General features: G+C 35.7%; 1 protein-coding gene across 10 annotated transcripts; it reads left to right on the top strand.

The window, feature by feature from the left end:
- Positions 1–11,909: 11,909 nt before the first annotated feature.
- GABRG2 (gamma-aminobutyric acid type A receptor subunit gamma2) lies at positions 11,910–101,608 on the top strand. Of its 10 annotated transcripts, none has more exons than XM_055285355.2 (11): positions 11,910–12,551; positions 38,844–38,995; positions 40,513–40,580; positions 42,625–42,845; positions 46,242–46,324; positions 49,077–49,214; positions 75,012–75,050; positions 88,260–88,412; positions 95,199–95,404; positions 97,814–97,837; positions 99,179–101,608. In XM_055285355.2, the coding sequence occupies exons 1-11, from the start codon at positions 12,445–12,447 to the stop codon at positions 99,452–99,454; spliced, it is 1,467 nt and encodes a 488-aa protein (XP_055141330.1). In that variant the 5' UTR covers positions 11,910–12,444; the 3' UTR covers positions 99,455–101,608. The 10 variants fall into 10 exon arrangements, with proteins under 10 accessions (XP_055141330.1, XP_063499193.1, XP_055141333.1 ...); XM_055285353.2 differs by lacking the exon at positions 75,012–75,050 and adding an exon at positions 47,567–47,686 and having other exon boundaries at positions 12,084–12,551; XM_063643123.1 differs by lacking the exon at positions 75,012–75,050 and having other exon boundaries at positions 11,910–12,083.
- The last annotated feature ends 19,096 nt before the right edge of the window (positions 101,609–120,704 follow it).

The following is a 120,704-nucleotide window of genomic DNA, read 5'->3' as shown; positions in this document are numbered from 1 at the left end:
TTATTTGTTTACAAAGCACAGAAGAACAAAGTGCTTACTTAGTGTTCCAGTAGGAGTGAGAATGGTAGAAAATAATAATCACTAAACTTTAATCTCCTTAAGGGCAAGAAATTTGTTCAATGCAACTTTGCTTAATTAATGACTAGATTAATGCCTGGTAATTAGTAGGTGCTAATAAATTTTGACACATGTTGCAGAATAATAAAAAAGTCACAATGATTTTAAAAGATAATATTTGTTGAACATATAATATAGGCCAAGAATTGTCTAAATTGTTTACGCATGTTAATCTTTTAATCCATGAAGTGCCATGACCTTAGTGTTATTATGGACTCCTATGCAGAAAAGACAAATGTAAAAGTTCTTAATCAGTTGTAACCTAGAAAAGATACTAACATTTCTGATAAGACTTAAAATATATATTAATTCTCTTTGCTGAAACCTTTCACTTTTTGACAGTAGTATTAATATTTGGCAGTAATATCTGGCAGTTAATATTTTAAGATATTTTCTCTAAGTTTAAAGGAGCCATGCTTTCTTTAAAATATTAACTTGAGGGGCTAAAATTAGTTTGAGGGGCTAAAATTAGTTTCCTTAATAAAACAGTCTGATGTTTTTAAGCTGAAAGTCTCCCTACAATTTGATATATTCATATTGTATTTTCTAAGTTTTCATGCTTGCTTTCTGTTGATGCAAACTGTATCAAATAAATTGTGATGGTTGCAATAATGCTTTTATTTATAATCATGTTTTTACAAAAATTAAACATGTTTTAAATTAAATCCATCATTTAAGAAATAATTCACGTTTCCAATGTAAATCATAACCACAAGGAGATATAATTTCACACAGTTAGAACAGCTATGATCAAAATGACAAAAGTAAGGCAATTTTTGCCTTTAGAATATAGGTTATTGTAGCCATTCTATGTGAGGCTAGCCAATGGCTAGACTGTAGCCATTCTTGTGAAGATGCAGAGAAAAGGGAACTCACACACTGTTGGTGGGAATGTAAATTAGTACAGCCACTATGAAAAACAGTATGGAGGTTTCTCCAAACACTAAAAATAGAACTAGCATGTGATTCAGCAATTTCACTGCTGTATTTATCCAAAGGAAAGGAAATTAGTATATCAAAGCCATATTTGCACCCCCATTGTTTACTGCAGCACTATTCATGGTAGCCAAGATACGGAATCAACCTAAATGTTCATCAACAGATGAATAGATAAAGAAAATATGTTGTATACATGCAAATGAAATAGTACTTCAGCCATTTAAAAAATGAAAGCTTATCATTCATGGCAACAGGGATGAGCCTGGACAAAGTTACGTTAAGTGAAGTAAGTCAACCATAGAAAGATACATAGTGCACGTTCTTACTGACATGTGAAAGCTAAAAAAGTTGTACTCAGCAGTAAACGGTAGAATTATGGTTATGAGAGGCTGGGAAGGGTAGAGAAGAGAGGAGGACAGGGAGAGGTTGGTGAAGGAATGCAAACCGAGAACTAGATAAGAGGGATACATTCTAGTGCTCAGTAGCACAATATGATGACTATAATTCACAATAATTTATTGCATATTTTTAAATAACTAGAAGAGAAGATTTGAAATGTTCTCAAAAGAAAAAGTATAAGTGTCCAAGATGATGGATATTCTAAATACCCTGCTTGATTATTACATATTGTATGAATGTATCAGAATATCACACATGTCCCATAAACACGTGTAAAATATTATGTATCAATTAAAAAAAATTCACCTTTTGTCTGAAAAAAAGAAAGGAAATTAATTAAAGTATATTCCAAGAATGCCATAAATGATCACTATGATTGTGCACTGTCATTTCTGCTTGCCCCTTATTTGTCCCTGTAGTTTAAAATCCTCTTGTAGGGATACCTGAGGAGATTGGGAAGCCATTAGAAAGGTCATTCACACTACAATTCCAGCGCCTGTCTGTCCCACAGGCACTTCTGTGACTCAAATGTCTACAAGGAAGTCCTTGAGAGGAATATCATTAGCAATAAGATGATAGCCTGGGAAAAATTTGCTTAAGTGTGTAGTGATTGCCCAGAACATCTTAGAAACATTACAAGGTAATTCACAACATTGATCAAGTTTTTACATTGTGTGCCATACCAAGTAAAATATTGAGAATGGCTAGGAGTTTTCAGACTCTATTCTTGGCATTTTAAAAAATGATAAACCTGATGATTTCAAAAGAATGGTCAAATTGGCATTCACACATTTGTTTCAAATGTATATGGACAATATTTCTGGAGTACACTTTACGGGTCAACTTTTAGACTTCAACAAATATTCAGTGAGCATGTATAGTTTGTGCCAGGCCCTGCTGTAGGTGCTGCATTGAAGACAAGTAAAGCCTCTGTTGTCACAGAAGACTGACATTCTCACATGATAGCAGGGACATGAGAACAAAGACGGAAGAGTCAATGCCCTTGGAGGCCCAGACTTCAGAACTTCCATATCTGTATATTCTCTCGAACAAAGCAAATCATGAGGGCAGCCCAAGCTCAAAGCATGGAAAAAATGAGTCGACCTCTCAATCTGACTCATCTAGTATTCTTCTGAGCCATGGGGAAGTACTTTGACTCTCCTATGAAGTTTAAGAACACTAAGCTTAAGATGACTAAGCACAGCATTTTTTCCAGTTTTTCCTTTAGTGAAATAACATGGACATTGACCCCATTAATGTCATGGTCTAATTAAATGAGCTAATTTATCTGGAGGAGTTATAGATATTTTGTCTCATGGTCAATGAATGCTATAACTTTAAGATTTGTGTCTATCTCGTATACCATCCCCTCATTGTATTGATGAGAAAATCATATCTGAAAAATGCAGTAATTTTTTCAGCGTCACAGAGTTAATAACAGAATCAAGATTCCTGACTCTGAATTACATACTTTCTGTATCATAGCATGTTGTCACTAAAGTTTTGTTATAGATAATGATTAGAGAAGTGAATTGATAAAAATGCTATTTATTACAATCGTATTATTAAAACACTGTATACATTTATGCTTAAGTGTGCAAATTTTAAAATCAGATTATCCAGGTTTAAAACTTGCTCTACCATGAACTGTATGAACTCTATGGGCAAGAAATTTAACCTTCGTAAACTTTAATCTTCTCTATAGTAAACTTTAATAATAATAGTATCTGCTTTGTATGAATTTTTAAATAAGGACCAAATAAGTTCTGTCACCTAGCACTCAGCCTGGCATAGAAAAAATGCTTAATGATTAAGATAATATTTATTAATCAAATTTTTAATCAAGACTAAATCGACACATAGTGAAAATGCTTAGATCTTAAGTGTGTAATTCAATTAGTTTATAAGTATTTAAACCTGTTTATAACTTCCTATAAAAATATGGAATATTGCTTCACTCAATAAATTTCTCCTGTGCCTCAACCAGTGAATTGCTACCTATTATAGGCAACTTCTGTACTGATTTTAATCACGTAGACTTATTTTGCTACTCTTGAAGATTATATAAATGGAATTAGGCAATATGTACTGTTTTTGTTCTTTGTTTAATATAATATTTTTGATATTGAACAATGTGAATGAATGTGTAATATTAATGAGTTTTTCCTAAGATTATTGCTGAATGGTATTCCATTGTATATGTGTCCTGGAATCTGATTATTTGGTTTCCTGTTGATGACATTTCCAGTTTGAATATATCTATACAAATCTTTACTAGAAGGGCTTTATTAGAGATATATATTTTGACTTAAAAAATAAATATCTTGAAGTAGAATCACTTAGTTTTATGATAAATGAGTGATGAACATTGCTAGAAGCTCAAACATATTTTGCAATTTGTTGTACCATTTTACATTTTCACCAGAAGTGTTTCAGTTTTTGTTACTCTATATCCTCAAAATAAAATTGATATTACCAGTTTTGTTCATTGTGACTATTATAGTGAGTATAAAAAGCAAAAACTGAAAATATTCCCTTTGAAAACTGGCACAAGACAAGGATGCCCTCTCTCACCACTCCTATTCAACATAGTATTGGAAGTTCTGGCCAGGGCAATCAGGCAAGAGAAATAAATAAATTGTATTCAAATAGGAAGAGAGGAAGTCAAATTGTCTCTGTTTGCAGATGATATGATTTTATATTTAAAAAATCCCATCCTCTCAGCCCCAAATCTCCTTAAGCTGATAAGCAACTTCAGCAAAGTCTCAGGATACAAAATCAATGTGCAAAAATCACAAGCATTCCTATACACCAATAACAGACAAATAGACAGCCAAATCATGAGGCTTATTTTGTAAGAAGTTGAAAATAATGCACATTTTATAGTTTATTCTGCAATTATTGGATGTAGTATTCTATACACGTCAAGTCAGAAAACTTCTGTTACTATCTCAAAGTATGATTACGGGATTTGTCTATTTCTCCTGCTCTCACTGCTTTTACTACATTTACTTTGAAGCTCTATAATCAGACATATAATTTCTTATAATTTGTATGTCTCCTTGGTGAGTTAATCTTTTTATCATTATAATAAACCTCTCATTATCTTTCACAATATCCCTTAGATTCATATCTACTTTCAGCCACAATTTTGCTATTTGGATTTTGTTTGTCCCATTATTTTCCTTCTCCACTCTGTACTTTCTGCCTTCTTTTTCATATATTAAATTATTTTTTAGTTTTTGTGTTTTAATTTCTGTGTTTTTAAATATATCTTTTTTGTATTATTTTATTGATACTTTCAGGATTGCCATTTTCATATTTAATGTATCAAAGTCTATTTATAGTTACTATTATATCACTTCATGAGATAAGCAAGAATCTTATAAGAGTAGAATTTTATTTATCTCCAACTCCAGACAATGTTAAGTACAAATTATAGGAGGCTATTATTTTGGACTAAGCTTTTACACTAGGCCCCAACAGACCAGAATAAAAATCAAATTGGAGTAATTTATGCTAAAGTTCCAGATTGCCAAACCTAAACTAAGTTGTTATCTGACCTTTAGATAAATGAGAAGAGACAGATAACAGCCAACTTCTCAAAGAGGCCAATTGAAATCTTCAGGTGACAGGATTATGAAATTTTCTCTACTTTAATCTTTACACACACAAAAAGGTTACCAAGGCAGGGTGTACTGGCTCATGTCTATAATTCCAGCACTTTGGGAGGCTTAGGCAAAAGAATTGCTTGAGGCCAGGAGTATGACACCAGCCTGGGCAGCATAGTGAGGCTGCATCTCTTTAAAAAAAATTACAAATTAGCCAGGTGTGGTGGTGCATACCTGTAGTCCCAGTTACTTGGGAGGCTGAAGTGGGAGGACCAACTGAACCCAGGAGTTCTAGGCTGCAGTGAGTTATGATTATACCAGTACACTGCAGCCTGGACAGTAAAGTTAGACCTTGTCTCTAGAAAATAAAACAAAAGAGTTAGCTTCAAGTAATCTGATGTTAAATAATGTTATTTTTCTATTGTTTTTCCCCCTGTCCCCACCTTACAAGAAAAGTAAACTTTGAAAGGACCACTGACTCATTGTTCACTTCTGCTTCCTTCAGCCCCTCTCTATGAAACCAAACTCTTCTCATTGGAACAGATTCTACTTCATGAAATGAAGCATTGCCTAATTCTAGAATCACAATAAAACCAATTGAGGTCTTTAAATTCATTGTAATTTCATCCTGTGGCACTACTTTGTGCTATTGTTAACATATATTTTATATGTGTTATAAACTCAAAAATGCACTGTTATGGTTTTTGCATTAAAAAGTCAGGTGCCTTTTAAAGATATCAGGATAAAATATATCCTCTTTTTCTGTTTTCTCACATATTAACCATTTTCAGTGCTCCTCACTCCTTTTTCTAGATCTGGGTTTCCATCTGGTCTCACTTTCAGCATAAAGAATTTCTGTATCATTATTTTTAGTTCAGTTTCACTGCTGACAAATTCTCTCAGCCTTCATTTATTTGAAAATGTCTTTATTTTGCTTTTATTTTTGAAGGATTTATTTACTAGATATAGAATTCTGTGTATACATTTTATTTCAGCACTTTAAAGATGTTGTCATCCAAAAAGCCGGCATGGTGGTGCATGCCTGTCATCACTACTACTTGGGAAGCTGAGGCACAATCGCTTGAGCCCTGGAGTTCCAAGCTGTAGTGGGCAATGATTGTGCCTAAGAATAGCCACTGTGCTCCAGCCTGGAAAACACAGCAAGACAAATAAAGAAAGAGAAAGAAAGAAAAAAAAAGAAAAAGAAAGAAAGAAAGAAGGAAAGAAAGATAGAAAGAAAGAAAGAGAAGGAAGAGAAAAGAGGAAAGAAAAGAAAAGAAAAAAGAAAACAAAAGAAAAGAAAAGAAAAAAGAAGAAAAGAAAAGAAGTTGTCATCCACTACTTCCAGGGCTCACTTGTTTTGGTAAGTCACTGTATTATTGGCCTCTCTAGCAATTGTAATGGGTCATGTTTCTCTGGGTACTTTCCAAAATTTCAATGTATCTTTAGTTTCTGGATGTGTGACTATAAAGTCCCTACATTTCGATTTTACAGTGTTTACACTGCTTTGGGTCTACTAAGCTTCTTGGATCTATATGTTAATATTTTCCAGCAATTTGGGGAAAATTTTGCCCATTATTACGTTGAATACTTTTCTGCTTAATTCTTCCTTTCTTATCCCTCTACACAACTTTATTAGGGTGTTTGATGTTATCTCACAGTTAGCCAGTATCTCTTTTATTTTTGTTTTTAATATATTTCTTTTTAAAAAAAATTGGATAATTTTTATTAATCTGTCTTCAAGTTTTGCTGATCATTTCTTCAACTGCTATTCTGTAATTGCCAACCTGCTATGAAAACTTATGCAGTGACTTGTTCCTTTCAGGCCTTATAAATTTCAGTTCTACAATTTCTATTTTGCTTAAAAAAAAAATCATTCCAGCCAGTCTCAGTGGCTCACTCCTGTAATCCCAGCACTTTGGGAGGCTAAGGCCGGCAGATCACATGAGGTCAGGAGTTCAAGACCACCCTGGCCAAGATGGTAAAATCCTGTCTCTACTAAGAATACAAAAATTAGCCAGGCATGGTGGCATGCACTCGTAGTCCAGATACTTGGGAGGCAGAGACAGGAGAATCGCTTGAACTTGGAAAGAGAAGGTTACAGTGAGCCAAGATCATGCCACTGCACTCCAGTTTGGGTGACACAGCAAGACTCTGTAATAATAATAATAATTTCCATTTATCTGCTGAGATTCACTACTGCTAACTTATTTGACCATAAAAACATCATTACCAAATTTTTCTTTAAGTTCTTTAACTACTTTATAGTGGCTGCTTGAATATCCTTATCTGCCAACTGCAGTATCTGGAGCATCTCAGGTTTTGCCTGTTTCTACTGACTGTATTAAAAAATATATACATACCCACCCACACATACAAATATATATATATGTATATATATTTATCCTATTATACTGTTTCGTGACTTTTTTAAAACAATGTACAAGACATTTTTTATATCAATGACATTCAGATTTGTTATATTCCTCTGATTGATTCCTGTTGATTTTTATTATCAATATTATGAGTTAAATTATTGATAAATTAATCTTGTGGAGGATTCATCTTATACTCTTTTCAGGTTGGTCAATCTCATTTTCTTCCTTAGAGTAAATCCATTGTTACAAAACAGAGGAAAGTTATGGTCCTTCTAGGGTTTTGAAGGAATGTCAGAGAGGTTTATGAAGACCCCCTCACTTATTGGAATTCAAACTTCAAGCTCTGTGTCTCCTGCAGTGAGTGGCAGCTGAAATATTTGCTCAACTTTTTAAGTCTCTCAATTTTTGCTTTCATCTGGGCTTCTTGAAGTCTTTTCTCCTTTTCCACACAAAAGCAAACAAAATTTAAGGGAAGTTTACATACAGATATGAAGTCTTATACTTCTGTCTGTGAGTTCTCCGTTAATGTGAGCAGCTCTGGTAGCCCCAAAGTTTCCTCTTAAACCTCAAGCCAATAAGATTGATGCCTTCTGCTGATTCTAACCATCCTGCATTTTTGGGATGGAGGGGCTTCCTGGATGTTGGACTTTCTGTGCTAAAACCAGGAAGTTTCCCCAGGGGAAAAGCCACAAAGTCTTAGATCTCATCCAATTCAATGTATTTATTTATTTATTTAGACAGAGTTTTGCTATTGTCACCCAGGCTGGAGTGCAATGGCATGATCTTGGCTCACTGCAATCTCCCCCTCCCAGGTTCAAGAGTTGCTCTTGCCACAGCCTCCCAAGTAGCTGGGACTATAGGCACGCACCACCACGCCCAGCTGATTTTTTGTATTTTTACGAGAGATGGGGTTTCCCCATGTTGGCCAGGCTGGTCTTGAACCTCAGGGGATTTGCCCACCTAGGCCTCCCGAAGTGCTGGGATTACAGGTGTAAGCCACCTCTCCCAGCCTCAATTTCCTCTCTTATTGGCCATATCTTCACGCCTCCTTTTGGTAGCATCCTACTACTTCACATATTTGCTTATTTAATATTTTGTCCAATGGTAATAATTATTACCTACAAAATAGTCAACTTTGTCACTACCAGAAGTAGGATATAAATAATATATTTTACTTTTCCAAGTAATGAGAGATTTGATATCAACAACCAAACTTGTCCAACTTATAACCTCATAATTCACTTCTGGGTGTAGTAACTATCACAAAAATAGTAGTAATAATACAGTGTCAAATTATAAGCAAAAAAACCCACTTTATTCATAGAGAATTAACTTGTAAAACAATTTTCCAACATATTGGCAAAGCTTGTTTGGATGAGTGAATTTGGGTGGTAGTTTTCTTCTTTTACTTTCCAATGTTTTTCAAACGTTAGTATAATTAAATAAATACACATACATATACACATATATGCGGCAACTTGGCATACTGAGGATTTTAAACTGAAGGAAATTGAGAAGACCACAGAAGCAAGAAGGTCTTTCTGAACTTCTTCTGCACCCCTTCTCTCCTGAATCAGGCCATAGAAACTATAGAGAATTTCCTTCACTCCTTTTCCCCTGCAGTGGGCCATAAAACCTAGCTGACCTTCCCCTGAAAATAGGTCATAAGGCCCTCCTCCAAGGGATGTCCTCCCTGTGCCTGGAGAAAAACAATGTCTTTATCTCTGAAGACACAGAGACATGGAGAAGAATCTGAACTAGCAGGCCTCTCTGAGTTCCCCCGTTTATGCCCTTTAGATCATATCAGTTTTTGTCCAATAATGTTTCTGCACAACTATCCACTTCTTTATTTGAATTAGCATAAAATATACAGTTTTCCGTTTCTTTTGAGCTTTCGTTTCTAAAGGCTCCCATGTCATATAAAATTTGTATGAAATAAATATTTATGCCTTTCTATTGTTAATCTGTCATTTGTTATAGGGATCTCAGACATAAAATTTGTATCGGATAGGAAAATATGTTATATATTTCCTCCATAATATATACATATATACTATGTGCAATGAGAAGATAGCATCATGTTTATCAAATAAAGGTTACTTTATTGATTATAAGTATAATCTTAAAAAGGGGCAAGAGTTTACCTCAAAGTTGATAATAAAAGTAATTACTAGATCTCTTATAAACACCATTGAATGTAACACGTGTTGTAAAATCTTAGCAAATATATTAAAATACTTTTTTTAAGACAGCAGTCAGCAGATAAGTCCACAGAGGCATACTGATGCCTACTAGCTATGAATGGCACAATTAAATTTGTACTCAGATACTATAAATAGTAAAATTACCTCTATGGTTTCTCTTAATATGCTGGGCAAAGTTCCATCATTCAATACCTTCTAATTTATAGGGGCCATTATAAGACTGATAAGGGATTAGTATATGAATCACTTCTTTGTGAATGTGACAGCACTCATTTTCACAGCTTCGTTATGCTTGACAATAAATAAACTCACTTGAGAAACAACGCAAAAAATTGGAAATGGCATGTATGGTAGATATTTTACATAGTCTATAAAAATTGCAACCTTGTGGCCTGGATGCCTACTTGGTTTGGCCTCCTTTGCATTTTAAAAATTAGAACATTTTATTCTGCAATTCTTATTTCCATTTCTTCTGGCAATTCTGACTGGAACTGAACAGTGACAGCTCCATTTGGATGGAGTATTGGTACTTCAGTGTGCATGGTTTCCACTACTTTACTGATTCATAAACTGCCAATGTCTTCCATTTATCTCACTTGCTTGGGTTTTGTAGGTACTTAAGTAAATACACACACACACACACACACACACATCTTAGCCTACAAAAGTGTGATTGAATAATTTTGCTAAGAAAATATATACAGCTATAAACAAACTAGGCTCTTTGGAAAAAAAATTGTGAACATAAGAAGGTGCATGACATTAGCCAGGCATAGCGATGTAGTCCTATAGTCCCAGCTACTTAGGAGGTTGAAGTAGGAGGATTGCTTCAGCCCACGAGTTTGAGGATGCAGTGAGCTATGATTGTCCCAGTGTACTCCAGGCTGGGTGACGGAGCAAGACCTTGTCTCTAAATTAAATAAGTAAACAGATAAATAAAAAATTAAAGAAAGGGAAAATACCTTCACAGTGCAGCAAAGAGCAAGAGAATTATATAAAAAGGGAATTTATGTTTGCTCTGCCTCCATTTTAGTCACAATGGAAAAAAGTCAAAACTGCATTTGAATGTGGTTTTCATTGGATTTTGTCTAAATGCCTTAAGAATAACTCTGCCTAAGGCAGAATTATGAAGCCATGCAGGATTCCAGGTGGGTCTGTCAGGTCTTTTTTGCTTCATTGTCAGGATGCATCTCCTGAGCCCATATGATGGGCAGCACCCACTGGTAATTCTTTTTGCTTTCCTTGGGTATAATTTAGTGTTAGTGATGAAGTGTGGACCTGATTTTCTCATGTTCTATTCCTATGTCTCCTGGACTCCTTACTCAAGTTCCATTCATGGAAGACTTTTTTCTTGCAGAAAAGGCACTTATTTTGAAAAAACTCCTTGTCACTTTCCACAAAGGGCTAAGATTGTTCCTCATCACTAGTACTGCTTCCTGCATACCTTCAATGTGGTATCTTGACTTTAAAGAACCGTGAAACACTCCCCCACTGTATTTTTCATGATTAATGAAAGAGATTTCCTCTGTGGTGGATGAACTGGTTTGGTATAAAGGGAGTATCTTCTATATATTAGTATCTATAGTAACATTCTAGGCAAGAAAGAAGCATGCTAATACCACTCATCCAACCTAAAAACTTTAAGGATTATTACCAAGAACAAAAAATCAGCCCCCCACGTGACAAACAGAAATCCCTTTGCATTGTTAAATGACCTCCTGATTATACCCGTCTGCCCACCCTTCCTTCAAAAAACAGCCCCCCTATTTTGTGGTGTGTAATCTTTATTCAAGCAGCTATCCCCATGCAATTACATTTGTCAAACTTCAAGCAGTTTTGTGTCTGTGCATTTTCACTGGGGTTGGAGAACTGACAAGGGAGGAATGAATCCTGAGTAGCATAGAATTTCTCCATGTCCTTTAATTCTATCAATGTTTTCTTCTCTCATTCAAACTGAATTCACCAAATCTGTCTGCCTACAGGATGACTTACTGAGACACTCACACCTCCCCCACTGTCTGCTCCCCCGGCTCTAACAATGCAACCATGATTTCTAAGACTGTACAAGTTTAAAATAAGGATTCTTGGCAGATCTGACGACCACAAACCTTCTGTCATTGATGATGTAGTTTCTGGGCTTGCTAAAGCATCTCTTGTCCCCATGAATGCCAGTCCTTGCATGCTGGTGTGTGCAGTAAAGGGTTAAAAAGCTTTGGAAAGACACCACGCATGTGTTAATTCGTGCTGCAGCAGTGTGCATCACTTCCACTTTGACCTCATAGTTAATCTGCGTGATAGTTAATCACGCAGAGTCTCTAGTGATTTTTTTCCTATTTATTTCAAATACACACACCCACAGGGCTCTGCCCCCTGTAAAAGAAAAAAAAATCAAAACAAACAAATAACCCCAAAGAGATGGACCCCGGGGAGAACGCGTAAGTGTGAGGGGCATGAGTATACGAGTGCGCGTGTCTTTCCCTCTCCCTTATTTGTCTCCGTGTGAGTCTCTCCTTGTACCCTCCCCCTGCCTCGATGATATTACTCCCCCAGACTTGGAAGCCGCTGCCAGAGTGACGCTTTGATGGTATCTGCAAGCGTTTGTGCTGATCTTATCTCTGCCCCCTGAATATTAATTCCCAAATCTGGTAGCAATCCATCTCCCCAGTGAAGGGACCTACTAGAGGCAGGTGGGGGGAGCCACCATCAGATCATAAGCATAAGAATAATACAAAGGGGAGGGATTCTTCTGCAACCAAGAGGCAAGAGGCGAGAGGAGGAAAAAAAAAAAAAAAAGCGATGAGTTCGCCAAATATATGGAGCACAGGAAGCTCAGTCTACTCGACTCCTGTATTTTCACAGAAAATGACGGTGTGGATTCTGCTCCTGCTGTCGCTCTACCCTGGGTAAGATGTGCCCTTTTTGGCGTCGTTTTCTTCTGAAGAGGTGGGGGGAAGGTGTGGGGAGGGGTAACTCGGGAGACCACCCAGATTTAAAACACTCTCCTACGATGTGAGGCTTTATAATTTAGGGGAGAGTGAATATATGGGGCGGGGACTGGAGGGAGGAAAGTGGAAGGTCACTTTCGTTAATGTATTCATTTATTGGATTTTATTTTATTTTTTGTTTGGTTTTAGAGTGGAAAAGGTAACCTCATAAAGACTAAATATTTAGGGAGTAGCATTTTGACATTATTGCAATCTGATGTCGGAGTGGGCTGTGCTGATACACGCTGGCATTTGAGGCCGTGTTGCAAGCGTTTTGGGTGGGGGTCTGATGGGAGAAATTTACAAATGGGTCCTGGAGCACACCGGAGAGATATGTGTGAGGGAGTTGGGGGGAGGGGCCGCGGGAGGCCCTGTTCCTGTGTACTAAGGCATCGCTTGCTTCTGCACCTGGCATTCTTAAGGTGAGTCAGCCAGGTTTTGCATCCAGTCCCATTGACCCAACAGCCAACTCCCTGTGTGCAAACGTGGTTCAGCACCAGGGACAGCAGTCCTGGTGAGGGCCAAAGGGATAGAGGCTTGTCTAACCTGAAAGAACGTCTCTAAATATACTCAGGGCATCCACACAGTCAGACAGAAGGCCAATGAAGCCACGGGGCACTAATGACATATACAGATCCTGATCTGATTACCTCTGCTCCCTCCTTGATATGGGAAGGGGACTACTGGGCATAGGGTGGAGAATGTAGTTAAATGATTGCATAGGGGAATATACGTCTGGAAAAGAGTTGGCCTAGCTGCAGTGTTGGAAAATATGCTGAACCAGGTGAATGTGATGCCAAAATCGTGAAGTACACATTAATGTTTTAAAACCTTGCTGCACTGAATAGAAAAAAAAGGAAAGGCTGGAGACTGGACTCCTGAAAACCCTGAGAATGTATATGTTCTGAAGTGCCTGGCATTTAAATTTACTTGAACTTCCTTGAGCTAAGAGTATTAGAGGATCAACCACCCATGCAGCCTAGCTGACTATTCGTCTACCTACCTAAGCACCTCCCCCGCTCTCCAAGCTTTCTAACTAGGACCAAAGGCATGTTAGAGGTCCACTATTTACATTACTTGCATTCTTCTATACTTTCATTTTGAAATAAAGTTCTATAAATATACCTCTCATATCCTACCAATGTAAAGAAAGACACAAACAAAAACTAGCTATAGAAAATATCAAGACAGTGCCCTAACATTTTTTTGTGAGTTGACAATCTTACATGGTAGTTGTAACAAAAGCAGCTGAAAGGGATGGAGGTTAAACTAGTTTTTTTTAAAAATTATTGAAACTAGGCAACTTCTCTGGCCCCCTCTTCTCTAGAATGGGTAATAAGACAGATAGATTTATGATAAAGAGACCCAGGCAAAACAAAGAGTGAAAGCCTCACTTTGGAGTTTCTAAACAGAGAGAGGGTCTGCTTAACTCTTCCAGCACTTTTTGTACCTTCCTAATTTACTATAAAAATAGAATGTATTTTCACTAGGATTATAAGATTTCAATATCTTTCTCAGAATATGAGAGGGCCTTTTACTGGAAACAGTCTTATATGTAATACAATTTGGTGAAATCCTGAAAAAAGTAATTTTTTGATTCAAAATTTGAACTCATTTTTATACTTAAGTTTGTGGATAGCTGTTAATTTGTTTCAGAAATTAGAAAATAGTTACTTACTAATAGAAAATATCTTTCCCCTATTTCTACCATTAATGAAACCTGTGGATTAAAATCTAGACAAGACACAATGGAATGTCTTTCTTTGTGACTCATCTCCATCTTAGTAAACAATTGTCTAACTTAATAGATAAAATATTATGTATTTTATCTCCAGTAACCCTATTTTAACCTAAGCATGTTTAACTTTACTATAGGTCATAAGAAAATAGTATTTAAGGTGTCTTCTTTTTGCCACAGCCCCACCTTTTCCATTTCAATGTCTTATAAAAAGTAAATCTGATGATACATTTTAATTTTCAATTTGTACCAGACTATCTTAGATGAGTTTTTTTAAAGAGCTCTAAAAATATGAGCTATCTGTAATGGAAACTCCCCAAAGTGGTAATTTTTACATTCTCTCATAGTGACAGAGAATGGAGTCATTGCTGTTTGGTGCAGAGAATGTGATCAGAGTTTCAGTCTGCTGCAATCCCATTAAAAAAAGTCATTTGAATCATTGAGTAGTACTGGAGGTAAACAGAAGCTTTGATTTCTAAAGTTAATCCTGAGGAAGGACAATAAATAACTGGGAAATGTTTGAGACATGAGGAGCCCATAGGAAATGGTACTTATGAAATAATACTTTTGTGGTAGACAGTAGTAGCAGAACTACCTAGAAAGTTAAAGAGAAATAAAAATAATTAATTGGTTTTTTATTTATGTAACTCAAAAGATTGTTTTCGCCCTCATGAAGTGACAAAATTTATTAGTCTGTGTCTTTACAAAAGTAAAACAAAGAGAAAAATAAAGCATTGTAGTGAGAATATTAATAACTAATATCTCTTCTTACGAGTGAAATAGTTAATTTCTGAAACCCAAAATTTTTGAAACATTCACATAGCTTGTGCTGTCATAAAAAATAACCCGGGGATCTTACTAAAATGGAGATTCCTACACTATACACTGAATGCTTTTGAATCATTACGTCTGGGGAGAAAAGGAATATTCAACAGGAATATTTTCAACAAGTACCCTAGACCTCACTTTGAATAAAAGTGGTCTATACTTTGCTGATTTCCAAACATTTATTTATCATCATATTTAATATTTAAAGGTGTTTTGATTTTTCATACTTTATTATTCAGTTGGGCAGAATAAATCAATTTAACATCAATAATCTTTTATTTGTATGTAAATCATTGAGAATATTATACATACAATAAAGCATAAGGAATAGTATAAAGAATACACCAACATTAGTTACGAGAAGATATTGGCTCCAAAAAAAAAACATATATACATATATAAATGTGTGTGTGATTATATTGAAAAACTATATATATACCACATATATATGCATAGAGATTTTAAAACAAATCTTATAACTTTATAAACTTTTTCAGTGTAATTTTATTCCATCTCAGAGTAAAAATACCGCAAGGGGAAAAATATATACAGAAAAAAATAAAAAACAATTTAGAGTAAATAAGAATAACTGAAACATAAAATGTTTTTATTTTATTAGAATAAAACAAGATTTTGTAACATACTTAGAGTGACAAATAATTATTTTTCAAGGATAAATTGAGCAGAAATAAAATGGACTGAATTTTTGATGATCCGTCTAAACTTTACTTTTAAGTGCTCATTCTGAATTTTTAAAAATAAAATACAGTTAAAGGTTTATACATATTTTCTATTTTTATCTGTTGCCTAAACAAAGATGCTTTTGATGATGTTTCTTATGAGCTGCTAAAGTGTTTGTATTCCATAATTTTATTTTGCATGTTTCTTTAACCGGCTGGACTATGCATGTAGAAAAGATATTTTTATTCTTCAATATACCCTTATTTGCTTACAGAATTAATCTCTACAGACAAGCTTGTTATTCCCTATCTTTCTAAATGCCCCATCTGGTATCCACCAGAAAAAAATTTATTTCCTCAGCGTACTAAATTGCTTTAGTTGTAGACAAATAGTCTATCCTGAGGTGGACTTGGTAGACTATTTGAATGGTAGGGACTCCACCTTTCAAATTCAAAAGGTTACCCAGAGGCCATTAACCTGAAAAAAAAAAAAAAAAAAAGAAAAACGGAAAGTAAATACTCATCACCTAGTATTTCCCAGAACCCAGTCGCCCACTACTACCTAAACAAAACACCTGAATTATAGGCAGAAGTTGAAAATTGGCTTGTAATTTAAATAATGAGTTATATAAATGTCTCTTTCACGTCCTAGATTCATTTAGATCAGCTAATTTCCTCAAAATAGTTGATTTTGGCCGGGCGCGGTGGCTCACGCTTGTAATCCCAGCACTTTGGGAGGCCGAGGCGGGTGGATCACGAGGTCAGGAGATCGAGACCACAGTGAAACCCCGTCTCTACTAAAAATACAAAAAATTAGCCGGGCGTGGTGGCGGGCGCCTGTAGTCCCAGCTACTCGGAGAGGCTGAGGCAGGAGAATGGCGTGAACCCGGGAGGCGGAGTTTGCAGTGAGCCGAGACTGCGCCACTGCACTCCAGCCTGGGTGACAGAGCAAGACTCCGACTCAAAAAAAAAAAAAAAAAAAAAAAAAAAAAAAAAAAATAGTTGATTTAAAGCATATATACTTTAATGATAGAGGTCTCTGTTCTATACTTCAAAAAATTGTTTCATTCCAAGGATTTCCGCTCAAATTGGAAGAAAGTTAAGACTAATTTTAGATACTGTATCTCTTTGCTATAAATATTATGTTACTAGGGTCCTGGCTACCTCTCTACTACAATTTCCCAGCCATTCCAAGACAAGCTTTTCAGTTTAAGTACAAGTAGGCTTTACTGGAATTATACATACTTATGGTTTTCCAAATACTTCTGCCAAATTGGCTGATTATAGAAGATTGAATTATAATTAAAAGTTATAATCAGAGTAGTTTGGAGATTGTTTGACTACTATGGGTGTCAGCACAATTCAAATGCTTAAAGATTCAGGATTTCAATTTAGATGAATATTCCAGATTGATACTTTATTCAGGTAGACATGCAGAAGACAATGCATCTTTCTGCTGACAGGGGATCAGACACCTATGTGACCTCTTCAAAGCCAGAAACCAAATAGTCATAAGATAATATCAATTTTATGCCCTGCTTGTGTCATGTTATACATACACACTGAATCAAATAATACACATACACAAACACACACACACACACTTAATCCTCACTGTGACTCTGCAAAGTATTTATCATCAACCACATTTGAGAGACTAGGAAATCAAGATTATAGATAGATTAAATGACTTACTTAAACACAATAGATAATTAGAAGTAACATAATATAATAAGTATGAATGTGGATGTAAGTAAACATGTATACATATATAATGATGTTTATATATCTGTATACATATGAATCATAATAACTTGGTTTTTTAGATCTGTCAATATTATCTTCTGTGTTTTTTTAATCAGTTTGGGGTCTCAATCCATGAATAGTGTTCCTGGATTATCTGTAAGTTATTTACTAGTTTTAATATTCATGATTCTCTCATTCCGTCTTCAGTTAATAGAATCTACAACAGATACTTTACATCCATTCAGCCCACTGAATAAATCAAAATGTCTAATCTATAGAAGGACATGTTTTAAGATACTCAGTCTCCACCAATGACATCACTATTACATTATATTTTATTGTTTTGATTGAAAGGTCTAGACAGAAATGCTTAGCAGCAGTCTGAAATTCAGTTTTTTATAATTTAAGAGCATATTAAATGGAATTATTTAGAGCTGAACAAATATTATGTTTAGAATATATATTTCCTCATTGTTTGTGTCTATGTAAGTAAAACATAGTTTAATCTGCACTTAATTATTCATCAGAAACTTAACTATAGCACGTCATTCCATTTTTAAAGAGGAGACCTTGCTTTTTATTGAGCAAATCTATAGGAAACTTGCTCAATGTTGTCCTCCAGTTTTCTTACAAAAATTCTTAGAAAAGTGGAAGACAAAATTGAGGCAATGATACTCAATATTAAAGTAGAACTAATATTACAACTTCATATTCGGATATGTATAGTTTTAATATATAGATATTCAATGATGATATATTTTTAATCACCCCAATCATACTAGCAACTGGTTAATTAACATTACTATGTGGTAACAACATAAAAGCTCTTAAGTTTTAATTTCTAGAGTAATAAGAAGTTGTAATTTCTAGAAAGTAATAGGGATTTTACAATTTTACAGAAATGTTTGCATTCACAGTTTTATTCTCTCAGTAGACTCATGAGTTAGATGAAAAAGTTAATATTTTCTTCTGACAACTGTAGAAAATGAGATATTGAGAGATTAAGGAACTTCTTCAAGGATCCTTTACTATTAGCTGTAGAACAGAATTAAGACCCCCTCCTTGAATTCATAGCGCAATACATCACATTGTACAAGTATAGTCACCCCCCCCCCCCCCAGCTTTTTTTTTCTAAATGTAAGATAATACTTTGGTTGTTTAGAGATGTAAAAGTCCTCTCTAACTTGCATTACTGGGGAGGGTTATTTCCCATTCATTTGTTCCCCATACTAAAGAATAAATATCCTTTAAAAGAGGAAATAAAAAGCTCCTTTTAAGTTACACATTAGTGGTTTAGGGTAAAAATAAAACTTAACTCTAAATCATATTAATCCCTACAGTATTATGATATAAGAACACAAACTATGGCAATAATTCTATATTATTATAAAAATCATTGTACAACTCTGCATAGATAAAATACCATGTAAATGCTAAATAAGTAGCACTGATACAACACTCTCCACCCATTCATAAAGAAAACCATATAAGTACCACATAACATAATCGTGGAGAAAACAAGGGTTGTTTTAAAGCAAAGATCCTTTGTTATAATTGAAACCCTGCCATGAACCCAAGTGTTTCTGTAAAGCCAAAGTCTACCTAGTAAGACAAATATACGGTGTGTATTTGCTTAAATACATCTAAAGAAATTGCAGAACTTACTGTATATTTATATAAATAAAATGGCAAAAACAAACTGAATATAATGTCATTATAATCTTGATAGGAAAAAATAAATGATTGATGCTTTCACGTGTTCTTTTTTGTTGGTTATCAGCTCTTTTTTATAAATTGCTTTTGAAAACACACTTGAGATACATAATTGAGGAAAGCGACTCTAAACATAAAAGTAAAAATAAATGTATAATTTCTTAATTTATGAAACGAACATCATTTGAGCCAATTCCGGGATTTTTGCATTATAGAGAATACAGGCCAAATTTCCCTAGGAACTTTCTAACCACTCTTTGTTTAGAGAATGCTAAGAGGTTGTAAAAGTTTTTGTGTTTGTAGTAGAGATAAGAATTGGCCTCTTAGTCTTTTTTTTACGGTGGACATTTATGAGTGAATTATCTGATTTCTGCAGGCAGAAGTGGAGCTACCTCCCACTATGGTAGGAGATAAGTAATTGAACAGTTCCTTCGATTGCTAAGCCAATAACCCTCTTCCACAAGTACTCCTCTGTCATTTAATCCTTAAACTTCTATCACATAGCTGCGAGGAGGAGGAAGGAAAGAAAAGGCAACGAGGGCTATTTTATTAATCTTTTATAGAAAGTTCTATTCCTTCGTAGCAGTGTACCACATCTTTATTAAATGAGAATATGATGTTTGTCATCTTCTTTTCTCAGTATCGGGAAATTAGTCATGATAACATAAGGAAAATTTTGTATAATATTGTGTTCCCTGTGCAATGTGTTTCACATATCCACTGATTAACTCACCTTTTTGAAGTTTTTGCTCAGATCTCACCTTCTCAATAAAGCCTGCACCTACCACTCAATGTAATATTGGAAACTCCACTCCACCCTGTACTCCTAAGTCCTCTAATCCTCTCTGCTTTACTTTGCTGTAGTACTTACTTATAGCCTTTAGTAATTAATCAGAAAAAAATGTTATTTATTGGTTTATTCTTTTTACTTTTTTATTTTCTCTCTCTCTCAGCTAGAAGCCAGGACCCACAAGGGAAGAGATGCCATTGATACAACTCACCTTTCATGGCATCCCTAGCCCCTAACAGATGTTCAATAATTCTATGCTTAATTAAGTAATAAAAATTGCACTCATTTTCCCCCAAATTTTATTCTTTTCCAAAAAAGGAGATATTTTCGACTTTTTTTTTTACAGTATCTCACTCTAAATCAGCATATATGGCTGTCAGGAAAAAAAAAAATAAAAGAAAATGAACAAACCATTTCCACAGCATAGTACACTTGTTAATAGCATAAGCTATTCAGCACACTTGATCAGGGTTCAGTTCGATGACCCTCAGTCAACCAGTTTCACTCTATCTTGTCACATATAAAAATGAAGATTTGGGAAGCTGAGGCAGGAGGATCGCTTGTGCCCAGGTATTCCAAACTGGCCTGGGCAACATGGTGTGACCCTATTTCAAGAAAAAAAAAAAAAATTAACTGGGTATGGTAGTGCATGCCTGTGGTCCTAGCTTCTTGGGAGGCTAAGTCATGAGGATCACTTCAGCCCAGGAGTTCAAGGCTGCAGTGAGCCATGTTTGCACCACTGTACTCAAGCCTGGGTGACAGAGTGAGACCCTGTCTCAAATAAAAAGGAAGATAATAATTTTTCTTAAGTTTATTTTGAGTAGGAATTGATATAATACATATTAAGGGGCACATAGTAAGTGACCTTTACATGGTGTTATTTTTGTTACTGTTATTGTTATTGTTGTTTTTGTTATTAATACAGGACATTATTTAACCCCTGATATATCACTGGAGGCACAAGTAGGCTCCCCATCCCTGCTAAACTCTGAATTTGTGAGAGTGTAGAAGAGGGATTTTTTAAAATACAACTTTTCTAATTCTTCAGTTTCTTGCTTTGACTTGCTTGAGATAAGCAAATTGGGTAGAGGTCCCTAAATTTTGAGAATGCCTGTGTAAACATTGAAATCAATAATATCTCTAGCAATGTGGAATAGCTTCTATTTAAATGAGAAAATATATCCTGTCATACAAGACTCCTTCCTGAAGATAATTTTGTCACTGTATGTAAAGAAGGATATTTTCCCAAAGACATTATAAAACATTATCCCTGAGTTGCTAGGCAAATTTATTCAACTCGTTATTCAGAGCAAACTCAGGTTGCTACTCTTGATGGTCAGGTCTATATTGGATAGCATGAAGCGGAAGCAGTGTTGTGGAATCTGGAGAGTAATGAGGAAGGAAACAATCTAAGCTGGCATTTTGCTATTCAGGGTCATGACTAACTTTTCATTTTTCTTTGTGCCTCATACATCTGATCATATAAGAAAATTCGACATCATCTGTCACCTGGGTCACTACAACACTGCTCAAAATACCTTTCTGAATATGTTTTTGCTACCTTCCAATTCACTCACCACATAATAGACTTTTCCCCTGCAACTATTTTTAAATAAAGACATAATATAGATTCAACAAATTATTCAGAATTTAATATACGGTTAGATGAAGTGTTTTCCAAATGTATGCAGTATTATAGCAACCACCCCTGTGTGTGTGTGTGTGTGTGTGTGTGTGTGTGTGTGTGTGTGTGTGCGTGTGTGATGTTTCTATCTCATCAGCATGTTTTATTGTGCTTCTTTAATAATCATCATTCTCCCTCTCTCCAATCCCTGCTTGCCCCGGTAGCCTCTTTTCCAATTTCTTTCGTCATAGATTATATTTTTCTGTTGCACAACTTCATAATAATGAAATTAACAATGTGCTTACCTTTTTGCCCAGCTTCTTTTGCTCAATATAATATTTTTGAGATATAATATTTATGCATATGAGTTCTTTTTTATTATTATGAATTCCATGGTATGAATTACAGTACATTTACCCAATATCCCCTTGATGCTTCTAGGTTGAGGCTAATTGAAAACAAACTGTCATGAATGTTATTGTACAAGTGTTGCTGTAGGCATCTGTTATTATTCTTGATGAAATGTCTAGGACGTAGCATGGGTGTATTTTATTATAAGAAATTTAGCAAAACACTATTTCAGTGTATGACAGTTTAAGTTACTTCAAGTCATTGCAACCTTAGATATCATCTGTCTTTGCATAGTTATCTATGTCTACATTACCAGTTATCCAAAAGTTCGCCATTTAAAATAAGAAACACTTCTTATTTTGCAGTGTCTGAGGAGCAGGAATCCAATAATGGGTAGCTTGGTAATTGCAGTTTAGGATCTCTCATAAGATTGCAGTCAAGTTGTTTAGCAGGGTCCTGGCCATCTTAAGGTGCTAGAAAATCAACTTTCATGCTCACTCCAATGTGGCTATTAAAAGGAAGTTCCTGTTTCTTGCCTTTTGAGCTCTACATGGGGTTGGAGAGAGGAGACAGAGAGGATTGGGGGAGGAAAGAAGGAGGAAGGAAGGGAGTGGGAGAGAGGGCTTTCAAGATGAAAGCTGTAGTCTTTACAAGAAAGCGTCAAAAATTATACACCATCGCTTCTGTCATATGCTGTTGGTGATACAGACCTATCCTGATGCATAATGGGAGGGATCTACATCAAGTTGATTCCTTAGTCAGCGTCTGCTACTAAAACAAAACACCATAGAATACATGGCTTATAAACAACAGAAATGTGTTTCTCACAGTTCTGGAGGCTGGAAGTCTGAGATCAGGATGCCAACATGGCTGGGTTCTGGTGAGGGCCTTCTTGTGGGTTGCAAATTGCTCTTCTCATTGTATCCTCACAAATAGTGTTATGCCACATTAAACTTAATCAGATCCCTTTGAACACTGGGTTTATTTTCCTGTCACCTTTACAGGCATTACCTTCAGAGCATCTTACCATATATATATATATATATATATATATATATATATATATATATTTTTTTTTTTTTTTTTTTGAGACGGAGTCTCGCTCTATTGCCCAGGCTGGAGTGCAGTGGCTTGATCTCCGCTCACTGCAAGCTGTGCCTCCCAGGTTCACGCATTCTCCCACCTCAGCCTCCCGAGTATCTGGGACTACAGGGGCCTGCCACCATGCCCGGCTAATTTTTTATATTTTTAGTAGAGACGAGGTTTCATCATGTTAGCCAGGATGGTCTCAATCTCCTGACCTCATGCTCCACCCGCCTTGGCCTCCCAAAATGCTGGGATTACAGGTATGAGCCACTGTGCCACCCCTCACCTATTATTTTTTAAGCATGTCATCTTCAATACAGAATTTTCATCAGCGTGATGGCTCAAGGTTTGAGTTATAATTTTGTTATAGATATTTTCCATTTAAAGTTTAAAAAGTGAGGTCATACATGGAACGATATTTAAGTGAATTTTTGTTTTCTAAAGCCTGAAATAATAAAATTTTTTCAATTTTAGATAAACAAAAATCTACAACCTTTCAGTCACATTGCATGTCACTTCATAAAAAATCTTTTATATATAAATAATTAAATTTATTTAATTAGTTTAAATTAAATAGATTAATATTATATAATTAATAATTTAAAAATGAAATACAATGAATTCAGTGTCATAAAAACAAAAATATGTGAGTACTCACATACTCCTCAAAACATCTATTACAGTTGATTGTAATTTTCCAGGTACTCTTGTGGTCAACAGGCCATTTACACAGTTTCCATGGTCCATGATGGAAGTCCTCTTGGGAGACTGACTTCCCTTTGCATGTGCAGCTCCATTTCTCTGATGACCAAGCATCACAGTAAATTCTAGAAAGTCATATGAGGATGGAGAGATTTCTTGATTCAATTTTAGTCTCCTTTACTTCAGGTTGTAAGTGATATATACCAAGCAGATTCTTAACAGTTGTTTAAGTTTCAATAAAATACATTAGAAAAGTGTAAATGCACATGAAGCACAAAATTAGAGATTGTAGTTTATACTCTGATTCAGGTGACCCACACTATATTATACTCTCCTGCATTCCTATTCATTTTGTTAATCACGTTTTATTAATTCCTACCCACTATGGTGCTAACACCATGTCAGCTGCTGAAGATATAGTGCTGAACAAGGCAAACATAATCCTTGCTCTTGTAAAGCCTATATTCTAGGTATTCTAGGAGAAGGACATAATTTAAAAAATAATATATTATATATAATGTGATAATATATAACACTGCTTTTATAAATTCACTTATGGACAATGTCATACCTATATATTTATTTACTTCACTTATTGATTCTGATAGAAGGTAATTGTGTACCCAGATATACATCTTATACTCAAACATTATTTATTTTTATTTTATTTACTTATTTTTATTGAGACGAGGTCTCGCTCTGTCGCCCAGGCTGGAGTGCAGTGGTGCAATAGCTCACTGCAGCCTCTGCCTCCCAGGTTCAAGAAATTCTCCCACCTCTGCCTCCTGAGTAGCTGAGATTACAGGGGTGCACCACCATGCTCAGCTAATTTTTGCATTTTTAAACCCATAAACGCACATGATTCTGTTCATTTTTCCGCTGGAATAAGCTAACATAAGATACCATTTGGCCCTTCTTGAGCTCTGAGGTACTGTGTTAAATGCAGAATGAATATAAATGCAAGGTGGACAAATTCCTTCCTGTCTGCTTCCTGTCTTCAATAAATGTTTATTGAGTTTCTAATACTTGCATGCCACTGTACTAGGAAACAGACCTTGTTGTCTGGGGGAAAGAGACAGTAAACAAACAAACTAAATAAACTTCAAATTGTGATAGTGTTGAGGAAATAACTTACAAGTGTAGTGTGTTGAAAATAATCAAGGAAATTTTACTTTGCATATACTAGCCAGGAAAGGCAATTATGAATAATGGATAAGAAGTTGAGACTATGAGAGGAGGAAAGGAACCCAGCAATGAAAAGGTTGAAGGGAAGACCATTATCATCACAGGTAACAGCAGGTACAAGGATCCCCAAAGAAATAAGCGCTTGGTGTAATTTAAGAATGAAAAGAAGGTCCAGGTGACTGGAAGGTTGATTGAGAATGAAAAAGTCAGGGGGAAGAACTTGGGAGACAGAAAGCTATCTCCTAATGTATGGTCTCAAAACCATCGTTAAGTAATTTGAATTGTATTCTAGGTAAGGAGTTTGGATCAGCGGTAAGACTTCATATACTAATACTGTCAGTTTCATTCTTAGGGAAAAGGGTACCTATATGATCTGGGGAATGGTGAGGGTTGCATTTTACCTACCATTTTCAGTTGCTTGGCAATTAAATCAAGTGCTGACTTTTAGCTTCATCAGAGTTATATAATGTGTTGTTCTACATCCTACTGCAAAATCTTAGCGAGACCAAGAACCAGTTATTGATTTTACTATTATGTCAATGATTTAAAACATACTTATTTTATGGCATTGTAATGAAATTATTGCATTATATTTAACTAATGTGTGTACATAGATTTGTTTTTACAGAGCTAAATACTTTGCATCTAATAAATGGCAAAGACTATTGCTAAATTCCAACTTAATTATTATGATTTGTGCATTAATTGAATGTTTAAAATTTTAAGGGATTCTCATAGAGACCATTGACAAAAGTATACTTATTTCCTACAGATAAAATTTGTTATTGAGCTTAATCTGTGTATAAATCCAGGAAAATAGCAAAAAAGATATTAAAATTGTATACAAAATTAATAGGAAACCAGAGTACTAGTTCATTAATGAAATTTTATTTCTCCCCAAAAAATTTTTAAAATTTTAAGCCCAATTATCTCATACTTTATTATCAGGAAATTTCCACAAATATCTAATGGCAGAGAATATTTTTTAAAGTTTAATGATTAAGTTGCACAATAATAGCTGTATTTTTAAGTTATCATACAGCATAATTTACCTCTTAGTGTATACTTACATACATTTTAACATATATATTAGTTCTCTCGAGTACCATAAGCACAGCCCAAATCAGTATTTTTGGTTTGAGTGGTACTTATGGTCCTGACAAGAACAAAACAAAAGCAAACAACAACAACAACAACAAAATCCTTTACTCCTTAAAACTGATCTGTTACTCATCATTGAAGATTTTTCTTTCAAGAATATAATTAGAGACACATACAGTTCATTTAGCGTAATACTTTTGAGATTCCTCTAAGTTGTTTAGGTGTCAAATAAGCACAGGAAAAGAGGTTCAACATCATTAGCCATTACCCATTAGGCAAATGCAAATTAAAATCATAATATGATATCACTACGCATCTATTAAAATGGGCAAAATAAAAACCACTCTAGCAAGACCAAGTGTGGTAAGGATGTGAAGCAACTTGAACTACATAGCTAGTGTGAATGAAAATGGTATAGCTACTTAGGAAAACAGTTTAGGATTTTCTCATAAGGTTAAACATACACCTAACATATTACACAGTAATTCCACTCCTAAATATTTATATGGGATAATTAAAAACTTATCTTACAGAATAACAGATTTTAAAACACAGTGACTATCTAGCTAAGTTTTTTTTCCAGAAACGCTTACATAAAAAATGATCACATTCAGTTTTCTAGACAAAATGGAGCTTTTTTTTCCCTTGAGAGTACATAGTTGATTGAATTAATTATGAACTTTTCAGTGCTTATGTGTTCTGCTTTCATACTACTGGTGATTATGTACCCAATGATATTAGAAAGACTAGAGAAAGTAATAATAGGGAAGATAGGGGAAGAAACATGGATTCTATAAGAGCCTAATTTTACAATATGCACATTAGTGTTGCAGCTGTTTGTATCTGATGATAATATACTGCCAGAAAAGACAGTATGTTATCTTGTTATTTAATTAAGGCACTCTCATTTTGTAATATGAATTCATAATAATTTAAGGCTTTTAGCCTTAATGTGTGTTGAAAGATCTAAACTTGTAAATCTGTAAATTACACAAACAGCCCTCTTCTATTATATAAACCTTTTTGACGTAACACATGCTTAAAATTGGTGTGAAGTTAGAATGTTTTCAAATTTCATTGGGGATTTTTTATATTGTTGCAGAATTCCAGGAACAAATGTAATTTTGGACTTTCCAAAATGAGTTCATGAAGAACTAATTTGTTCACTCTCAATATGGAACTTTTTAAAAAAAGTAATAATTCTAAGTGCTAAGAATAGTGCTTAGCTCATAAGAGATGTCTGTGAATAAACACAAATGAGTGAATGAACACAAATTTCTATAATCTGGAGTATTCATAATTCCTAGTTATGTAAATTCATATTATATAGAGATAAAAATAAGCTATTTATATAACGAGAGTAGGAGGAAGGAGGAACAAGAACAGTACTAACAACAAGACGAAAAGATAAGAAAAGACTTGATTAACTTTTAAAGCGAACAATAAAACCTTGATTTTGAGAAAATACTTTATCTATAAAGAGTCGATGAAAACTTAGTAGTAGTCTTCTAGAATTGGCCATGACCACGAGGACAGATTTGGCATTTGTTTACCTTGAATCTAAAGATGAATTTTTAGCACAATTTTAGAAAAGAAAGAAACAGAAAAGTATAAAAAAAGACTAATAAGAAAAATTTCCAGAATTGTGGTCATTCAGATGTATGTACACATGTTAAAACTAGTGTATGAAAATGAAAATTTAATCAACTATCTGAAAAATTTTGCTCCATCATTTCAAATATCTAAACATGAAAATAAAATTGGAATATTTCATTTCCTGTTACCATAGAGCAATATGAATTTTCAAATACATTCGATACATTTGAATATCTGCCTAAATATGGAACCAGCCTTCATTTTCATACACTTGTTCTCAGTGACCTTTAAATGATTCTAAATCTGAGACAGTTTAATCTTTTGTTCATGTGTCATGTCAAAGGGCACAGAAAATCTCCTATCCATCTGTGGACTCCTTGCAAATATTTAAAAAATTATGTATGTTTGTGTATATGAACGTTTTTGCTACAGAAAAAATCAAAAGTTTTATGGGTTCCTCACAATATTTTGGATTCTAGAAGAAACTTTTCTTCTTACCCACATAAATTGAGATTTGAAAATGAATGAAGAAAAACATTGATAGAAACAACCTCAGTATCAAGTTGGAGGTCCTGACAGAGCTAAGTCATGTTCTACAATGTGAGAACGTTTTTGGTATTGTCTGGCATTGTTATTTAAGTGTTTTTTTTCTAGCTGTTCAGGTATTTGTCTCTTTAAATAGATGAGGACTGTTTTGATATCAGCATTATACTTTGTACTTCTTTCCATCTGCAACTGTTTTCAAAAAAGCGTCTCAAATATAAGCCGTTTAATGAAAGATCAAGAAATCTAAATCTGTAAGTCACTGTTTCCCAAATTCAGTGTTTTCTGCCACATCTAAGTAATACGTGGTCATTTATGACTGAACTTTTTTCATAAAACAAAATATTTTTTAGTAAAATTATTTTATTTAATGAATTTAATAAAAACAATACAAACTGGAAATCAGTGTCACTTTTCGTATTAGAAGACAACTGCAAAGTAAATTCAATGGTACCAGAACAATGTTATCAAATTTTAATTATGTATTTTGTCTCCCATGTATGCCAAGCTTGCTCTTCCTCTCTTCAGAAGGCAGATTAGCAAATTGAAAAGAGTGGCTAAAGACAAATTAGAAATAAACTGAGACTTTGCCCTCAATATAATTAGATATGCTGAGGGAAAATTAAAAAGGGAAAAACTTTCTAATTATATGTTTCAATGTCTTCTAATACCGTACCTATGTGACACTTTATTAAAATTGTCTGTGTACTAGAGCAGATGTACCAAGCTTTAGGAAATGCTAATATGGGGATATCTTAATATCACAAAAATATTGAGGATGATGCTATTTTGAATTTTCAGTTTACTATGAAACACTATAGCAAGTGACATCTGACTTACCTAAAAGCAGTTACCAAGGTAATTATTTACTCTAAGAAGAGAAAGTCCAGGTGGTTCTGTCATACTCTCTTGCAGTAGCTCTTAATTACGGCTGCACCTTAGAATTAGTTGAATATCAAAGTCTTGGTCTCATAGAGACCAATTAAATCAGTATAAGAGGTAAGATTTCAGTCTGGCATTTCTTTAAAGCCCTCCACTTAATATTAGCACACAGCCAGGGTTAAGAATGACTAGCCTATGTCTTATTTTGAAAATTCAGTATATGCCACACCTTGCATATTTATAATATGCTAGTCATCATATAAATGAAGAAATACAAAGTATTTCCCACTTGATACATTTCTTGATGGTAAATAATTACATCCTTCTCTTTTATGGTTTGCATATCTTCTCTGGTTAAAATTGGTCTTGGATTTTCATAGAACATGGCAAGAAATGCAGTCCATGTGTGTTTCCGGAGTGAAGGAGAGGAAGCCTTCTTTATTACACTGACTTTGTCACCATGTTATCATTATAGTCCAACAACAAGATAAGTATAGTGTATAAGTTCTACCATCTGATAAAAAAAAATACTGCATGAGACCAACATATTTATGAACCCACTTCAGGTTACTGCCTTTAAAACTTCCATGTTAGTGTGTAGTGTGCAAGACAAGCTGTCCCAGTTTTCCCAAGGTCATGCAGGTTATGAGGCCGTCAATATCGTATGTAGCGATATTTCACAGATTTGCATTGTTGTACAATATTTCATTATATGCACATGCCATATTTTATTTACCCATTTTACTGTTGATTTGAGTTTTATTTACTTCTGTATGTGACAAATAATGCAACTGTGAGCTTCTTTGTACATATATTAAGTGGAACAAAGTCATCACAGCTTTTATTCTGTAGCAAGGTATTCACGAAAGAGAAAGTAAAAATACTATTTTTAACATGTTGTAAATAATTCTACTGAAGTGCTTTATAAAGAGATAAATGAGAAATATTCCAGTTTAATAATCATTTGTTAACATTTCTTTCTAACCACAATTTAACATGCACGTTTTTCTTTCTGTCCTACCCAGCAGCCATGGACAGTTGACATGACTTTAGGATTTGTTCTTATGTTAACCTTGGATTTGTTTCATTTTTTTTAGTACTTTTTTTTCTTTTTACTTTTTTTTTTAACTTTTATTCTGAGTTCAGTGATACAAATGCAGGTTTCTTATATAGGTAAACTTGTGTTATGGGGGTTTGTTGTACAGATTATTTCATCATGCAGGTATTAAGCCTGGTGCCCACGAGTTATTTTTCCTGATCCTCTCCCTCCTCCTACCCTTCACCCTCTGAAAGGCCCCAGTGTGTGTTGCTCCTCTCTATTTGTCCCTGTGTCCTCATTGTTTAGCTCCCACTTATAAGTAAGAATACGCGGTATTTGGTTTTCTGTTCCTGTGTTAGTTTGATAAGGATAGTGGTCTCTAGCTCCATTCATGTCCCTGCAAAGGACATGATCTCATTGTTTTTTTATGGCTGCATACTATTCCATGGTGTATACGTACCACATTTTTTTTTATCCAGTCTATCACTGATGGGCATTTAGGTTGATTCCATGTCTTTGCCATTGTGAATAGTGCTACAATAAACATACTCGTGCATGCTTTGTTTCATTATGGTCTAAAAAATATTTTAAATATATGTCATTTGAGTTTTCCTATGCAGAGAATCACTAGCACTTGAAGAGAGCAATGGCAACCATACAATAGCGTGTTATACAGGCAGCTCCTTTTAGTATTAACTCTAATTGTTACATGGGCACATATATAAAGAGAGGGAGCCATTTACTAAGTTAATTTCCACAAATATTGAATCTTCTTTTAAAAAATTCATACTCATGTTTTGAAAACTATTCATTGGGTGCCTTGCCAAATGCCCAACGCTTATAAAGTTTTAGAAAACAACACCTTTGAAGACAGAAGCAGTTCTTGTCCTTAGGTGCTTAATGCTCTGCTTTTAACCTTCATAGCTAAACTTGATTAGTTTGTTTTCTTATGAAGTATTAATGTTATAAAAAGCATATAAGGTTAAAATATAACTCAATGCATTATCAAAAATTGAAATAAAACCCATGTAATTACCAAATATGTCTGAAAATGAAATATTGCCAATGTCCCAGAAAACATCTTCTTTCCTTCTTAGTTTCTGTCCTCTTTCTCTTACCTCAAATAACTGCTGTCCTGACTTTGTCCAAATTACAGATAATTTTTCTTGTCATTAAATTTTATGTAACAGAAGTATTACATATTTGTCCATGTATATAAATGTCTAGACATCTTTTGCTCAGATTTTTATTTTTCAAATTTATTTTGCTGCATGTAGCAATATTTCACAAATTTGAACTGTAGTACAGTATTTCATTGTGTGTACAAGCTGCATTTTATTTATCAGTTTTACTGTTGACTTGAGTTCTATTTTTTCCTGTATGTGACAAATAATGCAACCATGTACTTTCTTGTACATTCTTTAAGTAGACGTGTGAATGTATTTCCTTTTGGAAATAAGAGATTAAACTTCTGGGTTATAGAATACAGAAAATGTTCATTATTAGCAGATAATGCCAAAATATTTTCCCTCCAGCAGTATAGAGTCCTAGTTTCTCTACTTCTTTTCCCTTTTATTTAAGAAGGGTTGAAGCAAAGAATAAAAACAATAAACTATGATAGGGAGGTATAATCCATAGAAAATGGATGATAATGATAATTTCAGAATGTAACCTGACATTGATTATTTTTTTCTGTTCTGTTCCCCACAGTGAGCATAGTCACTGCCTCTCCACATTTTCCCTCCTCACCTTCTGAACTACCATAATTTTAATTTGGTATCTGTGAAGCTCATGCGCTTTTGGGGAAGCTGTTTTCATATTTTATGCTAGTGGTAGGTTTATATAATGAAGGTTAAATATTTATAATTTTCTCATTCTCTAGCCACTGATACCAGTTTCATGCGTCTGATCTCATTTAGGCTAGTGATATTAAAAACAGGAGGCCTTTGGGGGGCTTTTAGAAAAGTGGCTATTTTCCTCTTTTAGAGAGAGCTTTTGGAAAAGTTTATCTCTCTGTTTTTGTGGATACATACAAAGAAGCATAGAGGTGAAAAGTTGTTGCCAGAATCTTGTGACCACATAGATACTTCTTTGGGTTGAAGTCAACACCGTGGAGGATAGAAGAGAGAGATAGAAAAAAAGAAATCTAAGGTTTTGAATACATAGTTAAGGAACTGAGTCAAAACTCCTAGAAGCTCATCTTACCTTAGGATTTACAATTGTACCTGTCAGTGTCTCCCAATTTAGATTAAATGTTGTAATACTTACAGTTGAACTCATCCTAGCTGATAAAATCCCGTAGACGTTTATTTGATATGCACCATTTGTGGCTGTTAATAAAGTAAACAATTTGCATTTTATATATTGCAAACTAAGTGTCTGATAATTGATTCAGCCAAACACACCAACAGCTGTTAGCCTAATATCAAAAAAATTAAACAGGATGTGAGGTGAGAAAGTAATTTTAAGTAGGACAATTTGTTAGCAGAATAGTTTACTTTCCTGCCCTAATTCTACCCTCTTTGCATGTATACACTCATATGTACACACTCATGCATAGAGCACCCTCTGAACAGGTTCTGCACAGAGAATTTGCATGTCCTTACTGGGAGGAATAAAATCCCACAGGCCATTGAAGGACCTATATGAAGTAGCAACTAGCGCCCCAGTGGCCCTGTCCATTGAACATCAGTATGTCTCTAAAGAGTAGCCAGTCCTCCTGGATAGTACTGAGTGGAGTCCCCCTTCCCATGATCATATACTGAGTTGCCTTTGCCTCCTGAGGATGTACACTCACCTACTCTGCCCTTTCCTACACTGTTTACCAAAGCCCACCTTCTGCAGTGGCTGAAGGACATCCTTTAAATTGAACTAGCTTATATGTGTGCCTCGTCTCTGTTATATACATTGCTTTCCAAACAGAGGAAAGAGTTTAAAAAGGCAGATGATCACATCTATTACGTTAAATTACAAGCTTTGCTTTTATTCCTGTGTGGGGAGATCAAATCATTGGTATCTGCAGTGGTAAGTTTATGGAATCTGAATGTTATTAACTTTGTGCTAAAGGCATCATGTCTTTTATTGGACTCAGGCATAAATTAATTTATTGTCCTAAGGGAAAACGAGCTGGAACTATCATTTATTTTGGATGATCTTATTGTTTAATGAATGTATAGCTGTAGATTCTTTGGTCCTAATTTCTTTCTCAAAGTCATGAAGAATAATGCTTAAATGTTCAGTTTTGGCCAACTAAAGTGACTATTATGATTGTAACAGTGCTTCTTTATCTGTAAAACAGGAATAATTATGGGAATATCAATGTTTTGAGGATTAAGTGAGAGAATGTATGTGAAATCTTTAAAGTTATACCTAGAACATAGTGAATATTTTTAATATTATTACTTCTCCGAGGAAAACTGGTGAGCAAAAAATTATTTCCACAAATCTTCACTGAGCACACACTCATGAAATTTATAGTTTAGTAATGAAAACAGACAATAGACAAGTCAATAAATGCATATTGTGATAAATTCTATGAAACAATCTCCTGGTAGAACATATGATGGGTGGGTGGGCAACAAATGTAGATAAGATAGTCAGAAATGGTCTCTATGATGGGATGTTTGTATTGAAACATGCTAAGTAGTAGATTGAGGAGTGGAGCAGAGGAAAGATTGAAGGCAGAAAGGACAGTTACATGCAAAGGTTCTGGAGTTTGGCCTGATTTTCAGAACTTAATTAATTCTCGGGTAACATGACAATGTAGGGAACAAGAGATTCCTGTATTAATGATACTTTTGGGGCATGGGATTCCCAGTGGACCCTACAGCCTCGTGAGAATCTGGAGTAGCAGTGAGTCCCTGTGCATATGGTAAAGGAAGGAATAGAGAATTATGAGATATAAGCAGTGGATATTCACAATTTAGAGGTGACAATGGAGCAGAAAATCCAATGCATGGGAATTTTTATTAGAAAAGGTCAAAGATAACATTTTCCTGCATGTATGTCTTGATAGATTTATTTTGACCTATAAAATACTTTGCATATGAACTCATTGCACTTATAAAAAAGTAAATCAAAAATTGTACCAAGAAAATATTAGTGAAGCCAATGTTATGAAAAAAGAAAACATTAAAATATAAAAATAGCTTAAGAATACAAATAATTAATTTTTAAAATTCAACTACTTAGCTGCGTTAGAGAAGGATAAATATATATTCAGTCTTTATTGTGTCAAACATCAGTAGATTTAAAGATACCTGAACAAACAGACAAATGCCTTTATTTCTCATCCAAATATTTGCTGTTCTACTATCCTGGGCAATGACTAGATTTTCCTCCTTTACCCCTAAACTTAGAGCTTTATTAAATATATTGAAATCTGAAATACCTAGGTGGAAATTTAAAATTCCAGAAACTGCATGACTAATCTCCACAATGGCAAACATCCAGCATATGTACCAAAATTAAAATGTCTAGAATCTTGTTAAAATTGTGAGCAACGTCTCATTGAACAGCCTCTGTGCAGTATTTGTTGTGTTTTATAAGCCACTTTTATTTTTCTAAATAAGATTGATTTTTACTTCTAATTACAAGTATGAATTCCTGTTTGTAATCATGCCTAAATTCAAATTATGCATAAAACTGTAATGATGAGAATAAAAATGAATAATCTAATATACAACATGTAGATTCAGATTTAGATCTAAAGCAGGAACGTGAGAATTTTTATTTTAAAAAGTCCCATCCCAACACATACACGTACACATACACGTACACGTACACATACACGTACACGTACACGTACACATACACATACACACGGGGCCAGGAATATGTGCCGCTGGTCTAACTACTCTATAACTGAGATCCTCAAATATTAATATGTATATGAATCATTAGTGAAACTTGTTAAAATGGCAATTCTGATTCCGGGGTCTGGGTGGGTCCCAGAGCTCTGCATTTCTGGCAAGCTCCCAGGCAATTTTGCTGCTGTGGCCCGAGGTTCTCACTAAGGTGATTTTCTAACCATTTTTTTCAATATTTACAAAGACGAAAACTTCACATTCTTTTCTGACACTATCACTCAGAAACTATCACTCAGATGACAAAAATGTTTTTATTATGGTTAGTTAATTGAAGGATAAGTTTAATTTCAGTTATTTTCCTCTGTAAGAATGTATTTTTAATTATAGGGTACCAGGAGGAGTAATAACTTCTAAAGGCCGTTCCGTGTAGATAGGTACCTTTAGCCAGAAGTTCAAATATGTTTGCTCTCTATCCACTCAGCTGTTGAGTGAATTCGTCAAATCATTATCATTCTGTTTCGGCCCAGACATTCTTATGGAGTCTACAATTCCATAGAATGTCTCATCTAATGGTGAGACTTCATTATTCCTAGATAGCCTACCTGTGAATGCAGAGGTTTTTATGTCCAAAGCACTCTAGAGAAAGAAACAGCATAGCTTTAATAAAAGAAGTTCCTTTTTTTTAAGACAAATCTGGAAACAGTCCCAGGTTATGCATCAGCTCCTTTAATTTAGACCTCAGCTAGCAAAGCTGTGGAAAAGAAAAACTTCATTTATTTATAATGTAGATGGCCATTATTTTTCTTCCTGAAAAACATTTGTTTTTTTTTTGTTTTTTTTTTTTTTTTTTTTGAGGCGTAGTCTCGCTCTGTCGCCCAGGCTGGAGTGCAGTGGCGCGATCTCGGCTCACTGCAAGCTCCGCCTCCCGGGTTCACGCCATTCTCCTGCCTCAGCCTCTCCGAGTAGCTGGGACTACAGGCGCCCGCCACCACGTCCGGCTAATTTTTCGTATTTTTAGTAGAGACGGGGTTTGACCGTCGTCTCCATCTCCTGACCTCTTGATCCGCCCGCCTCGGCCTCCCAAAGTGCTGGGATTACAAGCGTGAGCCACCCCCGGCCGAAAAACATTTATTTTTAGTTCTCCTCAGCCCATATTGTATTAAAAGTCTTGAAGCAGCATACGTAGATGTAGGTTTTAGTTACATGTTTGGAGCTGGTGTTATAAATCTATCGGTGATCACTTTATAAAATGATTAATATAATATTTATAATAATATTCGTTCCCTTATTAATGGATTTTGCTATTGATTAATTAATAATATAATAATTGTCATGGACTTATTTTCAGTACTGTGTGTTAGGCACTGTGCTAAGCACTTAAGCATTGTCTTAACCTTACACGAGAATGTAATATGAGAACTAATATTAAGCCTATTATAAGATGAAAACTTTGAGGCTTAGCAGGGTTAAATAACTTCCCCAAAGTTGTTAACAGTAAGTGTCAGGCAAGCCATGAATCCAGAAAGCAGAACTAGCATTTCCTGATTCCCAAATATATACTCTACTCTATTTTACCTCTCGATGGCGAAGTAGACATCCTGAAGTGTGAAAAAAAAACTAGGTGATGACTCTGAGGGAATTATAGGAGCAATTCTGGAAATTAGTCTTACTTCTAAAAAGGTATCCCTTATCTTTTCACTTTACGTATTTTCCCTCCTGGTCTGCCAGATGATAGTAATAACGGTAATACAGTACCATTATACTTGACTCATTTATTTGTTGGCATAAGGAGGTGCCATAAACAAACAAACTAAACAATTTAGTACATATTCCCTTTTCTTGAAGAAAATTTAACAGGGTGCATGTGTCTTGAGAGAGAGAGAGAGAGAGAGGGAGAGAGATTTTTTGAAAAGGCACCTTTGCACGAACAATTTAAACCGTAATATATTCTATTATGGCATCTGACGAATCTACCATATCATTTTCTCATGAGTTATGGGAGGGATTTGAAAATTACTTTACCAGAGAGCTTTTTTTTTTTTTCTTTCCCTAAACCAGTAAGATTTGGGTCAGAGGATTAAAGCTCTAATAGGCAGAGTTCAGCAGTGCTCTGGAGAAATGATGAATTGAAGCCCAAGAGGGATTTTTTTTCTAGCAGCACACTGGCCTCTGCTTGCATGGAGGCTTTTCTCTCTGAGAGCTGATGGAAGCATTGCCCAGCCCATTATACCCACTATGGGCACTCTGTGAAATTAATGCTCCTTTAAACTTCCTATGCTCACTAAAGTGCAAGACGTGAGACACTGGGTATGTTAGGCCTTTTACAAATGTATTCTTATGATGTTTCCTAGTCATAAAGCTTGAAAGGAATGAAAAAAAGAGGTTACTGTAATCACTAAGTTGACCCACGACAATAATTACTCTTAAGACTTCATCCTCTATCCTTATTCTCAAACCAGATTAATTACATAATCATCTTCTGCAATATTTAGTCATCAAGATCTATATATACAATGTGCATAAAACATATATGTGCATTCATGTGTACACACAAACATACACACACAGGTATGTATATTTGACTACATTGTCTGTACATGTATATATACTTGATGACTGAATATGATTGAAGAAAGTTGATAAATCTGGCTTGAGAATATATGAATATATACATTTATTTATTCAAGGTAAATGTGGCAATTATGTCATAGCTGACAAAATTCATTCTATACTATATGTTTAGAAAAATAAGGTAAAGATGGGGGCAGGAGTGGGAAATGTTGTATTTTAAGTTTGTATTTTTTTTAAATTTTACTCTAAACTACAAAAGTAACCAATATTCATTCAGTGCTGATAAAAATGAAAATGGCAGCTTTTGCAAGGGTGTGTGTGTTGCCCCTGGATCTGGAAAATATCATCATCTTGGCAGGGTTGCCCTGGACTTGGGTTAGGGGGAGAGGTAAGCTATAGGAATTCCAGTCCCCTTCCAGAGTCATTCTCAGGTGGCTTCCAGCCCAATTGCTGAAAGGTTTTCTGATAGGTTTGGGCATAGTGAATATAATGAAAGAATATTATGTGGCTTTTTGATCAGTTATAACAAGTCGTTTCATTTCTATGATTGTAGTACATTAACCATTTGCCATGATGAAGTGTGGTTTAAAGTCGGTAACATTTTTCTTCATAGTACCAGGTTCTTAACAACCAAAGATAAGTGAACCGCCTTTGCCTTCAGTGCAAGTGAGGGGAAAAAACACACATAAACACACCCTGGGGGAAGCAAAGGCAAAGAGACTGAGCTCGCTCCTTAGTGTTCAAGTTAGCAGGGAGGGGCATGTCTGGCAGTTCGTGGGAAGGAATCTAATTATCAGCCTCTTACTTTCATTAATAAGTCGGGGCAAGTGAACTCCTCAAAGAAGGAAAGAGCAGACATTATACCTCAATTCTTAGACTACATATAATCCTTTAACCATCATTTTCACACAAATAGTTTTCTTATAATTCCTTCAGGAGACTGGGAAGTAGGCAGAAAGAACATCAAATATGGGAAAAGTAAAAATAACGGGCAAAACATGGTTTATTTGTCCATGGGAGGGCAAAGAATTCTGAAAACCTGAAGCGTACACTTGAATACAGTTAGTCTCCATCTATGCAGTTTAATTAGAACGACCCTCAAGTGAGACTTTTCAGTTTAAACATTGCTTTTATCCTGTTTTATTTCTTCTTTTCCACCGGTGGTCTGTGGATAAAAGTCAACTCGTGTGTAATCTATGTGTTTTTTGACCGATATGTTTTTTCTTAGCTTCACTAGCCAGAAATCTGACGATGACTATGAAGATTATGCTTCTAACAAAACATGGGTCTTGACTCCAAAAGTTCCCGAGGGTGATGTCACTGTCATCTTAAACAACCTGCTGGAAGGATATGACAATAAACTTCGGCCTGATATAGGAGGTTTGTTAAAGTCTTTTGTGTTGTGCTATAGATAGGAGCACATAAACATGTCTACTTTATTAGATAAAAACATCAATGTAGTTCAAGAGCAAGGAAGATTTAAATTATACTTTTTTATATGTTGTAAAAGTAGTGTTTAAATAGCATTCAGGCCTATGAGTGGGGGGGTGTGTGTCAATACATTCAAAATGAAGAAATATTATTTTCAAGTGAAGCTTGAGAGCTAGAGTTAGAAATTCAAATATTCCTAGATATCTCAGATAGAAGCTGTAGGAAAAAAAGCAATGACCCCTTTATGAAGCAACATAAACAAATCAAACAAGACAATAATAGCAAAGAGAGGATATATTGTTTGCCTGTTGTTGTGTAACAAACAACCAGAAAAATCTCAATGACATATGACAATAAACATTTATGTAATACTCCCCTGAGAGATATACTAATCTAGGCTAAAGCAAGCTGGAGCTGCTTATTTAGGGCAACTGTATTTTACATGTTCCTCGTTCTACTCCTGGGACCAGGAGGTAGCTAGGATAACCCTTCTCACAGTGGTAGAAAACAGCCAGAGAGTAAGTAGAAGCTCATGAGGCTGAATGCTTAGGCCTAGCACTGGCACACTCACTTTTTGTATATATTATTAGCCAAAGCCAATCAGATGATCCAGCCCAAAGCCGAGAGGCAGAGGCATAGCCTCATCCAGGAGAAGGCAAGGATGTGAATGCCGGTTATAGAGAATTCAGTCCACCACAGTGAGTTAGGTCATGACGCTTTCAAGGAAAAAAATAAAGAAAAGACTAATGCTCTTGTTTTTCATTAAATGTTAAATAAAAATGGAGACCATGCATTTGGTCGTGGATATTATACTACAGATTTTTAATATCAGTCTTCTCTGACAAATAGGTACATGATGGGTTTCCGTATGTTTTTCTCCTATTATCTGTGGTATCACAGGGTACAATAAATCATCAAGGAAGATTAATTTTGTGTTGGTGAGAGATGTGTGAGGATAATGTGGTCATTAAAGGAATCAACAGGGAACTGTGATCCAAAACCAATTTATATTACCAGTTTGCTCTTTATGCCCATTTCATGTTCTGAATGCATATTTTTTTCTGAGTTATTAAGCAATTATTTTTCTATGTGGGTCAAGTCAGGGACATGCTCAAGTCAATTTCAGAGCTTGAAGGAAACATGGTAAAATTCAAGATATCTGAGAGAAAAATGGAGAAAAGCTAAGAGCAGAATTTTTAAATTTATTCATTTTTATGTTAGTTTTAAAAGGATAATTGGTTTCAAAACTCTACTAGGCATGCTTGGTGCATGTGCATGCTTAAAAAAGATATTTCTTTGAAAACAAAATAGTTATTCAAATGTGGTGAATTAGTAACTGGTACCAAATTAGTTGTGAATAAATTACTTCTAATGTAGCTAAATAAATCTATTCTAGAAAACAAAGATTAAAACATTAAAATCTTGCACCTCTCTTTGTGCACACATTTCTATGTTTCTCTTTACAGTGAAGCCAACATTAATTCACACAGACATGTATGTGAATAGCATTGGTCCAGTGAACGCTATCAATATGGTGAGTTTCCAAATAAAATTCTTTGTCTATTTTATTAGCATGTTTGGGAGAAAACGTGATGTCATGGAAATAGCAAAAAACATGCCAGCAAAAAATTTAAGTTTAAAACTTTAGAAGTGAAAGATAGTCTTCCAGATCCTTTTTTTCTTGTAATATGAAGATAATTAAATGTTAAAAATTTTTGTTATAAGAATTAAATAGGATTATATATATAATTAATTTGTGTAAATATGCTATGCTGTTGAAATTCAACAATCGGTGTTTACTTGCCAAGTGCTACTTACTACAAAATAGGATATCGTACTCAACTACTTATTAGAACATTGATAGTTTGGTTCAAATCAGAAATGTTTCTCACATAAAATAATGTGTCAGATGTAATAATAAATGTAATTCTGTTCTTACGTAACACTTTCTACCCAAATGTGAAATACAAAACTAGACTGGAGTCCAAAATATGATATAATAGAGAATGTAAAATAAGAGTAGAGCAGAATGGAGAATCATATTATATATGATATAATATAGTGAAACTATAAGTTTAAAATCATGTTTACCAAGCTAGCAATAAAGATGCTCTGCTAAGTCAGAAAGAGATTGATGTGCCAATTGAGGTGATATATCATCACCTGCATACTCCAAGCTAGTAAGTTTGCTTGTTTAATCATTAAACAAATTCTAACTTCTTTATAGCCATAATTCTCAGAATTTTTAGAGTTCTGAAATAAATTATAAATATCTAAGAAGTAGAAGCTATATAGATAGTTTATTTAAATGCAGAACTTTCTTGTTTTAGGAATTAACAGTCCCCAGAACTGTTCTAGGATCAAAGTTTGTGAAACAATAGTTTTAAGAATCAAAGTTTTTTATTCATGGCTTTTCTTGACAAAATGTAGAATATAAATTAATTAATTATTCTTTCTACTGGCACATCACTAATTGGTTGACAAAGGATTTCATAAAACAGGTTCTTTTCTCATTACTTGTAGACTGTAAAAATGAAACTAAATGGTGAACAAGGGTGGAATGGCTTACGGGGTAGAAATGTGGCTAATCACAATGGCACCCAGTGGGAGGTGGTGCAAGGAAAGAAAACAGAACAATGTGAATGAGGCAAAAGACTCAGGCCTAATGGTCTGAATTTCACACCATATCTGCTTTTTTTTTTTTACTGAAGTCAACTACTCTTCAGTTTAGGGATATGTATACTTGATGGAAATAATTACAGTAATTTGTCACTATAGCATTTAAGAATGCATTTTATGATAGAGATTAGCAGAGTATTATAAATTATCTTTAATTGTTAATTTCATCTTGTTTAGAGAAAAGAACATTATAAGTAAATAGTGAAAAAACCCCTCTTCTTGGGGGTTTGTTCTCTGCCAGGCATGATGCAAAGCACCTTTTGTTGATTGCCCTTTTCTATCCAGCACGGACTACCCAGTTAGGTTCTTTATGATCCCTATTTTAATATAGGTCAACTGACTTTCCAGATCTCCTGCTTAGGACTTTTTTTGCATATTCTGTACTTTCTTTCACTCTAAAGTGGTGGTTCTGAATCTGGACTTCTTTTTCCCTCTCAGGAGATGTTTGACTGTGTCTGGAGGCAATTTTAGTTGTCATTACTTGGCAGGATTGAGTATGGGTTTGGGCCTTGCTACTGTCATCTAATGAGTAGAGGCCAGGGATGGTTCTAAACATTCCACAATGCCCAGGACAGCCCTCATGGCAAGGAACTAGCTGGCTCAAAACAACACAACGCTCTGCTCTACAGACATGGAAAGTAAAGGATTGTATCAAGGCTATGCTCTTTTGCCAGAACTCACTTAGACAGATCTACTTTTTCATAAAAGTATCAAACATAGCTACAAAAGACGGGTGAGATGGTAACCTCCTCAGCAAAACTCTAGCTTTCTTTTGGACTATTCAAAGCCAAGATAGCTTTGCTTCATATTGGCAAAGAAAACAGGAACGAAATATACCAATATTTAGAAAGATAATCTTACTGTGTACAAATTTTCTGTTTATCATTTTATTAAAACAGGAATACACTATTGATATATTTTTTGCACAAACATGGTATGACAGACGTTTGAAATTTAACAGCACCATTAAAGTCCTCCGATTGAACAGCAACATGGTGGGGAAAATCTGGATTCCAGACACTTTCTTCAGAAACTCCAAAAAGGCTGATGCACACTGGATCACCACCCCCAACAGGATGCTGAGAATTTGGAATGATGGTCGAGTGCTCTACACCCTAAGGTATTCTTTTGCAAAAGGAAAGGAGTAATTGTTAGGAAGAAAACAAACTAACAAACAAATACAAAAATCAACCATAAGTCTCTAAAAAAAAAAAAAAGGAAATAAATTTCAAGACTACATCAGGGTTGGCATGCTATCAAATAGTATATGACATCAAAACATTAGTTTTTTCCTTTTGTTATCAATGAGCTTTTTCAAAGCACTAATTATAGACAAAGCTTATTTTCCACAACTGCTGTGAAAACTATTTTTTGTCACAACTGACCTGAAATTTCCTTCGTCTTGCAAGATTATCTGACCTTTGCACCTACGCTTTGCACTCTTATGCTTGGAAATGTCTTCATTTCCAAGGAAATAGTTGCTAAAAGAGAATTTTTGAGGTGTATGTCTCCATACATCCTTCTCTTTTTAGCTTCACAATAACAAGCACCTAGGATCTATTATCTTTCATCTCCTAGCACCCCACTTCCCATTACGTTAATAGGCTGTTTAAACTAATTTATTGTTTATCTTGGGAATAGACATACTTGGGAGAAAGTTGAAGGAGCTATCGTTCAGCATCTGAAATTAAATTCTGAAATTAAATTGTGAAATTAGAGTGAAATCCTACCTTAATAAAATAATTATTTTATGCCATTACCTTAGCACTACATACTTTGTATTTAAAACATTTTTACATTGAAGTTTCTCATTGGTGGGAGTACATTATTAGACAGAATAATAGATAAGTACATAGTCTTACGAATCAGACATCTGACTTTGGTTCTTAGCTCTCTCTCTTACTATCTGTAGGAACTAGGGCAATGCTCCAGCATTTCTATATAAAGGGACTTAGGGGCAGCTATCTGGTAGCAGGACTTTTAGTGTTAGAAGCTTTGTTTGCATAGTAAGCATGATGTTTTTACATGGTTACATTTTTATTTAGAAAAATTAGGTGAGAACTAATGGAAATTATTGGGAAAGAAAGCAAAACCACACTGTCCCACCCTGTACTGCCTCTCCCCCGACCTTGACACCACAACTGAGCAAACTCTTTTACCTTTCATTTCTTTAATTTCTGTAAAACAGGTATATTTCTTCTGACCTTATGGAGTTGCTGTAAGAACAAAATAGGGTGATAAGTAAAGTGATTAACATAGAGCCTGATACATAGTAAATATAGAAAATATTAAAATTATACATTTTCAATCAAAATAAGAATAATGCAATTCTAAATCTTCATATCTGAGAACTTCTACCTTCAAATGATTCATGTTAAATGTGCTTGCTCAACATACAAGATATAATACTCGAATAGGCTCCAAAATCTTTATTAATTATATCAGTTATTAGAAAAAGCCACAATTCGAAAATAAATTCATTCCAGGCATTTTATATTTTTCCTGGCTTTCATAAACTTAGAGATATAGTAATAGCTGAATTTATTTTTACTTATTTATTTATTTTGAGACGGGGTCTCACCCTGTCACCCAGGCTGGACTGCAGTGGCATGATCTGGGCTCACTGCAACCTCTACCTCCCAGAGGTTCTAGTGATGTTCCCACCTCAGCCTCCCGAGTAGCTGGGACCACAGGCACGTGCCACTACATTCTGCTAAAAAAATTTTTGTATTTTTTTGTAGAGATAGTCTCACTGTGTTGCCCATGTGGTCTTGAACTCCTAGGTTCAAGCAGTTCGCAACTCAGCCTCCCAAAGTCTGGGGATTATAGGTGCCAGCCATGGCATCTGGCCAATGCCTGAATGTAGAATCTAGTGGGTACAAAATTCCCCTGATAAATCAGAGCTCAGTCCAGCTTTTGAAATATGAAGTCAATCATACTATCTCCAGTGTCTTTATTGTTCTTATAACATTGTAGTCATTTTGGGACTTAATTTATGGAATCATTACATTAGTTAATTATGAAAGCCACCTCAAAAGTGTCACTAGTGGAGATTCAATCAAAGCTTGAATGGTTACCAGTTTACATAGAGAGATGATTTTGTTCTGGCTATCTAAAATGAGCTATGGGTGTGTTTGTGTGTTTTTGTGCATGCCCAAAGACATTTAGATCTGTATCTATGTTGTATCTGCAATTATATTATTTTCAATTTTAATAATTCCAGTTTAATTTGGAGTAATAATACTAATAAAATATTAAATTTAATTGTAGTTTCCTTTATGAATAAAACTATTCTTCCCTTTGAAGAGCATATAAATATATAGTAACAATGTTTAAAACCTCCAGATTTGAAGGCAGATAATCCTGGGTCCAAATTTCAACTGTGCCTCTAGTTATGTGACTTTGGACAAGTTCAGGTACAATAAACGCATAATAATACTTATTAAATGAGGAAACAATTCATTCTACCCAGTGCTTCATAGTTAATTAAGGGCTCAATAATTATTAGATATATTTTAACATCAGTAAGTGCTCTGTTATATCATAGAATGATAGATTCTTAATTCTTTTCAATTAAAAATTATACTAATTAGAAAATCTCTTAAAAATAAATTTTCCTAAAATAATACTTTTATTACATCAACAATATCTGTACAATGTAAGAATTATAGCTAAAAATATGAAATTTTAAAAATTGTCAACCCATTACCATTACAATTTGAGATTATATTCATACTTACCCAAAGGTGGTCAAGACGTCTGACTTTCAAATCTTCTCCCTCCTGGAATTCCAGCCCAGGACTTGAGACTGAGAAAATCTGTATACTTTAATAAGCACTAACTAACAAGACATAAACTAATTCAGATTTACCGGCAAACATCTTTCAAATATGTCTGTGTATGTTCATTTAACATTTCTTGTTTTCCATTAGATATTCTTCTACTCTATAATATCCTATTTAATGACATCCTCTGGAAGATCCTATTTAGTGACAGTGTAGTGTAGAATTAATGCCACACCATTGTGCAACACAGGTATTTTTACACTCACCTTTAGCAATTAAAGCTAACAGGTAACAAATTCTTACAAACAGAAGGTCCTGCTTTAATTAGCAGGTAAGATCTTAGAATTATCAACATTCATTTACATGCAAACAGGAAACGAGCTTAAGTTCTTAAAACAGTTGGCTCTGTTAAATATATTCACTGAGCAGTTTCATGTGAGCAGTTAATTTGCAAAGAGGAAACCAAAACCAAAAACTTAAGTGATCATAAATTTTTAATAAATATAGTTGAGGTAAGTGAGGTGCTATTATTTGGTCTGTGAAAATGAACAGACTACATTAAGTCTTATGTAGTTTTTTCCTGGACTTGGTGGATTTCTTCATTGGGGATCACTGTGTTTTCAATCAGAATGTGAGATATTCTCTAGAAAAACAAATCATTTAAAATTGTGCAAATTTACAATTTAAAATTATGTCAAAATCCATCTTATGTTTAATATCTTTCTACTTAGGTTGACAATTGATGCTGAGTGCCAATTACAATTGCACAACTTCCCAATGGATGAACACTCCTGCCCCTTGGAGTTCTCCAGTTGTAAGTAATATTCCTTCTCCATTTGTATCCTCCCTCACCTACAGTCTTTCTGATTGCCGTTTTAATTAATTGAAAGAAGCATAACGAATTTCAAAGTTGTATTAAGTTATGTTACTGACTTCGATGATTTTGACCATCTCTTTCATCTTAATCCCAGCTTGCTCCGATTAGGGTGATTCCTGCAAAAGAAGGACTTATTTTATTAAGAATTACAATAGGTTTCCTTGAGTTGCAAACTTTTAATATATTGGTTGCGTAGAGCCTTTTTTTTTTTTTTGTAATGGATTGTAAAGTCAACCCTGGACTCAATAGAAAAGGTGCAATCTTTAATTATATATCCTCTTCCTTTCTCTCTTATGGGCCTAGGAAGGGACTATAGCAGCACATTGCTAGTTAAGGCCTGCCCCACAGGACAATTATTTCATTGATAAAATATATGTGAACTACTACTTGACACACAATAAGATCAAATATAAAACCATTATCTTTACATTTATTATTTTTATCAGATAGATAATAGAATGTAGCAAGAGGATCTATGATGATCTAACACAGATTATGCTTTAGTAACCTTTACAAATATTTCCTGCCTGAACCAAAGCCAAGCAAACCTAAATTTCCGAAAACATTTTCCTTACTATTTGTTCAGCATCCATGAAAGGTCAATCGCCTCTTTTGCATTTTTGTCTGCCAGTTGTACCTATTGGACAGAATAAAAATCTGATTATAGATTTTTAAAGTATGTTTGTAGAAATGTAATTTCTCAACCAGGGAGTCCACCAAGTCATAGCAATCACAGTTTGAAAAAAGTTGATGATCAGAGAAGTAATCACCTGTTTATCACTTCATCAATACCAGAGGAAACCAGAGGAAAAATATCACTGGACATCATATTTATCTAGAAAAATTCTCATTATAAAACTTATTTCATGTTTTCCTGAATCCAAGAATGAAATATATTTAATTATAAAGTTAAAGCTTCGCTGAGCTTCAGAGAGATAAGCCTTCCTTTCTTTTAATATTCCAAGTGGGACTACTTCTTTCTTGTGCCAGCTAAAATTCAAGAACTGTTGATTTCTCTGCCATCAGGTGGCCAGTTGAAAATGGTCTTCTGAACCCAAGCACAATTTAATATTACTTATTGCTATCAGAACAATTCAGTCACCAGCACATTCTCTGCAGAAATTTGCCTCATATCATCGTTTTGTTGTTGTTGTTGTTGTTTTGTTTTGTTTTGGACAGGGTATCGTTCTGTTGCCCAGGCTGGAATGTGTGGTGGTGTGATCTCAGCTCACTGTAGCCTTTGCTCCTGGGGCTCAAGTGATCCTCCCACCTCGGCCTCCAGAGTAGCTGGGATTTCAGGCACGCACCGCCATATCTAGCTAATTTCTGTATTTTTTGTAGAGATGGGGCGTCGCCATGTTGCCCAAGCTGGATATTATCACTGTTTTCCTCAATTTTCATCACATACTATCATATCCCTCTCCATCCCCTCCATCCCCTCTAGGGACTCTTTCTTTTTTTTCCTCCCTCTTTAATTAGTATAAACATATAATAGATAAAGCTGCATCAAAAGGAACAGAAAGGAGGAACTATGTGGGATTTTATTCCAAGTACTCAATCAGTGTTCATAATCAAACTAATCTTTACATGGCATTATTATTTATTATCACATAATAATTGGTATTATTAGTAGACAAACTGTTAAAATGATTTCTGGTTTTTATTTATTTTCTTGGAAAAGTTAATTCTGCTGTTGACTTCATAATAATGTTTATCCATTCGACAAATACACATTGACCATCAATTCCATGAGATAAGTACTATTATCCTCCCTGTGAGGGAACAAACAATTTAGGAGGACACAGGAAGGGGAACATCACACTCCGGGGACTGTTGTGGGGTGGGGGGAGGGGGAAGGGACAGCAAAGTTAATGGGTACAGGAAATCAACATGGCACATGGATACATATGTAACAAACCTGCACATTGTGCACATGTACCCTAAAACCTAAATTATAATAAAAAAAAAAATTTAGGAGGAAAAATATACACTTGTCCAGGGTAGAATGGCTGGGAAATGGTACTCATAACCACTGCTTATCTCACCTCCCCAATGTGATGTTCTCAATGAATACTCTCTGTTCTATTAGTATAAGCTCAATGATATCTTCCTCTTAGCATTTCTACTTACTACTGCTTTGAATTGTGTATTTTTGTGTATATCAAAATGGAGTCCCAACAAATTGAGAAGAAATATAATAATTTAGATTATTTTTTCCAACTATCTTCCACTTCAAATGCAATCTTTGGAGAAGTTTTGTGTCTGTACTGACTTATTATTTTCTGTTTCTATGTGACTCAAAATCTTGCCTTGTTAACTGCCTTTCACTGTGATACAAGACTTTGTATTTCTACTATGTATTATAGACTGGTCACTTGGTATGCACTATTCCAGATGATATAAAGTATGCATACGGCATATATAAAACCACATATAGTATACCTTCTATGTCATTTAAATTGTTTTCAAGAGTAAATTTGGCCTTTGGATTTTTGAATCTAACTTCCCATTAGGATGCAATGTCATTGTAATTTATGTCCTCATTGCAATGCCCTTTGGTCCAAGATCCTCATTTAGCTTTGTAACTATCTTTCTCAGTCTTTACCTCAGTGTTGTGTTCATAGAAGATTGTTGCTACATATGCTAATTTATAATCATTTTTAATGTGAGCTTTCCTATCTCACGGCAGATGGCTATCCACGTGAAGAAATTGTTTATCAGTGGAAGCGAAGTTCTGTTGAAGTGGGCGACACAAGATCCTGGAGGCTTTATCAATTCTCATTTGTTGGTCTAAGAAATACCACCGAAGTAGTGAAGACAACTTCCGGTAAGATGCACTTGCAAAGAATTTCAAGTGACCCTTCCAGAGTTGAAATTTTGGTATATATGAATTAGAAGGTTTTTCAATACCTCTCTATGAATGATAATCAGAAAATTAAATGAAGTGTTTTAATTTTCTAGAGAAAATTATATGAAGTGTTTTAATTTTCTAGAGAAAATTATAATTGAAATTCAAGTAGAATAGATAAACATAAGTATATTCTACCAATTTGGGAAAATTGGATTCAAATTGGATTAGTAAATTATTCCCTAATTTATTTAAGGTAAAATGAATATCAATTATGAAAAAATAAAATATTTATTAGATGTACCTTTTTTAGAAAGTATGTTTCATAATGTAGTGAAATCGCCACATTTCACACAGGAAGAGTGAATTTTTTACAAATGCAGAAAAGTAAGCGTAGTGGATATGGACCCATTCTCTATTCAGTAGTTTAATATTTTAAACTTAACCATCAGTGGATAATAGAACAAGCCTTGAGTATCAGACAGGACTGGGTTCAAATCCCAATTGCATCAGTTATAAGCTATAGACATTGGGCAAATGTATTGAATCTCTGAGATCAGCTTTTCCAGATGCCTAACGTGCATTAAAAAAAAAAAAACTGCATCACAGGAAGACAGTGTGTATGCAAAATATAAATGAAATGAAATGCTTAGAATGATAGCTGGCACATAGTGAGCACTTGGTCAATAGTAGGTCTTACTAATATTAATTATGATTATCGGATGTGCATGATAATATGGTCAGGAATTGAGATTTAAGACAAGCTAAAAGTAAGTATTTTTATATTAAATCTGATGATTTGTAATAGTATCAATTATTGATTTAAAACCCTATGTCGAGCAAGTTAGATATGTTTCCAGACCAGATCTCTCTCATGGGTGGCCAGTTTGAACTCTCAGCAATATTGCTTATATCCTCTATGTAGATTAATCCAACTACTCCTTTTAAAATTATGTTAATTTACATATGTTCAAATTTCAAATACAAACATTATGTTCTCAGCTTACTATCTATTAAGATGTCATTTGAAGCATATTTCCAAGAGTTGAGCTGTTTTCTGTTGATTTAGTCACAAACAGCTGATTATTTTCTAGAATTCATAGAAAATATTTTTTGCATGTGGAATAATTTGGAATCAGGCCTTCATCTACTTTATAGAGAGAAGCAAATAAAGGACCTACACAAAGATGGAAATTTATGGTTCGATTCTACTTTCAAAAGTACCATCCTTCAAATCTAAGAATTATCTGGCTGTAACATTGTTTTGAGCATTTGCAACTGTCTCATAAAGGCTCTTTTATTCGGAAAAAGGAATCTGAAAGAAGGTCATGGTAATGCTTGAGTATACTGTTTTAGAATGGCCTTCTGTTCCCTTATTCACAAGAAACCTGACCATCAAGTATTAGTAGAACAATCTTTTTTTGAGAAGGAGTCTCACTCTGTCTCCCAGGCTGGAGTGCAGTGGTGAGATTTCTGCTCACTGCAAGCTCCGCCTCCGGGGTTCATGCCATTCTCCTGCCTCAGCCTCCCCAGTAGCTGGGACTACAGGCGCCTGCCACCAAACCTGGCTAATTTTTTGTATTTTTTAGTAGAGACGGGGTTTCACCGTGTTAGCCAGGATGGTCTCGATCTCCTGACCTCCAGATCCGCCCGCCTCGGCCTCCCAAACTGCTGGGATTACAGGCGTGAGCCACCACGTCCGGCCTAGAACAATCTTTCATTTAGTTCAAAAAGGAAAAGTTCAGGATTGCCTTAGAACAGAAGTCTTCCATCAGTGAAGGAAAACACACACACACACACACACACACACCACGTAAAATTAATCTCCAATTCTTCATGCTTCCAGAATGAGAAATTGGGCATTAAGTTCTGTTGTATATTCATATTTCTATAATTATTCCAGTATTCTAAAACAGAACCCACAAACTCATGACTAGAAGATTTCTTGTTTAGTTGTTTTGAGCCCAAGAGTGGTATGAAGAACTAATGGTCGAGACAGAAGTGTTGATTTCACATCACAGAGCCTAACATTACCACCTCCCCAATGTCTCATGTGGAGGATGATCTAGGGAATTTACTATGTATTAGGAGACACTTGTGGGAGAAAATTATCTACTTACTTTAAGCATAGCAAAAATAATTAACAAGGTCTCACAAGGCTATTAATCTTCCTAAGGAAATCACAGCAAAACAGTATTGAAAAGATACTGCGTCTCACACTGAGTACCATCATGTAACTGATCTCGTCAACTCCTTTGTGCGTCCTGATATTGTGGATAGCATTCACAGTTGGCCTTCTCTCCCACTCCACATCCCGCTGGTTTGTATTTTGTGTGTAGTACTATTTCAACAGGCTCCATGAAGAGAAAGGGCTGAATTGAACATTAGTGTTGATAACGAAAGGCAGCCTGATTTCTGTGACAGCTGTTTTTTAATGATTGGAAGTTTTTGCTCGATATTTGCTTGATTTTTGATGCTATTCTTATCTTCAAAGCATAGCTTTGTAACTAATGAATGTCTACAAGGAAGTTATGTTTACAACTTTCTTAGGATATTATCAGGAGCTCAATCTTAGCCAATTATAATGTGACTTTCTTTTAGACTTGTGGTAAATGTATCTCCCTTTAAGATGCCTCTTTTTTAACTGGGCAAGAATATTGCCAAATTGCGACATAGCTTAGTGAAGGATTTTCCAACCTTTATTCATTCAAGCTTTGTTATATCCAAGTAGTGACTGTACTTCTGATTCCTAATTTTTTTCTTTGAATTGATTCATGTGGTTTTTTTTCTTGAATGCGTAATGAATTTTATTATTTTGTTTTAACTTTTAAGTTCAGGGGTACATGTACAGGTTTGTTATATAGGCAAACTTGTGTCATGGGGGATTGTTGTGCAGATTATTTCGTCACCCAGGTATTAAGCCAGTACATATTAGTTATTTTTCCTGATCCTCTCCTTCCTCCCAACCTCTACCTTCCCAAAGGCCCTGATGTCTGTTGTTCCCTTCTATATGTCCATATGTTATCATCATTTAGCCCCCACTTACAAGTGAGAACATGCAGTATTTGGTTTTCTTTTCCTGTGTTAGCTTGATAAGGATAGTGGCTTCCAACACCATCCATGTTCTTGCAAAGAACATGTTCTCATTTTGGGTGGCTGCATAGTATTCCTTGATACATGATTTTTTAATGAAGTTAATTTTTTAAAGGAAAGTTAATATAAGGACCATAATTGGAAAACCAGGACATTTAACAAAAATATAAGTTATATAACAATATGATTAAAAAACAAGTGAATACTCTTACACTTTAAGTGCATATATTTGTGTTCCCTAGACTTTGAATATGTTGAAAAAGAGAGAAAGAGAGAGAAAAGGATATTAGAGCTTGAGTAAAGAGCAATTAGTACCAAATCCAAACATTCTCTTTGATATAAACAGAAGAATAGAAGAGCATTTCATAGGAGAGAATTTGCTCACCAGGAAATTTAATGCTATGTGAGAGTCCTTGCATCCACCACCTGAATCATCTCCTTTATTACTACTTTATTTGTACTACAGTTGAGAAAAATATTTCCCCTGTAGTGGGTCGATAAGATTTGAAGAATATTTTTAATTCATTGTCAATATGCTAGCGCAGATTCTGGATCCATGATTTCTTCTTCAAACTATAATTCCTTCCCGATTGTTCTATATCTGGTAGAAGAACAACCATTGCCCCAGTGAGCCAGGCGTGAACACTCAGAGTCATGTCTCTGCCTCCCACATCTAATGAATCATGAAGGCACTTATGCTTCTGAAATATCTTGTGTAACTGTCCTCTTTTCAGTTGCCATTGCCGCTGTCCTAGTTCATGATTTTGTCTGCTCTCATCTGGAATGTGTCAGTAGCTTATTATGTGCCTGCTGTCAATTTCTCTCTCATCTCCAGTATATGCTTTTCACCTTAATTATAAAAGCTAGCACTTACTAAGCACTAACTACATGCGCCAAAGCAAGCACTATGTGTAAATGATCTGCTTTCTCATAACCATAGTTAATTTACTATTAACACGGATGGTATCACTGCAGATGAGAAAATTGAGACTTCGAGGGGTTCATTTACCTGCAGGAATCAAGGGCAAGCACTGGGACAGAAACTCAAGTGGTCTGCTCTGAGATTCATACTCTTAATCACAACACTATTTGACTCCCATCGTGGCCCAGTGAGCCCCTGATATATCCCTTCATCACGTCTCAATAATTCAGTAGGTTCAATTGAGCACAAGCTATTGTTTCTAGTATGTAAGAATCTGGTCTCAGGAACTTTCCAGCCTTGTTTTCTACAATTTCCCAGCTTGTAAAAGAACCGATCTATTAATATGTTTCTGTGTTTAACTAACCAGTCTTACGCTCACATTGAATCTCAATCTCTTTCTGTTTTGAATGAAATGGCTTCTTAATGCATCACTACCATCTCATCTCTATGACTTTAAGGCTTAAATCAATGGCATCTCTTCAACAGTGTCTTCACTGATCTTAATACCAAAACAACTTGAAGCGCTTTTTAAGAATGTTCACCAAGGGAGTCAGACAGCTCAGGTTTTAACACCAGCTTTGCCACTTAATAGTGGTGTGACTTTATATAAATCATTTAATATATCCGAGCCCAATATCACCAGTATCAGCAGGGTTGCTCCAAGGATTAAGAAACATACTGCATTAAAAATGTGTCTGACAAATGGGAAGGACTTGGCAAATGGAAGGCAACAATATTACTATTATTATCACTATCATTATTATTCCATTAACTCCTCCAAGAGCATTTTCACCCACCTTAAGAAAACATGATTTATATGTGCCACATTTTCTTAATCCAGTCTATCACTGTTGGACATTTGGGTTGGTTCCAAGTCTTTGCTATTGTGAGTACTGCTGCAATAAACATACATGTGCATGTGTCTTTATAGCAGCATGATTTATATTCTTTTGGGTATATACCCAGTAATGGGATGGCTGGGCACATATACACCATGGAATACTATGCAGCCATAAAAAAGTGATGCGTTCATGTCCTTTGTAGGGATATGGATGAAGCTGGAAACCATCATTCTCAGCAAACTATCACAAGGACAAAAAACCAAACATCTCATGTTCTCACTCATAGGTGAGAATTTAACAATGAGAACACTTGGACAGAGGAAGGGGAACATCACACAATGGGGTGGGGGGAGGGGAGAGGGATAGCATGAGAAGATATACCTAACGTAAATGACGAGTTAATGGGTGCGGTACACCAACATGACACATGCATACATAGGTAACCTGCACATTGTGCACATGTACCTTAGAACTTAAAGTATTATATTTATATATATATTTATATTTATACTTATATTTATATAAAAAGAAAACATTATTTCTGCCTTGTGTTGCTTGAGCACTTGCTTTACTCCTCAGTCCCTGACCCCTTACTCCACTACATAAGCTTCACAACAGAAACCTTCTTTTAATCATCTCTAAGCCAGTCACCAGACTCATAGTCATCATGGACTATTAACCTGGTGTCTGACTTAAAGGTAATTATAGATAATGGTGGTATTAATCACTTGTGACAACTACATTGATACAGCAGTATATCATTCATCAATGAAATACATAATGCAGAATGCTGTTATATATATTTTCCATTGCTCATTGTGTACTCTAAGCTAGAAGAGTTTATTCTTTTTGTCATGTTGCCATGACCAGCTCATCAAATTCTGTCCATAATGTTTGACACTTTTTTCTTCTCTGTTGTCATCCTGACATGTGGACTAGAAAAGTGGACAAATGGGTTTCTTACAGGAAACTTACATTGGTGGGATCCTCCTGCCATCATAATGAATCACAAAGAAATATACCACATTTCTTCCAAATCAGAATACCATTAAATCTGTCATATTGTCTTTAGCAATGCATCCAAAACATCAGGGTTTCATGAAACATCTTCATAATTATTTTTGGCATAACCATGTAAATTATTTTCTGCTTTTGTTGTTTTTAATCCCACTTTTTTCTCAGATCCCATGTTCTAGTTATATTTTCCTGATTTTTATCACAAGGAATATATAACTAGGAAAATGAAAAATCTGTGTACCACTAAATTTATCTTCCTTTCCACCAGTGACATGCAGATCACAATTTTGAAACATCAGCTCCATGGATGAAGTTCATGCTTGTTGCCTGATTTCTAAAATATCCATATGCTATATCTTTAAGTGTTGGGCATCATTCTCCCATCATACTCTTCCCTTCCCTGAGATTTTCTTGCTATGTTACACCTATCCCAAAGTCTCTGCTCCTATTCATTTTATTATTTAATACCAAGCTCAAGTCCAACCTTCTCTGCCTACATCAATATTTACATGTGAATAAAATGCTTCCTCAAATAGAGAACAATAGCTTCTACCTTTTAGGCTGTTTTAATTTAAGTGTCCTTGATCATTTAGATGATCTATTTTGGCAGAAAAAAAGGAAAGTAAAAAAAATACAAGTTAATGGTACTTTTTAAATTGAAGAGGTTGCAAGGGAAAAAAACAAACAAAACAACAACAACAACAACAAAACTAAATGAAAATAAAACTTAAATGAAAAAAAGAGAAATAAACAACTACAGCATCAATCCTACAGTCTCTTGTTACTCCTGAGTCTCAGTGAGTTGTGAGCCTATTTTAGTCAATACTAAATTTTTCAAACTACTTGAAGCAGTGTAATATCTTAAAATAAACCAGTGGGTGATTGCACAGTAATAGATTTTAATTTTATTTTTAAGCTTCAATTTAGAAAGTTAGCTTTGGTCTCAGGAGAGAAAAGTGTACGAATTATGTAAATAGAGCTGGGCCTAGAGCAGCCATGGGGAAGTCACTTTCCCTCCCTGGGATGAAAGTTCCTTATCTATAAAAGGAATACATTTGATTAGATGCTTCTTTAAAGTCCTTGTCCTCAGCATTTATTCACAATCCCTGATATAACCAAGGTTACACTGTCAGTGTCCTAACGTAAGAGCCACTTTCTTTATAAATGAATAGTTTTTCCTTGATCAAGTTTTCAATAAAATTTCAAAACAAATACAAAATCAAACTCCTTGGGATTTAGGTTTCTAATTTAGAGGAAGCAGTTTTCCCCCTCTATCTATTTTGTTCTTAGTGATATGTCATTATACACATTAAACAAAAATGTTAACCAAAAATGATAACCTATTTTCTTTCCATTGTGATTCTGGAATATTTGTATGTTATGTTAAAAATCACACATTTGGATTTTAAATTCCAAGATTGTGTTCACACCATCTATCAGGGAGATAGTTTTTAACGGGCGGAGGGAGATGGCATAGAGAAGTTCTATGAAATCAAAGGAAAATTGTCTGGTTTCAAGGTGACACATGTCATTTCTGCTTATGTTCTATTGACAAGAACTAGTTGCATATTCCCATAGAGATAAAATGAGGTTGGGAAATGTAGCTCAATTTTGGGTTAGGAAAGGACAATGGGTTTTATGACTTTCTAGCATCTATGCAATATACACAATCGTATTTTATTTCTCACAAGAAACTTCTGAGAAAGATATTATTCTTTTTCCATTTGATAGATGAGGAAACTGAAGTTTAGATGGGCTAAGTTATTTGTTCAAGGATATTCAATGGGTAGAGTTATTTATTCAGATCCACAATTTTTACTCCATAAAGAAATGAATTAAAATAAAAATATTCCTAAGCTTAATTATAGCTATTTTTACAGAGACATGAAACAATGAAGTATTCGCACTTAATATGGTAGCCGTATATATGAATCAACAATATGTTAACCTGTAGGAACATCAGTTATATTTAGATACAGCAAAAGTATAAAGGAGAAACTTAATTTAGCAATTATATCCTTTCATTTTTCATAAAAGTTATTTACTGCTTATGAGATAGTATTACTTACCGGTTAAGTGGTCAGTACTACTCACTAGTTAAGTGGATCTGCACATGACCATTCAAATCCGACTTTAATTCAAAAATTGTTGAATCCAGTGTATTTGTGAAAACTTGTTCTTTGAAAAAAAAAATCAATTTGAGAGAATATATTAAAAATGGTTTGCATGACTACTATTTATGAAAAATTTTAAAATTAATATTTTTGACAGTCTATCAAAACCAACCAGATCAAAAAAGCATTTTTTTAATCCAAGTTGTTGGTATTTTCTAACCCAACTGAAAATCCTATTTTGCTACATTTAAGGGACATTTACATCAGTGTGACTGATATAACTAATAGATCTCTCCTAAACAGCTACTGCCCCAAAATAAATTTGAAAGACTTTTTTTTGAAAATGCAAAAATGTGAGAGAATGAAGACTGAGACTTCAGAGATGATACTCTACACATAAACTAATTGAAGATTGCTTTTACCCTATTTGATGTAAGTGAATGATCCCTTCATCTTATTCTTGCAGTTTCAGAAAATAATGCTATTCAGCATTGCAGATACACACTTTTAAGCATGTCACAGACTGGAAATGGGCAGCAAATAGCAATGAGGAAAATAATGTATTCTTTTTAAAATATTTTACCTTCTTTTCTTTAAAAGGAGATTTTTATGAAGGCCACAACAGTGTGTTGCACAACATTCTGGAAAAGAATTTGCTGGGCATATAGATTAGGGGCTGACTAGAGTTTATTTACCATTTTCACCTGCCATTCATGTAATATATTTCATTTAAGAGATCAAGAACATCTAATTTTAGTAGTACATCCAGCAAAACAGAAACAGATGGTAAAACCCCAAGGAAAAAGGATTGACCAATATGTTAAACATGGTTTACAATGTCACTTTTTTATTTGCTTTTATTTTTTATTTTATTTTATTATTATTATTATTATTATTATTATTATTATTATTATTATTATTTTGAGACAGAGTCTCGCTCTGTTACGCAAGCTGGAGTGCAGTGGCGAGATCTTGGCTCATGCATCCTCTACCTCGCAGATTCGTGCCTCAGCCTCCCAAGTAGCTGGGATTACATGCGCCACTATGCCCGGCTAATTTTTGTATTTTTAATAGAGACGGGGTTTCACCATGTTGGCCAGGTTGGTCTCGAGCTCCCAGCCTCAAGTGATCCACCTGCCTAGGCCTCCCAAATTTCTGGGGTTACAGGCATGAGCCACCGTGCCCAGCCTGGTTTGTTTTTGTATATGGGGATCTCTACTGTTCAAGAAATTGACAGTGCTTTACAGTTAAGATAGAACAACACATCATAGATGTCTAATTTTTCACATTTCTCTGTTTTCCAATTTATCCATTCCAAAATTAACTACTCTTTGCAGTACACCATGTTCCACAATGATGACAAGAAGAGATACTAAAAAGTTCTATTCTCTTAAAATTAGTTCTTCTTCCATGCCCACTACAAACCTAATTGTTTTGCCCATAAGCACTTCACTAGCAGCTTTATAAGATGATATCTTTCTTTAGAAACACTGGAGTACAATAAATAAGTTACATTGCTGACAAGACTCAAAGATGAAAGCTTCACTTTAGACAAGTGAGTTTACTGGATTAGTTTCCAAACATAATTTATAATCTGCCTATACTCACATGACTAATAGCATCATGTACCAATGATGTACTTTCGTCATTACATCTATTGTTCATTGCTAAGTGGTGAAGAGCTATGTAGTATAAAAGACAATGTGTAATTCACGAACTGTGCAATGGTTCCTTGTTAAAGAGGTAATGCATTCATGGGCACCAATTGTAATCGCCTAATGATCACATTTCCTTATGGGTGGTTTCCTGTTACCAGTATTAGTGACTAAGAGTGAAGTAGGATTGGTACAAAAATAAAATTTTAGTGCTAAATCTTAAAGACCAAGCCCAGTTGTAATTCCACTTACAGGGAAATTACTCCAAAGAGGTAAAGTCAGAGTTTCTGAATTGGCAGCCCATTATTTGACTCCTGCCTATAGCATGTGTCTCTAGGATGGACAGAGTTAAATGTCATTTTATTTCTCAGCTAATATTAAACAACTGATAATTTTCATGAAAAATTTAAAAGATTTTTATATCTTACACATCTGAGAAAGCCCTCATTCCCATGTAAAAATATTTATGTAGAGCTGAATTATCACCTGTCTCAACATGTGGGTAATACCATCTCCAGTTTACCAAAGTCTCTACTACTCCGTGTCCTATTTCTGATTTTTGGAGTTACGTTTTCATCTTGAGTTGCTGTTTTCATATTTTGGAAAGCAATGTGTATGTGTATCACTATAAAAATGGGAAAATTAAAGATAATAAATATGAGATAGCGTATGTATCTGTAGAGATGAAGAATATTATTTTATCTTTTAAAATAAAAGATAACGGGAGGCTGAGGCAGGAGAATCGCTTGAACCCAGGAGGCAGAGGTTGTGGTGAGCCGAGATTGTACCATTTGCACCCCAGCCTAGGCAACAAGAGTGAAATTCTGTCTCAAAAATAAATAAATAAATAAATAAGATAAATAAAGGACAAAGAGGATTTTTCTATCACAAAATGACACTCTAAAAAAAAAAAATGCTAAAACCGTGACTCAACCAAAGTTTGCCTGAAAATAAATATTAGATGAACTTCAAAGAAGTGCCAGAATTTTGTCAATCTAGGTCTCACTTCCTTTTGACATTCTGCAGCTGGGCTTATGTATCGTTAAATATCTAACATAAGCAATGTTAAGTTCATTCAGTTTATCTCTACTGTCCACTTTCATGGAAGATGGATTTTGAATAAAAATAAAATTGCAAAGTTCTATATATGGACATCTGTGCCTGTAGTCTTCACTGTCTTTTAGTTTCTTTTTCAACTCACATGTAAGCAGCTAAAAGCTTTGTTGCCATTTTTGGTTTGTTGCCATTTTGCTTCGTTGTCGTTTTGCTTTGTTGCCATTTTCTTGCACATTAGCAGTCTTGCATTGTCAATCAAATTGATACTATGTCCCTTTATAGTTTTCTGAAGATCTACGTTGTTAATGTTCTGCAATAAAATCCTATTCTTTACTTACTTTGATAAAATGAGGCAGCTGCGTATGGAGCTCTACATACCCTATGATTCCTATTTAAAGGTTTCCATTTTTGTTGTGGTATCCTGTAGCTGAATGACCTTAAGGAAGTCATTTTCTCTTTGAACCTGCAAATTCTTCATCGCAAAACAAATAAAAATCAGACTAGGCTGATTTTGAAGGTTTACTTCACTCCTAAAATACTGTGTCATATTTCCTGGTATTTAGCATCTCTGTTATGAAGCAAACATATAGTGGGTATCTGCGTTCTCTATGTCCCCTAGAATTCCTAACAAAACTTTTATCATGTTTTCTTATTATGTCACATTCAGAAATTGACAGATTTACTTTGTCTGTCACGTGTAGATATCTTAGGTGAGGGAAGGGGACCAGAGTGTTGCCACAGAAATGGTTGATAAGTTAGCTAAGGTCTGATAAAGTGAATTCAGCATGAAAACATAGACCTGCCGTGAGTGGGAGGAGCAAGGGTGGATGCTAATTGAATTTACTGTGAATGAGAAATTGGGGATGGGGTGAAGGTAGGGCAGTGGCTGTGACTCTCCTTTCAGAGAGGAAGGAAAAGATACTCAGGTCTTCAAACAGGAAGAAGACTTGCAATCAAGAGTGCATATAAGGACCTTAATATATTAGCTTATTATTTTGTTTTTAATGTCTTAATTGTATAAATTGGCTGAACTTGTATAGTCCTGTGAATCAGTAGTCAAAATAATAATGACACTACTACCTCTACAATAATAGTAATAATGATAATAATAATAATATGTGCTAACATTGTGAAGCACTTTCTACACATCAGCTCATTCATTTTTCACAGCCATTCCATAATATGATGCTCGTTTTCCAGATGAAATTTCCAGGTACACCAACCTTGTAGAAAAGTTGACAGAGAGGGTAAAAACCTTGTGCAATATCATGGCGTAATTTACTGAATAGACACTCATCTTTCCTGACTGACAGTCTGATTCCAATTATGAATTAAACACCAAGGGGTGTGTGTGTGTGTGTGTGTGTGTGTGTGTGTTTCCAGAAAGGCTTACTCTTGGCCCTATTTCTTTATCTAGTGTATAATTTATGTTCTTGTTATTGTTTTGGCATCTATCCATCTATCTATCTATCTAATCTGTCCTTTATCTATTTATCTTAAGCTGATTGCATATAAGTATGGTGGAATCAGTCTGTATTGGTCAACTTAATCTAGACAATGCTATGGTAGCAAATAACCCTCAAAATCTCAGTGGTTTAAAGTAAGAACAATCTCAATTATTCTCCCACCAGTGTTTCTTTATTCTGTGGTATATCATTCTCATAGCCAAAAGGGGAAATAATAGAAGAGTAAAATGGTCCTTAAAACCTCTGCTTTTCAGGTCTTAAGTAATTTTGCCTTGCATTCTACTGACCAAAGCAAATCCCATGAACAAGCCTGATGTCCATGGAATAAGATGCACAATGCTTTCACACAAAGGGGCACCAGGGAAGGCCTCTTTAGGGATGGACTTTGTAGAAAGGGGAAGCAAATATCTGGATCACAAAACTATCACCAACAATTAACAATAGTATAATTCTTTATACTATACATGACTCACCTATCTGGCCATGTCGGAGGGGCCCAGTCAGCAGATCTCATGGAGTCTTCTCTAGAAGTAGTGGGGCAGGCAATACTCTGTGACATTTAATTCTGCACTATGAGACCATAACTTTGACAAAGATCCCATCTTCTTTGAGAGGTTGAAAGGAATTCCTAATCACGTGAATGAGGAATAGAATCCCAGGCTTGTGATTTGCCAGTTTAATTTCTGTTGGTTTTCAGATCTCAAGATCATGTACCAGGATAAGTTACTTTTAAAAAGAGAAAGGGGTACCATACTCTCAGAGAAAATATTGCCCAAGCATGAAAATGTCTGTCTGAGAATTATCCTCTCAAAAAGAGACTGTTTTGGGTCAAGGCTGTCTCACTCTGTCAGAGACCTATAGCATGATTTCTAATTTAGGTAAAATTGGTATCAGAAGAGCAGGTGAGAACACATGATATTAACATGAAAATGATTGTAGGGTTATGGGAACTGTCACATTTTATAAACATAAGCAAAATTTTCTTTGTTGTACTGCTGGGACAGCTTTATTAATTACAAGTCCAAAATAATGGTCCTGTACTAAATTCAATTTTACAGTTATTAGTCAGTGTTAACTTCTAAGAAACAATAAATCAGAATCATCCCCTTGTCAGTAGGAGGAAGTAATTGAACATGATTTAATAAAGAATGGCCACAAAATAATGTAAATGTCAGATTGTCCTGATTGTTGTTATTCTTTGCATGGAAAAAAAAATCCTTAATGTCTCTAACAGTCTGGTGTAAGAGGAAGATATTGTCAAAAAGAGTAGTTTCAAGTAACTTTTAAAATGTTTTCCTTTATTTAATCTTAACAATTGAGCTAAGATTTAACCTTTTATTTTATGAAGCATTCTTAATAATGTTCCTCTGTTTTATAGATAAAGTACATGAAGCATAGTGCTAACAATAATTTAAAACATTGCCATATGGCTAGTTATGAGTAGAACTAAAGCTAATTAACAAGTGTAGGGGACCCCAAGCAACTGTTCTCTCCTCTACCCAAGACTAAGTCATTAGTACAAAAAAGAATTGCCATTTCATTGGCAACAATTGAGTACTAATTGATATTTTAGTCCTAAAAATCTGCCACTGTTAATATATGCACAGATAAGAAATGTTGGTAATGACATGATGATGATAATGATGGTGATGGTGACGCAGATGCTAAAGCCAACTTTTGTTGAGCATTTCACATATGACAGACACCGTGCTACGCACTTCACTAGAACTGTAAACTTGAGACAAATTTTTGCAGGTTTTTGAATTACAGATTCAAATCCTGAGCCAATATTTGATTTCAGAGTCAGCCCCAGAATTTTTATTGAGTCTTATTTGTAGGTACTGGTGATTTGGTATAGCAGTTTTGTTTATTTTTTCTCCTCAACTCTTTTTCTGCCATCCGTAGTAGTTTTATCAAGGAAAAAAACCCCAAACTATTGATGTTCATAGAGGTCCTGATGGGGTGTGTGTGTGTGTGTGTGTGTGTGTGTGTATCTGTAATAAACGTAATAAAAACACGTATTTTCAAGGTACTCATGCCAATTATATACTGTAACAGCCTGATAGGTTTTATTGACTGCAGTTAATGGCAATAGAGTTTTGATAATTAACTCTAACCTAATATGTCCAGTTTTCTTTTTATAGAAACAAGAATGAGGCAATAACAGGTGTATCTTGATCAAGGACATTTAAAATCCTTCCCATAACTGGACATATTATCTATGTCTCAAAGGAAAACTCTGGGTATAATTACATAGGTGCTATAATAGCAAAACTAGGCTAGAAGTAAAAAGTTCTGGCTTTAAGTCCCAGATGAACTTATAAACGTGAATATATTTGAGCAAAACTCTCTCTATATATCTATATCTATATCTATATCTATATCTATATCTATATCTGTGCCAGTAAGCAAATTGACACATGAAATAAATGAATCATTTCTCCCAACTCCACAAGGAACAAGGCTGAGATTGTGACTCACGTTCCTACTTCTCACTCCTGGGTTCCTGTGATCAGATTTTGTCATCGGGACTTAAGAAGGATGACAAGCTGATAACAATCAAGGGTATTATTAAAGTGACACAAAAGGCAAAATTCTGACTTTTCTGCCACTTTGGTGGAAAATTGCTATTAAAAGATGAAGGCTAAATATGGAAAGAAAAGTATAAAGAATGCTATACTCAGAGGAAGACAGAGGAAGGTGGTATTGGGATGGCCCCTAGGATTAATGCACTTTAACCTAAAGTGAAAAAGGGACTTGTAGCATTGGACCATTTTGAAGTCCCCAGGGGCATTTGAGAATGCTGCACCCAGTTAAATGCAGTCCTTTAACTCATTTGGGAATTGAAAATTAAACTTTCAGATAAGAAATATGGGATGAAAAACAATTTGAAATTAGACTCCACAGAGAGATATAGAGAAATATTTAAGAGAATTATCATATTAAAACATTCAGTGCGTTCTCTTGCCTGTCTGTAGGGACGCAAGGAGAATTACAAAACTCTGCATTAGCGCTAGTCTCTATTATGTCTGGGGCTGAGAGAAACAAATGCTTATTTCCTCCTGAAAACTGATAACCTATTTTCAACTTTCCAAATTTCTCTCCAGATAATTGCTGTTTACTTCAAGAGTTCATAGTTACCCAATGTTGTAATAATTATTAACATATTTTATTTGTTGAAAACTACTGTGTGCAGCAAACTACCCACAGCAATTCGTTTATAGTATATCATAATTCTCGTAAGAACTTTGAAGTAGATATATGATCACTACCCTCCTTTTTGAGATAAGTTTCTTGATTATCTATTCTGGGCCTCCCATGTTCCCAAATAGAGTTCAAGAAGGTAAATTTCCCTTGAGCAGCCCACAGTCCAATGAAATGACAATGAGCCAGATGTAACTGAACATTAAATAAATTTTATATGAATCTCTATATGCTAAGACTGATGAAGCACCTACCTTACACCAAAATCTATGCTTTTTACTACAACCGAGCACATCAATGCCTACGTGCTTCAATAGCATGTCATTCTCATTTTTATTTTTTCTGAATGAAGAAATCATTGTCCTAAATATACCTTAACTTCTCAAAATACCTTAGAATATGTTTGGAATGTAATTTGAAGGTATTGGTACAGTCATAATGCTGTTTAAGAGCTATTGTAGTTCTTAATTGTGACGGTTTCAGGGGCTTATTTTAGCAAGTTGCCTACTTCCACCCACTCCTCTTCCTGGCATTTGGAAAGATCGCCCCCATGCTTGCCATGCCTAGTGCCTTTCAGACAGAGGCTGGTGGGAGAAATGTATCTGCAGCGTCCATCTGCCAGCTCCACGCTGAAATAACTGGGGTTTACTTGAGCAGCCTTTGCTGAAACCTCAGACAGTGGCAAAGGTGGTGTTTCCATAGCTGTGCGAACTTAACATTAAGTCAAGGGCTATATGATTTATACTTGTCTTTCCCTCTCTTTAACATTCAATTTTTGGCCCATGGAAGTTCCAGGCACAACTTTTGCACCCATACATATGTCATCTGTCTGTAATTCTAGATATGATAGTCATTTGATGTTGTGTCCAACACTTCCATCTTCCCTCATGCCGTCAGGGGTTCTTTCTGAGGCCTAGGAGAATATAATATAACAGATCACACTCAAAGGGAATATTAAGCTATTTTTGAGATTATTACTCTAGCATTGAAGTTTCACGTCTAAACCTGAGGTTATGCCTACTTGAATTCTCTGTACAGTGGAGATATTAGAGAGTTGCAGTTAGGACTGAAGAACTATAGCTTTTTCTTGACTATTCATCTTTCAGCATAAGATATAGACTTGGGAGGATTCTAGATGAAGCATCAGATAATAGAGATGGCATGTGAGCTCTCATGCCACCTCTGCAAGCTGCATGAACTCAGGCAGTGTCTAATCTACCTTAGCCACAGTTTACATGACTATAATAGAAAATAAGTATTCAATTTCTCAGACCATATAGGATCCTTGCAATTATTAAATGAGATTAAAGTATATGAAAATGGCTCTGCAATTGCAAAGCACTATATAACTTTACAGGACCATTCAAACTGCATTATACAAGAAGACAACTACCCAGTTTAGATTAAAAATTCCCATTAAAACCCAGTAGTAAAAGCCAGCATTGCTTTCTTTAACCAAGATATTATTCAATTAGATATTTTGTTCATTATTTGTTTAGTATTTGCTGAGCACATATTGTATATAAAACACTATATCAAGGGATATCAGGTTCAAAGTTAAACAAGGCAAGGATTCCAGTGTTAATAAGTTTAAATTCTTACTTATTCATGTGAATCATTATAAAACTGTAGAAGCTCAATGCTTTTTACTGAAACCTCCCTCTGTCAAAAGTATGGACCAATGTCTGTGGCCATTTGAACACTAGATGCTCGTGGGTCAATCCATTGCATGTCCATATACTTCTGCTGAGTTTAATATTTATCCAGAGTCAATTGTGTTTCTGTCCAAACCTGTTAATGAATGTTGAACTATTATTTCAATGATACAATTTAAATATTACATAAGGCCATCGAATTAGGTGTGAGCTAATTATTTGTAAATGCTTATAAAACAGTGCATATTAGAAAGAATTTTTACATTTGATCTTTTTAAAATTGATGAATTTGAATGTGATTTGTATATGAATGATGACACTTTGATAACCAGTTGGCAGACTCTAGTTCAAAGCAAAGAAGCTTTGGATCTATTTTTTTAAAATGGTGGACAAAGTGTGCATTTTGTAGATTTTTAATTAAAATGCATTTTGAAACATTGTATAAATTATATTAATTAATAACTTATAAAAGATTCCTTTTCACCAACTGACCTAGTACAAGCTCTTTTTGTATTTGATAAGAGGGTTTGTCCTTTATAAGACTGACTGTAGATACAATGCCATGAACCTCCAATTTTATTGTTATCTCTTTAGCAACTAGCTTAGTGCCTGGCACATAGTAGGTGCTTTTTAAAGACATGCTGGAGTTGAAGGAGGTAACTAGAAGAAAGATCATGAAATGGAAGCATTTGAAATGAATCTTGTGAATAGGGAGAAATTGGGTTTGATAGTGATGTGGACAGAACAGAAGGAGCATCAATGTGTCCTCTTAAGATCAAGGGATTATCATTTAATGTAACTTAAGGCATTTGAATTTCTATATCTATAAAATGTTGAATAGCTAGCAGTCAAAGGGTCATCTAGAAACTATGCATGCATAAATAAATCAGTGCTGTCATTAACTTTCCAGTGTCTTAGTGTCCCTGAAGGCAAAAGTCAGGTTTAAAAACATTCTTAACTTTAAATTACATAAGAAGCATAAGAAAATTTGTGAAATTGGAAGTTTCAGATATATATTTCCTAATTCCTCTAGAATACACACAAACACATAAAAATAAATGCTTACTTTAAAATTTGACAAGATATATATTTATGTAACTTGAACTAATTTTAAATTATTTAGAACCAAAATAAAAGTTGCATTGGCTAAACTTAGGAAGGAAGTTGAATACTTAAACGCAATTCATAGAACCTATATCCTAATAACTATGAGTTAAGCCTCTGCTGCGGTGTTCCATCTATTAAAAGCAAATCAAAACAAACCAAAAATAAACAAACTGGACAAATGAAAACACACATACACAAATTTTAAAACACGAAAATAACTGAAGACATTTAAAAAATTAAATGATTATAGAATTTACTTCCACGGAGTATATTAAGAGAATAGATAATCTATATAAACCATTTGTTACACGTATTATTGAAGGGTTCCATTACTAGTATTGAGACATTCAGGAATAGTCTGTTTTATACTTCAGATTATTTAATTTTTTATCTTCATGACAGATCACCCATTATATTTCAATTGTCTTGAAATATAATGTAATTATATCAGTAATATATTTAAACATTAAAGAAAAATATTATTCTTATACAAACTATTTGAGAATGGAAAAGATAGAGCATGAATTTTGAGCCCATTAAAACCTGACATAGTAGTCAAAGACTTTGTAAAGCAAATAAGAAAATAAAAAAAGAAGGAAGGAAAGGAAAGAAAAGAAAACATTAAAATTACCTTAGTTTGTTGATTCTAAAGTTTATGTTTATTTTTCATTTTACTATCTCTAAAATTTAGACATTTAAAAATAAATGTTATAATATCTTGTACTATATATCTGGCAAGTAGCTCCTGGCACAGTCAAGAAAGTGACCGATATGAAAACACCTTAGAAATATATTCAACATGAAAATCATTGTATATTTGAAAACAAAGTGCTTAATCATAGGCCGGGCGCGGTGGCTCACGCTTGTAATCCCAGCACTTTGGGAGGCCGAGGCGGGCGGATCACGAGGTCAGGAGATCGAGACCATGGTGAAACCCTGTCTCTACTAAAAATACAAAAAATTAGCCGGGCGTGGTGGCGGGCGCCTGTAGTCCCAGCTACTCGGAGAGGCTGAGACAGGAGAATGGCGTGAACCCAGGAGGCGGAGCTTGCAGTGAGCCAAGATCGCACCACTGCACTCCAGCCTGGGTGACAGAGCGAGACTCCGTCTCAAAAAAAAAAAAAAAAAATGCTTAATCATAATTAAAAGATGACTAATTAAATGTTTTAATATTCTACAAAGAGCTAACTAATCATATTTGAGAAAAAAGAAGGCATAGGTATTATTTGTTTTTTTTTTCTTTTTTTATTATTATTATACTTTAAGTTTTAGGGTACATGTGCACAATGGGCAGGATTTTTACATATGTATACATGTGCCATGTTGGTGTGCTGCACCCATTAACTCGTCATTTAGCATTAGGTATATCTCCTAATGCTATCCCTCCCCCCTAACCCCACCCCACAACAGTCCCTGGAGTATGATGTTCCCCTTCCTGTGTCCATGTGTTCTCATTGTTCAATTCCCACCTGTGAGTGAGAACATGTGGTGTTTGGTTTTTTGTCCTTGCATAATTTACTGAGAATGATGATTTCCAGTTTCATCCATGTCCCTACAAAGGACATGAACTCATCATTTTTTATGGCTGCATAGTATTCCATGGTGTATATGTGCCACATTTTCTTAATCCAGTCACAATATTATTTGTTTTCTATCAGTAAAATCTGAAAATCATCTTCCTGATATTATTTTTTTCTAATTTCTGTTTCTTCACACTTCAAACATTAAAAGTCAAAGATGCATTTGTTTGGAATTAGTCATGGATAAGATATAATCACCTTTATTGGACTCTAATAATGTTCTATGCATGTGAAACTTTTCTTTATCCAATGATTATTTTTTATCTAATTATTTTTGTATGATGATGGTATTGTCATACCACACATCTATATTTAAACAAATTTTCCTATGGAACTTGATGAGCATTAACCAATAAAAAAAAATTATGCATTCTCAAAACAAATAAAAAAATGTAGTAGAGCTCAACCTGTCTTGGGAGTTATAGCAAAAAGAAAAAGTAACATACTGTGTAAGTGTGTGTCTGTTTACATATAATCACATGTATATTTATAAAGACTGACAGTAGCTTCTTTTCATTGGGTATTTACTATGTGTCAGGAGCTGAGCTAAGTGTTTTATGGCATTACTCAATTGATCATTGTAGTAGCTATGAGGACTTGTATTATTATTGTTCTACAGGAGAGAAACAGATTTAGAGAAGTTAACAACTTTACCAGGGGGTCACATAGTGTGTAGCAAAGCCAAGACTGTTAATGGGCCTGTCTACCTCCAAAGAATGTGTCCATAACCACTGTGTTAATGCTTTGTTTGTGTGTGAAACATTGAAAATAATTATAACTATAGAAGGAACATCTTCAAACGATTGGTCATCAGGAAATCTGGGAGAAAAATGATTCTCTTTTATCCATATAAGCAAAATGCAGCAATGAATAATGAATCAAGGTGACGAATAACTAGGGCTAAAGCAATGCTCAGTAGAGGGCCTGAGAGGCATGAGGAAACAAAGAAGCTTCCTCAAAGAGAAAGTGTTTGAGCTGGGTCTTATCATGATATTTCAAACAGCTAAAGAGAAAAAAGGGGCATTTAGGCCAGGATAGTAGTATAAATAAAGGCTAATATGGCGGAATGACCAAGTGTTTTCAAGTGATAGTGAATGTTTTTAACAGTTCAATTGGCAACACCATCTTCTTGCCTTCCATGTTCTAAAACAATAGAAAAATACAACAAATAAAGTGAGTAGAAAGTGACCAAAGCAACATCTCTGTTATTGATATTCCTGATATTGGAACATTTTGCATATACCTATGAGAGAAATTGCTTTATAATATTAAACTCCAGAACTAGAATTACCTATCGAGCAGAATCAGAGTTACTCACCCCTAGAAAAACAGCATAGAATAAGTATGCCCTGTAGAGAGGCCCTCCCGAGAGAAAACAATAGGAAGGAATGGGGCAATGCACATCCAGTTTTTGTTGTTTTGTTTTGTTTTGTGTGTTTTTTTTTTTTTCCTCCAGAGTGGAGTTAAAGGACAGAGAGAGGCTGGTAGTGTTATTCTAATGAAGTTCCTTCACAGGGAAGGAAAGATGAGGAGTGAAGAAAAATCATCCCTCCACCTAGGCCAGACTTGAAAATCTGCATTTAGAATCTCAAAAAAAGCGCTATTTCTTAATGTGCCGCATGACACAGTGCTAGAGATCCAGTCCTTTATTCCTAGCTCTTTCTAAATATTCCTAATAGCTAATAAAGAGAAGAATTGAAATATGCTTGTGCAAAATGATGCAAGGAATCTCATAAGTCACCAAGAAAGGGCATTACCTACACATAAGAGCAGTCTCAAAATAAATAAGATGCAGTTTTTGCTGTTCTTTCTGTATAAAGAGATGTGTGTGTGTGTGTGTGTGTGTGTGTGTGTTTGCAACTAGGCATATCAAAAACAGAATAAAATAAAAGGTTTCTCAGCTTAGATGACGTCTCTTTGACCATACCTCATCTGTGTTCAATAGTTCATATAATTATGTCTGAAAAAAATAAAAGCCTGGGACAAATATGCTATGTTCTGAGAAAACAGAAACTTTCACTTTCTGGTAGAGAAACAACTAGATAAATCTATTGCCTATTTTTTTCTCTTAATTTCCAACATTTATATTTATTTATTTCCAGTTGAATCATTGAGCAAACTCTGTTTGCTCCAAGTGTTCTTTTTAATCTTCTGGATATTCATTTTTACCCTGTTGTTTGCTCATCTGTCCTTTCTGTTGTGAGTGTCTGATTTTAAAATTTTATCATGAAATATAATCAAAGAGTGTCTGGATTCTAGTGACTAAGTCATTTTCCGCCAAGATTTTGGGTGATATAATCATTGAGGTCTCAAGACAAATGTAGATAGCAACTTCACTTTAAGGCATGATGCATAAGATTTGAGGTCTTGTGCCACTTTTGACAGTTAGGATTCCCAGTTTTTAAACACTACTTGTTAATTGCTGAAAAGTTATTAAGGCAAGAAGACACGTCAATTGTCCAAAGAACAGCAAGAAGTTCAGGTTGGTTGAGAGTAGGCATCAAGCAGAAGAAAATTTTGGTTTAATTAAAGTGGTGGTTTTGTCAGATGAACATAATGAAAGACAAGAGAATTGAGGGAGTGGTTGTAATGACCAACCAAAGAACTTACACAGAGTAAGGAAGGAGAGACCACTGAGGGGATGAGGGAAGGTTATAAGGTCATAGAATCAACAGACAAAGGTCTCCATAAAGTAAAAAGATTTGGAATGCTAGAGTATAAGAGTATAAGAGGGGCTTAATTGGAAACAAATTAGAGATATTGTTCCATAGTAAGATTCATGAAATAGACATTATGGAAAGGTTACAGTTATTAATTTAAAAATAGTAATGTCTTGAGTATGCCATTGAAGAGGGTGAATGAAATAGTATTGAGGTCAACCTCATACACCATCAATCTAGAGAAATTTAAGAAACTTAGAAGACAGAGATTTGTGGGTCATGTTTTGGAAACCTCAAGAATTAATACAAAAGATGTGGAGTATGTGATAGTGAACCAATAGTTAAAATCTTCAAGAAATGAGGGGGTAATGACATTTCATATTCAGATCAGACATGGTAGATTCAAGTCAGCTAGTGTTGGTGCAGCTATTGAGAGTGTGACTGAAGAAGTCGTACTTGTGATTTCATCTTCACCCCTACAGATGAGGAAAGGCATTCTAGAGGATCGGATGTTTATCAGTGTGCAATCCAGTGCTCCACCCACCAGTGAGTCCCTGATAAATGGAAAAGACTATGGAAATCATTGTCCTGGAGTAGTGTGTGAACGCACTTTTGATCTCTATTGTGGGGGGATGGAATTATATGAAGTGTGAGACTCTACTTGACATATTTAGATAGAGTTAAAACTTTGAGAAAGGCAGATGTTATCCTAGCGTGAGGTTTCCCTCTGCACACCAAAGGTGGTAAATGGCCTAAGAAATGTTTCACATCATCCCCAGGAGTAATTCCAAATACCTTAGCATGACATACATGAAACTTCATACTCAATTCTCCGAGCCCATCTTTCTCCACCTTCCCCTTCACCTAATTCTAGCAGTCAACATTATAGCCCCATGAACTGTTTGTAGTTTTTCAAATAAGTCAGGCTTCCACATGCCCAAGGGACTTTTCACTTGTTTCCTCTCCCTGAAACGTTCTTCACTTGAAAACTCCTGTTTGTCCTTGAAGTCTCTCATTGTACACACAAGGCACTTTGCAATCTGGAACTCTCTTATTTATCCTGTATCTACATTTCCTGCCACTGGGAGTGGCTTATAGCGGGTGATCAACAAACTCTGGTTGTTATAAGTTCATTTAATTTCCCATAGTAATTAATCATCCTGAACATTTTTAAATTTATAATTAGAAAATTCCAGAGGTAATTTCCAGGCACCATTACCTCTGCAAACCTACCATCATTGGAATTCAACCGTGGCACTCTTAAGGATGAAAAGAAAGATAATAAAAGTCTTAAGTACAGACACGTAAGTAATGGAGATTAAGATAGCAGGATTTCCAGAAGCTCATAACTCTTGTTAAGAATTTTTAAAGCAAAGTTATCAAATCTCTGCACACTGGAAAACCTATGTGTTTTGAATATAAATTTAGTTTTTTTCATGAAAATCATCTTTTAACTAGTGCCTGTACTTTAGATATTTGTGGCTAATGGCTTTTCTCCAAAATTAAAAGTATGCTAGAAAAAAACTAAGATCATTCTAGGTTTATATTGGGTTGTTCTAGTTTGTTTTCTTCATTTAATCACTTATATGGTATGCTCTAGTATATGACTAAATCTAAGATTTATGTAAGATTATAAAATTTGGGGTATCTATATTTGTATCATAGTTCAACCATCACTGGAAGCTCATATCTCCATATGTGAGCAACCCTGAGATTGGGTCTCTAGGGCAGATTAGAGATTCTGTTTTGTCAACGAATGAATGAATGACAATGAATTTGAGGGCTCTGGATATGATCCTATCCTCCTATGCACCATGATACCAAAACCCCATTATTAAATATGTTGTCTCCTGAATTTACAGCATTGTCTTCAGGAATCCCCTCCACAATGCAAATGCCCTAGAAAGGTAATCATTAGACAGGTAGTATATTATGCTTTCTGTCAGATCAATCAAAGGGAGGGAATGCAACACAAAAAAATTTGAGCATAGACATGAAGAAACTGATGATCCAAGGATTTCAGCAACTTAAAGTCATACACTTAGTAAGAACCAGAGTCAGGGTGTGAATCCAGATTTGTTCTGAAGGCCACATGGACGTAGTGAGAGCACAGAGTGCTGCTCAAGGTAAATGGTCTGGCAGGTGCCCTGTGTGAAGTTATGCAGGAGGTGGAAAGCAGACCTTTGGTCACATGGGACAGAGAGTATCAAGAGACCATTTCCCAGAGAAATGGGAAGTATGCGTGATATATAAATTCAGTATTTATCATGCTTTTACTTCAAATTATTCAGAAGAAGGGAAACTCCTCTTTTCTTTTACCTGCTGGCCCAATTTCCTGAATACCCTCCCTTTCCTGGAGATCACAGAAGGTGGCTACACGCCAAGCCAAACATCTTTTCTGCTTAAGTTTTCCCCAGTTCTCTTTTCTGGCTGAGATACAGTGAGGAGGTGTATTGATTTCAGCTCAGATTCTCGTCTGGGTCATTCAACCCGCATTCAGCAAGTGGCGTTCTTTCACTGCTGGAGGCAGAAAGACACTGTCAGTCTCTCCCTGGAGGACAGTTGACTAAGTGTGGTAAGACTGCTGGCATCCCTTCCCTTGTCTGGGTTTGTTTTACATAACAGCATGCCACAGCTCTTCAAGGAACAATGCTGGAAATGCCCCTGGCTTCCCTTCTTCTGACATGTAGGAGGGAAACATGAGCATTTGCAAAGTGCCGTTGCTCCAAACTCAGCTTTCAGCAGGCAGATAATAAATATTCCTCTGTGCTGAGCTCCTTCCTCTCCTCTCCTCTCCTTCTTCTATCATATGGTTATCTATGACAGTGAAGCTCTGATACTGTACTTCGACTTTTTGAGGAGGCAGGATGAAAAGCAAGGGGCTTCAGTTTCATCATTTCTAAGATGGAAGAATTGAAGAAGTTGGTATCTAAATGTGCATAATTCTGTGGTCATGGTTATCCTGTTATTATTTCAGTAGCATGGACCCAAATCTCTGTGCATGTCTTTTAATGGAATGCCATTGGGAGAAATTTTTAAATTAAGAATCAAGCAACTAAAATTCTACATCTAGATCTGGTACTAATTATGTGACCCTGGGTATATAATTTCAACTCTCTGAGTCACAGTTACAGCTGGATTAGGTGATCCTTGATATTCTTTCTAACTGCAAATATTCTATTATATACTGTCTTTTTTCTAGTTGGCATATCTTTTATTTACTTTAAAGTGATAATATTTGAAAGAAATAATTTTAGAACTAAAAACACAGGAAGCTTTTTCAAATTTTATTAGTTGTTGATCAGCATATTTTCTTAACAAGATCAATAGCCAAACTAGCATAGGAAAGGAAGAAAGTTTGTGAGCAATGTTTATGTCACCAGAATTTTCTTTGCCTTTCTACAGAAGATAAGCTACATGAAATCTTGGTGAATTTGACATTGGGTAAGGTTACAGATTTTCCACAAAAGTTGATACATGGCAAACAAGAAAAGGAAGAGTTTGTTTTTCTCCTTGTTCAGAACGCAAGTCTTAAAACATCACTAAGGGTATCTTTCCTGACATGAAAAAGATTAAAAATCAAACCCAAACAAAGAACTGTGATATACAACTAGATTCTCAAGATTATAAGACCCTATGAGTTTTGTGAAAACATTTAAAAAGTGAAAAAAAAATGGTATAACATTCAATAACATTTGTTAAGCACCCGGTCTGAGTCCTTGTGCTAAAACACCATAGGAATCATTTATTTAATCCATTCAACAAATCTATGAGATACAGATTATAATTTTTTCCATTTTCATCTGGGAAAAAAACAGACTGGACAAGTAAAGTAACATTTCTTGCTCAACATTATAAAGCAAATAAAGGTCAAACTAAGAAATAACAGTTTTTTTTTTTTAATTTTCCATCAAATGTTGTATTCCTTAAATTTCAAAAATAAATTTTAGAGCTTCCATTGTTAAAATTTGACACATATATTACATATGTAAATTTAAATGACAACACTATGAATTTTTAAACATTAAAATTATATTTAACATTTACATAGGGTTTCATTGATCTATTATGTAATTGAATTTGTTATAATTTACAGGGAAGAGAAATAGAATTAGAGAAGAGATCGGATTCACCCAAGATCACACAAAGTCACATGTAGGCAGGAATTGGAAGCTAGGTCTGCTGACTTTGAATCTAGTACTTTGCCCACCAACACAGAAAGTTTCCTTTTTCAGAGAAGTTGAGCGTTTTCGAACCAATTCTATATAGTATGGTAAAATGTACAGAGGTTTTAAAATATATATTGGCAATGATTTTTAACAGATATCTTAAAAATATCCTTGAATTTCACAAAATGAAAAACTTCCTGGGTGAAAGAATTCCATGGGGGCAGGCGTGTGATAGTTTAAAATCGAGTGCTTGAGAATAAAGAGCAAGTAAGGTCAAGTTTTTAAACCTATAATTTTGCAGAATATTCCCAGGAGTGATTTGACATCTTGGGGAACATTTTGTGATTTGACCTTTTGCAACCACTGCCTGCAGTTGCCTGAATTTGAACAATTTTTTTTTTCTAGCTGCTTTCAAAGCCATTTTAGAAAGTTTGGTATTCTGATAACATCGGGTTTCTCTACCTCTGTGGGGCCTTTTCTTTAAGAAAATATCAGTGCCTGGGTTAGATTAATCAGGTCTGGCTTCAAATGCAAAGTTACCCAGGCTCATCAAAAGGGTGAAAATGACAAGAAAAATAAAGCGTTTCTACTAATACGCTTATTTCCCCAAAATAGGTTTCTGGATTTGGGGTTATATTTATTAATAACATTTCTCTCTTTATTTCTTGATTTTGACCCATTTGTAAGATAGAGTTGTAAATCGAAGAGATAGTATTCAAATATTATCTTGATTGCAGGTAGCCTTGGTTTGTAGGATTCGTTTTTATTTCCAGCTGGGATTCTTACTTTTTCTCCTCCAAGGCTAATATTTGGTATTAACCAACTCAAGAGAGATGTGGGTGTGGGAGAGCATACACTTACTTGGAATAGCTGGCTGACACCCACTGAGTCCCCATAGAAGGCGTGGAGAGAGATCATGAGGTCATCATCTAAACAGTAATCCATGCCTTGATTCAAGAGAGCTTATCAAATGAAGGACAAAAGCAAGGAATTATGAGATCCATTCAGTAAGAAAACACCTAAGTGATGAAGTGTCTTAATTTCACCAATTAGATAACCAAAATGAGTAAAGTGAGAGGAGAAACAGTGGAATCTTTTCTTTCCAATACTTCTAAAAGGGTGTATATTTCTGTTCACAGGTCAGGAAAAAATGAGGGAAGACAAAGGACATTATGACTCCTAAAGAGGAGTGTCCCCCACAGCAAGTCCAGCTGAATATGTGTACTATAGACTATAGTAAATGTTTCCTAAAAGCCCAGTTTTGTGATAATGTATCTTTGGAAAATGCTAAGTTAAAGGCAAACATCTTCTAGTGCAGAAGCACATATGTGCTAATGTGCATGGTGAACCTCCAGTGGTATTGCATGCTGTTCCATAAAAATCAAATGTTCCTGATTGAAGAAGTCATTATTTTTAGCATATTATGAAACCAATGTTCAATAAAAAATATTACTTAGAAACATCACTTTAAGAGTATTCCCAACTATTCTCTTCTTCTTTCTCCTCCACTGTATTCTCTTCTTTCTTTTTTGTAATATTTTAAATTCTGGTGGTTCTCAAACTTTGGTAGGAATATTAAACAAGAAATGAAATAAGCTATGAGCTGAAAGAGCAAACATTTGTAAGATTTATAATTATTAAAGAATACAAATTATTTATAAAGACTAAACTTATATAGAATAAATATTTATAAAGACTTTTAACATGCATACTATCAAATCCACAAGATAGCATCCATCTAAATATAATCTGAATCCACATGCCATGATTCAAATGTCCCCCAATGTTCGTACCGCCCTTCCAAACTTTGTAGCTGTTAACTTGTTAGAATTATTGAAAAATAATTGGTAAGCCTTGGATTTAGGGTCAAAAAGTGGTGAGATACCTACTCCAATATTAGTAGCTATAAGGAAGTTACCACAAATTTGAATATAGTGTATACTAGTCAGTGAAATATTTCTAATAGTAAAACTTAGGTTTTGGGTGGCATTCAGAGTTCCTAGTAGAGCCTTTGGCATCTAGGAGAGAATAAAAAATGATGGTAATTACAAAAAGTATTGATTAATTACAACCAGTTATTGCAACAGGTATTGCAAGAACTCTGTCAGGTTGTTATGGAGAATTTTGTCATCTCTATTTTACAAAATAGGAAACTGAGTCACAGATTGGTTAGTTAAAATAACCTCCTAGTATCACAAATTAGTTTTTGACCAATTTGGGACACGAACTTGGTTCTTACTAAAGATACTGTCCTGTTTTTATAAACTGATGGATACCAAGCAATTTTTAAGGAGAACAAGATTCTATCTCCAGAGTAGATGGAAAAAGTTGTTCCCTGTGGATAAGGCATCTGTTTTTCAAGACAGACCTGAGGACCAGGCATTTTTCTGTTGAGAATTCTTTGTTCTTTCCACACATCGCAAATAGAATTTCTACTCATTTTCTCTGTGAAATGCAGTCTCATCATTTCTATGTCAGAAGGGCAAAATGTAGCATATCAACCCCAACTCTGTGGCTCTGGGATTACAACTCTGACAAATCAATTATAATCTCTTACTCAAAGGAGCATATCTAGCACTTCCCTAACTATGTATGGTTGAGTAGAATAAATGACTGCAAAATTTCTCAGAATTTATCAGGTCTTCACTGACACCTCTGTAGATCCCGTTTTCTCTATTAAAGCTAATTTTCTCATCAAAGTTAATAGATGCAACTAGACTATTGTATCTGCTTCTTATTGGCACCTCTCTTCTGAAGTGCTGAAACTATTTCCATTGAACCATGAGAGCTAAGAATGGAATATGAATTCACATTTTAAAGTTTCTCCTGAGATGGGACTTCTGCAAAAGGTAAATTAGATCTGTTAGTGTCACAATCATACTCTATACAAACATGAACTACATATAAAAGAATATTTTGTTACCTTCTGACAAAACCTGTTGGTATGTAATTAGTCTGTTCCTCAGAATCTGAGCTGAACAAAACAGCATAATTTTACTAATGCAAATATGTGAGCTCTAATAATGTATTACTGGCTCTAACAGTGTGTGACTCTAATAGTGTATTACTGGCTTTCATGGATGCATTAATATTAGTAGAAACAAGAATAAGATTGGCTACTTTACCATTACTCCTGAAGGCTGAAGGTAGCCTTTTAACAAAGGAAAAAAAAAAAATCACTCAACAGGTATATTACATACCAATGTCACAGAAGTTATTTTGGAAATCGACTGTCCTCAAAAAGCTCTATGTAGCACTTTATCTGTACTCTGCATTCGAAAGATGACAAAACACTTTCCCTACCATTAGCAAATGTGTTTCTCATAATAGCCTTAGCAATAAGTTTGTTTATTCCTACTTTAGTGGGAGAATTTAAACAACTTACCCGCATTTCTGTACCTTATTATCATGATTGCATGTACTTTAATCCTGGGACTAGATCTACTACTGTGAATTGCCCTGTGTTTATGTAAAACATGTGTTAATATCTAGTTAGATGTTTGCAGGAGTTACAGTTAATTATACTGGGAAATTGCTGTCTCTTTTGATGGATCAAAGTAGCAAATGTATTCATTTGTTGCTGTGGTTTTAGGTTTCTGAGCTGGAGTTGTTTTATTTATGTATATCCCAAGGTGAACATATTTGCTGCATTTTTTTGAATTTGATTATGGACTCAGACAAATGAATTGCATTACAAAATTCCACATTGGGCTAGGCATCTGTGGTAGCTTTTTTGGAGGGTGAGAAAGAGAACCTCTTGCATAAAGAGAATTTTCTAGTAAAGGAAGGCAGAAAACTGGGATATTAGCAAAGACCTCGCTCCGTGAACCTAGAGAAAACCACTACATTTGGAGGCTTTGCAAATACTGAGCTTTCTTTCATCTAAAGCTACCTGCCAAGAGAAAATTTCTGCTATTGTTGAGTCAGACGCAGGCTGGTATTCCAGACAATGAGTTTTCAGCTTCCTAAATCTAATATGTGCATTTTATAATGTTCAGAGTAAATGAAGGCTGTGTTTGTGATTGAGGGCCCCAGTTATCCAAAAAAGCTTTCTATATTAACCACATTCTTGACATTCAACAATTAGTCAGCTTTCCACATTGTTTTTGTTTTTTTTTTTTGGATTTATCATCATAGTCCTAACCACTGATTTAGAATGCAGAGGTTATTTTCTACAGAAGGACTATGGGTTTATAAGGCAGGAGTCTTGGGCCTGCCACTAGGTAGCTCTGTCTCTTTGGATAAAGCATCCTTCTTTGATGAATGTCAACTGCTTAATCTTTAAGAGGATAGAATTGGTTGGTATAGATTTATTCTAAGACACTTTCTAACTCTAACTCTCTTTTGAATATTTAGTAAGTTTCTCCTATGTTTGTTATGGTTCAGAACAGTGTTTAATCACATTTCATAGATTACTCTGCTTTGTCATAACTGACATTAACGTACCATCCTATGTGCCAGGAATTGTACCAAGAATGGTATGTGTATTAACTCTTTTTATGTTCACAATATCACTGTGAAGTGGATTCTATTATTATTCTTACTTTCAGATAAAGAAGTTGAGACTCAGAGACATAGGAAAGTTGCCTGAAATCACACAACCAGTTAGTGACAGGATTTGAATTTTGAACCCAGTTAATCTGATACTTGCCCTTGCAGTGGACACCGTTGATGCCCCTGCCACCCAATCACCTTCCTTGGACTCACACACCCATCTCTCAGATGCTTAGGGGTTGGCTGCTGACAGCTCACTACTTTCCACTTTTTCTAGAGAAATACCATTGGCCAAAATAAAGCCATCTCAGCTAAGAGACTAAGACCATCCCTCCTCAGCAGCCTGCAGGGAACAAATTACTGCTCTCCTTCTAGGGAAAATGATTCAAACCAGTTCCCATTCTTCACTATAGTTCTCTACCCCTGCCCTCGGTGGATATTCAGATGGAGTCTTTAAAGGATAAATTTAAACGAGAAAAATTATGTTAATGCACTTTTAAAAATTATATTTCCCTCAATTGCTATTTTGTTCTTCACAAACTTAGTAGATGAAATCAGAATGGCAAAGTTTTTAAACAAAAACACACCTAGTAGACTTGGCAGACTGTGATGCTTGTGTTTTAGCAGCCAAACCCTTTTGTTCTCTTCTTTCACTAATTGGGTCTGGCTGAGAAGCTCAAATCACTAAATAATACTTTACTAAACATAATGCAGCCACTCTGATAAAGCTGATTTCCCTTCTCTCTTTTTTTTTTCTTGGCAAGCAGTTGGGATTGCTAACAGCTCACCGTGACCTTCTATCCATTGACATTAAGTTCAGCAAAAATTTTTCCAGATGCAATAATTTGTAATGTAAAAGTTTAATATCTTAAAAGCCAATGATGATCTCCACTTTGGTCTTAAAGACTTTTGGTGCATAGCTCATCCACAATGTCATACTGAGCTAAAGCGTTTATTTATGTAACAAATAATTGTGGAATTCCCTGTATGTCCCAGGCACTGTGCTAGATGCTCAGAATAAAATAGTGAGCAAAATAGCTAGAGATACATCCCTTATAGAGCTCATAAAATAATTATAATCTAGAGTATAATCCAGTATTCACCATCATATATTTTTATTGTGATCTTACTGAGCTCTTACTATGATGTCTTACTGAGGACATTTGATGTAATAAGAGCTTCTTTCATGATGAGATAAATTAATTGACATTTGAAAAATAAATGGAGTTAAGTGGGTAAAGAAAGATGGGATATTAGAGTTGAGGCCAGAGGTGGGAGCAGGTGAAAGAACCCTGTGGGAAGAGGAAGCAGGGTGAGGAAGGCATGTAAAGAACTACAAGAACCCCAATCAGTGAAGAATCACTATTTAATATGAGTCCGGGAATATAGTGAGGGAAAAATAAAACAAAACAAAACAACATATGAAGCCCTAGAGAACAAGTTAAAGAATTTTAGTGTGTCCTGGTATCAACGGGCAATTATTGAAGAGTCTGGAGGTATTTGTATGTATAGGCATGATCAGAGGGGTAGAGAACATTTCAGAAGTTGAGAGCAACATATTGCAAACAAGGTCAAAATAATGAGAAGTTTCCCCTTGGAAAAGCAGAAAATAGATCATATGGCTGAGCTCAAAGTGGGGAAATTATAAAGCTGGGATGGTTCAGGATGGATCAAAGCAAACCGGGCCAGAATCACGTGTTAAGCAGTGCGAATTTCATACTGAGATGCTCAAGGGGAATGACCAGAACAAATATGTACTCTAGAAAGAAAAGCTTGGTTTAGCATTGTCCAATTGAACGTTCTGTGATGAAGGAACTGCTCTATAATCTGTACTGTCCAATACACTAGTCACTAGCTACATGTAGCTCTCACGCACTTGAAATGTGGTTTGTGCAACTAAGAAAGTAAATTTAATTTTTTAAAGTATGTTTAATGCGGCTACCATTTTAGATAGCACAGGTGTAGTTGCATTGTGGAATATATGTGTGTGGGGTGGTGGTGGTGGTGGCATAGGTGGTCAGAAAGTTGGAATGAAGAAAAGGAGTAAAGAGATTATTCAGCAATCTAGGAGAGAGATGATCTCAGGAAGAATAAAGACAGAAAAATAATAGAGGTATGAAATAAAAACATTTATTTGTCTAGGGCTCAGAGGACACAAATAAAATAATAAGAGAGAAAAACCTAGGTTAAATTTAGATTACCGACAGCCTTGATGCCAGGTTTAGAAGCCTGGGCTTCCTCTGAAGAGGAGCATGGACCTATTTAAGTTTAGTGAAAATAGGTTTCTTTACTCAGAATTTTCAAAAATGTGCCTGTCAGAAAGTTTAATTGTGGTGTGTAAGATAAATTAGCATGTATCTGTTATATTAGAGCTCTTGTGCCATTATGTAGCATTAATATATTGATATGACTTTCTTGGCCTGAAAACTCCTTGATGGCAAAAAGCTAGAGCTTAGCTATACTATTTTTTCCTGCTCTTGACCTCACAGGACCTGGTTGGCAGGAGATATTGAATGTACTCCAGAAGAGTTAATGAGAGAATAAACAACCCTGAGAATGGTGGGCAGGTGATGAATGCAGAAACTGCTTGGGAGTAGCATTTATAGAAGTTAGCAACTGATTAATTTGGAAATCTTTTATCCGCAACAATGTTCTGGATCCCTTAAGCTCAGAGATTGGGATTCTGCCCAAAGATTGGGTGTTCTACTTAGACTTCTAGGCACATAACAAACCATGAGAAAATTTTGGTGCCAATTGCGTGGAAATATTTGAAAACTTTTTGTTTCTGTAGTGTTTATCCAAGAAATTTTAAAATAAAATACGTTTTTGATATACTTTCAGATTATCTTCCTAAAAATTCACATCATTGTGTATCCCCACCAACAGTGTGTACCTCTGATTCCTGTCCACATCTTTTCAGGACCAAACATTGACAAGGAATTTATTTTTTCCTCAATCTGCCAGGCTAAAAATGAAATACTATTATTTGACGTTGGATTTCACTGATCCCTTCTGAAGTTGAGTTTTCAAGTATTTTGTATTTATAAGTTCTTCATTCCCTTTTTTAGCTTAGTTAAAAATTTAGGGTTTTTTTTTCTCAATGACAAATGGGAATTCTTTATGTATTGGTGATATTAGCCTTTGAATTCTTATTTATTTTGGAAATATCTCACCACACTCAAATGTGGTGTTTTGCCCTTTAAAACTAGCTATAGCAGTCTTTCTTTTTCTTTTCTTTTCTTTCTTCCTATTTTTTTTTTTTTTTTTTGAAACAAAGTCTCACTCTGTCACCCACACTGGAGTGCACGAGTCTGAGGTGCGGTAGAAGGATCTCCACCCACCCAGTGCAACCTGCAACGTCCACCTCCCAGGCTCAAGGGATCCTCCCACCTCAGTCCCTGGAGTAGCTAGGACTACAGGTACATGCTACCATGCCCAGCTGATTTTTGGTATTTTTTTTTTTTTTGTAGTGATAGATTTTCACTATGTTGCCCAGGCTGGTGGTGAACTCCTGGACTCAAGCAATCCATGTGACTTGTGCTCCCGAAGTGGGATTACAAGTGCGAGCCATCACGCCCTCACTGCAGTCTTGATAACACAGAAGTCTTACATTTTACACAGTCAACCCCATAACTTTTTTCCTTTATGCCTTTTAAATTTTATGTTATAATTGACAAAGCTTTTTCTACATTAAGATTATATAGATATTCTATAGTTTTCATTCTGTAGTATTTATATTCACTCATAAATTTGGATCTTTGTTCCGTCTTAAATTTATTTTGTGTGTTAGAGTGAGGTACAGATCTAATTTCAGAAAACAATTTTCCCAAATGAAAACTCAATCAACTCTCCTGCATGCCTTTGGTCAAAATCAGCCTCATGAAATTATACCCCCAATTCAAGTGTTTAATGAGGGATGCCAAAGCTAGATCGAATGCATTGTTCCAGAACATCTCTCTGTCTATCTTGGTTGTAGAAAAAGAATAATCTTATGTCCTTTTAACACATTTAATTTAGAATCAGTTATAAGGCCCCCTATGTCTTAAACTCCACATTACCTAATACACTGCTGTATGCATAGCAGTGATTCAAAATATCTGTGGACTTAAAAAAGGAGCTAGAGAAAGGAATGTAAAGAAGAGTACAACACTATTTATGCCTTCAAAGTTAACCTAGTAGAATAAGATACACTTTATTCAACTATGTTTTAGTTGAATAAGAATGATGAGAGATGCATAAAGTGAAGATATATTTGATACTTCATTTTTTCACCATCCTGATAAAGCATTTAGGATATTTACAGATAATATATGCAAACCATTCAGCCCAGTGTCTACACATAGTAGGCTTTCATGACTGGTAACTTGAAAATTATGTTCTATTATTTCAGGGGTTCAATAGAGGGAAAGACTTCTTTACCATGGACTCTTCAAGTTTTTAAGATGTAGAAAATGAGAACCTAAATGCTCCACTAAATATTAAATTTTAAAACTATCGTATGGTTATTTACCACTACAGCTTAAAAAAAAACCTGCCGGCCGGGCGCGGTGGCTCACGCTTGTAATCCCAGCACTTTGGGAGGCCGAGGCGGGCGGATCACGAGGTCAGGAGATCGAGACCATGGTGAAACCCCGTCTCTACTAAAAAAATACAAAAAGTTAGCCGGGCGTGGTGGCGGGCGCCTGTAGTCCCAGCTACTTGGAGAGGCTGAGGCAGGAGAATGGCGTGAACCCAGGAGGCAGAGCTTGCAGTGAGCCGAGATCGCGCCACTGCACTCCAGCCTGGGTGACAGAGCGAGACTCCGTCTCAAAAAAAAAAAAAAAAAAAAAAAAAAAAAAAAAAAAAAAAACCTGCCATTGATAGTCTCTTCCTAAAACTAGACATAAGAATCTCACACACGCAAAAAAGATAAACATTAATGGATGTTGTTTCAAATTATATGTCTCTGCTCTTCAATCATAGCCTTCATCTATAAACTCTAAATTAAGACCAAAGCAGGAATGAAACTCATACATAAAATACTGTAACTTTAATGTCATATGTTAGGATAAATCAATACGAGGAATAAATCTGAAGTGGCAGAAGTAACCACCTTTGACTTGCTTGGCATTTAAACCTTTTGGGCTTGGGGAATCACTGATGTGGCACTTTAAGGGGATTTGATTTTACAGGCTCTTTAGCCCAAGAGTTTTTAGGAATACAAAAAGCCACCGTGGCCTTGGAGATATGACAGGCATCAGGCTGTCACTGTGAAGCTGCTTTGATTTTAAATGGCTTGTTCTCAAGTTTGAATCCATAATCCACTGGTAGAAACGCTGTAGACTTGCTGGCAAAGATGAGAGATGCTCAGAAGCCATTGCCTTATAATAGAAATTGATAGATAAGTGGACCATGGAAGTTTAGACTCTGACCTAAAGGGAAGTGGAGAATTGAATTGAGGTAATTATCTTGTTAACTTTGGACAAAATTAAAGTTCACCTTTAAAAGTGCCAGATCATTAATAACAAAGTGCAGATCCTCATTCACTTACGTGATAAAGTGAAAAGAAGTTACTAAAATTGTCTAGCTTTATTTAAAACATGATAATTCATAATTTTTTATTTAAACACATTTAAAATATGCAGAAAGCTCAAGGACTAGGAAAACAGGAGAAAAGGTACCCCTGAATATTATTATTTAAATGAAAAACCTTCCTTTATTACTTTGCTTTTCCTATCTGGAATAAGAGAGGATGCATTTGCATTTAGTATTCTGATCAAAGAAATGAGAAAGAAAAAGATAGATGTTAATAGAGGTCATCTCAAATTAAATCTTTTTACTCTTCAATCATAGCTTGTGTCTGTTATATTCTAAATTAGGACAAAAGCAGAGACCAAACTAATTTATGAAATACTATGGCTTTAAATAGCTTATGTTCAATAAATTAACACAGAGAAGCATATGCTATGGGAATTAGCTAAAATCTATTATCATTGATAAAAAATTTCTACCTTCAAGTCTTTAGGCACAGTTGCTAGATAATTGCTACTTATTGATCTCTGAGAGGAAACTGATGTCCCATTGGAAGCCTAATTCCCTGATCAGTGCTAGGGCATGATCACTACCTCAACCAGGTCTGACTTAAACAAATAACTGTATGCCAGTCTACCAAAAGGCAGTGTTAAGAGGCATTCAAAACCCCACTTAGGAAATATTGCAAGGTTAGGGGACAATCTACCCCCTCAAAGAGCAGCCAATAAAGGCCTTTCTATTTCAGCAGCTCTGAGGGGTATGGGGTGAAGCTTGAGAGTGGTAAAGAAAAACTAGACTGAGTAGTAATAACTCACCCTGCTAATTCAGTCTTCTCTGCATGAGGCTTCTAGGGCACCTTATTTTCAAATCAGATTAAATCAGCCAAGTAAGTACGGAAACGTAGGCACAAAGCCAACTAATCAAGCTAAAAGATATGATTTGAATTTAATTATCTATGTATTATAGAGCAAAATATAATTTAGCAAAGAAAAAAGAAGCAACATTTGAAAAGCTGTCTCATTTATTCATCTCACATTGTGAGTGCAGATACAATATTTGAAACTGATATTCTCTAAGAATATTTTAAAAAGGTGTAGTAACTGGGAAGTGTTTCTATAATATATTTTCTGATTTTAAAAGTTAAAATGCTTTAAAATTTTACTTGGGATGATTCAAAATGAATGACGTGGAATTTTAAGAGCAACTTATGCATCATGGCTTTAAAAAGAGACTTCAAATTGTGTCACAATAAATTGTTCTCATGCATGGCTACATGGTTATTCCTTTATTCTTTTAGTGGTTTTTCTTAATATATTGTCTGGATTATTTACATAAATTTTGCCTCTTTTTTTTCCTTTTCTTTTTTTAGAAGGAGTCTCGTTCTGTTGCCCAGGCTGGAGAGCAGTGGCGCAATCTTGGCTCACTGCAAGCTCCGCCTCCCGGGTTCATGCCATTCTCCTGCCTCAGCCTCCCGAGTAGCTGGGACTACAGGCGCCCACACAACGCCAGGCTAATTTTTTGTAATTTTTAGTAGAGACGGGGTTTCACCATGTTAGCCAGGATGGTCTTGGTCTCCTGACCTCGTGATCCGCCCGCCTCGGCATCCCAAAGTGCTGGGATTACAGGCGTGAGCCACCGCGCCCAGCCAAATTTTGCTTTTTAATTCAAATGTTCCATAATATACCTTCTTGATTTTTAGAGAATTTTATGTGTACAGTTTATAAAGGCATTAATTCATTTGCACAATTACTTGACAAATGTTACTGAATGCCTGTTTGGAGTCATGCAGAATGCTAAGTACTAGTTTGCAATGGTGGGCTTAAATGGGCACTGTTTGTAGACACATGCAGATAAAGTCCAGTAGGGGGAAAGGTACTGCAAAAATCACCACACAAATGTATAAACACTTAAAATTTAAAGTAACTGCTATAAAGGAAAACCATGTGATTCAATGAACATGTGAAAAAATGTCATCATAGGAATTTAGTTATAAATTCTGAGAAAAATAGTTATTTATTAGCATCAAGCACCAGGATATTCCTGTATGTTTTTTATAGATAAAGATTTTGTCCTAAGAAATAAGAAGAAATTGTTACAAAACCTAGAATGAACTGCAGACAAGATATGCACAACGTAGAAATACTGTTCCCTACCCCTCACCAAACAAACATTTTTATAATGTTTGTGAAGTAGGAAGAGAGTACGTCAGAAAGCACAGAAAGAAGAAAATATGATCAGTATGCTAAAAATGTTTCCTTCTATCTAGTAGACAAATTGCTTCTAAAAGAATTGGGATTCAGTTCAGGTTTTGTTTCATTTTTATTTTTTAACCCAAGTGGGCAAAAATAGTTTTCAACATACCACTTGTAGAAAACTCTTAATTTAAATGTGTGTGCATGACCATTAAATACATGCTTACTTTTAATGCTTTCCAGTGATTGATAAAGGGTTGTATGGTGTTATCTTTGTTCTGTTCCAGGAGATTATGTGGTCATGTCTGTCTACTTTGATCTGAGCAGAAGAATGGGATACTTTACCATCCAGACCTATATCCCCTGCACACTCATTGTCGTCCTATCCTGGGTGTCTTTCTGGATCAATAAAGATGCTGTTCCAGCCAGAACATCTTTAGGTGAGACACCTTTGTTTATGTTGCAGTTTCTCAAGATAAGTACCAAATACAAGTAATTTTTATTTCCATTTCTATGTTGATCTGCTTTAAATTTAGCCTGCAATTGCATAGAAATACCATTTGTTTCATATTCAAGAGAGTTGGCATTTTTTATTCACAATAGCAAAGACTTAGAACCAACCCAAATGTCCAACAATGATAGACTGGATTAAGAAAAGATGGCACATATACACCATGGAATACTATGCAGCCATAAAAAATGATGAGTTCATGTCCTTTGTAGGGACATGGATGAAACTGGAGACCATCATTCTCAGCAAACTATTGGAAGGACAAAAAACCAAACACCGCATGTTCTCACTCATAGGTGGGAATTGAACAATGAGAACACTTAGACACAGGAAGGGGAACATCACACACCGAGGCCTGTTGTGGGGTGCGGGGAAGGGGAAGGAAAAGCATTAGGAGATATACCTAATGTTAAATGATGAGTTAATGGGTGCAGCACACCAACATGGCACATGTATACATATATAACAAACCTGCACGTTGTACACATGTACCCAAAAACTTAAAGTATAATTAAAAAAAAAGATTTTTTACTTCTTTAGTTGGGTTCTCCTTAGTTACCTTGGTAGGTTTTCTTGAGTAACTTTTCTTAAGAAATTTTAGTTAACTATTTTTTAAAAACCGTTTTAATATTAACAGATGTGTTTGTTTAGGTCTCTGGGTAATATGCTGCAGCTGCTCGCACCAGCTCATGCAAGTTGATTGTGTTTATCTCTTCCCAACTTGGTATTCAGTGATGTCACATTGTTAATGTGAAGTCAGCCAAGGAGGAAATATTAACAACATGGAAACAAAAGTCAGGGCCTTCTTTTTTCTAGAATTAATTGTTACACATTTACCAGCATGCCATTGGCTGTTGGCTATTCCCCACATGAGTAATTATTGAGATAACATTTGAAGTAATTGGCTCTTTACAGAACAGCCATGGAAAAAATTATTTTTGAGAAAACATATTTACCTGTGAATTTTGTGGGGGAAAAGCGACTCAAGATTATTTGCAATTTGCTCGGTCTAATATATATGGTGATCTTTGTCCTGAATTTTCACATCTGTTTCTTCACATGGGGAGGAAGACTCACATAGACTGAAACAAAGCCCAACACGTGAAACTTTTTAAAACCTTAACTAAAAAATAAATCTAGTGAGACGTGAACAAAATTCAACACCCTTTCATCAGCTATGTAAAACCTAGAACCACATTCCTTGCTGTCTAAAGAGTCAGTAGGGTGTAATAGCTAGGAAATTGGGTTTTGGAGTCCCACAAATATGGGTTTGATATCACACATTTAGTACAACATTAGAATGTCATTTAATCTCTAATTCAGTTTCCTCATATATAAAACATGTATAATTTCCTGTACCTAACTTATTGGGTTCTACTAGGGTTAAATAAAGTATTCGATGCAAATTGCACGTGAAAAGTAAAGCCTCAGAAATGTTGGCTACTATAGTCATTTTCTGACAAAATGGTCTGTACTAAGTTATTAAGCTGAGGGCAGAAGTGATTACTGGGGGAAAAAAGACATCATTTGCATATCTGTCCTCTTCCAAACCTAATTTAGTTTCCCATCTGTTTCAAAAGAAAGTTATTTTGATTTTTCCTGTTATATGTGGTACTTTGTGTTACAAGTCCTTCTCAAAAATTAAAATATCTTGTCTAATGCTACATGCTGAAACAAAACCCAAATATGTTGAGCCTATTACTTTAGGACTATTACTTATCACTATGAACAGATATATACTGCATTACAAGCTTCTATGTCTCTCATCAGAACGTAAGTCTTGTACATCTCTAGTACAGTGCCTGGAACATGGCTGGTACCTCAAATAATTGTTCAATTGATGTATACACTTATGTATGGGTGGAGCAAATACACTGACGTATTCCAATCCACCTTCTTCCCCAAAACATTTTAAGGAAGATATTTCCAATCAATCTCTCCTCTTGAAGCCTGGATTCTTGCTGGCCAAAATCTCTCTCATGACTTCTTGGGTAACTCATTTAACCCACTCAGTAAATAAGTATTCGCTGGCAGAGGATCATGGTGGAAGAAGGGATCAAAGTGAGTGAGTTTTGGAATAAGCGAGAGGCCCTTGAGCAAACAGCAGATAGGTGCTTCTACTTGTTTGTAATCTGTAAGTCAGGAATGCTCAATATGGTCTCTATGTCTTTTCTATTCTTCACAACACCTGCATGTAGAAGTTGCTGTGATCATCATTATTATCACAATTTTTAGAGCTGAGCTAAGGAAGTAGAGGTGCTGCAAGGTTAGATGACATACACAAAGTCACAGCATAAGGAGGTAGTAGATCTGCACCTCAGCTGATGGGACATAGGTTTGCTGGGTAGGAGGCCTTGTTGAAGGCCAATTGTAGGTACAGTTGAGAAGCGGAGCTGAGCCAGTTTCTCTATTTTAACTTTGCTGTCTCACTTTTCTAGATCAGTGGTCCTTAAATTTAATTGCACATTTAAGTCACTAGAGGACTTTTTGAAGTGCAGATTCCTTAGTTCAACCCCAAGAATGCTTATCTAATGTGTCTAGAACCTGACTTAGGTGTTAGAATTGAAAAACAAACAAAAAATCCACAGGTGATTCAAATGTGCAGTCACCTTTTAGAACCCTGCTCTAGATTTCATTGAGTCCAATTACTATTCCCAATGTTTAAAATCCAGAGTTAAAAGAGAGGACCTTAAGCACATGCAGACCTTAAGCTTCTTGCCACAGAACAGTTAGGCCACATTGTTTGATGCGCAAGATAAATTTATCCACGTGACTCAGAAATACTGGCTATTTTCTGAGCACAGAGTCCTAGAGTATGGGCAGCCATCATCTTGGAGCATATAAAAGTGAATGTAGTTTGATGCCCAGGTGGTAGTTGTTGAGGCATATTTCTGTGTAGTGACAATGAATGAAATGAAAATACCATTTGGTACTTTTCACCTAACTGCTTTGAGGTGAGGTAACATCCCTGAAGAGCTTACTTCATGCCAAGACTGGAGGAACTGGTAAAAGCTATGGATATATTTCATCTACCCAGGTAAGATAAGTCTAACTTATTTACTTATCAAAATGGAAGCTGTCTTATTGTTGGTTGAGGAGCCAATATAAACCATCCCTACTCTGCCTCTCACTATTGATGTCATTGGAGTTTCTTTCCTGTGGCTCCAGGCAGAGCCCTGAAAATATAATGAGGCAGTTCTTCAAGAGTCTATTTCTACATGGCTGTGATGAATGTCTGTGTAGCCTAAATGACATTTTCCAAATTTGCTGGATCAGTATGTAACTTGCAAGTCAAAATTTGTTTCTCCCAAATTATCACATGCCACATTTTAAAAAAATTAACTCATCTACAGTACCTACCATAAATACTGACATTTTCACTTGTCAAGAGTCAAGTATGGCCTCAGGCCTGATTGTAAAATGAAGGCCACAGTGCCAATTTAGTTTTTCAGTCCTCTGCAAAAATATCAGTTGTGATTAGGCACAATGAGAAACTTACATGAATTAATGCATAGACAATCTAATTAAATGTTTTTTAGTTTAAGAAATAGAACTTTCTTTTCTAAAATAAAAACTATCAATACCTAATATATATTAGGATTTTACTAGGTATTGGTACCCTATGCACTTTTTAAATTTAATCTTCACAAGAGACTTATAAGGCTCCCCATCATTACCGCCACCACTCCCAATTTGTAGATGAGGATCTGAAACCTCCCTAAGGTTCTACCATGATATTATGCAAGACGCCAGACCCATATCACCTCCCCAGTCAGGAATCTACAATAGGTCCCATCTGTCTGGTGCTTCATGCCATGTATTTTTCATGTATTTATGGAGCTAAAATACTGTGGTTCAGAGCACAGCATTTGAAGTCAGGCTACCTAGGTTTGTAGCTCATCTCTAACACTTACTATCTTGAACAAGTTTTTATTCTTCCAATGTTCAGTGTTTGTCACCTGTAATAATAATACTTACATCATAGAATCATTATGAGGATATTGTGAGATAACAGAGAGAAAGTGCTTGACACAGTATGTGGCCCAAGGGAAAGATCAATAAATCTTAACTACTTTATTTGCAATTAAAAATATCTCCCAAAAGTCATAATTACAGTTTCCTATTCTCAAATGTAGATTGAGCACCTTTGATCTTTTGGGTATATACTATGCATTGATTCATTGTTTCACACATAAATGAACAAACATTTATTGAGTCCCAGCATGATGCTCCACTGTGGGGTTATAGTAGTCATCAAGACGGATTCTTTTTTCATACAGTATACAGACTAGAAAGGGAGATTGGTTATTACAAATCAGGAATAGTATAGGAAAGGGCTGATGGTATTTATAAACATAGTTCCCTTGATCATCTCTTTCCTGTATTAAAGGCTACCCTTCCTCTATAGTTATTTAAACCAACACCAGTCTTTCCACTCTCTGGAATTTCTTAACAAGTATGTATTTAGGAAACTTTCATATTAAGCTACAATTAAATGACCCAAGAGAACCACATGGTTCTTGGAAATGTAGCTAAACTCTTCAAAAATTGCTCGGACAAAGACTTGAACGATTAGGAAAATAACAGTAATTTTATTTCCTCTTACTTATCCTTTATTCAAGAGTGTTTTTGCTTTTCTCAGCTTTCTTCTAAGCATATTCTACCAGTTACCTACTTATTAGAGAATAAAAGCTTTACCTCTTTTCCTGTATGACACTGGTGCTTTTCTCAGTATCTTCCTCTTCTCTTGCCCTCCAAGTCTCTCTACCTCTTTCTTTCTTTCTTTCTTTCTTTCTTTCTTTCTTTCTTTCTTTCTTTCTTTCTTTCTTTCTTTCTTTCTTTCTTCTTTCTTTCTTTCTTTTTCTTTCTTTCTTTCTTTCTCTTTCTTTCTCTTTCTTCTTCTTTCTTTCTCTTCCTTCCTTCCTTCCTTCCTTCCTTCCTTCCTTCCTTCCTTTGTCTCTCTCTCTTTCTGTCTGTCTGTCTTTCTTTTTGACAGAGTTTTTACTCTTGTCACCCAGGCTGGAGTGCAATTCCACGATTTCAACTCATTGCAACCCCCACCTCCCGGGTTCAAGTGATTCTCCTGCCTCAGCTCCTTGAGTACCTGGGATTACAGGCACCCACCACCAAGCCCAGCTAATTTTTTGTATTTTTAGTAAGGACAAGGTTTTCACCATGTTGGCCAGGCTGGTCTCAAACTCTTGACCTCCTGATCCACCCACCTCGGCCTCCCAAAGTACTGGGATTTCAGGTGTGAGCCACCATGCCTGGGCCGACCTGTTTGGAAGTTTCCCTAGCACTTCCGTTTGACAGAGGAGAATCTGACTGTCCCCTAGAAGTCTCTTGGTTGGCCGTAATAGTCAGAATTGCACATCATTAAATGATGCAAACTTTATTTTTCTTTTCTGTCCCCCGTAAGAAATATAAATAACAAAACCTGGTAAAAGTGTGGGATTATTGCTTTTAGAGTACAGAAAGATGCCTCCACTCAGGATTAGAAATGCTGAACTAGAATCATAGAATGGTAAGCTAGGTGGACCTTCAAAGAGTTAGTCCCACAGATGAGAAAACTGAGGCCTAAAGTGTTAAGATGACTTAAGTTCCTATAGCAAGAGCTAGAACCTATTTGAATACTGAATCCATGTTGCCTTCAGTATAAATAACACAACTTTGCATAAGAGAGCTCCTCATCCTTCTCTGGTTGATAAATATAGGTTGTCTTGACTTGGTCCCTGTCACTAAACAACCACTGGAGAGGACAGGTTTGGATAGATGCTGTTGTATAATTAGTAAAGTATGAGCTTTGAAATCGCACATGTAATTTCTGTGTTCAATTCTGTCTGCTACTTACCAACTATTGGATGTGGTACTGGTCCTTTAGCCTTGTTCTTCTGATCTATAAATTCAGAATGAAAATACCTGCTGTGAAGATTCAAAGAAACAATGTGTATGAAGTGCTTATCATTGCCCTTGGCAGAAGGAAGTTTTCAGTAAATATTACTTATTATGTTACTTCTGAGATACTTATTTTAATTCTATCATAATCTAAAAAGAATCCATCAATCAGAGCATATCACTTACACATAACCCACCTCCTTATTTAGCATATTTGAATAATTTCTCCTTGCACTTGGAGTAAAATGTAAACTGTCTGCATGTGCCACATTTTATAACTTCCTTTTTATCAAAATAATTTTAATCCCCTTGTCCCTCCCCAGGTGCCAGGTCTTCTAAAAATTTAAAAAACAGGCAAGATTTCTCTTTCTCAGAACCCTCCCTTAATTTAATAATAATCAAAAGGTTAGTTTCTTTTTACATTTTAAGCTTTACTTTAAACATCAACTCTTCAAAAAGGTCTTCTCTGAGCATTCCATCTAACTACATTATCACCATCCCTGTATTCTCCATGGCACATACCATAATGTGACATTATACTTTTCTCTGCTGACATGATTCACAGTACATCTCTCTCACTAAAATACAAGGTACATAAAGGCCAGACCAAATCTATTCATCAGGGTTTGTCATTTCAACTGATACATAGTAAACAGGCAATAAATATTTGTAAATAGAGTGAATTAAATCCACTTATACCTCCTTTCCCATTGCTGAAACTGCCCATCAGAAGTCATGAAACAATGTAGTCTCACGAGTGACTCAGTTACCCAACTTGCTTATGCAATCACATGACCTGTTTTATTACACCTCTCTTCAGGTATCACCACTGTCCTGACAATGACCACCCTCAGCACTATTGCCCGGAAATCACTCCCCAAGGTCTCCTATGTCACAGCGATGGATCTCTTTGTATCTGTTTGTTTCATCTTTGTCTTCTCTGCTCTGGTGGAGTATGGCACCTTGCATTATTTTGTCAGCAATCGGAAACCAAGCAAGGACAAAGATAAAAAGAAGAAAAACCCTGTATGTATCATTTTCCACTGGGACCATTGAAATTGTTATGATTTCGGTTTAGTTTGTTTTCATTAGCCTATCTGCAGGCTAAGGCTCAGCAGTTTGGGCTCCAAGAAGAATACAGCATGTATGAGTTTAGCCAGGCCATAATGATTCATTTACGGTCATTAGTTACTTGAGAGAGACTCAAGTCTGTTTCTGTTTCTCTATGTCAGAATTCTTATGCAAATATAATTACCTGCTCTCTTTATTTTGTGGAGACTAAAGCCATTTTTGAGAAATGTGACCTTCTTGTTGCTATTATTCCAGGTTTCACTGATTTTTTGAGATGGAGTGTCACTCTGTTGCTCAGGCTGGAGTGCAGTGGCGGGATCTCGGCTTACTGCAACCTCCGCCTCCTGGGTTCAAGCAATTCTCCTGCCTCAGCCTCCTGAGTAGCTGGGACTATAGGCTCATGCCACCACTCCTGGCTAATTTTTGTATATTTAGTACAGACGGGGTTTCACCATATTGGTCAGGCTGGTCTCAAACTCCTGACCTCGGGTGATCCACCTGTCTTGGCCTCCCAAAGTGCTGGGATTAGAGGCGTGAGCCACTGCGCCTGGCCATGATAATATTATTAAGTTACTGATGTTTTAAATTAAAACTTTCATCTAAGGCATTCCACTAGGAAGCTTTAAGGTCCTTGAAATTTCAAGGCTGACTACATTTTTGCAAACGATTTAGTGTATGTGTGGAGGTGGAGTGTGGGTATTGTCACCAGAGCATTTCTATTGATTTCATTCTCGAAATGTATCTTTTTCTTTTTAAAACAAATGATTTACTATTATACGGGCAAGTTAGTTAGCCTCCTTGTGTGTTGTATGTATATATATATATATATATAATGTGTATTATTTAAAAACACTTGTCTTATGGGACTACTATGAGAAATAAATGTGGCGATGAAGGGCAAAACAAAAAATCCCAAAATATTACATAGTACTCTACACATGAATGTGTAGATAGTTGATTTTGATGATTTATACAGTTACCAGCCTGGATTGATTTCAGTGTCACAATTTGAAAACAGGGAGGATGACTTCTACTTGCCACCAAACTTTAAATAGTGAGGATGAGGCGCAAACACAAATGCCTAAAGCAATTGTTTTTTATTGTGAGTGTTGAGGAGAGCACATAGTTACCCATTTGCACACCTGAACAAAGTGGCTGGCTCATAGAAGTCCCCACAAAAGTTAAGGTCCATTCCCTTTCAAGATATGGGCAAAGAGAATCACCTGACAATCCTGGGTCGTGGCCTTCTGCTTTGAGAGCCATAATACTCTCTACCTATCCAATCCAGAGACTTTGGAGGTTGAATTGTAAGGAAGGAATTTAGCTGATTCTAGGTTGTATTCTGATGCAGCTCCAGAAACCCAAGTGAAATACTACAAGAGTAATGTATTTATTTGAATGTAAGACTTTGGAACATGTAAAGAAAGAAACATCATTATTCTTGATTTTTAAAAAATGCTTGTCTTTAACTACTCAAATATTTACAATGCTTTATGCAGTCCTTCCCTTCCCTCTCTGTTTTGCCTCTCTCTGACTTTCCATTTTCTCTATCCTTGTTTTATTTTCCTTGTTGTGTTGTTTTTGTTTGCTCCCTCTTGTTCACTTTCCATTTCACTCTTCCTCAAGAAGGTGGTTCTATTGAGAGTTGGCATATTACCTGCCAGCTATAACAAGGATGTAAGGAGTGGCTTTCAAACAAGTTCTGATGAGTCCTTTGGAAAAAGCCCCTTGGCCCTCTCTGTCAGCTATGCCATTGCAGAGTGGATTTTGTTGCAAAGATAGAAGCAGATTCCTTTATTCAGGGTCATGGAAATGGCAGAAGAAGAAAAGACAGAGGAGAACAGTTTAAAAAAATTGAGAAAATGAAATTACCTGAGAATTTCATGCACTTCTTTTTAGGCAATTAGATGATTTATCAGAGCTAGCAAGAAAATAAACTAGGAATGAGAAGCTGAAAGTTTATTTTCCTGTTCCATCTGCCTTTTGGATAATTGTGTCAAGACTCACCTATTAAGTTATCCTTGATAATAATCAGAAAATAGAATCATGGTATTTTTAAACAGGGGAACCAGACAATAGAAAACTTCCTCACAATTGAACAACTCTGCCTTCTTCAGTCAAATAATTGTAGATTAATTTATTAAAAATTTCACTAGTAATTACAAAATTACACTTAACTTCAAGCAAATACTTTATCCCAAGCTCAGAACTCTCCTTCTGTGTTTATAATTTCAGTTCATTCCACTTACTATGTTTTCAAAATGTATTTTTAATTTATCTTGTCTCTCTCTTTTTTTTCTTTTCTTTTTTTCTCCTTTTTATTAAAAACAAATGCAATTCTCTTTTCTGTCTACAAACCCAAAGCTTCTTCGGATGTTTTCCTTCAAGGTATAATGTTTTTGGAATGGAAATTCACTGCATGCAACTGCTGAATTTAACTATTAATGCTTACATGGTGTTTTATTTTGTTTTATGAGTAGACATTTAAGCATTCTACTAGAGATAATATGTTGGAGAAAGTTCTATAGACTTCTAGAGTTGATTCAGCAACTATACACTAATTCACATAGGTTTTAATCTTACACCAAGTTCAAAAGCTATAATTCCTATAAGATGTCATAGGTAAAGAAGGCTGCTTTATCCATCAAAGCCAAAATGAGCTTCCTCTTTTCAGATGAAAATGGGATTGAGTCTTACTGGTTACATCTACCAAGTTTGTACTCTTTTAAAACTAAAATTTAACTCTGTAAATCTTAATTCAAAATGAGTTCGTTCATTAATTATTGTTTTGTAAACTTAATGATTTCTGTTTTTCTGAACACTACCTGTAAGTTCTGTAAGAACAATATTCTTTTTGAAAGGCTTTGAGTTAAAATATCCATTCCTTATTTCCAGAGCGATCCCTGGGCTTGTTGGCTGTACTATAATATGTTGCAATGAGATTTCTATTCAAATATAATAGCTGATTCTGAGACGTTAGAATTTCTTTTTACATTATCCTAAAATGAAATCATCCAAATTAACATTAAATATATCATTTAGTTGTATAGAAATTTACCAACTGCTCTAGCAGGAAATTTGACAAGTAGTAACCTTCTTTTCTCAGTTTCCGTTCACATGTAGGTAAACGTTGACATTCTTAAGCTTATAGATGGTGAATATTAGAAAAAGTATCATAGTCTTTTAAAACATAAGCCATACCGTTGTGGTATAAAATAAGGAAAATTCTATATTTATATAGATTTTAACATTTTCTATTAACATTTAATACATTTGCTCAGTGTAATGGGTTTTCTATTTGCCTATAACTAAGCATGACACAATATTTGATTTCAGAATTGATGCATTTTTATTTCTCTGTTCCACTCACATGCAGCACCATTAAATGCCTTCATGTAACCAACCTCACATCTAGTAGTTACTAGAATAAGATTCCATGTAATTTGATTTAAATACCTAACTTTGAGTTCTTTTGGTGTTCAATCTCCTTGCTATAGCTATTAGCTTGATGATATTATTTTCAGCTGCACTGCTTAAGCTCAAAATTTGAAATCTGCAAATGTGCTATCTTTCTAAGTTCAGTTTTACCATTGTAGATCATGATGTCATAGCAATTTCCTGAGTACCCATTTTCAGATTCATCATCACATTGGTGGCATTGTGGAAAAATAGCCTAGGATCTCTCGAGAACAACTAACTGATCCCTTTCCTTCCCTACCCTCGTCCCAGGCCCCTACCATTGATATCCGCCCAAGATCAGCAACCATTCAAATGAATAATGCTACACACCTTCAAGAGAGAGATGAAGAGTACGGCTATGAGTGTCTGGACGGCAAGGACTGTGCCAGTTTTTTCTGCTGTTTTGAAGATTGTCGAACAGGAGCTTGGAGACATGGGAGGATACATATCCGCATTGCCAAAATGGACTCCTATGCTCGGATCTTCTTCCCCACTGCCTTCTGCCTGTTTAATCTGGTCTATTGGGTCTCCTACCTCTACCTGTGAAGAGGTATGGGTTTTATTGATATGGATCTTATTCACTGAGTCTCATGGAGAGATGTCTGTTCTAAGTCCACTTAAATAATCCTCTATGTGGTTGATAATGATCTGAATTTGTTTCTATGTCCAAACCTGGTAAATTTTATAATGTCATATTGTTTGTGCCCAGCCCTCCTTTGGTTAGTGTACTTTGAACTTCAATGTTTGCTGTGTTTCAAACCTGCAAGGCAAAGTAAAATTAGAGCAAGAACATTCAAACCAAGTAAGATATTTTTCAGCTACAGCAAATGAAATAGTGAAAGCCCTGACTATTTACAGTAGTGGTATCCTTACTAGATTCGTAATGCAATTAGATAGAAAAGGTCCAAAACTGTACCCTATGTTCACTCCAGGTCAAGTTGTGATAAATTTGATCCCAATAGAATACCTCCCTCATTTAAGAAAAATCATAACTCATTTTAAATATGAAAGCCTAGTCCAGAAATCTATTACACCTTTATCTCAAAATAGGAAAAAAATTTCCTCCACATTCATGTACAATGATGTAAATATTTCAATAACTTAGAATGCTTCAAGTTTAGTGCATGCATCTCTTTAGATCCAAAATAAATGGATTGAAGTTATCATCCTATTGTCTTTTATTTTGTGTCCTTGGGCTGTAAAAGAATCCTGAATGTAATTATAAGGATTTGGGTTTGGAAATGGAGGGAGGAATTTTCATTGCCTTCTCCCTCATGCATGAAGATTCGAACAGCTTATTTTTTCCTTGTATGACATATTACAACACTTTAAGTAAAATATAGGCTGAATAATCAACATTTGCCACCTCTAAATATGCCCAATTTCATAACTAGAGTATAAAGTAATTGTATGTGCTTGCCGCTATTTTTTTCTTCCTTTTAGGATGATAGATCATAACAGAACTTATTCTCCATCTCAAGATCTGCTTCTAGTGATTGTGAGTGCCTTGTGGGCAGAATCCTTGTCATTTCCTCTTTGGGTCTGTAGCACCTTGCATAGTGCCTGGCACATAGTTGGTGCTCAATAAAAATGGTTTGACGTGAATTGCCCTCACATGCTTCTGGCAAATCTCTGTGCTGACCTGAAACCAGTGATTCATCTTCTCACATAGGTGTTGTCAAGTGATATTTGATTTTGTAAAAATAACCAGTAGGATCCAAAGAACTTTAGCTATTTATGTTCATCTTCAAAAAATTATTTTAGGCAAAGTCCATACTCATTTTAAAACAATATTTATGTCCTATGTTTGTGTATAGAAATGACTCTACTAGGGCATAATTAGAATTTGTGTATTATTTTTCCAGGTTTGGGGATGAGTCAGTCCTTGCCCATCCACAATTTTGTTTGTGAACTTATAACAGGAATAAGCAAAATTCATACCTGACTAGTGTTCAGAATGTAGTATTCTGTGCGAAAAAGTATTGAAGATTAGCTTTTAAAAACAGAAAAAAAAATGAATGACTCACATAGAAGTTGAGCCAATGACTGTGGCCTCATTAGATTATATTGTAATTAAACAAAGCAATTTCTCCAGACTTAAAACATGATGAGTTGAGCTCTATCTTCATGTACTCATCCTGAATCCTTATTTTTCTAAAATAGCACCCTTTGTTAATTATTTTTATGGAAATTATTACTGTGTCATAATTAAATCATAGCTAGTATAACTTTACAGATAACCTAAAAAGAATAGAAAAGAAGAGAGAGCGGCTTTGTCAATATAAAACCATGTAAAGTCATCATCAAGTCATCTGGATGAATCTTGAAACACATTTAGCTGCCAGTTTTACAAACCTTTAATATATCAGTGCTCCAGTATATAACCTCAAACAAATGTAAATAGAATGAATTATTTTCTTGTTTTGAATTGTCAATATATTAAATGTTGACTCTTTGGGAGAGTTGTTGGCAAGTTTCAATGGTGAGAAACATGTTATTGTCAACTTGAAATCTGTTCTGTAATGGGGACACTACAAAAAGCTAGCTTTCCAATGTGTGCATAGTATTGGCAATATGAATATATATTATATATAATCTAATACTTATTATAAGCTGCTCCCTGTCTATGTATTTGGAAACCTTTTCACAAAGGGAATTGCCTAACATGTGGACTTTTACAATAAAAATGCTGCATTCTAATCCATGGTGGCATCTCAGTAGTCTGGTGGGACTGTTTGTCTTAGAGATTGTGACCTCTCTTTCCTGTCTCATTTCCCTAAATCCCCTCTCAGTGAGCTTTATCTGTGAGCCATGTGACTGTGTTTTGCATGGTGGTACTCTTCACCTCAAAAAAATTAAGAGAGGCGCATGGGTTGTAGAGTGAAGAAGAAAGGCAGACATGTAATAAAGTAAGTAAAAATTCAAGCCTCCTCTACCTCAAGAATTTCGGTGTGGTTAACGTTAATTCCAGTGCCAGACAAAATTGGGATCCCAGCTTTACTATTTACCAGTTGTTAGACAATTGTCAATTCAGCCTTTAGAATCCTCCATTAAAAATAATTTATGTATTTGTTTATTTGTTTAGAGACGGGGTCTACCTCTGGCACTCAGGCTGAAGTGTAGTGGCACAGTCATAGCTCACTGAAGCCTCAAACTTCTGAGCTAAGGCATTCCTCCTGCCTCAGCCTCCTGAATAGCTGGAACTACAGATGCATGCCACCATGCCCAGCCAGAAGTCTCCATTTTAGCAGCTATAAATTAGATATACTAATGCTAACCTATGTAGTGACACCCAACAAATGGTCAAAAGCTCTCTTCCTCACTTCCAACGCCTTCCATGCACTGCTGTCATGCTCCCTTCATCCTATCAAACTAGCTTCCCTAATAGAATCCAGCATTAGGCAAATAAGCCTTTAAGTGACTCTATTTCATTTTTAGGAAATACTTGCATTGCAAGTCTTTTAAACTATATGTTGGAAATTTCTGTCTCATTGGAAAAAAACTTACACGTTACATTAGTTATTTTTAAGGCCAAAGAACTGTTATTTGTACCCCCAAAATTTACAAACATACGAAGTTGATTAGCCCTACTCCAGAGACAATGTCAAATTTTCTTGAAGTATTTTGAAATTCTCCCAGGAATATAATATGATCTTCACAACACAGCTGCCCTAACGATCCTTGGCCCCATTCTCTTGGCCCCTCATGTCTTCCTGCAGCTAATTTAAACATCTATTTCTCACCTTCCAAACCTATAAAAATATAGTTTTCACTTAGATGTTGTCTGCTGTCTAACTCAATGCCCTGAACTTTAGCTGGGTGCATATCTTTATATGGCCTTCATTCCTTGTATTAAGTCTCATTATTCTGACTAGTAGCAAAAATTTTTGTCTGCAACGAAGGTCAAATTAAGTTAACCAAATGATGTGGTCTTCAGGGATTATGTCAAAAATTGCTATCTCTATGCTTTGTCACTATGAATCTTTGTCAAAAGTGTAGAATATGGGGGAATGACGTAGACCAAGAGCTCGTCTATGTTTTTCAGTGCTCAGGGAACTGCCAAAGGTCACACAGCTAGTTAATGGACAGATCAGGGGGTCATCTGAGCATTGCTTTTTCCAATGTGTCTCACAGTATTTCAGAATTTAGAAGTAAAATTCTGGAATACTTTATCTTTCTGTTAATATTTTAGGATCTGCCAAACTGCAGGATGCTTTTTTTCTTTGATCTAAACCTCACTTTGACTCATTTTATTGCAATAAGACAGGAAGCTTAGAATACCTAGTAACAGAGGGAAGTCAATGGGTTTTGTATTTATTTTATTCCTTCTCATGTGAAATGACCAATTGATATTTAACATTACCCATACTGCTTTCAGAATGCTGTTTCAAAGAAACATCTAAACAACTCCAGACCTAGAGTTAGCCTTTGTCCTTTGGGGTATGTGACAGTAGACAACCAAAAAGTTTCCATGGCTAGGATCTGCAGGCTCATTCTTTCTACTATTTAAGCAAAGTGGTGGGGAATGACCTATTATGATTCTTTCTAAGGTTACAGATTATAGAGCAATTACAAAATCTAGTTGTAACTTTCTTTTGCCACATTTTGGATAATAAAGAAATAGTTTCCTCTAATTATGGTTTGTGTAACTAATTGGAAAAGCAGAGGCTCTTGATCCAGATTAACTAGGTTCAAATATCGGCCCTGTCAACTTTTGTCTGCCTTAGTTTTCTCACCTGAAAAATGGAGATAATATTGGTGTGTATCTCAGACTTTATTATAAGGAGAAACTGAGTTAATACCAAAGAATTACTGGATGCTACTAATTTTCCTCAGTAAGGATATGAAGTTTCAGAAAATACACGGTACAAGAACCATATCTACTTTGCTTAAAAATATTGATTATCATTTGTGAGGACTGCCTTTTCTCATAAAAAAAGTCACTGGACCAGGGATAGAAATTTCAGTTAACATCTGGGGATTTCCAAATATTCCTATCTTGATGATATTCAGTTTCTAACGTAAACGAGGGAATTTGGCCCTTTTTCTCCAGCAGACTTTTATTCGATCACTTCTCTGCTATTTGCTATGGCCTGATGTTATTGATTACCATCTAACATTCTGACTCTATTAAACTCTGTTTTATCTCCATACAGGTATCTTGGCTGATTTATCTTATTTCCTCCCTGAGACTTCTCTAAAAAAGCACAATATTCCTAGAATGTCTTTCTCTGCTCGACAGATTCAACAGTCTCTAATTAAAGATTCTACCTGGTCTGTAAGGTTTTCCGAGTTCCACTAAAGTTCAATATGCTATTTCCTTTTATCTCTTCCAGTTCTTGATGTGACTTTTGAATGGCCTAATCCTAATGTTTATCTTAGCTAAATACTTACATTCATCCAATCCTCTTTGTAAACAAACATTAAATGTACAATGCTGTGAGAAGAATATATTATAAATAATTCACTATCAATTTGCATCTTAAATCAGGTTGTGTATCTTCTATCTCCATGCTCTATAAATTTGCCTCATTGTTTTTTTTTCTGAGACTTGTATGTTTTTTGGGTGTGGAATTAAGTTCTTCATCAAATAGGTTTTAATTAAGCATCTATACATTCAGTTTAATAAAAAGTTTTCAGTAAATTCATGCCATGGGCCTAATATAGGGCCCTGTGAATGCAGGAAGAGGTAAATTTCAGGTATGCTTTGCCCTGAAATGTCCATAATATGATAGAGGAGTCAGAAAAGAATACAAATAGCTCTAATGGAGCTGCATACAAGTAGTTGTAGATAGAATAAGTCATTATTCTAACTGTGAGTGAAGTCAGAAAAGGGTTTCTCTGTATAAAAAGCATTCCTCTACATGTAAGGAGGTCCCATCACTGCTCAAAATCTCCCTTTCTATAATTATTAATAAAAATCCTATAGACTATTTGAAAACTATGTACATGTACATAACAATATTGTTCTTAATCCATTAGCAAGAGTTAATCACTAAAATAGTATTTATCTTTTTATTTTTGTTTTCTTCCATATGTATTTACAGCTGAGGGTTTTTTCCCCACATATATTTAAACACACAGATTAGACAGATGAATAGAAGTATAGATATGGACATATATCTACTTTGAAGTCTGATTTTTCCACACTATTATATATGTGTGTGTGAGTATATTTAACATAACATTTTCTGGCTTTCTATTATTATATCACAGGACTGTGTCATAATTTATTTAGTCAATCCTTTATTTCTGAAAATTTGCATTGTTTCATATTTTTGTTGCTACAAGTAATATTACAAAACTGTTCTTGTTGCTGTAAGCAATATTACAAAAATATTTTTGTCACAGGCATATATATATATATATATATATATATATATTCCTCTATTTTCATAGAATATATCCCTAAAACATGAGCTTTGCTGAATTAAAATGTATAAGCATTTAACAATTAGAGTCCTGGCAGAAAACAAATGGTATTCTACAAGGAGTAATTGAAGAAAAGTTAATGAAGGGTTACTTACAAAGATTAGGCAAGGTTGAAGTCTACCAATTATAGGATGGTTTAGTACAACAGGTCTAGCAGTTGTCAACTGAACTAGTTACCTATATCCGTTGTACAAATTACAATGAACTCAATGACTTAGAACAACACAAATTCATTATCATAATTAATTTCAGAAGGTCAAAAATTTCAATGGCTGAAGTCAAGATGTGAGCAAGGCTGCATTCCTTCTGAAGGATCTAGGGGAGAATTAATTTCTTGACTTTTCCATGTTCTAGAGGCCTCTTGAATTCCTTGGCTTGTGGCTCTTGTTCACTTTTTTTTTTTTTTTATTTTTTTGAGACGGAGGCTCGCTCTGTCGCCCAGGCTGGAGTGCAGTGGCGCAATCTCGGCTCACTGCAAGCTCCGCCTCCCAGGTTCACGCCATTCTCCTGCCTCAGCCTCTCTGAGTAGCTGGGACTACAGGCGCCCGCCACCACGCCCAGCTAATTTTTTGTATTTTTTTAGTAGAGACGGAGTTTCACCGTGGTCTCGATCTCCTGACCTCGTGATCCACCCTCCTCGGCCTCCCAAAGTGCTGGGATTACAAGCGTGAGCCACTGCGCCCGGCTCTTGTTCACTTTTAAAACAAGCAACTGCATGACTCAGTCCCTTTCCTTCATCTTTCCTCTGGCTCTGACCTCAAGCCTCCTACTTACAAAGACCCTTGAGATTACATTGGACCTACCCAGATAATCCACGATAATCTTGTCTCCAGATCCTTAACCATGTCTGCAAACTCCCTTTTACCACATGAGATATCATGTGTACAGTTTGCAGGGATTCGAACAAGGACATTTTTTGGGGACCTATTATTTTGCCTACCACGCTACCCTAGTCATTAAAGCACAAAAGGAAGGGACAGTTACACGACCTAGAAAGAGCTGTAAAACAGGAGCTGTGACTTTAAACTAATACAGCCACTGCCCAACAGTGGCCAGTCAAGGAGGGAGAGTAGGAATAAGTAATCAGAATTCTCTCTTCTCCTACCTAAAGTATATCTAATTGGTCAAAGCAAATGGAAATTAGTGGACAGGGAAATGCAGACAGGGTGGGCCAGAGGTCAGCCTCATGGGGCATACCGTGTGGTGAAGAATTTTGAAGAATAGATCCAGAGAAATGACTGGAAATGATCCAGAAAACCGCTCCAAAAATTAGCATAAGTGTTACAAAAGAAAGCTTCTTTACTTGTACCCTACTTATCGTAACTTTCTGAAATAAAGAAGAAATTTAGGGTTTTCAAATAGATTTCTATGCCATGGAAAAAGTAGTCTTTAAAAGTTATTACACTGGAATATTACAGATCCATATATTTTATGTTGGGTAATCTGTTCAACCTGAACAACTTTTCAACAGGCTTTAAAACGATAAAGCAAATGTCTTTATACGACTACTTTCTGGGAGTTAATGTGGGTTAATAGACATGTCCTTCTGGTGAGTCCTGTGGCAAGGGTGCCAATTTAGTCAGTGATTTGCAGGCCACAGCACCCTCGAGCTATTTTCACAAAGGGTGGACCTTCTGAGCCAATATTTCTCATCTGTTATTGCAGAACTTAAAAAGGGACAGGGCTTCTGAGTCACTGAGAGCCCAAGGGTACAATTCTATACTGGGTTCAAGGCTGAAAATAGCAAAACCACAGATCTATTTCTGTAAACACAATGACTATAAGGACAATTAAAACTTAATTTGGACAACTTAAACTGAAGTGACTAAAGCAAACCATTTGGAAAACAGACTAGCTTAGTACTGACACTCTGAACATAGCCTCTTATAGTGTACAAGACTATGACTTTCTCATTGACAGCCTTCCCATCCTCTTAAACTCATGGGGGAAACTGAGTCCTTATTAGGGCTAGATTGTGAACCCTGTTGAACCTTTTTGTTGAACAAAAAAGAAGGACAATTTTACATGGCACTTAAATTTAGCTATTCTTTTCTAAACCGCCATTGATTCTGTATCTCCCCTTTCATTCGTTCAATCTCTTTTTTTTTCTTCAAAAAGACTTGATGTCATTGTGAGGCAATGAAGATGTGATTCAATTCAGCAAGTACGCTGAGTGCCTACTATATGCCAAGAACTGCCCTATGCATTGGAGATATCTCAGTAAAAATTATTAGCTCAGGCCCTATCCTTACAGAATTTACAATATAATGCAAAAAGAGGTGAAAAATGTGAAATTCAGTGGGTGGTTAGTATTACTAATGCAGAGGTAAACATCTGATCACAAAAGCCTCACGCCTCCCCAAATTCTATATATATAAATGTATGAGGTAGGCTTAAGCTGATATTCTTCAATTAATATTAATAGATTTATTTCTTAGATATAGAAAATAAACCTATAAAGCAGTGGATCATGGGGTTTCCTTAGGATAATACTTTTTTCATTTTTAAAAATTGCTAGTATCTGCTAGAGGATTGAATCAGGTTTTTTTTTTTCATTATAAATGTCTTTTCAGGTACGTATATGAAATTACACAGGCAACATGTATTTCTTTTGAAAACACATTGGTTTTCAGGCATAGTGATCTTTTACCAAGGGACTAAACGATAGAGAATCTTAAAGTGCTGTCAATGGTGTTTTATATTAAATAGTTGACTTCCCTAGTTTGGCATTGTGGAATTAGTACCAATTATTAAAGTAATAAATTTGTGCTGCTACCATGAAAGTTGGGGCTTTCAAACTTGTATTGATCTATGATAAGCAATAATTGTACATTTTAAACTAATATACATGCACTATGCATATCCATGCATTTGCAATATATATACTTGATGCAACATTTCTTGTAAAGCTATAGCTTCTCAAAGTGATGGCCAAAGTTTACACTTCTAAATTTTTATTGCTTAACACAGTGCCTGACCCATAATAGCCACTTGAGAGATGAAGTTTTTAAAATACATTCTGTCAAACGGATGCTACTGGACTATTATTTGTGAAGTTTTTACTTAAAATACACATTCTATTTTTTTAATTTTTAAGGAGGAATATATATATAAATATATATACTTATATATGTGTGTATATATATGTGTGTGTGTGTGTATAATCACAGCATTCTAAAGCATCCTTTCACAAATCTTTCCCCAGAAGAGTACCATTAACTTGATGAACATAATCAAAAGTAATCCTCAGATGTTAATGTGAGAGTATCATCAAAGACAGTGTATACTGAAAATCCCCATGAAATTTAAGACAACTTGCTGAGATTTGTTATTTAGCAATTAACTGTCAATGGCAACCAAGTGACTCGATTAGTTTTGGGGAGAAACAAGAAACACATTTCCTTAAAGGAGATTTTGCTAGGTAAATTCTAACAAGAGTCAAGACTAAAATTACTTTCTTTCTTGATAAATAATATGGTTTGGATGTTTGTTCTCTACAAATCTCATGTGTAAATGTGAACCCCAATGTTGGAGATGGGGCCTGGTGGGAGATTATTGGATCATAAGGCAAATGTCTCATGAATGCTTTAGCACCATCCTCCGAATGATAAGTGAGTTCTTGCTCGGCTACTTTGCAAAATATCTGGTTGTTGTAAAGATTCTTGGACTTCCTCCTTCTGTACTTGCTCCCTTTCTCACCATGTGGCATGCTGCTCCTGCTTCACCTTCTTCTATGAGTAAAAGCTCCCTGAGGCCTCACCAGAAGCCAAGCAGACATCAGCACCAAGCTTCCCGTATAGCCTGCAGAACCATGAGCCAATTAAACTTCTTTTCTTCATATATTACCCAGCCTCAGATATTCCTTTATAGCAACACAAAATGGACTAATACAACAAGTTAGCAATTATTTATAATTGTCTTAACTTCTTTAAGCCCTCACTGAACCCAATTTGGAGAGTTTACTGTAATTTTTTGCATAATGTCTTAATACTTAATCCAAGGTAGAAAAATAAAAGGATGATAATTTTCTGGTTATTCTGTTTAATGTCTACATTCTTCAAAAACTTATTTTCATGGTTTTATATACATAATATAAAATGTAAGAAATAGGTCACCTTTACATGTTTAGAGTGGGTAAGACTAAGAGCAAGACCCAGGCCAACAGCAAGATGAGATAATGAGGAATAAATAACACAGTGGGGAAAGGATATAGGAATTTACACTTCTCTGACCATTAATTAATTACTATTAGAAATAATTTAACTAGAATTCCAAATGTAATAATTTCTTCGTATTGGGATATGATATTCTTATTTGCAAAAGTTACATTAGTCTTCATATTATCACTAGTAACACTTTGAGCACTTATATTTATATTTGTATATTGAGTAGAAAATACTATTTATAATTTTCCAAATGTTCTGTTGTTTATGACAAAGTTTAATCACAACATGCTGCTCATCACTGGTACTCAATAAATGTCTGCTTTAATTACAATAATGGCAAAATTATATGCTAAGAAAGATGTAGCGGGGGGACCAAGATGACTGATTAGAAGCAGCTACAGTGCATGGCACTCATGAAGGGGAATGAAAGGGACAAGAAAATACAGGACCTTCAACTGAAATATCCAGGTGCTCTTATTGGGACTGATAGGGTAAACAACTCGACCCATGGAGAATGATGAAAAGCAGGGCAGGATAATGGCCTACCTGGGAGCAACATGGAGTCAAGTGAACCCCTACCTCCTGCCAAGAGAAGTGGTGAGTGAATGTGCAACCCTGGAAAACCACACTTCTCTCATGGATCTTTGCAACCCTCAGATCAGGAGATCACCTCATGTGCCATTCCACCAGGGCCTTGGGTCTGACACACAAAGCTGGAAGGAGTCTCAGCAGAGCAGCTGCTCAGGCATGCACATACTCTGGCCCTAGGGTTCCAACAAAGGTGACTGCAACTCAGGCAAGGCAGGAGGTGTGTGAAGCAGAGTCATTTGTCTGGAGTAATACTCGAGGTTCCTTCCTTCACACCAAGGAAATGAAGGATGTGGAAAAACACAAAGAGTGAGTATAAGAGCAGAAGTTTCATAGGTGAAAGAAAGAGAAAAGAGAAAAGCTCTTGCTCCTGCAGAGAGAGAGGAGTTTTCGAGTGGGTCTTCTGGTTCTATGGTGAAATGCACAGGGTTTTATAGTTGAGTTTGAGGAGGCAGTGTCTGATTTACATAGGGCACAAGAAATTGGTCAGACCAGGTGTACCATTTGTATCGCACATGAAGAGGCTCTGCATCTCACCCCAATCTTTTATTATGCAGAGGGAGTCTCTACCTCGCTGGTGCCATGTTGCCTGCTTTTTTACTGCACACATAGCAACAAAGAAAAGGGAAGAGAAAACCTCCATATTGAATATACCTGGCTTCCAGTATCCCTTTTCTATTGGCACAGCTGCTAGCATTTACCTATGCAAGATTTTGGCTTGCTTATCCATGCTTGCAGCCTGATTTTTCAGGCGGCTTCTTGTCAGAAAAGAAATGATTTGGGGGCTGCTTTTTATTAAAAAGAAACCATGCTGAGGACTCTTTTACCCTTGCTATCTGCCTACATCATTTCTAGGTCTTGTGTCATCTGTACGTACTCCTAGGAAGGGGACTGAATCCAGGGCCTGGGCAGGATTGGTCAGCAGGCCCCATTTCCATGGCACCCCACAAGATAAGACCCATTATCCTGAAATTCCAGCCAGCCACTGGCAACAGGGTAGAACCTGCCTGAGACCTGAGATGGGACAGAGCCCCCAAGGGGAGGGGTGGGCCACCATCTTTGCTGTTTGCACGACTCAGCCATTCCAGTCTGCAAGCATTGGAGAGTCCAAAAGATCCTGACAAGGAAGGAACTCCCCAGTATAGCACAGCCTCTTTACCAAAATGTCGACAGACTGCTCCTTTAAGCAGGACCCTGATCCATTCCTCACTGTGATGCACCTCCTAGACAGGGCCTCCAGCCAACCCTGCCTGCCTGTATTCTACAGACAGAGCTTTGAACTCTCCCTGGGATGGAGAGCCAGGGGAGGGGCAGGCCACCAGCTTTGTTGTTTGGATGACTCAATTGTTCCAGTCTCTGGGCTTTGGTGAGTCCAAACAGTTTAGACAAGAAAGGGATCCCCCCACCACCACCTCTACACAGCACAGCTGCTTTACCAAAACATAGCTAGACTGCTACTTTAAGTGGGATCCCGATTCATCCCTCCTCTGGGTGGGACCTCCCTGCTGGGGCCTCCAGCCACCCCCCTGCCCTTGTATTCCATGGACAGAGCTCTAATCTCTTCTTGGGATAGAGTACCCTGGGGAAGAGGCAGGCTGTGACTTTGCTGTTTGGATAACTCCACCATTCCAGCCTGCAGGCTTTGGAGAGTACAAGCTGACTTGATCAGAGGCAGGTCCCCAGCATGGCATGGCTGTTTTGTTGAGGCATGGCCAGACTACTTTTTTAAACAAGACCTTGATCCATTCCTCCTCACTGGGCAGGTCCTCCTAGCTGGGGCCTCTGGAAACCCCTGCGTGTGTTCTATGGCAAACAGAGTCCTAATTTCTCTCTGGGACAGAGGGCCTAAAGTGGGCCACCACCTTTGCTGTTTGGGCATTTCAGCCAGTCCAGCCTTTAGGCCTTGGAGAGCCCAGACTGATCAGGGGCTGAAGAGATTCACTACACAGCACAGCTGCTCTACCAAAATATAGCCAGACTACTTCTTTAAGCAGGTCCCTGATCCTGTTCCTCCTGACTGGGGAGACCTCCAAACTGGGGTCTCCAGCCACCTCCTATAGGTGTGTTCAAGCCAACAACAGGTCAGTCCCTTCCTGGTGTGAAGTTCCAAGATAGACTGCTAACAAGGCTAATAAAGAAGAGAGAAGATTCAAATAAACATAATCAGAAATGATAAAGGCAATATTACTACTGACCTCACAGAAATAGAAACAATCATCAAAGAATATTATAAACACCTCTATGCACATAAACTAGAAAAAAATCTAGAATAAATGGACAAATTCCTAGACACAAACACCCTACTAAGTCTGAACCAGAAAAATATTGAATCCCTGAATAGACCAACAACAAGTTTGGAATTTGAAGCAGGAATAAATAGCCTTCAAACTTAAAAAAAAAAAAAAAAAGCACAGGACCAGATAAATTCACTGGTGAATTCTACCAGAGTTACAAAGAAGAGCTGATACTCTTCCTACTGAAACTATTCCAAACAATGGAAAAGGAGGGACTCCTCCCTAATTCATTCTGTGAGGGAAGCATCATCCTGACACCAAAACCTGGCAGAGATACAACAATAAAAGAAATCTTCAGGTCAACATTCTTGACGGATATCAATGCAAAAACCCTCAACAAAATATTGGCAAATCAAATCCAGCAAAACATCAAAAAGCTCATCCACCACAATCAAGTAGGCATCATCCCCAGAATGAAAGGTTTGTTCAACATATACAAATCAATAAACGTGATTCATTACATAAAGAAAACAAATGACAAAAAGCACATTATTATCTCAATAGATTAAAAAAAAGGCCTTTGATAAAATTCAACATCACTTTATGTTAAAAGCTCTCAATAAACTAGATATTGAAGGAACATAACTCAAACTAAGAACCATATATGACAAACCCACAGCCAAGATCATACTGAATGGGCAAAAGCTGGAAGCATTTCCCCTAAAAACCAGCACAAGACAAGGATGCCTTCTCTCATCACTCTTATTCAGTATAGTATTGGAAGTTCTGGCAAAGGCAATCAGGCAAGATAAAAAAATAAAGCGTCTTCAAACAGGAACAGAGGAAGTCAAACTATCTTTGTTTGAAGATGACATAATCCTGTACCTAGAAAACCCTATTAACTCAACCTAAAAGCTTCTTAAGCTGATAAGCAACTCCAACAAAGTCTCAGGATACAAAATCAATATGCAAAAATCACTAGCATATCCACCAAAAGGCAAGCCAAGAACCAAATCAGGAATGAACTCCCATTTACAGTTGCCACAAAAAGTATAAAACACCTAGGAAGACAGCTAAGAAGGGAAGTTAAAGACCTCTTCAAGAACTACAAACCATGGCTCAAAGAAATTTAGAGATGACACAAGCAAATGGAAAAGCATTCCATGCTCACAGATAGGAAGAATCAATATCATGAAAAATGGCCATAATACCCAAATCAACTTAAAGATTCAATGCTATTCCCATTAAACTATCATTGACATTCTTCACAGAATTAGAAAAAAGTTAAAATTCATATGGAATCAAAAAAGAGCCCAAATAGCCAATACAATCCTAAGCAAAAAGAACAAAGCTAGAGACATCATGCTACCTGACTTTAAACTGTACTATAGGGCTACAGTAACCCAATCACCACTGTACTGGTACAAGAATCAACAAAGAGCCAACTAGCCAAGGCAATCCTAAGCAAAAAGAATAAAGCTGGAGGCATCATGCTACCTGACTTCAAACTGTACTACAGGGCTGTAGCAACCAAAACACCACTGTACTTGTACTAAAACAGAAACAAAGACCAATGGAACAGAATAAAGAGCCCAGAAATAAAGCTGCACAACTACAACCATCTGATTTTCAATAAAGGTAACAAAAACAAGCAATTGGGAAAGGATTTCCTATTTAATAAATTGTTCTGGGAGAACCAGCTAGCCATATGCCAAAAATTAAAACTGGACCCCTTCTTTACATGATATACAAAAATCAACTCAAGATGGATTAAAGACATAAATGTAAAACCCCAACTATAAAAACCGTAGAAGAAAACTTACGCAATACCATTAAGGACATAGGCATGGGCAAAGATTTCATGATGAAGATGCCAAAAGCAATTGCAACAAAAGCAAAAACTGACAAATGAGATCTAATTAAACTAAAGAGCTTTTGCACAGCAAAAGAAACTATCAACAGAGTACATAGACAACATACAGAATGGAAGAAAATTTTTGCAAACTATGCACCTGACAAAGGTCTAATATCCAGCATCTATAAGGAACTTAAACAAATTTACAAGAAAAAAAAACCTTATTAAAAAGTGAGTAAAGTACATGAACAGTCACTTCTCGAAAGAAGACACACGTGAGGTCAACAAACATGTAAAAAAGCTCAACATCACTGATCATTAGAGAAACGCAAAATCACAATTAGATACGATCTCACACCAGTCAGAATGGCTATTATTAAAAAGTGAAAAAATAACAGATGCTGGTGAGGTTGTGCAGAAAAAGGAACACTTTTACACTGTTGGTTTAAGTGTAAATTAGTTCAACCATTACGTGAGACAGTGTGGTGATTCCTCAAAGACTTAGAGGCAAACTTATCATGTCACCCAGCAATCTCATTACTGGATATATACCCAAAGGAATGGAAATTATTCTATGACAAAAATGCACATGTTCACAAGTATGTTCATTGCAGCACTTTTCACAATAGCCAAAACATGCAGTCAACCTAAGTGCCCATCAATGATGGGCTGGATAAAGAAAATGTGGTATATACACACCATGGAATACTATGTAGCCATAAAAAGGAATGAGATCGTGTTCTTTGCAGGGGAATGGATGGAGCTGGAGGCCATTATCCTTACTTAGCAAACTGCTCAGAAACAGAAAACCAAACACCGTATGTTCTTGCTCATAAGTGAGAGCTGAACAATGAGAACACATGGACTCAGGGAAGGGAACAACACACACTGAGGCCTATCAAAGGGTGGGGTTGGGATGAGGGAGAGGATGAAGAAGAACAGCTAGTGGATTCTGGGCTTAATACCTGTGTGTTGGGATGATCTGTGCAGCAAACAACCATAGCACACGTTTACCTATGTAACAAACCTGCACATCCTGCACATGTACTCCTAAACTTAAAAGTTGAAAATAAAAAAGAAAAGATGTTTCTGTATATGTTTATACACATTTTTCCAATAAATTTTATTTCATGGACATTGATGTTTTAGATATTTGCCATATTTCAAGACTATTCAATTTTTCTCCTAACACATTTTTTTCTTTCAAAGCTATGTTGTTATATAACTTATAAAAACTTAAAACATGTAAGAAGTACTTGAAGGAGAAAAGAGTTCTTACTCAAGACATACCAAAAAAAAATGCTAAACATAATGTTAACAAGTGACAAATTGGATTATTTATTTTCTTCAAAAGACACATTAAAGAAAGTAACATACAGAGGATCTAGGAGTTATTTTTGATACATATGTAAGAAAGGTCTCACTAAAATTGTATGATGAACTTCTACAAATCAATAATAATAAGAAAACCCAATAAAAAATTGGCAAATATTAAGTGAGTTCTTTACATATAAGATACCAACTAATCTATTTAACTATCATGAATGCATATTAAAACTGCAATGCCAAATCAATGTACAACTACTGAAACTAGTTTGAAAAAGAAAAAATTTTGCCAGGCGTGGTGACTCACGCCTGTAATCCCAGCACTTTGGGAGGCCGAGATGGGTGGATCATGAGGTCAGGAGATCGAGATCATCCTGGCTAACATGGTGAGACCCCATCTCTACTAAAAATACAAAAAAAAAAAAAAAAATTAGCCGGGCGTGGTGGCGGGTGCCCATAGTCCCAGCTACTTGGGAGGCTGAGGCGGGAGAATGCCGTGAACCTGGGAGGCGGAGCTTGCAGTGAGCTGAGATCGCGCCACTGCACTCCAGCCTGGGCGACTGAGCTAGACTCCGTCTCAAAAAAAAAAAGAAAAAAGAAAAAATTTCAAGTGTTGCAAACATGTGAAGTAATATAAACCCTCAAACCCTACTTGTGGAAATGTAAATTGCACAATATTTTTGAAGAGTGTTGGAAAAATTGACTAAACTATTCATATCCAATGACCTAGAAATTCCCCTAATGAAAGCATAAACATATTCACCAAAAATGTTGTTACAAAAATATTCATCAGAGCATAATTTTTACCAGCTTGTACATTCAAGACATAGAATATTATTATTTTAATAACTCAAATAGCAAAAACACTAAAATGCCTATCAAATACAGAATGGATAAAAAAGCTGTGGTATATTCTCATAATAACATTCTTTACTATAGAATGTACAGCAAGCAGCTAAAATATTCGTGAATCTCACATCTGTAATGTAGAGGAAACTGAACGTCATATTTGCACTACACTAAATGTTTGTGTGCCCCCAAAATTCATAAGTCAGAACCTTAATCCCAATGTGATAATATTAGGAGATGGGGCCTTTGGGAAGTAAGTAATGAGGGTGAAGCTTTCATGAATGGGATTAGTGCTGTTATAAGGCTAGAAAGCCAAGTAGTTCTCCTTCTTTCACACAGGATACAATGAGAAATTGGCAATCTGCAATCCAGAGAGGGTGCTCATCAGAACCTGACTATCCTAGTGCTGAGATCTCAGAATTCCATCCTTTAGAACTATGAGAAATGTATTCCTATCATTATCACCCAGTCCATATTTTGTTATAACAACCTGATCTAAGACACTAAGATTCCATTCATATAAAACTGAGAAAGAGCCAGGCGTGGTGGCTCATGCCTGTAATCTCAGCGCTTTGGGAGGCTGAAGTAGGAGGAGCACTTGAGGCAAGGAGTTTAAGACCGCCTGGGCAAAATTGTGAGACCCTGTCTCTACTTAAAAAAAAAAAAAAAAAAATTAGCAAAGACTTGGAGGTGTGTGCCCATAGTCCCAGCTACTCAGGAGGCAAAGGGAAGAGAACCATTTGAGCCCAGGAGGCTCCAGTGAGCTATGATCATGCCACTGCTCCAGATCAGGTGACGGAGAAAGACCTGTAGATGTGAGGAGAATTCTTGTGTGTGTGTGTGTGTGTTGTGGAGGAGAGCAGGGACGGAAGGGCTGAGCATGAGAAGGACTTTGGGATACTGATAACACCATTAAACTCTTTCTTGATCTGGGTTCTGCATAGGTTGATAGGTTGCATCTATTTTGTGAAAAATGTATGATAAGTACCCTTTTCAATACATATACATATTTCAATAGAAACTTCAAAAATACATAAAGGTGGCTGGGCACGGTGGCTTACTCCTGTAATCCCAGCATTTTGGGAGGACGAGGAGGGCGGATCCCCTGACCTCAGGAGTTTGAGACCAGCCTAGTCAACATGGTGAAATCCCGTCTCTAGTAAAAAAAAAACAAAAAAAAAACACAAAAATTAGCCAGGTGTGGTGGCAGACACCTGTAATCCCAGCTACTCAGGTGGCTGAGGCAGGAGAATCATTTGAACCTGGGAGGCAGGGGTTGCAGTGAGCTGAGATCACACCACTGCACTGCAGCCTGGGAAACAGAGCAAGATTCTGTCTGAAAAAAAAATGCATAAAGGTGTATGTTTGCATATATACATATTATATATTTCTTTATATCGATCAACAACCAATATACATCTGTAATAAATTAAAGTACATAACTTGGTTGTGAAGCCATAAGGCGTAATATAAGGGATCTTCAAGAAAATCAGATTAGTTTTATTTTAAATACTGGTTTTTCAACAAAAACCATTGCGACCTCAGGAAAAAGTATAGCATATTCGGAGTTTTCTCATGAGGGGCTTGAACTATATTAACTCCAAGTTTAACTTTTGTACCTTATATTCCATATGCTATATGTGAAATTTCATATCGCTCTCCCAGGTATTAATACTGCCTTTGAAAGAGAGTAAAGATAATGAACGCAATTTCTAGAGTATCAGTAGATCATTGTTATGTTCATTTAGATTTATACTCGTTCACTTTACAAAATGCCTAAGTTGACCACAGGTTTTAACTATATAACTAGAAGTCAAATAAATTGCATTATTATTTCAGTAGTTGGAAAATATTCTGCAAGTTGTATGAACAGAATAATTCAAATGTTGTGAAAATTATGCCTATATGTATATCCATGGAGAATCACTAACTCTTACCAAATGAGAAAATCTTTCATGCTATTTACACTTATCTGTGTAATATTCACTGGCCAATCAAGAATTAGGCACATAAAAACTGGTTGTATTTGTGACAGATGACATGAAATTGCTGTTTTATGAATTGTAAGCCTGTCTTTCCTGACCAGAGTTGAAAGAGGCCGGGCAAGGATCAGACTACACCGGTCGCGGTCAAGAGATCTTTATTGGAGGTATCGAGCACAGAAGGAAGAGAAGAGAGGAGAAGAGAAGAGAAGAGAGAGAGCTGCTGGTGTACTGGGTTTTATATCCCTTGGGCCTCTGTGGGGCGGGCCCAAAGGAAGGCGGGAGATGCTTCTTTCTGATTGGCCCTCCTTTGGCGGGTTCAGACAGTGCCCGGTCAAGGATTGGAGAAGAACCTGGAACCGGCGCCATTAAGGTACCCCTGTTACCTAACAAGAGTCACATAGCTTGCTAAACTGTGCCTAGATCTTAGCTATTTTGAAGGTTAACTCCCAAAGAGAGTTCTGCAAGGAAAACATCAAGCCTTTACCATCCATCTGAGAATGAACCACAACAAATCGCTCATGTTCAAAACAAATCATTATTTGAAACTCTCTGGGAACCTAACTGTGGGTCCCTGAAGTAAATTTTGAGTACACCACATAGCATATTTTCAATCAGAAAATCAAATTTTGTGGATAGATTAGATAGAGAGATGATAGATAGCCAGACAGACAGAAAAAAAATACTAATAATATTTATGCTGTTTGGAACATTAGAGACCATTAGTGATTTTTATTTTTAAAAATACCCCTCTGAGTTTTCGAAAATCTTTAGTTGTGCAGACAAATTAATTTTATAAGCAGAAAATGGATATATTCTTAAATTATAAAATGGCTACGATAAAAATCTGGATTTTAAAAAATATATGTGGTCATTGTGGGAAAGATTGTTCTCAGTAAATCAAAAATTATACAAAAAACAAACCTGTATGTTGTGCACATGTACCCTAGAACTTAAAGTATAATAAAAATATATATATAAAATAAAAAAAATTATACAATAAAAAGTCACTACCAGCAAAGTAGACCGCAGTGCTATGTATACAATTCAACAACAAAAAAAAAAAGTTTTTTTAAAATGTCAAATGTTCTAAAAACCAGAAGTTGAGTGCATTTACTTTCCATTGTTGTTTAAACACATTCCCTTTGTCCTTTCCTCCAAACCCTTCCTGTTTCAGATGGCATTTCAGAGAGCTATTTGAAGGCTCAGCCCCTCCCACACCCACACCTCCGCTTTTAGTTCCTTTTTTTTTTTTTTTTTTTTTCCTGAAAAATACAGAAAGTGCTCATGAGAAGCAAGAGAGAAATAGCTCTAGAGACTGAAGTTGTCTCTACATTTCCATTATTGGAGGAGGTCAGGTGGCATTGGTCAATATGTTCCAGCATCCCACAGTGATATTTTAAATGTTGCAGAAGTGCCAGGGCTCCAAAACTGGGTCATGGTGGCCCTCCTCCAATTAGTCACAGCTATTCTGCTATGAGGCTGATGAAAGAAAGTTGCAACATTCCTGTCTCCTAGTGTGGATTGATTAAGAATGATTAAATAGTGTGCTTGCTGTCCACAGCACCCATGCATGAGGTAATAGAGGACACTGTGGAAAAGGGGTATATATACCTGTACAGATGATTAAAAGCATATATATATAATATATATATAAAAGAATCTCTCACATTTTATAAAAACCCTGAAGATTATCTACGTCACTCAGTGAGGCCGTTATTCTACTATTCATTTATTCATTCAAAAATAGCTAGGACATACTAAGTGATAAAAATGACGCTTTTCGGTAGAATAGAACAAGAACAAGTCAGAAACCTCTTCCTTTTAAAAACAACTTATCTAATGAATGGTTTAGAACATCTGTTATAAAGCAGACATTATGATGTATGAAGACTAGAACAGGAAAGAAGCCTGTGTAATAGCCAATGCTGTTGAGGCCCATATCTACCATCTGTATCTGATGTACAAGAGCCCAATCTTCAACCATCAGCTCTTGCACTTTTTTTTTCGCGTGGAGGCTTTTGGGTCATTGGAGTTTATCCTGTCTACATAACAGTCTAAAAGTGTCAGGGAATTCATAACAATCCCCCATTCCTCCAATCACCTGTCTTCCCTTTAGCTGCCTTTAACCATAACTGATGGAAGTTGGTACTAGGGTGATCACCCTGGTTTGTTTGGGACTGAGGGGTTATCCAGGATCTAGCACTTTCAGTGATAAAACTGTAACTTTTAGTGCAATCAGGCTAGTTGCTCTTACTAGTTAGTGTGTGAATACGGTAACGCTTTCTTAGGCTGGAGTAACTCTGAGGCACATATTTTACACTCTCCTGGAGAACCTAAGCCCCACTCACCAAGAGTGGTAAT

The sequence above is a fragment of the Symphalangus syndactylus genome, chromosome 7 (genome assembly GCF_028878055.3).
Source record: "Symphalangus syndactylus isolate Jambi chromosome 7, NHGRI_mSymSyn1-v2.1_pri, whole genome shotgun sequence".
Lineage (NCBI taxonomy): Eukaryota > Metazoa > Chordata > Mammalia > Primates > Hylobatidae > Symphalangus > Symphalangus syndactylus.
Note: the sequence above shows the minus strand (reverse complement) of the source record. Positions and strands in the feature narration are given on the sequence as shown.

What these genes read in the sequence shown, in the direction of transcription:
- GABRG2 (XM_055285353.2), top strand. Translation starts at nt 12,445, where the DNA reads ATGAGTTCGCCAAATATATGGAGCACAGGAAGCTCAGTCTACTCGACT. An exon ending in CAGTGAACGCTATCAATATG is followed by an intron (nt 40,581 to 42,624) that starts GTGAGTTTCCAA and finishes TTATTAAAACAG; the next exon opens with GAATACACTATTGATATATT. An exon ending in CAGAGTAGCTGGGATTTCAG is followed by an intron (nt 47,687 to 49,076) that starts GCACGCACCGCC and finishes ATCTCACGGCAG; the next exon opens with ATGGCTATCCACGTGAAGAA.